The sequence below is a fragment of the Myotis yumanensis genome, unplaced genomic scaffold, assembly GCF_028538775.1.
Source record: "Myotis yumanensis isolate MYYU_CA2020_CCGP unplaced genomic scaffold, mMyoYum1.0.hap1 SCAF_5, whole genome shotgun sequence".
Lineage (NCBI taxonomy): Eukaryota > Metazoa > Chordata > Mammalia > Chiroptera > Vespertilionidae > Myotis > Myotis yumanensis.
The window spans coordinates 22,641,834-22,786,012 of NW_027223756.1; the positions used below are offsets into that span (position 1 = coordinate 22,641,834).

Sequence of the window (144,179 nt, forward strand, 5' to 3'; positions counted from 1 at the left end):
ATAACAGACAAACATTGTAATTGACCATACCTTCACTACGCCTCCCATTGGCTAATCAGCACGATATGCAAATTAACCACCAACAAAGATGGGAGCTTCCAGTGTACGCCATATAGTGCAGGCCTGGCCCCGCCTTGCCACCCAGAACCCGATTAGAGGGTCTACAGCAGCATGGCAGCCCCACCCCAGAAGCCCCAGAAGCCAAGACAAATTTTGAGGGTGAATCAAAAACAAAACCCACTTTAAATATAAAGACACATATAGATTAAAAGTAAGTGAAATAAGCTGCAGCCTGTTTTGCTCCGTGGATAGAGCATTAGCCTGTGGAATGAAGGGTGCCAGGTTCAATTCAAGTCAAGTGCAAGTACCTCAGTTTCTGGCTAGATCCCCAGTCCCTATCAAAGCATGTGCCCGAGGCAACCAATCAATGTTTCTCTCCCTTTTCCTTCATGTTCTCTAAAATTCATTGAAAAAATATCCTTGGGTGAAGATTAACAAAAACAAGGTTAATGGATTAATAACATTAAAGAGACTATAAGAAAAATATATTCCAAATTTTGTTAGTTGTATAATGGTTATGTTTAAATTATTAACACCTAAGAAATAGGGTAAAGGGCACATATAATATGCTGTAGTATTTTATAGTTTTTTTCTTACATGTATGAGGTGATTTAAAATTAAAATATTAAAAAATTAAAAATTAATAAAATATTAATTGAAATGTATCTGCATTACATGAAAAATCTCCTAATTGCTTCTAGCATAATTTATTAAATTGTGATAAAATTTACAAGGGTTCAATTAAAAAATACCTTAATTCTAAATGATATAATAGAAAATATGTAATAGTGCAGTTATAAGCACTTATCTGAAAATAAAAATTTAAAGAAGGGATTAGCCAAAGAAAATATATGCACAACCCATGGACTCAGACAACAGTACGATGATGGCCAGAGAGAAGTGGGGGGCAAGAGCTAGGTAGAGGGGGAAAAAGTAGGGAAATAGGGACATCCTATCTTACATAATAATAGACAAACATGGTCATTGACCATACCTTCGCTACGCCTCCCATTGGCTAATTAGTGAGATATGCAAATTAACTGCCAACCAAGATGGCGGCCGTCAGCCATGGAGCTGGAACCAGCAGGATGCTTGCTTGCTCCAGTGATGGAGAAAGCCAAGGTTCCCTGCCTGCCGCAGCTGGCTCTAAGCTACACTCAAAGCAACAAAGTTTCAATTATAGAAGATAAATAAACCCCAGATACCTGCTTTCAGCTGGCTGTGGCCAAAGAGCTGGAGCTCAGGAGGCTTTCCCTCCCACCTGCCCTGGCCGGCTCTAAGCTACACTCAGGCAACAAAGTTTCAATGATAGAAGGAAAATAAACCCCAGATACCTGCTTTCAGCCAGCTGTGGCCACTGAGCTGGAGCCTTGGGTTGCCCCTGGCAATGGAGGAAGCCAAGCCCTGGATGGCTCTGAGCTCCACTCCAGGCTACAAAGTTTTAATTATAGAAGGTAAATAAATCCCAGGAAAAAAAAAAAAGAAAAAAAGGAGAGGCTGGGAGCTTCTGTCACTGGGGAGGCTTGGCCAGCCTGAAAACGGCCCTCAGCCCTTAACCCAGACTGGCCAGGCACCCCAGTGGGGACCCCCAACCCTAAAAGTGGTGTGGCCAGCCTGAAAACAGCCATCATCCCCTCACCCAGGCTGGCCAGGCACCCCAGTGGGGATCCCCACCCTGAAGGACAAACCAGCCAGCCCCTACCCATGCACCAGGCCTCTATCCTATATAATAAAAGGGTAATATGCAAACTGACCCTAACAGCAGAAAGACTGGGAATGACTGGTCACTATGACACACACTGACCACCTGGGGGCAGACGCTCAATGCAGGAGCTGCCCCCTGGTGGTCAGTGCGCTCCCACAGGGGGAGCTCTGCTCAGCCACAGCCAGGCTCACGGCTGCCAGTACAGCAGTGGTGGTGGGAGACTCTCCCGCCTCCTCAGCAGAGCTAAGGATGTCCAACTGCAGTTTAGGCCTGCTCCCCACTGGCAAGTGGACATCCCCTGAGGGCTGCCGGGCTGCCAGAGGGATGTCTGATTGCCAGCTTAGGCCCAATCTCCTGGGGAACAGGCCTAAGCCAGCAGGTGGTCATCCCCCGAGGGGTGCCAGACTGCGAGAGGGCACAGGCCAGGCTGAGGGATACCCCCCCGGCCCCCGTGCACAAATTTTTGTGCACCGGGCCTCTAGTCTACACTAATAAAAGAGAAACATGGTAATTAGCGTACGACCGCTACCCTTCCCATTGGCTAATCAGCATATCCTTATGCAAATTAACTGTCAGCCAAGATGGCGGCCGGCAGCCAGGCAGCTGGAAGCGAACATGAGGCTTGCTTGCTCCAGTGACTGCGGACTCCAACGTTCCCCACCTGAGTTGCCGGCCTCTGAGCTGGCAGTTTGAAACATTCTAACAAATATAGAAGGCCGGGATCTCAGAGCTGGAGTTATACATTGTTTCAATTATAGAACGCTCAGCAGCGGAAGCCTCAGAGCTAGAGCCAGAGCTAAAGCTGGCCCAGAATAAAATAAAAAAAAGAGAAAAAAAAGGAGCGGTTGGGAGCTTCAGTCAACAACCGCCAGCCTGAAAGCAGCCCTCAGCCCCTCACCCAGACTGGCCAGGCACCCCAGTGGGGACCCCCACCCTGAAGGGTGTGTGACCAGCTGCAAACAGCCATCATCCCCTCATCCAGGCTGGCCAGGCACCCCAGTGGAGTCCCCCACCCTGATTCAGGACACCCTTCAGGGAAAACCAGCCGGCCCCCAGGCCTCTATCCTATATAGTAAAAGGGTAATATGCCTCCCAGCACCGGGATCAGCAGAGCCTCGAGGCCTCCTGGCACCGGATCAGCGTGACAGGGGGCAGCGCCCAAACCCCCTGATCGCCCTGTGGCTCTGTGTGTGACAGGGTGTGGCGCCCCAACCCCCCCCAAACACCACAGGCCCTGCTCTGTTCGTGACAAGGGAAGGTGCCCCAACACCCTGATCAGCCCTGCTCTGTGCCTGATAGGGGGGAGCTCCCCATCCCCTGATCGCCCTGCGGCTCTGTGTGTGACAGGGGAAGGTGCCCCAACCCCCTGATCGGCCCTGCTCTGTGTGTGACAGGGGAAGGCACCCCCCCGCCCCAGGCCCTGCTCTGTGACAGGGTAGAGCCATAACCTCCCCATCGGCCTTGCCCTGAGTGTGACAGAGGCTGCGCCCGAACCCCCTGATCGGCCCTGCTCTGTGGGTGATAAAGGGCGGTGCCCAAACCCCCCCACCCCCACGGGCCCTGCTCTGTGTGTGATGGGGTAGAGCCATAACCTCCCCATTGGCCCTGCTGTGAGTGTGACAGTGGCGGCGCCCCAACCCCCTGATCGGCCCTGCTCTGTGGGTGATAGGGCGCGGTGCCCTAACTCCCCTATCGGCCCTACTCTGTGCGTGACAGGGGGGAGCTCCCCAACCCCCTGATGGGCCCTGCTCTGTGCATGACAGAGGGGGCAGCGCCCAACCACCTGATTGGCCCTGCTCTGTGCGTGACAGGGTACGGAGCCCCAACCCCCCGATGGGCCCTGCTCTGTGCGTGACAGGGGGCAGCGCCCCAATCCCCTGATTGGCCCTGCTCTGTGCATGAAAGGGGGTGGTGCCACAACCTCCCCATCGACCCTGCCTTGAGTGTAACAGGGGGCAGTGCCCCAACCCCCAATCAGCCCCACCCTGAGTGTGACTGAGGGTAGCATCGCAACCTCCCAATCCACCCTGCTCTGTGCATGACAGGGGGCGGCGCCCCAACTCCCCAATCAGCCATGCTCTGAGCCCGACCAGGGGCTGCACCTAGGGATTGGGCCTGCCCTCTGCCACCCAGGAGCAGGCCTAAGCCAGCAGGTCGTTATCTCCTGAGGGGTCCCAGACTGCGAGAGGGCACAGGCCGGGCTGAAGGACCCCCCCCCCCCCCCCCCGCCGAGTGCACAAATTTTTGTGCACCAGGCCTCTAGTACAATAATAAAAGGCTAATATGCAAATTAACTGAATGGCAGAATGCCCAGTTGCTATGACGCACACTGGCCACAAGGGGGCATATGCTCAATGCAGGAGCTGCCCCCTGGTGGTCAGTGAACTTCCATAGCGGGAGTGCCACTCAGCCAGAAGCTGGCTCATGGCTGGCCAGAGCAGTGGTGGTGGCAAGAGCCTCTGCCACATCCTTGGCAGCACTAAGAATGTCCAACTAACAGTTTAGACACAATCCCTTGGGGGACTAAGCCTTTAGTCCGACATCCCTCGAGGGCACCCTGGCTGCCAGAAGGATGTCTGACTGCAAGCTTAAGCCTGATCCCACAGGGAGTGGGCCTAAATTGACAAGTGGACATCCTCCAAGGCGCCCTGGATTGTGAATGGGTGCAGGCCAGGCTGAGGGATAACTCTCCCCCACCTGAGTGCACAAATTTTTGTGCACTGAGCCTCTAGTTTTCATTTATTCACACAGCAGAATATTATATTGAGGGAAGAAACATCTAAATAGTTTAAGTTTACAAAGACATTTTAAAAGCTGGTATATCAGAGTATATGCCATCGTGTTTATTTAGGCAAATTGCCAAAACTGCCATTAGGAACCAAATTTTATATATCTACGCAAATACTAATGTATTGAATATGTACATCTCTGCTGATAATGTAAATGTATCTGATACTTTAATAGTGAAACCATTGAGAAATATAGGGAAATTATTAAAATTTTAGTTTACTACACCTTGTCGCATGAAATAATGGGAAAATCTGATGCAGGCATGAGGAGAAGTGCGACAGAGTGGCTAATTTATAAAAATACATTCAGACATTTGTTTGTATTTTATAAATGATATTGCGTTTAAAAATATATCAATTATATTTTATGACTAAGTGGGATTCATTTCCAAATCTCATTATAGATTTTCATTCCATTTTGATGCACGGCATCTTGTACTAAGATTAAAGAACATTTTATTGAAAAAGTTCATTACCTGACAAATTTTATGTTCTTCTTTATGTTTTACAGCCAAACTGTAAAGATTATAGGGGTCGATATTCTCGGTGCAACAACCAGGTGGATCCAGTCTGCGCAAAAAATGGTCGTACTTACTACAATGGATGTGTTTTCTGCGTTATAGCGTTGTAAGAACTCCAAAAATAAAGAAACCATCACAAATGACAGGAAAACCCAAGTTTCTGATAGCCTAGGCACAGTATATATGGGAAAAATTGTACTATCTCAGTAAACGTCACAAAATCACACTGGTACCTTTCCCAGAGGTTCTCATTTGCAGAAGCAGTTTGTATTTGACCTCTCAATATATCTCTGCTGGATATTTTGCAAATGTTCCAATTAATTAATTTAGTTTAATCATTATGACTTACAAATGTCAATCTATGAACAATATATTGAATTCTGAAGTCCATATGATAACTGATAATCTCTATGATGTAGCTTCAAGCTACAGGGAACATAACTGAGCAAGAAACACTACTTGACTACAGAAATTCGAAATCCATCACAATGGGCTTATTCATGCTAGAGCAGTGATAGCGAACCTTTTGAGCTTGGCGTGTTAGCATTTTGAAAAACCCTAACTTAACTCTGGGGCCGTGTCACATATAGAAATTTTTTGATATTTGCAAACATAGCAAAACAAAAACTTATATTTTTGATTTTTATTTTATATATTTAAATGCCATTTAACAAAAAATAATCAAACAAAAAATGAGTTCGCGTGTCACCTCTGGCATGTGTGTCATAGGTTCGCCATCACTGTGCTAGAGGGTATCCTCTGATTTTGGCCAACCTTGTCTTCTGAGCTCCGTGACAGACTGCAAACCTCCTTTAGAGAGTAGGGCATTCCAGGACCTTTCCACCCAAGCTCCTTTTCTATATCCTTCACTCCAAGGAGTTGCAGTCTAATGGTTCAGCCAGCCTTTGTAGCTCCCTTCGCATTTTATCTCAAATTTATTTCCTCTTATTTGATCCCAAAATTGGCTTATACTTCTAGAGAATCAATCAAACAATCTCCAATCCAATCCTCTCTCCAGTATGAGAGGGTTCCAAGACCGAATCAGGACTGTCCACATAGGAAGAGTCAAATAGCCCAGATGAGGGAACGATGTGGGCAGTGCTGGGGAACACATGGGTCCAAGCTGCTGGATGAGGTGGAGCCCAGACACTCCACAATGGGCACTTAATGCAATACCCAGGTAATTTTAAATGCTGTTCATAACAATTTCTCTTTCTCTTTTTTCTTTACAGAAGCTCTAAGATACCAGTTAAATTTCGGCATTATGGGAGATGCGGATAGTTAGGGCAATCCTATTTTGCAGTGGATTCTACAGCCAATCAGAGTCTTTTCAATCAGGGAGTTAAATTCCTATGTGACCAGACAAAGCCTCCTATGCAATACAAGTTGGAATATAGAATGTAGAAAATTGTCTCTCAACTCTAAGAACTTTTGATTGATTTTCATTCTCTGTTCAATAATTAAATAGCAGTTGAAAAACTACCTTAATTGTCTGTTTGATAATATAACAAAGAATGCAATTAACAATCATAAATATTATAATCAATAGAAAGTTAAGTTATATTATCAATTTGAAAATATCACCTTGCAATAAAAATGTCGGCAGAGTAAGTGGATGCTTAATGGACATGCTCCCAGGAACAAACTGAAATTACGACTAAAATACAGAAAAATTTCCTGAATATTCAATGGAAAACATGCAGAAGAGAACCCTCAGACCCTCAGAGGGAAAGTGGAGACTGCATAGAGACTGGTAGGAGGGGTGCAGGCGTGAAAGTGCTGGCCAGGCACCCATAGACAGCAACTGAAGTCCTGGAGACACATACCAGCTTTGGGGGATTGCCACTGAGAACCCTGAAATCTAATCCCCAAGCTGCGCCACCCTCAGCAGAGAGCACCAATACTAAGAAGGGTAACCACATAACATCTGGCTGTGAAAAGCAGCAGGGAGCTGTCTGCCAGGGAGTGACACCTAAAAATTCAGGCCCCCTCTTAAAGGGCCAATGCACAAAATGCCCTGTGCAGCCACCCACCTGTGCTCTGGTAGAGGGAGGGTAAAGTGAACTGGAGCTGTGAGAGTAGAAGCCAGGAGTGGGGACTAGAGGATATAGCTCAGTAGGCCAGAGATGGTGAACCTATGACACGCGTGTCAGAGGTGACACATAAAATCATTTTTTTGGTTGATTTTTCTTTGTGAAATGGCTTTTAAATATATAAAATAAATATCAAAAATATGACTTTGTTTTACTATGGTTGCAAATATCAAAAAAATTCTATATGTGACACGGCACCAGAGTTAAGTTAGGGTTTTTCAAAATGCTGATATGCCGAGCTCAAAAGGTTCACCCAAACTGCAGTAGGCACACACCACAAGTTTCTTGGGTTGAGTCATTCCCTCATGGAGCAGAGGATATCTTTTCCACATAGACATTTGCCTTGCTTGGGGGTGAAAGACAGTTGATACACCTTATAAGAAAACACCTTGCCCTGAGGTCCTTATAGATTAAAAATATCAATTAGCCTCCAGGCAGAAACAACTTCCCCAGCCTGTTGAGAAAACTCTCAACACACAAGAGGACGATTGCCTGAGGGGCAATTCAAGTTGGAATCCTATTAGTCTGTAGGAAGAGGATAGATGGGAGTCTTTGAGTCTTTTCCTGATCTAATTAGTCAGAAACAGCCTTTAACCCTGTCCTGCACTAGAGATTGAGAAGTGTAAAGGATCTACCTAATACATAGTCACAAACCTAAACTGACAGCCAAAATGAGACAAGAAACAACCTCCAAATGAAAGAACCAGAGAATTCTCCAGAAGAAAAGATAAATGAAGCAGAGATAAGAATTATATCTGAAACAGAGTTCAGAGTAATGATGGTAAAGATGTTCATCTGCATGAAAATATGATATAGCAACTATGAAAAAAGAACAGTCTGAGATAAAGAAAGACATAACATAAATAAAGAACATTGGAAGGAATATACCACAGATTAGGGGAAGCTGAGGATTGAATCTCTGAATTAGAAGACAGAGTTGAAAAAATCAATCAATCAGAGAATCAAAAAGAAAAAAATTAAAAAAGAGGAGGAAAGCTTAAGGGTGCTGTGGGACAACATAAAACAAAACAATATTAGAATAGCAGGTGTGCCAGAAGAGGCAGAAAGGGAAAAAGGAATAGAGAACATTTTGAAGAAATAATGGCAGAAAAGTTCCCTGACCTGGTAAAGATAAAAGTCACACAAGTTCATGAAGTACAGAGAACCCCAAGCAAGAAGAACCCAAACAAGCCCATGCCTAGACACATCATAATTAAACTGCTGAAAATCAAAGAATAAGAGAGAATTTTAAAGGTAGCAAGAGAAAAGAAAACTGCTACCTACCACAGAGGTCACATAAAGCTGACACCTGATTTTTCATCAGAAACTCTATAGGCTAGAAGAGAATGGCATGAAGTACTAAGGTAATGGAAAGCAAAGATCTGATATCAAGATTACTATATCTAGCAAGACTATCATTCAAAATAGATGGGCAGATAAAGAGCGTCTCACACAAAAAAAGGCTAAAGGAGTACATCACCACGAATCCAGCATTACAGGAAATGCTAAAGGGATTGCTGTAATGAGTAGAAGAGACAGAGAGAGAAACCTAGCCATACAGAATTAAAATGGCAATAAATAAGTACCTATCAATAATAATCCTAAATGCAAATGGATTAAATGCTCCAATCAAAAAGCATAGGGTAGGTGAATGGATACAAAAATATGACCCAACTATATGCAATGTACAAGAGATCCACATCAAAACAGAAGACACACAGAAGATATGAAGGCATAGAAAAAATTTTTTCATGCAAATGGAAAAGAAAAAAAAAAAGCTGGAGTAGCAATACTGATATCCAATAAAATAGACTTTTTAAATATTTTATTGATTTTTTAAGAGAGAGGAAGGGAGAGGGATAAAGAGTTAGAAACATCGATGAGAGAGACACATTGATCAGCTGCCTCCTGCACACTGGCTACTGGGGATGTGCCCACAACCAAGGTACATGCCCTTTACCGGAATCGAACCTGGGAACTTTCAGTCCGCAGGCCAACGCTCTTATCCACTGAGCCAAACCGGTTAGGGGAAAATAGACTTTTAAAAAAAGGCCATAACAAAAGACAATAAAGGTCACTACATAATAATAAAGGGATCAATCCAATAAGAGGATATAACCATGGTAAACATATATACACCTAATATAGGGTCACCTAAATATATAAGAAAACTTCTGGGGGACTTTAGCAGAGAGATTGATAATAATACAGTCATAAGCTTAACAAGGAAACGGAGACTCTAAAGTACACAATGGATCAGATGGATTTAATTGACATTTATAGAATATATCACCGTAAGGCAGCAGAATATACATTCTTCTCAAGTACACCTGGATCATTCACAAAGATAAACCACATATTAGGACACAAAACAAGTCTCTGCAGGTCCAAAAAGACTGAAATCATATCAAGCATCTTCTCAGATCACAGTGGAATTAAATTAAAAATAAACTACAGTATGAAACACCCAAAACATTCAGATGCATGGAGGCTAAGTAGCATGTTATTACAGAAAGAATGGGTTAACAACAAGATCAAGAAAGAAATAAAAAAACTTCCTAGAAACAAATGAAAAATGACCACACAACAAGCCAAAATCTCTGGGACACAGCAAAAGCATTCCTGAGAGGGAAATGCTTAGCACTACAGGAATACCTCAAAAAAAAAACACACACACAAAAATAAACAAGGGAAGTCAGCAATGAACTATTTAATCCTACAACTTAAAGAAATAGAAAGAGAACAACAAGAAAAGCCCAGAGTAAGTAAAAGAAAGGAAATAATAAAGTTTAGAGCAGAAACAAACAATACAGAAACAAACAAACAAACAAACAAACAAGAAATACAAAAACTCAATGAAACCAAGAACTGTTTTTTGAAAGGATAAACAAAATTGATTAACCATTAGCAAGACTCACCAAGAAAAAAAGACAGAGGACACAAATACATAAAATCAGAAACGAAAGTGGAGAAGTAACCACTGACAACACAGAAAGAAATACAAAGTATTTCAAGAAAATACTATAAACAACTATAGGCCAACAAGCTGGACAATGTGGGTGAAATTGACAAATTCCTAGAAAAATATAATCTCCCAAAACTGAATCAGGAGGAATTGGAAAACATGAATAGGCCAATAACAACTGAAGAAATAGAAGCAGTAATAAAAAAGAAACCTACCACCAAAAAAAAGCCCAGTTTGGACAGCTTCAGAGGGGAGTTTTACCAAACATTCAAAGAAGAACTAACACCTATACTCCTCCAACCATTTAAGAAAATCCAAGAGGAAGGGACACGCCCACATTTTTTATGATGCCAGCATTATCCTAATTTCAAAACCAGATAAACACACTACAAGGAAAGAGAATTACAGGCCAATATCCCTCATGAACATAGATGCTAAAATCTTCAACAAAATATTGGCAAATCACATCCAGCAATATATTAAAAAGATCATACACCATGATCAAGTGGGATTTATTCTAGGGATGCAAGGCTGGTATAATATTCCCAAATCAAAAAATATGATACATAACGTAAACAAATTGAAAGACAAAAATCACATGATCATATCAATAGATGCAGAGAAAGCATTCAACAAAATCCAATACTGGTTTTTGATAAAAACTCTCAGCGAAGTGGGAATAGAGAGAGTATATCTCAATATGATTCAGGCCATATGTGACAAACCTAGAGCCAACATCATACTCAATGGGCAAAAGCTGAAAACCATTTCCCCTAAGAACAGGAATAAGACAGGAATGCTCACTTTCACCATTCCTGTTCGACACAGTACTGGAAGTGCTAGCCATAGTGATCAGACAAGAAGAAGAAATAAAAAGCATCCATATTGGGAAAGAAGAAGTAAAACTGTCATAGTTTACTGATGGCATGATTTTCTACATAGAAAACCCTAAAGGCTCCATCAAAAAACTACTAGACTTAATGAATTTGGCAATAGAGCAGGATACAAAATTAACACCCAGAAATCTATGGCTTTTTTATACACCAATAATGAAAGCTTGAAATATTTCTCACAGAAAGGGAAACTAAAAAAACAACCCCATTTACCATTGCAGCAAAAAAAAAAAAAAAAAAAAAAAAAATTAAGATACTTAGAGATACTTAGGAATAAACCTAACTAAGGAGGTAAAATATCTGTACACGGAAAACTACAGGACATTGAATAAAGAGATAGAGGAAGACATAAACAAATAGAAACATATAATACATTTATGGATTGCTCTGTTCTTTACTGCACTGTCTCAAACCTCCTCTTACTATGGGAAAGCAATCAAAACCCAGCATAAATTATGCAGGCTGCTCTAATGCCCTTGTATCACACTGTCTACTTACATTTTAGTCATCAGAGTTTGTTTGTTTTTAATCACGAATACCTGTCTATTGAGCTGGTCATATGATTTATTCTTTTGATCTGTTAATGTAGTGAATTACATTTCTTAGTTTTCAAATGCTGAATCAGCCTTGAGTTCTGGAAAATACTACTTTATAAAAATCTTTAAAAAAATATTGCTGTATTCAAATCTCTCATATTTAGTCAATGAATGATACAGCCCTTTTATGTAACAGGCTTTCATTAATTATTTGAAAATGCTTCTGTCTTTATTCTATGCTTATTTGATAAAGGCACCTTTATGCATTTTTTATATAAGGACATTTAATAATTGCAGGCAGCTATTTTATTTTAATTCATTTTTTATAAATGAGCTAACTTTAATCAGATAATATATAAAAACTGTAAGATTTATTACATACTAAGCCAAAGATCTAAGACATGGAGCACAGTTGTCTACATTCTTTTGTTGTTGTTAATGCTCACTGGAGCATATTTTTGCCATAGGTTTTTAGAGAGAGTGGGAGTGAGTGGGAAAAGGGGAAAACAGAGAGAGAGAGAGAACTATCAATGTGAGAGAGACACAGGCATTGGTTGCCTCCCCCATGTGCCCCAGTAGGGGCTGGGGATGGATCCTCAACCCAGGTATGTGCCCTTGACTGGGAATCAAACCCCAAATCCTTCAGTGCTTGTGTTGTGGCTCTAACCACTGAAAAACACCAGCCAGGGCTGGCTCTAGATCTTAAGAATAACCTACCATTATCATTTGAGAGTTTCCTTTTATTTGAGACTGAATCACAGAATTTTGAAATAAGCTACATTTCCAAAAGAAGCCTAACATAAATGTGTGAATAAAGCTACCCCCACACAGGTTTGTATGTATTTCCACTATCGATGAAAGCTCTGGTATATGGAAGCAGGAAGATTGATGTAATAGTGTCCCAGAGATTGCTCTGTGGCTCTAGCTCAGTCACATTCAACTGTAGCTGCAAGTTACCATCATGTTAGAAACTTACTAAAACACCAGTTACTAGGATCTCATATAGCAAATACAATTGCAACCTTGGGGAGGGAACATGGGCACAGGTAATTTTACAAAGTTCTCCAGGTACCTCTCATAGCTATCTATGTTTTAAAACTACTGATGTTCAACACGTATTTGCAAATTGTACTTTCTGACATTCTTTTCCTGCCTTATCTCCTGATCCTTCACAGCCCCCTTGCTTAGAAAGACTCCATGTCTTACTTATTTCAGGATCTATAAATATACTTTTCATTTCTTCCCCTCCCCATTCATTATGCCCATCAGATAAAATTGTCCTCTAAACTTCCTGCTGTAGGAATGGCTTTGATGACCTCTGTGTGTGGCAACTTCCCAGTTACTGCCAGGACATATGATCCCTCTATGTCCTTATTCTCTTGACATTTCTTTTCCTATAGCAGTATTTAAAATACACTGCTCAACATAGTGGAGTTAGCTGAGGTTGCACAGGTAAACAAGACAGCCTCCCTTTGTACTGTGTCTTCTTGAGGTGGGTAACATGGGATACACATTATTGTGGATTTGCTTGGGGTTTTTTTGTATAGTATTGCTGTCAAGGCTTCTTCAGTCTGGTCCTTCTAGGAATAATTGTTCCTCTTTCTCTGAAGGGTATATTGAGCATTCAAAATGCATGTATTCTTAAATGCTACAGGAGATAGTTTCATTGAGCTTTATCCCATATGTACTACTTAATATGCTTACTTTTAATTGATTTGGGTGCACAAGGATAAAAGGGAACAGTCTTCCCTATGAAAAGTAAAGGGGTTTAGCCCTGCCCAGTATGACTCAGTGGCGGGAGTGTCTGCTTCCTCTACTCCCAAGAAGGTTCCCCAGTTTGATTTCTGGTTTACAGGTTCAACCCTGTCACTGGTTTGGGCTCCTGTAGTAGGCATCCAATAAATGTCTCTTTTGCATAGATGTGTCTCTCTCTCTCTCTCTCTCTCTCTCCCTTCCTCCTTCCTTCCCTCCCTTCCTCCCTCCCTAATTTCCTCCTTCCCTCAACCTCTCTTCCTCCCTTTCAATCTCTCTGAAAATCAATAAAAAAATTACCTTTGGTTAAGCATTTTTTTTTTAACAGTATGGTATTTAATAGTATTCACCCTTCACCGGGTATCTCCTATCTTATCACCTAGGAGTTTTAAAGTTTGCATTTTATGTTAGGTCTGTGCTTCATTTGGACTTAATTTCTGTGATGGATATAACGTCTGTGTTTACTCTTATTTTATTGGATGTGGATATCCTTTTTGAGAAACTATCTTTGCCTCATTGTAATACCTTTGCTCATTTGTCAAAAATCAGTTGTGAAAATTTAAGGGGGTCTGTTTCTGGGATCTCTGTTCTGTTGAATTAATGGACTTGTCTCTTCTTCTGCCAAGGCCCAGTCTTGATTATTGAGTACTTAGAGTGAGTCTTGAAGTTGAGTAGCATCAATTCTCCAACTCTGTTCTTCTCCTTCAATACTCTGTTGCTATTCTGTATTTGATTTTTGTATTTTCCCTTTCCATAAAAAACTTGAGAATGGGTTTAATAGCAGCCACACAATAACTTGCTGAGATTTTGATTGGGACTGTATTGAATCTATAGGTCAACTTAGGAGTAACTGACATCTGGACAGCAAGGAGTCTCCCTATTCATGAACATGAAATATCCTTCCATTTATGAGTCCTCAGGCTAGTTAACATAAAATCCATTCCTCATTCTTCAGCACATTTGGTTTGATCTAATTTTGTCAACCTGAGTATACAGAGTCTATTTTAAGTCAGCTGGGCTATACTGACTTGATCTCGTTTTCTTCACTTATTCCTCAGATCAAATGATTCAATATAAAATTTATTTAGTGCATTGTACCGTGTAGTCTCAATTTCATTCCTGAGCTTTCTTTCTCTAATGATCTTAGTATTTCCACGTTGTACTTGAGCCTAAGTTCAAAGCTGGCTGCCTAATATTCATTTGGTAGCTTTTTAAAATATTCCTGGTGGTAAAATTGTACTACAGCTTTATGAGATGTCCACTTTGGGGGAAATTGATTAAAAGGAACATGATAAATCTCTGTACTATTACTTATAGCTTTATGAGACTCTCCATTTCCCTCAAAATAAAAAGTTTAATAAACGAAATCTCCAATAGAGTCTAATGTGCTCCTAGTGTTGCAAAATACTAATGGCCTATATATGGGTGTAATTACAGTTTCCAAAATTTATTCTTCTCTTTCTTGCTTTGTTTCTCCTTCATTTCCAATTCAATAGCTTGAAAAGCTTTCACATATCTCTTCCATTTTAGGGTTTTAAAGCACTGCTTATTACTTTATCCTCACCCCATACATCTGAGAATATCTGAAACGTATCCCAAACCTCCTGCTGAGGGAAGACCTATTGAGAAATATGAGTGGCATATCTTACAAGCTGTTTTACAAAGAATACCTCTGGCTTATGTTATTATGAGCCATGTATTTTAACCCCATCAAGCTCCTCAACAGCAAGCCAGTAAAGGGACTACTCAGCTGGGTGAAGGGGGTTGACAAAGAAAGGGGAACAAAATTGGCACAGTCTCTCGAGCTGTAGGCCTCAGGCTCCACTGTCTTCTGTTTCAGGGAGGTTGGGTGGGGAATCTATGGGTTGGCCATGGTGTGCAGCATTGCTGTGAGGCCTGCTCCAGGTCAGTCCTTCCTGAAATGTCTCCATATTCTGTGCAAAAACAGAGATTCCAGTGCCCATATTTCCTTAAGTGGTGTCAGGCTTCTGTGGTCTGAGCCAAGGTTTGGGAATGAACAGCTCCTTCTTGAGTGTGCTGATAATGTGTCCTGCTGTTTCTCTCAAGTCTTTATGAGGTCTCCTGTTCACATGTATGACTCCTTGATCCTGTGAACTTGTGCAAAGAAAAAAGGGAAAGTCCAATGTATTTAGGAATCTAGTGAAGTAGCATGTCCTTTGCCTGTAAGGAACTTTCACTTATAAATAGGAAATTTGTCTCTGTGTCATGTGTTGTAAACATTCCTTTTAGGTTATTTCTTCAGACTTGATAAAATGTCTTTCTTCTCATCATGTATCAGAATTATTTTCATCACTGCCTTGGCATTTTCTCTTTACTCTGGTGAGTACATTTCAATTCTGGATGAAGCTATTCCTATATATTAGAAAGTGCAAGGGGCGATTTTTGTTATCTTGAAATGGAGCATCTCTTTTATTGGGTAAGTAATATTTTAACTGGAAAAATGAAAGGGGGCAAGTTACAGAGACCTTTTAAGGAATTATGTCTGTGGATTGCTTTTTCATTTTTCCCACCTTAGAGGAATGGAAGCAGAGAGGTGGATTAGAATGAGCAGAACTTAACTTTTTGTTCATTTATAACAAAAATTATTTCCCTTATTATTATTATTATGTTTTGGAGGTCAGATTCTATGTTTGCTAAACACAGAGTGTAGGGCCTAATGATGTCTCCTAGATCTGACATTCCTTGGCAATCTGATTTGTTGTGTGCCAGCTCTGAGGCCATTAAATAAAAACTTTGGGTGAGGGGAGAACTCAATCAACCCTCACCTGGAAATTTATCTTTCTTTAGTGCAAGGAGACTGAAGAATTTGAGTAAAGCAGTTGTAATATGTTGAAGAGACCATGTATATTAGAACTAACTATGATTTCCTTAAGTTGTAATTAATTTCTTCAAGTTAGGTGACTTTATGGAACGCATATTAGAGACATTAAACAAGGCATTGTCTTCTCTGACTAGAATGTCTCATTTATTAAAAAATGAATTAAAAGAAACATGATATCATCAATAGAGATTGGTGATTGCTGCACAACACTTAGACGTATTTTTCACAGATAAGAATAATTTAGAATTACATTTCCAGATTTGGAGTTATTTTGTGAGCTGACTGTTTAGATACTACCACAAAAGGCTCATCTCAGAACTTGGAGGTACTCAGTAGGCAATATGTGTAGTATTTTGCCATTAAAAGTTATGGGTTCTTCCAACAAAGACTCTGATTGTTTTCCTATTCTTCTTATTTTTACATTTTCTTTTATGTCCTGGTTGCAGGAAATTCTCTTGCACTTCCAAGATGCGTGCGCAAACCGGTAAGTTTAATTTTGATTAATTTTAAAATTGAAAACGGTGAAATTTTATTGTTCCATATTGCAGGTTTTAATAGGAAATTTCATCAAACAGCCCTGCCAGTGTATCTTAGTAGTTAAGCTTCCACCCATTAACCAAGAGGTCCCTGGCTCACTTCCTGGTCAAGGCACATCCCCAGGTTTGGGCTAAATCCCCAGTAGGGGTATGCAGAAGGCAGGCAATGGATGTCTCTCTCTCTCATGGATATTCCTATCTATCTATACCCTCTCCCTACCTCTATTAATAAAAATTCACCAAAAAAAAATGTGCAAAAGAGTGATCCTTCAAAAAATTTTAAAACTGTGCCATTATTATGCTAGATTAAATGAAATTAAGCCAGCCATAAAAAACTATTTGGTATTTTAGACAAGATAAAAATATCCCATTATTTCAAATATTCCATTATTGAGTATCCTTGTTATTTCCAAGCATCTAATAAAGGTAACAGTGCATTTAAAGTAGAATTGTGACCCTAGTGGATTGGCTCAATGGATAGAGTGTTGACCTGAGGACCAATGGGTCCTAGGTTTGATTCCAGTCAAAGGCACATGCCTGGCTTGCAGGGCTCTTTCCCCGGTGAGGAGCATGCAGGAGGCAGCCAACCAATGATTCTCCCTCATGATTGATGTTTCTATCTCTCTCTCTCCCTCTCCCTTCCTATCTGGAATCAATAAATTTTTTTTTTTTTAAAAAAGGAATTCTGCCTCAAGACTATATCATAGAAATCTTACCTGAATTTCTAGCCTGCCCTATGCAGTCTCCACAACTGCACGAGCCATTAGTTAAAATGTCTTTCTCTCTCTCCTTTAAAAAATAAAGAAAAAAGAAGTTGAATTGTGTAACCTAGCAAAAACAAGAGGATTACAAATATTATCCACTTAAAGGTGGATAAATTAATAATTTTTATATATTCACAGAGCAGACTATTATATAGAGGGAAGAAACATGTAAATTGTTAAAGTTTACAAAGACATTTTAAAAGCTGGTATATCAGAATATATGCTATCTTGTTTATTTAGTTAAATTACCAAAATTGGCATTACTAACCAAATTTATATACCTACGCAAATACTATTGTATCGAATATGTACATATCTGCTGATAATCTAAATGAATCTGATACTCTAATATTGAAACCATTGAGAAATATAGGGAAATTATTAAAATTTCATTTTACTACACCCTTTGGTATGAAATAATGGGAACATCTTATGCAGGCATGAGGAGAACTGCAACAGAGTGGGCAATTTATAAAAATACATTCAGACATTTGTTTGTATTTTATAAAGGATATAGTGTTTGTAAAAATGTATGAATAATATTTTATGACTAAGTGGAATTCATTTCCAAAACTCATTACAGATTTTCATTCCATTTTGATGCATGGCATCTTATACTAAGGTTAAAGAACATTTTATTGAAAAAGTTCATTACCTGAAAAATTTTATGTTCTTCTTTATGTTTAACAGCCAAACTGTGATGCATATAAGAGTCGATTATCTACTTGCTCCAACCATGTGGATCCAGTCTGCGCAAACAATGGTCATACTTACTACAATGAATGTGTTTTCTGCGCTATAGTGTAAGAACACCAAATAATAAAGAAACCATCACAAATAATAGAAAAACCCAAGTTTCCTATAGCCCATGCACAGTATATGGGAAAAATTGTACTATCTCCCTAAAAGTAAAAAAATCACACTGGTACCTTTCCCAGAAGTTCTCATTAAAAATGCGGTTTGGTATTTGACCTCTTGATATAACTCTTCTGGATATTATGTAAATGTACCAATCAATTAATTTAGTTTAATCATTATGACTTACATATGTCAGCCTATGACCAATATATTGAATTCTGAAGTCCATATGATAACTGATAATCTCTATGATGTAGCTTCAAGCAACAGGGGACATAATTGAGCAAGAACACTACTTGACTACAGAAATTTGCAATCCATCACAATGGGCCTATTCATGCTAGAGGGTATCCTCTGATTTTGGTCCACAGTGTCTTCTGAGCTCCATGACAGACTGCAAACCTTCTTTAGAGAGTAGGGCATTCCAGGACCTTTCCACCCAAGTTCCTTTTCTATATCCTTCACTCCAAGGAATTTGCAGTCTAATGGTTCAGCCAGCCTTCGTAGCTCTCTCCTCATTTTCTCTCAAATTTATTTCCTCTTATTTGATCCCAAAATTGGCTTCTACTTCTAGAGAATCAATCAAATAATCTCCAATCCTATCCTCTCTCCAGTATGAGAGGGTTCCAAGACCGAGCCTGGACTGACCTTGTAGGAAGAGTAAAGTAGCACAGATGAGGGAAAGGATGTGTGCAGGGCTGGGGAACACATGGGTCCCAGCTGCTAGATGAGGTGGAGCACAGCCTCTCCACAATAGGCACTTAATGCAGTACCCAGGTAATTTTAAATGCTGTTTATAACAATTTCTCTTTCTCTTTTTTTCTTTACAGAGACTCTGATCCATCCATTAAATTTCGGCATTTTGGGGGATGCAGATAGTTAGGACAATCCTATTTTGCAGTGTGTTCTACAGCCAACAGTCTTTTCAATCAGGGAGTTAAATTCCTAGGTGACCAGAGCAAGCCTCCTATGCTATACAAGATGGAATATAGAATGCTGAAAAATGTCCCTCAACTCTGAGACCTTTTGATTTTCATTCTCTATTCAATAATTAAATAGCAGTTGAAATATTACCTTAATTGTGTTTTCGATAATATAACACCTAATACAATTTGCAATCATAAATATTTCAATCAACAGAATGTTAAATTATATTATAATTTTTCAAAATACCATCTTGCAATAAAAAACATTGACAGAGTAAGTGGATGCTTCATGGACATGCTCCCAGGAACAAACTGAAATTACGACTAAAATACAGAAAAACTTTCTGAATAATCATCGCAATACTTGCAGGAGAGAACCCTGAGACCCGAGGACCAAAAGTGGAGACCGCATAGAGACTGGTCGGAAGGGGTGGAGGCAGGAAAGCGCTGGCCAGGCACCCACAAACAGCAATTGAAGTCCTGGAGACACATACCAGCAGTGGGGGATTGCCACTCAGAACTGTGTGATTTAATCCCCATGGTGGGCCTCCCCTCAGCAGAGAGCACCAATACTAAAAAGGGTACCAACATAACATCTGGCTGTGAAAAGGAGCAGGGTGCTGTCTGCCAGGGAGTGACAGCTAAAAATGCAGGCTGCCTCTTAAAGGGCCAATGCACAAAATGCCCTGTGCAGCCACCCACCTGTGATCTGGCAGAGGTAGGGTAAAGTGAACTGGAGCTGTGAGAGTAGAAGCCAGGACTGGGGACTAGAGGATACAGCTCAGAAGGCAGACACCCCAAGTTTCCTGGGTCGAGTCATTCCTTCACTCAGCAGAGGACATCTTTCCCATATAGAAGTTTGCCTTGCCTGGCGGGGGTGGGGGGAGAGAGAGTTGATACACCTTATTGGAAAACACCTTGTCCTGAGGTTGTTAAGAGATTAAAAATAACAATTAGCCTCCAGGCAGAAACAACTGCACCAGCCTGTTGAGAAAACTGTCCCCACACAAGAGGAAGATTGCCTGGGGGTCACTGCAAGTTGGAATCCTATCAGTCTGTAGGCAGAGGATAGATGAGAGGCTTTGAGTCATTGCCTGATCTGACTAGTCAGAAACAGCTTTTAACACTGTCCTGCACTAGAGATAGAGAAGTGTAGAGGATCTACCTAATACATAGTCACAAACCTAAAATGACAGCCAAAATGAGACAAGAAACAACCCGTAAATGAAAGAACCAGAGAATTCTCCAGAAGAAAAGATAAATGAAGCAGAGATAAGAAATATATCTGAAACAGAGTTCAGAGTAATGACGGTAAAGATGCTCAACTGCATGAAAATATGATATAGCAACTATGAAAAAAGAACAGTCTGAGATAAAGAAAGTCATAACATAAATAAAGAACACTGGAAGGAATGAACCACAGATCAGGGGAAGCTGAGGATTGGATCTCTGAATTAGAAGACAGAGTTGAAAAAATCAATCAATCAGAGAACCAAATAGAAAAAAATTTAAAAAAGAGGAGGAAAGCTTAAGGGTGCTGTGGGACAACATAACACATAACAATATTAGAATAGCAGGGGTGCCAGAAGAGGCAGAAGAGAGAAAGGAATACAGAACAAGTTTGAAGAAATAATGGCAGAAAACTTCCTTACCCTGGTAAAGATAAAAGTCACACAAGTTCATGAGGCACAGAGAACCCCAAGCAAGAAGAACCCAAATAGGCCCATGCGTAGACACATCATAATTAAAATGCTGAAAATCAAAGAATAAGAGAGAATTTTAAAGGTAGCAAGAGAAAAGAAAACTGTTACCTACAAAGGAGTTCACATAAAGCTGACACCTGATTTTTCATCAGAAAGTCTATAGGCTAGAAGAGAATGGCATGAAGTACTAAGGTAATGGAAAGTAAAGATCTGATATCAAGATTACTATATCTAGCAAGACTATCATTCAAAATAGATGGGCAAATAAAGAGCGTCTCACACAAAAAAAGGCTAAAGGAGTACATCACGACGAATCCAGCATTACAAGAAATGCTAAAGGGATTGCTGTAATGAGTAGAAGAGACAGAGAGAGAAACCTAGCCATACAGAATTAAAATGGCAATAAATAAGTACCTATCAATAATAACCCTAAATGCAAATGGATTAAATGCTCCAATCAAAAAGCATAGGGTAGGTGAATGGATACAAAAACATAACCTAACTATATGCAATCTACAAGAGATCCACCACAAGACAAAACACACACAGAAGATATGAAGGCATAGAAAAAATTTTTCCATGCAAATGGAAAAGAAAAAAAAAAGCTGGAGTAGCAATACTGATATCCAACAAAATAGACTTTTAAAAAAAGGCCAAAACAAAAGACAATAAAGGTCACTACATAATATTAAACAGATCAATCCAACAAGAGGATATAACCCTGGTAAACATATATGCACCTAATGTAGGGTCACCTAAATATGTAAGAAAACTTCTGGGGGACTTTAACAGAGAGAATGATAACAATACAGTCATATTAGGGGACTTTAACCCCATTCTAACTTCACTGGATAGATCTTCCAGACAAAAACTTAACAACAAAACAGAGACTCTAAAGCAGGGGTCCTCAAACTTTTTAAACAGGGGGCCAGTTCACTGTCCCTCAGATCATTGATTAACCATTAGCAAGACTCACCAAGAAAAAAAGACAGAGGACACAAATACATAAAATCAGGAACGAAAGTGGAGAAGTAACCACTGACAACACAGAAAGAAATACAAAGTATTTCAAGAAAATACTATAAACAACTATAGGCCAACAAGCTGGACAATGTGGGTGAAATAGACAAATTCCTAGAAAAATATAATCTCCCAAAACTGAATCAGGAGGAATTGGAAAACCTGAATAGGCCAATAACAACTGAAGAAATAGAAGCAGTAATAAAAAAGAAACCTACCACCAAAAAAAGCCCAGTTTGGACAGCTTCAGAGGGGAGTTTTACCAAACATTCAAAGAAGAACTAACACCTATACTCCTCCAACCATTTAAGAAAATCCAAGAGGAAGGGACACGCCCACATTTTTTATGATGCCAGCATTATCCTAATTTCAAAGCCAGATAAACACACTACAAGAAAAGAGAATTACAGGCCAATATCTCTCATGAACATAGATGCTAAAATCTTCAACAAAATATTGGCAAATCGCATCCAGCAATATATTAAAAACATCATACACCATGATCAAGTGAGATTTATTCCAGGGATGCAAGGCTGGTATAATATTCCCAAATTAAAAAATATGATACATAACATAAACAAATTGAAAGACAAAAATCACATGATCATATCAATAGATGCAGAGAAAACATTCAACAAAATCCAATACTGGTTTCTGATAAAAACTCTCAGCGAAGTGGGAATCGAGAGAGTATATCTCAATATGATTCAGGCCATATGTGACAAACCTAGAGCCAACATCATACTCAATGGGCAAAAACTGAAACCATTTCCCCTAAGAACAGGAATAAGACAGGAATGCTCACTTTCACCACTCCTGTTCGACACAGTTCTGGAAGTGCTAGCCATAGTGATCAGACAAGAAGAAGAAATAAAAGGCATCCATATTGGGAAAGAAGAAGTAAAACTGTCATAGTTTACTGATGGCATTATATTCTACATAGAAAACCCTAAAGGCTCCATCAAAAAACTACTACACTTTATGAATTTAGCAAGAGAGCAGGATACAATATTAACACCCAGAAATCTATGGCTTTTTTATACACCAATAATGAAATCCTGAAATATTTCTCACAGAAAGGGAAACTAAAAAAACAACCCCATTTACCATTGCAGCAAAAAAAAAAAAAAAAAAGATACCTAGGAATAAACCTAACTAAGGAGGTAAAATATCTGTACACGGAAAACTACAGGACATTGAATAAAGAGATAGAGGAAGACATAAACAAATAGAAACATATAATATATTTATGGATTGGTAGAATCAACATCATTAAAATGTCCATACTACCCAAAGAAATCATGGGGATATGCGATCCCCAATTAAAATACTAACAGCATATTTCAAAAACCTAGACCAAAATCTGCATAAATTCATATGGAATAAAAAAAGTTCCCGAAGAGCTGCAGCAATCCTGAGAAAGAAGAACAAAGTTGGAGGAATCACAATACCAGATATTAAGCTATATTACAAAGCCACTGTTCTCAAAACTGCCTAGTTTACTGGCCCAACAACAGACATATAGTCCAATGGAATAGAACGCAGAAATCAACCCAAGCTACTATGCTCAATTAATATTTGACAAAGGAGGCAAGAGCATACAATGGGCTCAAGACAGTCTCTTCAATAAATGGTGTTGGGAAAATTGGACAGATATATGCAAAAAAATGAAACTAGACCACCAACTTACACCATATACAAAAATAAACTCAAAATGGATAAAGGACTTAAAAGTAAGACGAGAATCCATAAAAATCTTAGAAGAAGGCATAGGCAGTCAAATAGCAGACATATGTTGTAGAGATACCTTTACCAACAAAGCTGCTAGGGCAATGGAAACTAAGGAGAAAATAAACAAATGTGACTACGTCAAAATAAAAAGCTTCTGCACTGCAAAAGAAACCATCAACGAAAAAATAAGAAGGCCACTGCATGTGAGAACGTATTTGCCAATGTTATCTCCATAGGCTATTCTTTTAACTCCTTGCAGGAATCACAGCCCTCTTGGACTGTCAATTGAGTTTTGTTTTCAGACTCCTTGAATTCACTACTAGGTTGCTGCTTTCAGAATATACACCAGAGGGAGTTATTGCAATACCTGCCTTTAAGGGCAAGAGCCATCTAGGACTGCCAATTGGGTTTTCTTTTCAAAATATGAGTGGAGTCTCACATCTCATTTTTTATTCCCATGTCAACAGCATTTAGTATGGCTTATTACTCCTTTCTTTTCTTTCCTTTTTTTTTTTTCAGAATCAGAAGAATATAATCAATTCAATGAATGAAGGAATGAAAAGAGGAATAATAGTATCACCTAATAATCATTAACGCTGCCTAAGTAACCTTTCTTTCTGGATGCGCTTTAAAAACTTGACTCCAATAATATCACACTCTTTTCTTGTTTCTCCTTTATCATTTCTTGTTCCTTATGGGTTTGCTTAATTGATTTCATTTGTTATTTTGGTGCCAGTACTAAATGTACAGTCCTCTTTTCTATTTCCCTCAGTGATCTTATCCTTTCTCATGAATTTCAATTGTAGTTTACATCAATGACTAAAAATTTGTATCTCTAATCCTTGTTTCTAAATTCCAGATTCATGATATATCCCCACTCCCACACAGTACTTTTATGTCCTGCTCAAATCCTTTTGGGCTCTACCTCTCAGTACATGGAGGTCAACTTCCAACTGCCAGTATCTGTAACTGTTTGCTAAAGGACTTTTTCTGAATACTGTGCCCATATACAGAGTGTCAGAAGCACCAGAAAGTCCACACATCTTGTGGTCAACTCTCACTCATTGACTTATGAGGGTTGGTATGTGATTATGCCAGCTCCCTGCATTTAGAGTAGGATAATCTGACCTATGTTGCAAACTACCTTCAGAGCTTCACTAAGTGGTAAACTCCACTTAACCACAGTGGTAACTAACCTGCTAGAAAACACAGGTCATTCATTTCCAGCATTTTCTTGCCTCCTGTCCCCAATATCTTACTGATGTGTCCTCTTTTGTCTCCTGAATCAACACATTTGTTTTCTAATCTTTACCACAAAATCTACTTCTGGGGGAACCCAGACAAAGATAAATATTTGAGATATTTCAGGATATTGAGATGATATTGAGTTATCTCAAAATTAACATGTAAAGAACACTTTTTTCTTCTCTCAGATCCCAACTGGCAGGGTGGAGGAAGGATAAAGAAATACACACTTCTCCATTTCAGAACTTCCTTAGAAGGTGGACACATTATTTTAGACAGCGGTTCTCAACCTGAGGGAAGTGACCCCTTGGGGGCGAACCACGCTTTCACAGGGTTCGCTTAAGACTATCGGAAAACACATACATAATTACAGGTTGTTTTTGTGATTAATCACTAGTTGTTAATTATGTTCAATTTGTAACAATGAAAATACATACTGTATAACAGATATTTACATTAGGATTCATAACAGTAGCAAAATTACAACCTAAGAAGTTATTCTTTTTTTTTTTTCTTTTTTGCTAAAAGTATTACAAAGGGTATTACATAAGTGTCCTTTTTTTCGCCCCCACCCTTGACAAACCCCTGCCCTCCCTTACCCCCCAGTGTCGTATGTCCATTAGTTATGCTTATATGGATGCATACAAGTCCTTCGGTTGATCTCTACACTTATGAAGTAGCAACGAAAATAATTTTATGGCTGGGGGTTGCCACAAAATGAGGAACTGTATTAAGGGGCGCGACATTAGGAAGTTCGAGAACCACTGTTTTAGATGAAGGAAACTCAGCCCTTGAGCATCACAAAAGGCCCTCACTCCCTCACAGGAGATGCCTCTGTAGAATGCATGTGTGTGATAGACTGAGCATAGCTTTTGGCAAATGGCTTGTGATATTTATCCAAACTATAACGTCTTTTTGCTTTAAAGTAAATGACATGGAACCGGTTGGTGATGACAAGAATAATTTCTGTGTCTGAGCCAAGTCTGCAGGCACCTATAAACATATCTCTTAGCAATTCTTATTCCTAACCACAATTAGCAGACATTGGTCCTTTCCAAAATGTCCATGGAGACATTTAGTTCTCACCAAAAAGTCGTTGAAATTTGATCCTATCAAAAACATAAACACTTGCCCTGATCAGTGTGGCTCAGTTGGATGAGTGTCATGTCATGCACCTCAAGGTCACTGGTTTGATTCCCATTCAGAGCACATACCCATTTATGGGTTGATGTTCCCCTCCCGCCCTCACTCCCTTCCTCCCTTTCTCCCTCAGTCCCTCTTCCCCTCTCACTCTCCCACCCTCCCTCCTTTCCTTTCTCTCTCCCTCTTTCCCTTTCTCTCAATAAAAACACATTACAAAAACTACATTACAACCTAAGAAGTTATTCTTTTTTTTTTCTTTTTTGCTAAAAGTATTACAAAGGGTATTACATAAGTGTCCTTTTTTCCCCCCCCGCCCTTGACAAACCCCTGCCCTCCCTTACCCCCCAGTGTCTTACGTCCATTAGTTATGCTTATATGGATGCATACAAGTCCTTCGGTTGATCTCTTACTCCCCTCCCTCCTGTCCCCCAACCCTCCCTGGCCTTCCCACTGCAGTTTGACAATCAGTTTGAGGCAGCTCTGCCTCTGTATCTATTATTGTTCAAAAGTTTGTAATGGTCTTTATTATCCATGAATGAGTGAGATCATGTGGTATTTTTCCTTCATTGACTGGCTTGTTTCACTTAGCATAATGCTCTCCAGTTCCATCCATGCTGTTGCAAATGGTAAGAGTTCCTTCTTTTTTACAGCAGCATAGTATTCCATCGTGTAGATGTACCACCGTTTTCTAATCATCTATTGATGGGCACTTAGGCTGTTTCCAGATGGGCACTGATGGGCACTTAGGCTGTTTCCAGATCTTAGCTATGGTGAATTGTGCTGCTATGAACATAGGGGTGCATATATCCTTTCTGATTGGTGTTTCTGGTTTCTTGGGATATATTCCTAGAAGTGGGATCACAGGGTCAAATGGGAGTTCCATTTCCAATTTTTTTGAGGAAACTCCATACTGTCTTCCATAGTGGCTGCACCAGTCTGCATTCCCACCAGCAGTGCACAAGTGTTCCTTTTTCTCCACATCCTCTCCAGCACTTGTCCTTTGTTGATTTGTTGATGATAGCCATTCTGACAGGTGTGAGATGGTACCTCATTGTTGTTTTGATTTGCATCTCTCAGATGATTAGTGACTTTGAGCATGTTTTCATATGTCTCTTGGCTTTCTGAATGTCCTCTCTTGAAAGGTGTCTAGATCCTTTGCCCATTTTTTGATTGGATCGTTTATCTTCTTTTTGTTAAGCTGTATGAGTTCCCTATAAATTTTGGAGATTAGGCCCTTATCAGATATGACGTTGGCAAATATGTTTTCCCACGCAGTGGGTTTTCTTGTTGTTTTGTTGATGGTTTCTTTTGCTGTGCAGAAGCTTTTTATTTTATTTTTTTTTTGTTTTTTTTATTTTTATTTTTTATTTTATTTTATTTTTTCGCTTAAAGTATTACAAAGGGTATTACATAAGTGTCCTTTTTCCCCCCCGCCCTTGACAAGCCCCTGCCCTCCCTTACCCCCCAGTGTCTTATGTCCATTAGTTATGGTTATATGGGTGCATACAAGTCCTTCGGTTGATCTCTTAATCCCCTCTCTCCTCCCCCCCAACCCTCCCTGGCCTTCCCACTGCAGTTTGACAATCAGTTTGAGGCAGCTCTGCCTCTGTATCTATTATTGTTCAAAAGTTTGTAATGGTCTTTATTATCCATGAATGAGTGAGATCATGTGGTATTTTTCCTTCATTGACTGGCTTGTTTCACTTAGCATAATGCTCTCCAGTTCCATCCATGCTGTTGCAAATGGTAGGAGTTCCTTCTTTTTAACAGCAGCATAGTATTCCATCGTGTAGATGTACCACAGTTTTCTAATCCATTCATCTACTGATGGGCACTTAGGCTGTTTCCAGATCTTAGCTATGGTGAATTGTGCTGCTATGAACATCTGGGTACATATATCCTTTCTGATTGGTGTTTCTGGTTTCTTGGGATATATTCCTAGAAGTGGGATCACAGGGTCAAATGGGAGTTCCATTTCCAATTTTTTGAGGAACCTCCATACTGCCTTCCATAGTGGCTGCACCAGTCTGCATTCCCACCAGCAGTGCACAAGTGTTCCTTTTTCTCCACATCCTCTCCAGCACTTGTCCTTTGTTGATTTGTTGATGATGGCCATTCTGACAGGTGTGAGATGGTACCTCATTGTTGTTTTGATTTGCATCTCTCGGATGATTAGTGACTTTGAGCATGTTTTCATATGTCTCTTGGCTTTCTGAATGTCCTCTTTTGAAAGGTGTCTATTTAGATCCTTTGCCCATTTTTTGATTGGATTGTTTATCTTCTTTTTGTTAAGTTGTATGAGTTCCCTATAAATTTTGGAGATTAAGCCCTTATCAGATATGACGTTGGCAAATATGTTTTCCCACGCAGTGGGTTTTCTTGTTGTTTTGTTGATGGTTTCTTTTGCTGTGCAGAAGCTTTTTATTTTGATGTAGTCCCATTTGTTCAGTTTCTCTTTAGTTTCAAGTGCCCTAGGAGCTGTATCAGTGAAGAAATTGTTTTGGCATATGTCTGAGATTTTGTTGCCTTTGGATTCTTCTAGAATTTTTATGGTTTCCTGTCATACATTTAAGTCCTTTATCCATTTTGAGTTTATTCTTGTGTATGGTGTAAGTTGGTGGTCTAGTTTCATTTTCTTGCATATATCTGTCCAATTTTCCCAACACCATTTATTGAAGAGACTATCTTGGCTCCATTTTATGTTCATGCCTCCTTTGTCAAAAATTAATTGAGCATATTGGTTCGGGCTAATTTCTGGACTCTCTATTCTATTCCACTGATCTATATGTCTGTTCTTGTGCCAGTACCAGGCAGTTTTGAGAACAGTGGCTTTGTAATACAGCTTGATATCTGGCATTGAGATCCCACCTACTTTGTTCTTTCTCAGGATCATTGCAGCTATTCGGGGTCTTTTTTTATTCCAGATGAATTTTTGGAGAGTTCGTTCTAGATCTTTGAAGAAGGCCATTGGTATTTTAATGGGAAGTGCGTTGAATTTATAGATTGCTTTGGGTAGTATGGACATTTTAATGATGTTGATTCTACCAATCCAAGAACATGGTATGTTCTTCCATCTGTTTATGTCTTCCTCTATCTCTTTTTTCAACGTCCTGTAGTTTTCTGAGTAGAGGTCTTTAACCTCTTTAGTTAAGTTTATTCCTAGGTATCTTAATTTTTTTGGTGCTATGGTAAATGGGATTGTTTTTCTAATCTCTCTTTCTGAAAGTTCACTATTGGTGTATAGAAATGCCTCAGATTTCTTGGGGTTAATTCTGTATCCTGCTACATTGCCAAATTCATGTATTAAGTCTAGTAGCTTTTGGATGGAGTCTCTTGGGTTTTGTATGTATAATATCATGTCATCTGCAAATAAGGACAGTTTTACTTCCTCTTTTCCAATTTGGATGCCTTTTATTTCTTCTTCTTGCCTAATTGCAATGGCTAATACTTCCAGTACTATGTTGAACAGGAGTGGTGAAAGTGGTAATCCCTGTCTTGTTCCTGTTCTTAGGGGAAATGGTGTTAGTTTTTGACCATTGAGTATGATGTTGGCTGTGGGCCTGTCATATATGGCTTTTATTATGTTGAGGTATGATCCTTCTATTCCCAACTTTCTGAGAGTTTTTATCAAAAATGGGTGTTGGATTTTGTCGAATGCTTTTTCTGCATCAACTGATATGACCATGTGGTTTTTTTCTTTCAATTTGTTTATGTGATGTATCACATTTATTGATTTACGGATGTTGTACCATCCTTGCATCTCTGGGATAAATCCTACTTGGTCATGGTGTATGATCCTTCTGATGTACTGCTGGATCCGATTTGCTAAGATTTTGTTGAGGATTTTGGCATCTATGTTCATGAGGGATATTGGCCTGTAATTCTCTTTCATTGTGATGTCTTTACCTGGTTTTGGTATTAGGGTGATGCTGGCTTCATAGAATGAGCATGGAAGTGTTCCTTCTTCTTGAATTTTTTGTAGTAGTCTGAGGAGGGTAGGTTTTAGTTCTTCCTTGAATGTTTGGTAGAACTCCCCTGTGAAGCCGTCTGGCCCTGGGCTTTTGTTTGCTGGAAGCTTTCTGATGACTGCTTCAATTTCTTCCATAGTTATTGGCCTATTGAGATTTTTAGATTCTTCCTGATTGAGTTTTGGAATGTTGTATTTTTCTAGGAATTTGTCCATTTCCTCCAGGTTGTCTAGTTTGTTGGAGTAGAGTTGCCCGAAGTATTGTTTAACAATCATTTGTATTTCTGTGGGGTCTGTTGTTATTTCGCCTCTATCATTTCTGATTTGGTTTATTTGGGACCTCTCTCTTTGCTTCTTGGTGAGCCTGGCTAGGGGTTTGTCAATCTTGTTTATCCTTTCAAAGAACCAGCTCTTGGTTTCATTGATTTTCTGTATTGTTTTTTTGGTCTCGATTTCATTGATTTCTGCTCTAATCTTTATTATCTCCTTCCTTCTGCTCACTCTGGGGTTTTCTTGTTGCTCTCTTTCTAATTCTTTGAGTTGTAGAGTTAGATGGTTAACTACCATTTTTTCTTGTTTTTTGAGATAGGCCTGTAGAGCTATAAACTTCCCTCTCAGGACTGCTTTCATTGTGTCCCAGAGGTTTTGGATTGTTGTGTTTTCATTGTCATTAGTGTCCAGGATGTTTTTAATTTCTTCTTTGATGTCATCGGTAACCCAATCAATATTTAATAACATGCTATTCAGCTTCCAAGTGTTTGAGTATTTTGGGTTGTTTTTATTGTGGTTTATTTCTAACATTATGCCATCGTGGTCTGAGAAGATGCTTTTTATGATTTCAATCTTCTTGAATTTGTGGAGACTTTGCTTGTGACCCAATATGTGGTCTATTTTTGAATATGTCCCATGAGCACCTGAGAGGAATGTATATTCCGCAGCTGTGGGGTGAAGTGTTCTGAATATGTCAATTAAGTCCTTCTGATCTAGTGAGTCATTTAGGATTGCTGTTTCTTCGCTGATTGTTTGTCTAGCGGACTTATCCAGTGATGTCAGTGGTGTATTAAAGTCCCCTACTATGATTGTATTATTGTCAATCTCTCCCCTGATATCTTCCAGAAGTTTTCTTATGTATTTGCGTGCTCCTGCATTGGGTGCATATATGTTTACCAGGGTTATATCTTCTTGTTGTATTGATCCCTTTAGTATTATGAAGTGGCCTTCCTTATCTCTGGTTATGGCCTTCACTTTGAGATGTATTTTGTCAGATATAAGTATTGCTACCCCAGCTTTCTTTTCCTTTCCATTTGCGTGAAAGATATTTTTCCATCCCTTCACTTTCAGTCTGTGTGAGTCCCTTCTAATGAGGTGGGTCTCTTGTAGACAGCAGATGTATGGGTCATGTTTTTTTATCCATTCAGCCACTCGATGTCTTTTGGTTGGAGCATTTAGTCCATTTACATTTAAAGTTATTATTGAAAGGTACTTGTTTGTAGCCATTTCTTTTTGTGTGTGTGTGTGGCTGTTTTCTTTCTGAGCTTGATATTTCTTCTTTTTACACCAGTCCCTTTAGCATTTCTTGCATGGCTGGCTTGGTGGTGATAAACTCCCTTAACCTTTTTTTGTCTGTGAAGCTTCTTATTTCCCCTTCAATTTTGAATGATAGCCTTGCTGGATAGAGTATTCTTGGATTCAGTCCTTTGCTTTGCATCACTTTGTAGATTTCCGTCCATTCTTTTCTGGCCTGATGAGTTTCTGTTGAGAAATCATTTGATAATCTAATGGGAGCTCCCTTGTATGTTACTTTCCGTCTCTCTCTTGCAGCCTGTAAGATTCTCTCTTTATCCTGAACATTTGCCATGGTAATTATGATGTGTCTTGGTGTGGGTCTTTTCGTGTTCACCTTGTTTGGGACTCTCTGGGCTTGTGTGACTTTTTTCTTCCCCACCTCAGGGAAGTTTTCTGATATTATTTCTTTGAATAGGTTTTCTAATCCATGTTCATCTTTCTGTTGTTCTGGCACCCCTATTATTTGTATGTTGTTTCGTTTCATGTTGTCCCAAAGTTCCCTTAGGCTCTCCTCCTGTCTTTTAATTTTTTTCTCCATTTGCAGTACAGTTTGAGTGTGTTTTGCTTCCTTGTCTTCTAATTCACTAATTCGGTCCTCCGCTTCTCCCAGTCTACTGTTGATACTTTCAATGGTGTTTTTTATTGCAGCTATGTCGCTCTTCATTTCTTCTTGGGACTTACTTAAGTTGTTGATTTTTTCATCTGTTTCTTCTAGCTTCTTGCATAAGTAGTTGAGTTTTTCATCTGTTTCTTCTTGCTTCTTGAACATCTGGTGCATGTACTCTAGGAACCTTATTCTGAATTCTTTTTCCGTCATGTTGCATATCTCTGTCTCACTTAGCTGCTTTTCTGGCAAGCCCTCCTTTTCTTTCCTTTGGGGGTTTCTTTGTCTACCCATGTTTGGTCTCACTGACATGACTAGTTGTTGAGTCGTTCAGTGGCTGGACCCTGGGTGGCAGTGGCTGCTCCCTGGGTGGCAGTGGCTCCTCGGGCTGTGGTTGCTCCTTGGGCGGTTGTGGTAGCAGCAGCTCCTCTGTTGATAGCAGAGCCTCTGGTGGGTGCTTTTCACAGTTGTGGTGGCTCTTCTGGCTGGTGGAGGGAGGCTTCACACACAGCAACTGTTCCCCAGGCAGAGCGTGTGGTGATCAGGAGGCCGCTGTTGCTTGAATCTGCTTTAGATGCATGCATTATTTCCAATGCTTATTGCTTGATGCAGGTGATGAAAAGCTTGCCAGGATCACCAAGAGTCTTCAGAGCTGCCCTCCACACTGGGAGGGTCCGGAATGTGTCCCTTTCACCAAAACTGTGGCAAATAAATTTGTTCCGGGAGCCCCAATATCCCTGAAGAACTCTCAAGCTTTTTATTTTGATGTAGTTCCATTTGTTCATTTTCTCTTTAGTTTCCAATGCCCTAGGAGCTGTATCAGTGAAGAAATTACTTTGGCATATGTCTGAGATTTTGTTGCCTTTGTATTCTTCTAGAATTTTTATGGTTTCCTGTCGTACATTTAAGTCCTTTATCCATTTTGAGTTTATTCTTGTGTATGGTGTAAGTTGGTGGTCTAGTTTCATTTTCTTGCATATATCTGTCCAATTTTCCCAACACCATTTATTGAAGAGACTATCTTGGCTCCATTGTATGTTCATGCTTCCTTTGTCAAAAATTAATTGAGCATATTTGTTCGGGCTAATTTCTGGACTCTCTATTCTATTCCACTGATATATATGTCTGTTCATGTGCCAGTACCAGGCTGTTTTGAGAACAGTGGCTTTGTAATACAGCTTGATATCTGGCATTGAGATCCCACCTACTTTGTTCTTTCTCAGGATCGCTGCAGCTATTCGGGGTCTTTTTTTATTCCAGATGAATTTTTGGAGAGTTCGTTCTAGATCTTTGAAGAAGGCCATTGGTATTTTAATGGGAAGTGCGTTGAATTTATAGATTGCTTTGGGTAGTATGGACATTTTAATGATGTTGATTCTACCAATCCAAGAACATGGTATGTTCTTCCATCTGTTTATGTCTTCTTCTATCTCTTTTTTCAACGTCCTGTAGTTTTCTGAGTAGAGGTCTTTTACCTCTTTAGTTAAGTTTATTCTTAGCTATCTTAATTTTTTTGGTGCGATGGTAAATGGGATTGTTTTTCTAATCTCTCTTTCTGACAGTTCACTATTGGTATATAGAAATGCCTCGGATTTCTTGGGGTTAATTTTGTATCCCGCTACATTGCCAAATTCATGTATTAAGTCTAGCCGTATTTTGATGGAGTCTCTAGGGTTTTGTATGTATAATATCATGTCATCTGCAAATAAGGACAGTTTTACTTCCTCTTTTCCATTTGGATGCCTTTTATTTCTTCTTCTTGTCTAATTGCAATAGCTATTACTTCCAGGACTATGTTGAACAGGAGTGGTGATAGTGGGCATCCCTGTCTTGTTCCTGTTCTTAGGGGAAATGGTGTTAGTTTTTGTCCAGAGTATGATGTTGGCTGTGGGCTTGTCATATATGGCTTTTATTATGTTGAGGTATGATCCTTCTATTCCCAACTTTCTGAGAGTTTTTATCAAAAATGGGTGTTGGATTTTGTCGAATGCTTTTTCTGCATCAACTGATATGACCATGTGGTTTTTTTCTTTCAATTTGTTTATGTGATGTATCACGTTTATTGATTTGCGGATATTGTACAATCCTTGCATACCTGGAATAAATCCTACTTGGTCATGGTGTATGATCCTTCTGACGTACTGCTGGATCCGATTTGCTAAGATTTTGTTGAGGATTTTGGCATCTATGTTCATGAGGGATATTGGCCTGTAATTCTCTTTCATTGTGTTGTCTTTACCTGGTTTTGGTATTAGGGTGATGCTGGCTTCATAGAATGTGCTTGGAAGTGTTCCTTCCTCTTGAACTTTTTGTAGTAATCTGAGGAGGATAGGTTTTAGTACCTCCTTGAAAGTTTGGTAAAACTCCCCTGAGAAGCGTCTGGTCCTGGCCTTTTGTTTGCTGGAAGCTTTTTGATGACTGCTTCAATTTCTTCCATAGTTATTGGCCTATTGAGATTTTTAGATTCTTCCTGATTGAGTTTTGGAATGTTGTATTTTTCTAGGAATTTGTCCATTTCCTCCAGGTTGTCTAGTTTGTTGGAGTAGAGTTGTCTGTCCGTAGTATTATTTAACAATCATTTGTATTTCTGTGGGGTCTGTTGTTATTTCGCCTCTATCGTTTCTGATTTGGTTTATTTGGGACCTCTCTCTTTGCTTCTTGGTGAGCCTGGCTAGGGGTTTGTCAATCTTGTTTATTCTTTCAAAGAACCAGCTCTTGGTTTCATTGATTTTCTGTATTGTTTTTTTGGTCTCTATTTCATTGATTTCTGCTCTAATCTTTATTATCTCCTTCCTTCTGCTCACTCTGGGGTTTTCTTGTTGCTCTCTTTCTAATTCTTAGAGTTGTAGAGTTAGATGATTAACTACCATTTTTTCTTGTTTTTTGAGATAGGCCTGTAGAGCTATAAACTTCCCTCTCAGGACTGCTTTCATTGTGTCCCATAGGTTTTGGATTGTTGTGTTTTCATTGTCATTAGTGTCCAGGATGTTTTTAATTTCTTCTTTGATGTCATTGGTAACCGAATCAATATTTAATAACATGCTATTCAGCTTCCAAGTTTTTGAGTATTTGGGGTTGTTTTTATTGTAGTTTATTTCTAACATTATGCCATCGTGGTCTGAGAAGATGCTTTTTATGATTTCAATCTTCTTGAATTTGTGGAGGCTTTGCTTGTGACCCAATATGTGGTCTATTTTTGAATATGTCCCATGAGCACCTGAGAGGAATGTATAATCCATGGCTTTGGGGTGAAGTGTTCTGAAGATGTCAATTAAGTACATCTGATCTAGTGAGTCATTTAGGATTGCTGTTTCTTTGCTGATTGTTTGTCTAGCAGACTTATTCAGTGATGTCAGTGGTGTATTAAAGTCCCCTACTATGATTGTATTGTTGTCAATCTCTCCCCTGATATCTTCCAGAAGTTTTCTTATGTATTTGCGTGCTCCTGCATTGGGTGCATATATGTTTATCAGGGTTATATCCTCTTGTTGTATTGATCCCTTTAGTATTATGAAGTGGCCTTCCTTATCTTTTGTTATGGTCTTCACTTTGAGATGTATTTTGTCAGATATAAGTATTGCTACCCCAGCTTTCTTTTCCTTTCCATTTGCCTGAAAGATATTCTTCCATCCCTTCACTTTCAGTCTGTGTGAGTCCCTTCTAATGAGGTGGGTCTCTTGTAGACAGCAGATGTATCGGTCATGTTTTTTTATCCATTCAGCCACTCGATGTCTTTTGGTTGGAGCATTTAGTCCGCTTACGTTTAAAGTTATTATTGAAAGGTACTTGTTTGTAGCCATTTCTTTTTTTGTGTGTGGCTGTTTTCTTCTAAGAAGTTATTCTTGCATTCAAATAGCCCATAATGTTTAGTTATACTCTGGGTTATAATATTAAAACATATAAATGATATCAGATTGTATTGGTCCAATCATTATGTTGTGCTCTCCTGGCAATAATAATACTCCTTACATTGGTAGCCTGGCTGGCAAGGACACATGGGTCAGGTAGATAGGTCAGGGCTCAGATCATGCAGAAGAGTAGGATTTATATTAACTATGGACCAAATGTCTCCATGGATGTTAAGGACAGAACAAAATATGAAGGAACTTTTGGCATGGACCAAATATCTCATTGCTCATTTTAGACAGGACAAAATGTCCTACAAGTCTAATGACCATATGTCAATGCTGGACACTGAATATTTGAGGTGACATCTCAGAGATAGGGAAAAATCTATAATCATGGCAGATATATCCCAATATTAGATATAACATTACTTTGTGCTTATTCAATTTGTTCCTAGAATTATTTATCTCTCCTAAAGCAAATAATTTAGAATGTTTTATAACAGACCTGTATTAGTGAAAAATGTCACAACTGAAGTAGACCCTAATTTCACCTATGCGTGGGAAACAGCTAACTCTGAAGGCACAAGCATTTAATCTTACCTTTCACTTAGAAGACCTTGGAAATCAGCATTTTCCTTATTTATTTAAGAATCACAAGAGTTCTCACTAACAATTCTGACTCCTAGACTTCTCCAGCATAACTTCTGGTTTAGTGGGGCTAAGAGGACCAGGGAATTGTACCAAATATCTATTATTTCCCCTGCCTCTGTTTTACTTTCTCTGGTTGCATGAGGTATCTGGAAGGCAGTTATCTGATCACTAATTTTTCTCCTGGTACCAATAATATTACATCTTAGATAAGTGGCATTTGCCTAAATCAAATAGGCTAGTCTTATCACACCTTCGTTCTCTCAATAAATTCCCAGGATTTCTAGATATTGATACAGAACTCAATTACAAGGAGGTATTCTAAAAAACTCATTACTACTCTCATAGATACTTTTTCTGACCAAGTCACAGTAAGGTTTTTTAAATTAGTTCAGAATCACTTTATTACAAAACAATATTATTTACTAAAATTTGATATTACACTCTTCAAATAGTTTAATATGGTTGATAAAACCCACAGAAAGTTTTCAGAGGCACTTACTTTTATAACCAGGCACCAATTAGCTATAAAGAGCTTGAAGATATCATCATTAGTTTAAACTTACAGAATTGTTCTGTTGGTTATGTGAGGCTGCATCATGTTAAAAGTCTTCAGCACAGCAAAAGAAACAACCAACAAATGAAAAGACAACCTACAAAATGGAAGCAATTTTTGTAAACCATATATCTCAAAACATCTGAAATATATACAGAACTCATACGCCTAGACAACAATAAAAATTCAATTAAAAATTGGCAGGTGTGGCTCAGTGGTTGAGAATCAACCCATGAGCCAGGAGGTCTAGGTTCGATTCCCAGTCAGGTTACATGCCTGGGTTGTGGGCTTGATCCCCAGCAGGGGCATGCATGAGACAATTGATCAATGACTCTCATCAGTGATGTTTCCATCTCTCACACCCTCGCTCTTCTTCTCCCTTCTTCCCTCTGAAATATATTTTAAACAATGGGCAAGGGATCTGTACAGACAATTTCTGAAGGGCACATGCAAATGGCTAATAGGTACATGGAAATGGACTGGAAAATCTTCAGGGATATGCCAATCAAAGCCACAATGAGATATCACCACACACATGTCAGAATGGCTATCATCAAGAAGAGGAACAAGTGTTGACAAGGATGTGAAGAAAAGGAAATCCTTGTACACCATGGGTGGGAATGAAAGTTGGTATAAATAAGATGGACAACAGAATGGAGGTTCTTCAAAAACTTAAAAATAGAACTGCCATCTAACACAGAAAAATCCCACTTCTTGGTAAATAAAATGGAAATGAAATAATTTATGTCCAACATATAAATGGTTAAAGGAGATGTTATATACACAATAGTATGTTATTCAAGCATGAGAAAGAAGAAAATCCTTCTATTTGTGAAAACACAAATGGTCTTTGAGAGCATTATGTCAAGTGAGCAATGTGAGACAGAGAACAAATGCTGTATAATAATATCACACACATGGAATCTTAAAAAGCTTACTACATAGAAACAGAGTAGAATGGTGGTTATGAGAGGCTGAGGACTCAGGAAAATAAGGATATGTTGATCAAAGGGTACAATGTTGGAGTTAAAATTTGAATAAGTTCTGCAGACATGCAGAGCATTGTGATTATAGTTAACAATACATCAAAGTTCCTAAGAGACTAGATCTTAAATGTTCTCACCACAAAAAGAAATGATTATGTGACGTGGTAGGGGTTTATCTAGCTATGGTGTTAATCTTATATAGTATACAAATGTATCCAAGAAACAGGTTGTAGACCTTAAAACCACACAATGTTTACGTCAATTGTATTTCCCTAAAAATAACCCCCTTCAAAGGCCAAAGTTGTTAAGGAAATGTAAATTAACCACAATGATATACTACTCTATACCTAACAGAGTGGCTGACATTATAAAGACTGATCACACCAATTGTTGGCGAGGTTGTGGAGCCTCTGAAACACTCAGGCACCAATGATGGGAATGTAAAGCAGGACAATACTTTGGCAAAGAATTTGGCAGACTCTTTAAAACTAAGAAACTTTAACTTTATGAACTACTTTGTGTTCCAGTCATTCCACTGCTAGGCATTCACCCAAGTGAACTGTATGCATATGCTTAAGAAAGACATGTATATGAATATTTGTGGCAACTTTATTTTGGATATTTTCAAATTGGAAAGAATGTAAATGTACTGATACACACAACAAAACATATGTTTCCCAAAATAATTTTGCTGAATGAAAGGCAAACTAGGATACATATGGCATTATTATATCTATGCAAAATTCTAGAAAAGGCAAACGAATCCAAAGTGATAACAGATCATCAGCTGCCTGGGGAGAGAGGAAGGGATGGACAAGAGGAAACTTTGGGTGTGATGGATATATTCACTATCCTGAATGTAAAGATCATTTCAGGGGCGTATACATATGTCAAATTTATCGGACTGCACAGTTTAGTATGTGAAGTTTATTATATGGGAATTATACCTTAGCAAAGCTGTTGGGAAAATATTGGAGTTTATTTTTGCTTTTATATATTGGCCTCATATTATTTAACTATAATGCATTTTTAAAAAATTTTTGTAATTGCTCACCCCCCCCTTTTTTTGGTCGCTTACCAGAGGGGACAAAGGGAGAGAGAGAGAGAGAGAGAGAGAGAGAGAGAGAGAGAGAGAGAGAGAGAAAGATAGAGAGAGAGATGTGAGAGAGCCACATTGATTGGTTGCCTCTTGCTTGGGCCCCTACCAGGCCAGAGATGGACTCTGCAAGTGAGGTACATGGCCTTGACCAGAATCATACCCAGGACCCTTCAGTCCTCAGTCCTACGCTCTATCCATTGAGCCAAAAGGTTAGAGCTGTAATTGCCTTTTAATATATACATTTTTTAGGCTATTATGCAGTGACTATTTGTTATAGAGTCCATTTTACTTTTCCTTGTCAATCTTAAACTCTCTTACCCTTCTGCGTTTTCTTTTTCCTTCCTTTATTGCACTGAGATATCTTCATCTTATGGGGAAGCAATAAAAATTACAGCATGAATTACACTGTTTGCTGTGTTCCATGATATCCTTCATCAAGCTGAGTGTCTACTTACATTTTAGTCATCAAAATTATTTTTATCATGAATATCTGTCTACTGAGCTGGTCATATGATTTTCTCCTTTACTCTGTTAACATAGTGAATTACATTTCTTAGTTGTCAAATGTTGAAACAACATTGAGTTCCAGAATATCCTACTTAATCTTTTAAAAATATTGCAGTATTCAATTTGCTGATCTTTGTTCAGGAAATGATAGAGCCTTTTATGTAACAGGTTTTCATTAACTATTTGAAAATGCTTCTGTCTTTATTCTATGCTTATTTGGTACAGGCACCTTTATGCATTTTTTATATAAGAACATTTAACAATTCCATGCAGCTATTTTATTTTAATTCATTTTTTATAAATGAGTTAACATTAATCAGATAATATATAAAAACTGTAAGATTTATTACATACTAAGCCACAGAGCTAAGACATGGAGCACAGTTGTCTACATTCTTTTGTTGTTGTTAATCCTCACTGGTGGATATTTTGCCATAGGTTTTTAGAGACAGTGGGAGTGAGTAGGAAAAGGGGAAACAGAGAGAGAGAGACATATCAATGTGAGAGAGACACAGGCATTGGTTGCCTCCCCCACATGCCCCAATAGGGGCTGTGCATGGATCTTCAACCCAGGTATGTGCCCTTGACTGGGAATCACACCCAAAATCCTTCAGTACATGGGTTATCGCTCTAACCAATGAGAAACACCAGCCAGGCTGGTTCTGGATTCTTAAGAATAACCTACCATTATCATTTGAGAGTTTCCTTTTATTTGAGAATGGATCACAGAAATTTGAAACAAGCTACATTTCCAAAAGAAGCCTAACATAATTGTGTGAATAAAGATACACCCAAAGAGGTTTGTATGTATTTCCACTAACGATGAAAGCTCTGGTATATGGAAGCAGGAAGATTGATGTAATAGTGTCCCAGAGATTGCTCTGTGGCTCTAGCTCAGTCACATTCAACTGTAGCTGCAAGTTACCATCATGTTAGAAACTTATTAAAACACCAGTTACTAGGATCTCATACAGCAAATGGAATTGCAACCTTGGGGAGGGAACATGGGCACAGGTAATTTTACAAAGTTCTCCAGGTAGCTCTCATAGCTATCTATGTTTTAAAACTACTGATGTTCCACACGTATTTACAAATTGTACTTTCTGACATTCTTTTCTTGCCTTATTTCCTGATCCTACACAGCTCCCTTGTTTAGAAAGACTTCATGTCTTACTTATTTTAGGATCTATAAACATACTTATCATTTTCTACCCTCCCCATTCATTATGCCCATCAGATAAAATTGTCCTCTAAACTTCCTGCTGTAGGAATGGCTTTGATGACCTCTGTGTGTGGCAACTTCCCAGTTACTGCCAGGACATATGATCCCTCTGTGTCCTTTTCTTCTGTCATTTGTTTTCCTAGAGCAGTATTTAAAATAAACTACTCAACACAGTGGAGTTAGCTGAGGTTGCACAGGTAAACAAGACAGCCTCCCTTTGTACTGTGTCTTCTTGAGGTGGGTAACATGGGACACACATTATTGTGGATTTGGGTTTTTGTTTTGTTTTTGGATAGTATTGCTGTCAGGACTACTTCAACTCTGGTCCTTCTGGGAATAATTGTCCTAGTGCTCTGAGCATAAATTGAGCATTCAAAATGCATGTATTCTTAAATGCTACAGGAGATAGTTTCATTGAGCTTTATCCCATATGTACTACTTAATATGCTTACTTTTAATTGATTTGGGTGCAGAAGGATAAAAGGGAACAGTCTTCCCTATGAAAAGTAAAGGGGTTTAGCCCTGCCCAGTATGACTCAGTGGTGGGAGTGTCAGCCTCCCCTTCTCCCAAGAAGGTTCCCCAGTATGCTTTCTGGTGAAGGACAAGTACCTAATTTACAGGTACAACTCTGTCACTGGTCTGGGAACCTGCAGGAGGCAACCAATAGATGTCTCTTTTGCAAAGAAGTCTCTCTCTCTCTCTCTCTCTCTCTCTCTCCCTCTCCCTCTCTCCCTCTCCCTCTCTCTCTCCCTCTCTCTCTCCCTCTCCCTCACCCACTCCCTCTATTTCTCCCTCCCTCCCTCCTTCCCTCTCTCCCTCTACCTCTCTTCCTCCCTTCCAATCTCTCTGAAAATCAATGAAAAATTTATCCTTGCGTAAGGATTTTTGTTTAAAAAAGTAAGGTATTAAATAATATTCACCCTTCCCCAGGTTTCTCCTATCTTATTACCTAGGAGTTTTTAAGTTTTCATTTTATATTAGGTCTGTGCTTCATTTGGACTTTATTTCTGGGATGGGTATAAAGTCTGTGTTTACACTTACTTTATTGGATGTGGATATCCTGTTGTTTAGGCACTATGTTGAGAAACTATCTTTGCCTCATTGTAATACCTTTCATCATTTGTCAAAAATCAGTTATGAATATTGAAGGTGGTCCGTTTCTATGATCTCTGTTCTGTTGAATTAATCAACTTGTGTCTTCTTCTGCCAAGGCCCAGTCTTGATTATTGAGTTACTTATAGTGAGACTTGAAGTTGAGTAGCATCAATCCTCCAACTTTGTTCTTCTTCAATACTCTATTGGTTATTCTGTTTTTGTTTTTTCCCTTTTCAGATAAACCTTAGAATTGGATTAATAACAGCCACACAATAACTTGCTGGGATTTTGATTGGGACAGTATTGAATCTATAAGTCAACTTGGGAGTAACTGACATCTTGACAGTTAGGAGTCTCCCTATTCATGAACATGAAATATCCCTCCATTTATGAGTCCTCAGGCCAGTTAACATAAAATCAACTCTTTATGCTTCAGCACATTAGGTTTGAAATAATTTTGTCAACCTGACTATACAAAGTCCTTTTTAAGTCAGCTGGGCTATACTGACTTGATCTTGTTTTCTTCATTTATTCCTCAGTTCAAATGATTCAATATGAAATTCATTTAGTGTATTTTACCGTGTAGTCTCAATTTCTCTCCTGAGCTTTCTTTCTCTCATGATCCTAGTATTTCCACGTTGTATTCGAGCCTAAGTTCAAAGCTGGCTGCCTAATATTCATCTGGGAGCTCTTTAAATATTCCTGGTGCTGAAATTGTACTATAGCTTTATGAGATGTCCCCTTGGGGGAAATTGGTTAAGAGGAAAATGACAACTCTCTGTACTATTACTTACAGCTTTATGAGATTCTACATTTATCTCAAAGTAAAAATTTTAGTAAACCAAATCTCCAATACAGACTAATGTGCTTCTAGTGTTGCAAAATACTAATGCCCTATATATGGGTGTAATTAGTTTCCAAAATTTATTCTTCTCTTTCTTGCTTTGATTCTCCTTCCTTTCCAACACAATAACTTAAAAAGCTTTCACATCTCTCCTCCATTTTAGGGTTTTAAAGCACTGCTTATTACTTTATTCCCCCCCCCCCCCCCATACATCTGAGAATATCTGAAACGTATCCTAAACCTCCTGCTGAGGGAAGACCTATTGAGAAATATGAGTGGCATATCTTACAAGCTGTTTTACAAAGAATACCTCTGGCTTATGTTATTATGAGCCATGTATTTTAACCCCATCAAGCTCCTCAACAGCAAGCCAGTAAAGGAGACACCTCTGCTGGGTGAAGGGGGTTGACAAAGAAAAGGGGAACAAAATAGGCACCATCTCCGGAGCTGTAGGCCTCAGGTTCCACTGTCTCCTGTTTCAGGGAGGTTGGGTGGGGAATCTATGGGTTGGCCAATATGTGCAGCATTGCTGTGAGGCCTGTTCCAGGTCAATTCTTCCTGAAATGTTGCTATATTCTGAGGAAAAACAGAGATTCTATTTCTAGTGGTGTCAGGCTTCTGTGGGCTGAGCCAAGGTTTGGGAATGAACAGCTCCTTCTTAAGTGTGCTGAGAATATGTCCTGGTGTGTCTCTCAAGTCTTTTTGAGGCCTCCTGTTCACATGTATGACCCCTTGATCCTGTGAGTTTGTGCTAAGAAAAAAGGGAAAGTCCAATATATTTAGGAATCTAGTGAAGTAGCATGTCCTTTGCCTGTAAGAAACTTTCACTTATAAATAGGAAATTTGTCTCTGTGTCATGTGTTGTAAACATTCCTTTTAGGTTTTTTCTTCAGACTTGATAAAATGTCTTTCTTCTCATCATGTATCAGAATTATTTTCATCACTGCCTTGGCATTTTCTCTTTACTCTGGTGAGTACATTTCAATTCTGGATGAAGCTATTTCTATATCTTAGAAAGTAGAGGAGACGACTTCTGTTATCTTGAAATGGAGCATCTTCTTTTATTGGGCATGTAATATTTTAACTGGCAAAATGAAAGGGGGCAAGTTAAAGAGCCCTTTGAGAAATTATGTCTGTGGATTGTTTTTTCTCTTTTCCCACCTTAGAGGAATGGAAGCAGAGAGGTGGGTTAGAATGAGCAGAACTTAGCTATTTGTTCATTTACGACAAAAATTATTTCCCTTATTATTTTTATTATTATATTTTGGAGGTCAGATTCAATGTTTGCTAAATGCAGAGTGTAGGCAGTAATGATGTCCCCTAGATCTGACATTCCTTGGCAATGTGATTTGTTGTGTGCCAGTTCTGAGGTCATTAAAGTAAAAACTTTGTGTGAGGGGAGAAGTCGATCATCCCTCACCTGGAAATTTATCTTTCTTTAGTGAAAAGAGACTGAAGAATTTGAATAAAGTAGTTGTAATGTGTTGAACAGACCATGGATATTAGAACTAACTATTATTTCCTTAAGTCATAATTAGTTTCTTCAAGTTAGGTGACTTTATGCAAGGCATATTAGAGACATTAAACAAGGCATTGTTTTCTCTGACTAGAATGTCTCATTTATTAAAAAATGAATTAAAAGAAACATGGTATCTTCACAAGAGATCGCTGATTGCTGCACAACACTTAAACGTATTTTTCACAGATAAGAATAATTTAGAATTACATTTCCAGATTTGGAGTTATTTTGTGAGCTGACTGTTTAGATACTACCACAAAAGGCTCATCTCAGAACTTGGAGTTACTCAGTAGGCAATATGTGTAGTATTTTGATATTAAAAGTTATAGGTTCTTCCCACAGAGACTCTGATTGTTTTCCTATTCTTTTTATTTTTACATTTTCTTTTGTGTGCTGGTTGCAGGAAATTTTCTTGCACTTGCAAGACGTGTGCGCAAACCGGTAAGTTTAATTTTGATTAATTTTAAAATTGAAAACGGTGAAATTTTATTGTTCCATATAGTAGGTTTTAATAGGAAATTTCATCAAACAGCCCTGCCAGTGTTGCTCAGTGGTTAAGCTTCCACCCATTAACCAAGAGGTCCCTGGTTCACTTCCTGGTCAGTGCACATGCCCAGGTTTGGGCTAAATCCCCAGTAGGGGTATGCAGAAGGCAGGCAATGGATGTCTCTCTCTCTCATGGATATTCCTATCTACCTATGCCCTCTCCCTACCTCAATTTAAAAAAATTCACCAAACAAAATGTGCAAAAGAGTAATTCTTCAAAAATTTTTTAAAACCGTGCCATTATTATGCTAGATTAAAGGAAATTAAGTCAGCCATAAAAAAACTATTTGGTATTTTGGACAAGATAAAAATATCCCATTATTTCAAAGATTCCATTATTGGGTATCCTTGTTATTTGCAAGCATCTAATAAAGGTTACAGTGCATTTAACGTAGAATTGTGGCCCTAGCTGTTTTGGCTCAGTGGACAGTGTATTGACCTGAGGACTAAAGGGTCCCAGGTTTGATTCAAGTCAAAGGCACATGCCCAGGTTTCAGGGCTCTTTCCCCAGTGGGGAGCCTGCAGGAGACAGACAACCAATGATTCTCTCTCATCATTGATGTTTCTCTCTCCCTCTCCCTCTCCCTTCCCATCTGGAAGCAATAAAAATATATTTTTAAAAAAGGAATTCTGCCTCAATACTGTAACTTAGATTCGTACTTGAATTTCTAACCTCCCCTGTGCAGTCTCCACAACTGTATGAGCCATTAGTTAAAATCTCTTTCTGTCTCTTCTTTAAAAAATAAATAAAAGTTAAATAAAAAAATGAAGTAGAATTGTTTAGCCTAGCAAAACAAGAGGATTACAAATATTATTCACTTAAAGGTGGATAAATTAATAATTTTCATATATTCACAGAGCATAATATTATATAGAGGGAAGAAACATCTAAATAGTTAAAGTTTACAAAGACATTGTAAAAGCTGGTATATCAGAATGTATGCCATTTTGTTTATTAAGGTAAATTACCAAAACTGACATTACTACCCAAATTTTATATACCTAGGCAAATACAGTGGGGCCTTGACTTACGAGTGTCCCCACTAACGAGTTTTTTGAGATACGAGCTGTCTCTCGGCCGATTTTTTTGGTTTGAGTTGCGAGCTAAAATTCGGGTTACTAGCCAGCTCCAGACACCCCACTACTAGTTGGCGCAGCGAACATCACAGTGCACGCCACAACATTAGCCCAGCATCATGTGTCTTGCTCATTCACAAGTGATTTGACATACGAGTAATTTGATTTACGAGCTCCATCTCGGTACGAATTAAACTCGTAAGTCAAGGCCCCACTGTACTAATGTATTGAATATGTACATCTCTGCTGATAATCTCAATGTATCTGGTACTCTAATAGTGAAACCATTGAGAAATATAGGGAAATTATTAAAATTTCATTTACTACACCTTGTGGCATGAAATAATGGGAAAATCTGATGCAGGTATGAAGAGAAGTGCAACAAGAGTGGGCAATTAATAAAAATACATTCAGACATTTGTCTGTATTTTATAAATGATTTAGGGTTTGTAAAAATATATCAATAATGTTTTATGACTAAGTGGGAATTATTTCCAAACCTCATTATAGATTTTCATTCCATTTGGATGCATGGCATCTTGTACTAAGGTTAAAGAACATTTTATTGAAAAGTTCATTACCTGACAAATTTTATGTTCTTCTTTATGTTTAACAGCCAAACTGTGATGCATATAAGGGTCGATTATTTACTTGCTCCAACCATGTGGATCCAGTCTGTGCAAACAATGGTCGTACTTACTACAATGGATGTGTTTTCTGCGCTGTAATGTTGTAAGAACACCAAATAATGAAGAAACCATCACAAATGATAGGAAAACCCAAGTTTCTGATAGCCTAGGCAAAGTATATATGGAAAAAATGTACTATCTCAGTAAAAGTCACAAAATCACACTGGTACCTTTCCCAGAAGTTCTCATTTGCAAAAGCGGTTTGGTATTTGACCTCTCAACATAACTCTGCTGGATATTTTGCAAATGTACACATCAATTAATTAAGTTAAATCATTATGACTTACAAATGTCAGCCTATGACCAATATATTGAATTCTGAAGTCCATATGATAACTGATAATCTCTATGATGTAGCTTCAAGCAACAGGGGACATAATTGAGCAAGAAACATTACTTGACTACAGAAATTTGAAATCCATCACAATGGGCCTATTCATGCTAGAGGGTATCCTCTGATTTTGGTCCACCTTGTCTTCTGAGCTCCATGACAGACTGCAAACCTCCTTTAGAGAGTAGGGCATTCCAGGACCTTTCCACCCAAGCTCCTTTTCTATATCCTTCACTCCAAGGAGTTGCAGTCTAATGGTTCAGCCAGCCTTCGTAGCTCTCTCCTCATTTTCTCTCAAAGTTATTTCCTCTTATTTGATACCAAAATTGGCTTCTACTTCTAGAGAATCAGTCAAACAATCTCCAATCCTATCCTCTCTCCAATATGAGAGATTTCCAAGACCAAGCCAGGACTGACCTCATAGGAAGAGTCAAGTAGCCCAGATGAGGGAAGGATGTGTGCAGGGCTGGGGAACACATGGGTCCCAGCTGCTGGCTGAGGAGGAGCACAGCCTCTTCACAATGGACACTTAATGCAATCCCCAGGTAATTTTAAATGCTGTTTATAACAATTTCTCTTTCTCTTTTTATCTTTACAGAGACACTTATAAACCATTTAAATTTCAGCATTATGGGAGATGCCTGGATATTTAGGGTAATCCTATTTTGCAGTGGATTCTACAGCCAATCAGAGTCTTTTCAATCAGGAAGTTAAATTCCTAGGTGACCAGACAAAGCCTTCTATTCTATACAAGATGGAATATAGAGTGTTGAAAATTATCTCTCAATACTAAGAACTTCTAATGTTCATTCTCTATTCAATAATTAAATAGCAGTTGAAAAACTATCTTAATCATGTGTTTGATAATATAACACCTAATACAATTTACAATCATAAATATTTCAATCAATAGAATGTTAAATTATATTATCATTTTTCAAAATACCACCTTGCAACAAAAAATGTTGGTAGAGTAAGTGGATGCTTCTTGGACATGCTCCCAGGAAGAAACTGGAATTAGGGCTAAAATCCAGAAAAACTTCCTGAATAATCAATGGAAAACATGCAGGAGAGAACCATCAGACCCGAAGACTGAAAGTGGAGACCACATAGCGATGGGTAGGAGGGTTGGAGGTGTAAAAGCGCTGGCCAGGCACCCACAGACTGCAACTGAAGTCCTGGAGACATATACCTTTTGTGGATGATTGCCAGTGAGAACTCTGAGATCTAATCCCCAAGCTGGGCCCCCACCACCAGCAGAGAGCACCAATACTAACAAGGGTACCCACATAACATCTGTCTATGAAAAGCAGCAGGGTGCTGTCTGCCAGGGAGTGACAAAGAAAAATTCTGGCACCCTCTTAAAGGGCCATTGCACAAAATGCCCTGTGAAGACACCCACCTGTGCTCTGGCAGAGGGAGGGTAAAGTGAACTGGAGCTGTGAAAGTAGAAGCCAGGACTGGGGACAAGAGAATACAGCTCAGAAGGCAGACACCCCAAGGTTCCTGGTCTGAGTCATTCCCTCACACAGCAAAGGACATCTTTCCCACATAGACATGTGCCTTGCCTGGGGGGAAGATAGTTGATACACCTTATTGGAAAACACCTTGCCCTGAGGTCATTAAGAGATAAAAAAATATCAATTAGCCTGCAGGGAGAAACAACTACCCCAGCCTGTTGAAAAACCTCTCAACACACAAGAGGATGATTGCCTGGGGGGCAATTCAAGTTGGAATCTTATCAGTCTGTAGGCAGAGGAGGTCTCTGGAGGCTTTGAGTCTTTGCCTGATCTAATTAGTCAGAAACAGCCTTTAACCCTTTGGGGTCCAATGTTACTTTTGAATTCAAACAGTCTGGTCCAAATCAATTGACAGGATTGAATGTTGAACTTTTTAATGTTCTTATTGCTTGACATTGGACCTGCTCCTAGTGTCTGGTCTGTCGAGTTAGCCTCAAGGTTGGACTGAAAAGGGCTAACACTGTCCTGCACTAGAGATGGAGAGGTGCAGAGGGTATACCTAGTACATAGTCACAAACCCAAACTGACAGTCAAAGTGAGACAAGAAACAACCCCCAGATAAAATAACCAGAGAATTCTCCAGAAGAAAAGATAAATGAAGCAGAGGTAAGAAATATATCTGAAACAGAGTTCAGAGTAATGATGGAAAAGATGCTCAACAGCATGAAAAAATGATATAGTAACTATGAAAAAAAACACCGTCTGAGATAAAGAAAGACATAATGAAAATAAAGAACATTGGAAGGAATACACAACAGATTAGGGGAAGCTGAGTATTGAACCTCTGAATTAGAAGACAGAGTTGAAAAAATCAATCAATCAGAGAACCAAAAAGAAAAAAAAACAAATTAAAAAACAGGAGGAAAGCTTAAGGGAGCTGCAGGACAACATGAAACATAATAATATTAGAATAGCAGCTGTGCCAGAAGAGGCAGAAAGGGAGAAAGGAATAGAGAATGTGTTTGAAGAAATAATGGCAGAAAACTTCCTTAACCTGGTAAAGATAAAAGTCACACAAGTTCATAAGGCACAGAGAACCTCAAGAAATAAGAACCCAAAGAGGTCCATGCCTAGACACATCATATTAGAATGCCAAAAATCAAAGACAAAGAGAGAATCTTAAAGGCAGCAAGAGAAAAGAAAACTGCTACCTACAATGAGTTCACATGAAGCTGACACCTGATTTTTCATCAGAAACTCTATAGGCTAGAAGGGAATGGCATGGAGTACTCAAGGTAATGGAAAGCAAGGATCTGAGACCAAGATTACTATATCTAGCAAGACTATCATTCAAAATAGATGGGCAAATAAAGAGCTTCCCAGACCAAAAAAAAAAAAAAAAGGTAAAGCAATACATCACCACCCATCCAGCATTACAAGAAATGCTAAAGGGATTGCTGTAATGAGTAGAAGAAACCAAGAGAGAAACCTAGCCATACTGAATTAAAATGGCAATAAATAAGTACCTATCAAGAATAACCCTAAATGCAAATGGATTAAATGCTCCAATCAAAAAGCATCGCGTAGGTGAATGGATACAAAAACATGACTCAAGTTTATACAATCTACAAGAGATCCACATCAAAACAAAAGACACACAGAAGATGTGAATGCACAGAAAAAAACTTTCCATGCAAATGGAAAAGAAAAAAAAAAAGATGGAGTAGCAATGCAAGATACTAAAGGGATCAATCCAACAAGAGGATATAACCCTGGTAAACATATATGCACCTAATATAAGGCCACCTAAATATATAAGAAAACTTCTGGAGGACTTTAACAGAGAGATTGATAACAATACAGTCATAGTAGGGGAATTTTAACCCCCCTCTGACTTTACTGGATAGATCTTCCAGAGAAAAACTTAACAAGGAAACAGAGACTCTAAAGGACACAATGGATAAGATGGATTTAACTGACATTTATAGAATACTAGAGACCCGGTGCACAAAAATTAGTGCACTGGCAGGTAGGGGGGTGTCCCTTAGCCCCACTTGTGCCCTCTCACAGTATGGGACCCCTTGGGGGATAATGACCTGCTGGCTTAGGCCTGCTTCCGCGTGGCAGAGGGCAGGCCCAATCCCTAGGTGCCTTCCTCGCAGCCCCTGGTCTGGCTCAGAGCAGGGCTGACTGGGGAGTTGGGGCCCTGCCCTCTGTCATGCACAGAGCAGGGCGGATCAGGGGGTTGGAGCGCCTTCCTCTGTCACACACAGAGCAGGGTAGATCGGGAGTTTGCGGCACCACCCCCTATCACACTCAGGGCAGGGCTGATGGGGGGGGCAGTTGTGGCACCACCCCCTGTCACACACAGAGCCGACTGATCAGGGGTTGGGGCACTGCCCTTGTTATGCATAGAGCAGGGCCGATGGGCAGGGGGGAGGGTTGGGGAGCAGCCTCCTGTCACTCACAGAGCCAGACCAATTGGAGGGTTGGGGCGCTGCCCCCTGTCACACACAGAGCAGGCTGATGAGGGGGTTGGGGCACTGCCCCCTGACACGCTCAGGGCAGGGCTGATCAGGAGGTTGGGGCACTGCCCCCTGACACACTCAGGGCAGGCCCGATCAGGAAGTTGGGGCACTGCCCCCTGACACGTATAGAGCAGGGCCGATCAGGGGGTTGGGGTGCCGCCCCGTGTTACCCACAGAGCAGGGTGGATCAGGGGGTTGGGGCGCTGCCCCCTATCACCCACAGAGCAGGGCCGATCTGGGGATTACAGCGCCGCACCCTGTCATGCTGCTCCAGGGGCTGGGAGGCCTCGTGGCTCTGCTGATCCTGGTGCCGGGAGGCCTCGCTGCTCTGTTGATCCCGGTGCTGGGAGGCCTTGCGGCTCTGCTGATCCTAGGGCCAGGAGGCCTCGCTGCTCGGCGGCTTTGAGGCTGTGTGGCTTCGCTCGACCACTTGGAGCCTGCATATGCAAATTAACCGCCATCTTTGTTGGCAGTTAATTTGCATATCACCCTGATTAGCCAATGGGAATAGTAGCGGAGGTACAGTTAATTACCATTTTTGTCTTTTATTAGATAGGATAGCACCACAATGCAGCAGAATATGCATTCTTCTCGAGGAAACATGGATCATTCACACAGATAGACCACATATTAGGATACAAAACAAGTCTCTACAAGTTCAAAAAGATTGAAATCATATAAAGCATCTTCTCAGATCACAGTGGAATGAAATTAAAAATAAACAACAGTAAGAAACACCCCAAACATTCAAACACATAGAAGATAAATAGCATGTTATTAAAGAATGAATGGATTAACGATATCAAGAAAAAAATAAAAAACTTCCTAGAAACAAATGAAAAATTACCACACAACAAGCCAAAATCTCTGGGACATAACAAAAGCATTCCTGAGAGGGAAATGCATAGCACTACAGGCATATCTCAAAAAAAAGGAAAGTCAGCAATAAACAATTTAATCCTACAACTTAAAGAAATAGAAAGAGAACAACAACAAAAGCCCAGAGTAAGTAAAAGAAAGGAAATAATAAAGATTAGAGCAAAAACAAATAATATAGAAACAAACAAACAAACAAAAAATACAAAAACTCAATGAAACCAAGAACTATTTTTTTTGAGAGGATAAACAAAATTGATAAAATATTAGCCAGACTCACCAAGAAAAAAAGAGAGAGGACACAAACAAATAAATTGAGAAATGAAAGTGGAGAAGTAACCACTGACACCATAGAAATACAAAGGATTATAAGAAAATACTATAAACAACTATATGCCAACAAGCTGGACAATGTGGATGAAAGACAAATTCCTAGAAAAAAATAATCTCCCAAAACTGAATTAGGAGGAATTGGAAAACCTGAATAGGCCAATAACAACTGAAGAAATAGAAGCAGTAATAATAAAAAAAAAAACTACCACCAAACAAAAGTTCAGTTTGGACAGCTTCAGAAGGGAGTATTACCAAACATTCATAGAAGAACTAATACCTATACTCCTCCAACTATTTAAGAAAATCCAAGAGGAAGGGACACGCCCAAATTTTTATGATGCCAGCATTATCCTAATTTCAAAACCAGATAAATACACTACAAAGAAAGAGAATTACAGGCCAATATCCCTCATGAACATAGATGCTAAAATCTTCAACAAAATATTGGCAAATCACATCCAGCAATATATTAAAAAGATCATACACCATGATCAAGTGGGATTTATTCCAGGGATGCAAGGCTGGTATAACAGTCCCAAATCAATAAATATGATATATAACGTAAAAAAATTGAAAGACAAAAATCACATGATCATAGATGAAGAGAAAGCATTCAAAAAAATCCAATACCCATTTTTGATAAAAACTCTCAGCGAAGTGATAATAGAGAGAGTATATCTCAATATGATTCAGGCCATATGTGACAAACCTAGAGCCAACATCATACTCAAAGGGCAAAAACTGAAAGCATTTCCCCTAAGAACAGGAATAAGACAGGAATGCTCACTTTTGCCACTCCTGTTTGTCACAGTTCTGGAAGTGCTAGCCATAGTGATCAGACAAGAAGAAGAAATAAAAGGCATCCATATTGGAAAAGAAGAAGTAAAACTCTCATTATTTGCTGATGGCATGATATTCTACATAGAAAACTCCAAAGACTCCATCAAAAAACTACTAGACTTAATGAATTTGGCAATGGAGCAGGATACAAAATTAACACCCAGAAATCTATGGCTTTTTTATACATCAATAATGAAATCTTGAAATATTTCTCACAGAAAGGGAAACTAAAAAAACAACCCCATTTACAATTGCAGCAAAAAAAATATTAAGATACCTAGGAATAAACTTAACTAAGGAGGTAAAAGACCTGTACGTGGAAAACTACAGGACATTGAATAAAGAAATAGAGGGAAACATAAACAAATAGAAGAATACAATGCGTTTTTATGGATTGTTAGAATCAACATCATTAAAATGTCCATACCACCCAAAGCAATCTACAGACTCAATGCTATCCCCATTAAAATACCAACAGCATATTTTACAAACCTAGAACAAAATCTGCATAAATTCATAGGGAATAAAAAAAGACCCTGAAGAGCTGCAGCAATCCTGAGAAAGAAGAACAAAGTTGGAAGGATCACAATACCAGATATTAAGCTATATTACAAAGCCACTGTTCTCAAAACTGCCTAGTACTGGCCCAACAACAGACATATAGCCCAATAGAATAGAAAGAGAAATTAACCCAAGCCACTATGCTCAATTAATATTTGACAAAGGAGGCAAGAGCATACAATGGAGTCAAGAAAGTCTCTTCAATAAATGGTGTTGAGAAAATTGAACAGATATATGCAAAAAAAAAATGAAACTAGACCACCAACATACACCATATACAAAAATAAACTCAAAATGGATAAGGACTTAAAAGTAAGACGAGAAACCATAAAAATCTTAGAAGCCATAAGCAGCAAAGTAGCAGACATATGACATATAGATATCTTTACCCACAAAGCTCCTAGGGCAATGGAAACTAAGGAGAAAATAAACAAATGGGATTATGTCAAAATAAAAAGCTTCTGCACTGCAAAAGAAACCATCAACAAAACAGTAAGAAGGCCACTGCATGTGAGAATGTATTTTCCAATGTTATCTCCATAAGCTTTTCTTTTAACTCCTTGCAAGAGTCACAGCCCTCTTGGACTGTCAATTGAGTTTTGTTTTCAGACTCCTAGAATTCATTACTAGGTTGCTGCTTTCAGAATATACACCAGAGGGAGGTATTGCAATACCTGCCTGTAAGGGCAAGAGCCATTTAGGACTCCCAATTGGGATTTCTTTCCAAAATATGAGTGGAATCTCACATCTCATTTTTTATTCCCATGTCAGCAGCATTTAGTATGGTTTATTACTCCTTTCCTTCCTTTACTTTTTTCCAGAATCAGGAGAATATAATCAACTCAATGAATGGAGGAATGAAGGTATGAGTAATAGTAGCAGCTAATACTGAATGCTTCCTAAGTACCCTTTCTTTCTTAGTTTGCTTTTAAAAACTTGGCTCCAATGATATCACATCTTTTGTTGTTTCTCCTTTATCATTTCTTGTTCCTTATGGGTTTGCTTTATTGATTTCATTTGTTACTTTGGTGCTGGTGGTGCTGGTACTAAATGTACAGTCCTCTATTCTTTTCTATTTCTCTAAGTGATCTTATCCTTTTTCATGAATTTCAATTGCAGTTTACATCAATGACTACAAATTTGTATCTCAAATCCTTGTTTCTGAATTCCAGATTCTTGATATATCTTCACTCCCACACAGTACTTTCATGTCCTGCTCAAATCCTTTTGGGCTCTACCTCTCAATACATGGGGCTCAGCTTCCAACTGCCAGTATCTGCAACTCTTTGTGAAAGGACTTTCTCTGAATACTGTGCCCATATACACAGAGTGTCAGAAGCACCAGAAAGTCCACACATCTTGTGGTCACCTCTCACTCATTGACTTATGAGGGTTGGTATGTGATTATGCCAGCTCCCTGCATTCAGAGTAGGACAAATCTGACCTTTATGTTGCACACTACCTTCAGAGTCTCACTAAGTGGTGAACTCCACTTAACCACAGTGGTAACTAACCTGCTAGAAAACACACTGTTCATTTACTCCCTTCATTTTCCTGTCTCCTGTCCCCAATATCCTAGTGATGTGTCCTGTTTTGTCTCCTGAATCAACACATTTGTTTTCTAATATTTACCACAAAATCTACTTCTGGGGGAACTCAGACAAAGATAAATATTTGAGATATTTCAGGATATTGAGATAATACTGATATATCTCAAAATTAACATGTAAAGAACAAATTTTTTATTCTCTCAGATCCCACCTGGCAGGGTGGAGGAAGGATAAAGAAATACACACTTCTCCATTTCAGAATTTCCTTAGAAGGTGGACACATTATTTTAGATGAAGAAAACTCAGCCCTGAGCATCACAAAAGGCCCTCACTCCCTCACAGGAGATGCCTCTGTAGGATGCATGGGAGTGATAGCCTGAGCCCAGCTTTTGGCAAATGGCTTGTGATATTGATCCAAACTATAAAGTCTTTTTTCTTTAAAGTTAATGACATGGAACCTGTAAGTGATGACAAGAATAATTTCTGTGTCTGAACAAAGTCTGCAGGCACCTATAAACATATCTCTTAACAATTCTTATTCCTAACCACAATTAGCAGACATTTGTCCATGGAGACATTTGGTTCCCACCAAAAAGTCTTTGTTATTTAATCCTTTCAAAAACATAAACACTTGCCCTGACCAGTGTGGCTCAGTTGGATGAGTGTCATTTCATGCACCTCTGGGTCACTGGTTTGATTCCCATTCAGAGCACATACCCATTTTATGGGTTGATGTTCCCCTCGCTCCCTCCATCCCTCCCTCCCTCCCCCTTCCTCGCTCCTTTCTTTTCTCTGTCTTACCCACTCTCTCAATAAAAACACATTACAAAACTAAATTACAACCTAAGAAGTTATTCTTGCATTCAAATAGCCCATAATGTTTAGTTATACTCTGGGTTATAGTAATAAAACATAAAAGTGATATCATATTGTATTGGTCCAATCATTATGTTGTGCTCTCCTGCCAATAATAACCCTTCTTACCTTGGTAGCCTGGCTGGCAAGAACACATGGATCAGGTAGATAGGTCAGGACTCAGATCTTCAGAAGAGTAGGATTTATATTAACGATGGACCAAATGTCCCCGTGGATGTTAAGGACAGAACAAAATATGAAGAATCTTTTGGCATGGAGCAAATATCCCATTGCTCATTTTAGACAGGACAAAATAGCCTATAAGACTAATGACCATGCATATCAATGCTGGACACTGAATATTTGAGGTGACATCTCAGAGATAAGAAAAAATCTATAATCATGGCAGATATAACCCAAGATCCAGATATAACATTACTTTGTGCTTATTCAATTTGTTCCTAGAATTATTCATCTCTTCTAAAGCAAATAATTTAGAATGCTTTATAAAAGACCTGTGTTAGTGAAAAATGTCATCACTGAAGTATGGCCACAATTTCACCTATGGGTAGGAAACATCTAACTCTGAAGGCACAAGCATTTAATCTTACCTTTCATTTAGAAGACCTTGGAAATCAGCATGTTCCTTATTTATTTAAGCATCAAAAGAGGTCTCACTAACAATTCTGACTCCTAGACTTCTCCAGTTTAATTTCTGATACAGTGGGGCTAAGAAGAGGACCAGGAATTGTACCAACTATCTATTCTTTCCCCTGCCTCTGTTTTATTTTCTCTGGATGCATGAGGTATTTAGAAGGCAGTTATCTGAACATTAATGTTTTCTCCTGGTACCAATAATATTACATCTTAGATAGGTGGCATTTGTCTAAATCAAATAGGCTAGTCTTATCACACCTTCGTTCTCTCAATGAATTTCCAGGATTTCTAGATATTGATACAGAACTTAACTACAAGGAGGTATTCTAATAAACTCATTACTAGATTTTTTTTCTGTCCAAGTCACAGTAAGGTTTTTTAAATTAGTTCAGAATCACCTTATTACAAAACAATATTATTTAATAAAATTTGATATTACACTCTTGAAATAGTTTAATATGGTTGATAAAACCCACAGAAAGTTTTCAGAGGCACTCACTTTTATAACCCGGCACCAATTAGCTATAAAGAGCTTGACGATATCATCATTAGTTATATACACAATAATATGTTATTCAACCATGATACAGAAGAAAATCCTTCCGTTTGTGAAAACACAAATGGTATTTTAGAGCATTATGTCAAGTGAGCAATGTCAGACAGAGAACAAATGCTGTATAATAATAGCACACACATGGAACCTTAAAAAGCTTACTGCATAGAAACAGAGTAGAATGGTGGTTATGTGTGCCTGAGGACTCGGGAAAATAAGAATATGTTGATCAAAGTGTACAAAGTTGGAGTTAAAATTTGAATAAGTTCTGCAGACATGCAGAGCATTGTGATTACAGTCAACAATACATCAAAGTTGCTAAGAGACTAGATCTTAAATGTTCTCACCACAAAAAAGAAATGATTATGTGACGTGGTAGGGGTTTATCTACCTATGGTGTTAATCGTATATAGTATACAAATGTATCCAACTAACATGTTGTAGACCTTAAAACCACACAATGATTACGTCAATTGTATTTCCCTAAAAATAACTCCCTTAAAAGGCCAAATTTGTTAAGGAAATGTAAATTAACCACAATGATATACTACTCTATACCTAACAGAGTGGCTAACATTATAAAGACTGATCACAGCAAGTGTTGGCGAGGTTGTGGAGCCACTGGAACTCTCAGGCACCAATGATGGGAATGTAAAGCAGGACAATACTTTGGCAAAGAATTTGGCAGACTCTTTAAAAATAAGAAACTTTAACTTTATGAACTACTCTGTGTTCCAGTCATTCCACTGCTAGGCATTAACACAAGTGAACTGTATGCATATGCTTAAGAAAGACATGTATATGAATATTTGTGGCAACTTTATTTTGTACATTTTCAAATTGGAAAGAATGTAAATGTACTGATACACACAACAAAACATATGTTTCCCAAAATAATTTTGCTGAATGAAAGGCAAACTAGGATACATATGGCATTATTATATCTATGTAAAATTCTAGAAAAGGCAAACTAATCCAAAGTGACAACATAACATCAGCTGCCTGGGGAGAGGGGAAGGGATGGACAGGAGGAAACTTTAGGTGTGATGCATACATTCACTATCCTGAATGTCAAGATCATTTCAGGGGGGTATACATATGTCAAATTTATCAGACTGCACAGTTTAGTATGTGAATTTTATTATATGTGAATTATACCTTAGCAAAGCTGTTGGGAAAATATTGTAAAGTTAATTTTTTGTTATTTTTGCTAGTATATATTGGCCTCATATCCTTTAACTATAATGCATTTTTTAAAATTTTTGTAATTGCCCCCCCCTTTTTTTGGGGTCCCTTACCAGAGGGGGGGAGGAGAGAGATAGAGAAAGAGAGAGAGAGAGAGACAGAGAGAGACAGAGAGAGACAGAGAGAGAGATAGAGAAACATCAATGTGAGAGAGCCACATCGATTGGTTGCCTCTTGCTTGGACCACTACCAGACCAGAGATGGACTCTGCAAGTGAGGTAAATGCCCTTGACCAGAATCATACCCGGGACCCTTCAGTCCTCAATCCTAAGCTCTATCCACTGAGCCAAAAAGCTAGAGCTGTAATTGCCCTTTAAAATATACATTTCTTAGGCTATTATGCAGTGACTATTTGCTAATAGAGATGATTTTACTTTTGTCAGTCTTAAACTCTCTTACCCTTCTGTGTTTTCTTTTTCCTTTCTTTATTGCACTGAGATCTCTTCATCTTATGGGGAAGCAATAAAAATTACAGCATGAATTACACTGCTGTGTTTCATGATGTCCTTCATCAAGCTGAGTGTCTACTCACATTTTAGTCATCAAAATTATTTTTATCATGAATATCTGTCTATTGAGCTGGTCATATGATTTTCTCCTTTACTCTGTTAATATAGTGAATTACATTTCTTAGTCGTCAAATGTTGAATCAACATTGAGTTCCAGAATATCCTACTTAATCTTTTAAAAATATTGCAGTATTCCATTTGCTGATATTTGTTCAATAAATGATACAGCCCTTTTATGTAACAGGGTTTCATTAACTATTTGAAAATGCTTCTGTCTTTATTCTATTTTTATTTGATAAAGGCACCTTTATGCATTTTTCATATAAAAACATTTAACTATTGCACACAGCTATTTTATTTTAATTCATTTTTTATAAATGAGTTAACGTTAATCAGACAATATATAAAAACTGTAAGATTTATTACATACTAAGCCACAGAGCTAAGACTTGGAGCACAGTTGTCTACATTCTTTTGTTGTTGTTAATCCTCACTGAGGATATTTCTGCGATTGGTTTTTAGAGACAGTGGGAGGGAGTGGGAAAAGGGGAGAAAAGAGAGAGAGAGACATATCAATGTGAGAGAGACACAGGCATTGGTTGCCTCCCCCACGTGCCCCAGTAGGTGCTGGGGATGAATCCCCAGGTATGTGCCCTTGACTGGGAATCACATCCAAAATCCTTCAGTGCATGGGTTCTTGCTCTAACCAATGAGAAACACCAGCCAGGCTGGCTCTAGATTCTTAAGAATAACCTATCATTATCATTTGAGAGTTTCCTTTTATTTGAGAATGGATCACAGAAATTTGAAACAAGCTACATTTCCAAAAGAAGCCTAACATAAATGTGTGAATAAAGATACCCCCAAAGATGTTTGTATGTATTTCCACTAACGATGAAAGCTCTGCTATATGGAAGCAGGAAGACTGATGTAATAGTGTCCCAGAGACTGCTCTGTGGCTCTAGCTCAGTCACATTCAACTGTAGCTGCAAGTTACCATCATGTTAGAAACTTATTAAAACACCAGTTACTAGGATCTCATATAGCAAATACAATTGCAATCTTGGGGAGGGAACATGGGCACAGGTAATTTTACAAAGTTCTCCAGGTAACTCTCATAACTATCTATGTTTTAAAACTACTGATGTTCCACACGTATTTGCAAATTGTACTTTCTGACATTCTTTTCCTGCCTTATCTCCTGATCCTACACAACTCCCTTACTTAGAAAGACTTCCTGTCTTACTTATTTCAGGATCTATAAACATACTTATCATTTTCTCCCCTCCCCATTCATTATGCCCATCAGATCAAATTGTCCTCTAAACTTCCTGCTGAAGGAATGGCTTTGATGACCTCTGTGTGTGGCAACTTCCAAGTCACTGCCAGGGCATATGATCCCTCTGTGTCCTTTTCTCCTGACATTTCTTTTCCTATAGCAGTATTTAAAATACACTGCTCAACATAGTGGAGTTAGCTGAGGTTGCACAGGTAAACAAGACAGCCTCCCTTTGTACTGTGTCTTCTTGAGGTGGGTAACTTGGGATACACATTTTTGTGGATTCGGTTTTTTTTGTTTGTTTTTTTGGATAGTATTGCTGTCAGGACTGCTTCAGCTCTGGTCTTTCTAGGAATAATTGTTCCTGGTTCTCTGAGGATAAATTGACCATTCAAAATGCATGTATTCTTAAATGCTACAGGAGATAGTTTCATTGAGCTTTTTCCCATATGTACCACTTAATATGCTTACTTTTAATTGTTTTGTGTGAAGAAGGAAAAAAGGGAACAGTCTTCCCTATGAAAAGTAAAGGGATTTAGCCCTGCCCAGTATGACTCAGTGGTGGGAGTGTCAGCCTCCCCTTCTCCCAAGAAGGTTCCCCAGTTTGATTTCTGGTCAAGGGCAACTACCTAGTTTACAGGTTCAACCTTGTCACTGGTCTGGGAACCTGCAGGAGGCATCTAAGAAATGTCTCTTTTGCATAGATATCTCTCTCTCTCTCTCTCTCTCTCTCTCTCTCCCCTCCTCCCTTCTTCCATCCCTTACTCCATCCTTCCCTCATTCCCTCCCTCTCACCTTCTCTCATTCCCTCCCTCCATCTCTCTTCCTCCCTCCCAATTTCTCTGAAAATCAATGAAAAATTTATCCTTGGGTAAGGATTTTTGTTTAAAAAAGTATGGTATTAAATAATATTCACCCTTCCCCAGGTTTCTCCTATCATATCACCTAGGAGTTTTAAAGTTTGCATTTTATATTAAGTCTCTGCTTCATCTGGACTTAATTTCTGAAATGGGTATAATATCTATGTTTACGCTTATTTTATTGGATGTGGATATCCTGTTGCTTAGGCACTATTTTGAGAAACTATCTTTTTCTCATTGTAATACGTTTGCTCATTTGTCAAAAATCAGTTGTGAATATTTAAGGGGGTCTGTTTCTGGGATCTCTGTTCTGTTGAATTAATCGACTTGTCTATTCTTCTGCCAAGGCCCAGTCTTGATTATTGAGTTACTTATAGTGAGTCTTGAAGTTGAGTAGCATCAATCCTCCAACTTTGTTCTTCTTCAATACTCTATTGGCTATTCTGGATCTTTTGCCTTTCATATAAACTTTAAAATTGGTTTAATAGCAGCCACACAATTACTTGCTGGGGTTCTGATTGGGACTGTATGGAATCTATAGGTCAACTTGGGAGTAAATGACATCTTGACAGTAAGGAATCTCCCTATTCATGAAAACGAAATATCCCATTTATGAGTCCTCAGGCTAGTTAACATAAAATCCATACGTCATGCTTCAGCACATTTGGTTTGAACTAATTTTGTCAGCCTGACTATACAGAGTCTATTTTAAGCCAGCTGGGCTATACTGACTTGATCTCGTTTTCTTCACTTATTCCTCAGTTCAAATGATTCAATATAAAAATTTTTTAGTGCATTGTATCGTTTAGTCTCAATTTCATTCCTGAGCTTTCTTTCTCTTATGATCTTATTATTTCCACATTGTACTTAACCCTAAGTTTAAAGCTGGCTGCCTAATATATATCTGGGAGCTTTTTAAATATTCCTGGTGGTGAAATGGTACTATAGCTTTATGAGATGTCCTCTTGGGGGAAATTGGTTAAAAGGAACAAGATAACTCTCTGTACTATTACTAACAGCTTTATGAGACTCTCCATTTTTCTCAAAATAAAAAGTTTAATAAACCAATTCTCCAATAGATTCTAATGATCTCCTAGTCTTCCAAAATACTAATGGCCTATATATGGGTGTAATTACAGTTTCCAAAATTTATTCTTCTCTTTCTTGCTTTGAATCTCCTTCCTTTCCAACTCAATAACTTGAAAAGCTTTCACATCTCGCCTCCATATAGGGTTTTAAAGCACTGCTTATTACTTTATCCCCACCCCATACTTCTGAGAATATCAGAAAATTATCCCAAACCTCCTGCTGAGGGAGGTTTTTATTGAGAAATGTTTCTATTGAGAAATATTTGAGTGGCATCTCTCACAAGCTGTTTTACACAAAATACCTCTGCCTTATGTTATCATAAACCATGTATTTTAACCCCATCAAGATTCCTCAACAGCAAGCCCGTAAAGGATACACCTCAGCTGGGTGAAGGGGGTTGACAAAGAAAGGGGAACAAAATAGGCACATTCTCTAGAGCTCTAGGCCTCAGGCTCCACTGCCTCCTGTTTCAGGGAGGTTGGGTGGGGAATCTATGGGCTGGCCATGGTGTGCAGCATTGCTTTGAGGCCTGCTCCAGGTCAGTCCTTCCTGAAATGTTTCTATATTCTATGGAAAAGGGAGACTCTAGTGCCCATATTTCCTTATGTGGTGTCAGGCTTCTGTGGGCTGAGCCAAGTTTTGGGAATGAACTGCTCCCTCTTTAGTGTGCTGAGAATGTGTCCTGGTGTTTCTCTCAAGTCTCTATGATGCCTTCTATTCCCTTGTATGTCTCCTTGATCCTGTGAGTTTGGGCAAAGAAGAAAGGGAAAGTCCAACATAATAAGGTAACTAGGGGAGTAGCACACCCTTCGCCTGTAAGGAACTTTCAATTGCAAATACGAAATTTGTCTCTGTGTCATCTGTTGTAAACATCCCTTTTCGGTTTCTTCTACAGATTTGATAAAATGTCCTTTTTCTCATCATTGCTCAAAATTATTTTCATCACTGCCTCGGTATTTCCTCTTTATTCTGGTGAGTACATTTTCAATTCTGGATGAAGCAATTCACACATCTTAGAAAATGCTGGAGACAATATCTATTCTGTAACAATGGAGCAGATTCTTTCATTTAGTTTGTAATACTTAAACTGGCAAAATGAAAGCAGGCATGTTACAACCCCCCTTTTAAAATTATATCTGTGGGTGATTTCTTCTCATTTCCACCTTAGAGACATGGAGGCAGAGAGGTGGGTTAGAATGAGCAGTAGAACTTAGTTTTTTGTTCATTTATGACTAAAGATATTTACCTAATTATTATTTTGGAGGTCAGATTCCATGTTTGCTAAATGCTGATTGTAGGGCATAATGATGTCTCCTTGATCAAAGTATCTTTGGTAATCTGATTTGTTGTTTGCCAGTTCTGAAGCCACTAAATTCACAACTTTGTATAAGGTGAGAATTCATTCAAAATTTATTATCTTCCTTTAGTGCAAAAAGAATGGTGAATTTGAATAAAGGAGCTGTGAGGTGTTGAACTGGCCCTTGATATTAGAACTGAGTACTATTTCATGAAGTAATAATTTCTTTATGTTAGGTGACCTTATACAAGGCATATTAAGTGGCATTAAGGTGTTGTCTTCTCTGAATAGGACGTCTCATTTATTAAAAAATTAATAAAAAGAACTATGGTATCTTCAAAGGAGTGTTTGATGATTACTGCAAAACACTTCAAATTATTTTTCACAGATGAGAATAATTTGGAATTATATTTCCAGATTTGGATGTATTTTGTGAAATACTATTTTGATGTTACCACAAAAGGCTTACCTCAGAACTTTGGGGTCCTGAGTAGGCAATTTACATAGAATTTTGCTACTAAAAAGTATACATTCTTCCCACCAGAGACTCTGATTTCTTTGCCTTCGTATTTTTACATTTTCTTTTGTGTGCTTGTTGCAGAAACCTTTATTGTATCAATAAGACTCTTTCGCCAAAAGGTAAGTTAATAATGATTAATTTGGAAATTAAAAAAGCTTTTAATATTTTAAAGATATTTTTTATTTATCTCAGAGAGGAAGGGAGATGGAAGAGTTATAGAAACATCAATGACGAGAATGAATCATTGATAGGCTGCCTCTTGCATGTCCCTCACAAGAATGCACCCTACAACCTGGGCATGCGACCTTACTAGGATTGGAACCTTGATCTCTTGGTGCATAGATCAATGCTCAATCACTGAGCCACACTGGCGGGGCAACTTTTGATTACAGTGGGGCCTTGAATTATGAGTGTCCCGACTAACGAGTTTTTTGAGATACCAGCTGTCTCTTGGCCGATTTTTTGCATTGAGTTGATAGAGAGAGTAATTTGAGTTAATAAGCTCCTTAAGGAGCTCAGTCTCGGAATGAATTAAACTTGTAAGTCAAGGCCCCACTGTATTTAATATTGTAAGTTTTAACAGCAAATTTCACCAGACAGCCCTGCCAGTATTGTTCAGTGGTTAAACGACCCATAAACCAAGAGGCCCCTGGTTCAATTCCTGGTCAGGACACAATCCTAGGTTGTAGGCTTAATCCCCGGTACCGGGTCTGCAGGAGACAACTTTTTGATGTCTCTCTTATCATTGGTGTGTCTATTTCTCTAGTCCTTCTCACTTGTTCTTCTTAAAAAAAAAAAAATTTCACCAAAGAAAACTGTGTAACAGAATGATCCTTCAAAATTTTTTTTTTTTTTTTTTTTTCTTTTTTTTTTTTATTTTCCTCTTAAAGTATTACAAAGGGTATTACATAAGTATCCTTTTCCCCCCCCCCCCGCCCTTGACAAACCACTACCAAAATTTTTTATTTAAAGTGTTTATGCAAAGTTCAATAAATAAAATCTAGCCAGCCATATAAAAATATTTGGTATTTTGGACAAGATAAAATGTCCCATTATTTCAAAGATTACATTTTTGGGTATCCTTGTTATGTGAAAGTACCTAATAAAGGTTACAGTCTATTTAAAGTAGAATTATTATTCTAACAAAAGAGGAGGATAGCAAAAATTATCCACTGAGAGGTGGATAAAAAATAATTTTCATATATTCATAGAGGAGAATTTTATAGAGGGGAGAAACACTTAAATAGATAAAGATTACAAAGACATTTGAAAGGGCAGTCATGTAAGAATACACACCATATTGTTTATTTAAGTAAAATTACGAATAGTGACATTACTAACCAAATTTTACATAGATATGAATGCAAATACTAACATACATGAATATATACATATGTGGTGATAAACTGCATGTATCTGATTCTCCAGTAGTTAAATCATTAAAAAAGATAGGGAAATTGTTAAAATTCCTTTTTACTATTTTTTTTTTTTTTTTTTTTTTTTTTTTTGGTATGAAACGATGGGGAAAATCCAATGGAGGTATGAGTAGAAGTGAGAGGAGAGTGGTTACATTATAAAAATATATTCAACCATTTGTCTGCTTTTTAAAAATGATATTGCCTTTGTAAAAATATATCAATAAAATCTTCTGACTAAGTAGACTGTGTATTTCCAAACCACAATATAGAATATTTTCATTCCATTTGGATGCATGGTATCTTGTACTAAGGTTAAAGACATTTTTTTTTCAAAAAGTTCATTATCTGACAAAATTTATGTTGTTCTTTATGTTTGACAGCCAGACTGTAATATGTATAAAGATCAATTACAGATGTGCACCAAAGAAATGGATCCAGTCTGCGCAACGAATAAGAAAACTTACTCCAATAAATGCGTTTTCTGCAGTACAATACTGTAAGAATATAAGGCTAAATATTGGCCCTTCCAAAATAATGAGGAAACTATCACAAAATGATAGGAAAACCCATGTTTTTGAAAGCCTATGCACAGTACTAGTATATATGGGAAAAAATTGTACTATCTCAGTAAATGCCACAGGATCACACTGGTACCTTTCCCAGGTGTTCTCATTTGCAAAAGCAGATTTGTATTTGACCTCTCAATATATCTGCTGGATATTTTGGAAATGTACAAATCAATTAATTTAACCAGAGTCTATGCCCAATATATTGAATTCTGGAGTCCATATGCTGACTGATAATCTTTGTGATATAGCAACCAAGATACAGGGAGCATAAGTGAGCAACAATCACTGCTTTTTTTTTTTTTTAAATATACTCTATCGATTTTCCACAGAGAGGAACGGAGAGGGACAGAGAGCTAGAAACACCGATGAGAGAGAAACATCGACCAGCTGCCTCTTGCACATCTCCTACGGGGGATGCACCCACAAACAACACACATGCCCCTGGCTGGAACCGAACCCGGGACCCCCCAGTCCGCAGGTCGACGCTCCACCCCCTGAGCCAAACCGGCCTCTGCAACAATCACTACTTGATTACAGAAATTTGAAATCCATCACAATGGGCCATTCCTGCTAGGACGGGACTCCTCTGAGGGTCAACCTTGTCTCTGAACTCCATGACAGACTGTGAACCTTCCTTAGACAGCAGGGCGTTCCAGCACATTTCCTCCCAGCCTCCTTTCCTATGTGCTTCACTCCAAAGGAGTCTGCAGTCTAAAGGTTCAGCCAGCCTCCCTACTTTCCCCTTCATTGTCTCTCAAAATTATTTCCTCTTATTTAATCCCCAAAGTGGCTTCTACTTCCAGAGAACCATCAAAACAGTCTCCATTCCTCTCATCTCTCCAGTCTGGGTGGTTTCCACGACTGAACCAGGACTGCCCATGTAGGAAGAGCCAAGTAGCCCCAGTTGAGGGAAGGATGTGTGAAGGTTCTGGGGAGCGTGTGGGTCCCAGTTGGTTGTGGAGGTGGAGCGCAGCTTCTCCACATCATGCTGCTCATTTACAAGCACTTAGTGAAAATTATCCAGGGAATTTTAAATGCTGTTTATAATGTCTCTTTCTCTTTTTCTTTACAGAGAAAGTAAGAAATCTTTTGGATTTAAGCATTATGGGGAATGCAACTGACTGAGCTACACACCCTTACGGTTTTTATGGCAATCCTATTTTCCAGTGAATTCTGCAGCCAATCAGAGTCTTTTCAATCAGGGTGTAAAATTCCTAGGTTACCGGACAAAGCCTTCTGTGCTATACAAGATGGAATATAGAGTGTTGAAAATTGTCTTTCAATTCTAAGAGCTTTTGATTGATTTTCATTCTCTGTTCAATTGTTAAATAGTATTTTAAAAACTACCTTAATCGTGTGTTTGATAATATAAAACCGAATGCAATTTACAATCATAAATATTTCAATCAATACAATGTTAAATAATATTATCTTTATTAAAATTACAACCTTTTTTGATTAATGTACTGAAGCACATTATTACTTTGGTAACTCAAAGTAACTACTTTCAAAGGTAGAAAGATGAATCATTATCTGGGTGTTCATTAAAATTACGGACACTTAGGATCCTCTTTATCAGAAAGAGTCAAAGCCTCTAGAAGAGGGATCTAGGACTTGAATATTAACAAGTGCACAGGGTCAATCTTACAATCACAAATATTAGGCAATATAGATTTGTGTTATAAAACATAGACCTTATCTATAATTGAATGAACCACAAAATCTATTCAAAGATATTGTATGATTTCTGAGGCTTGGGGGAAAATTATGTTATTTTCTTCGTTGCTCACAAATCCATCAAGACAAAGGTTGTTAGGGTACTTAATATAATCTAGATCCAGGTCCTTATTAGATACTAGAGGCCCAGGGCACGGATTCGTGCACCGGTGGGGGCCCCTCAGCCTTGCCTGTGCCCTCTTGCAATCCAGGACTTCTTGGGGGAAGTTGGCAATCCGACATCACCTGAGGAATGTAGTAGTGCACAATGCCGCAGTCGGCCAGTGAGGAACCTCAGCCCAGGCCAGGCACCATGCTGCTCCTGCTCATTTTAGCTCTGCTGCACCTGCCTCCCTCACTCTCAGTAGTGCTGCTGTGGAGGCAGGACAGACTCTCACCACCACTGCTGCACTTGCCAGCCATGAGTCAGGTGTCTGGTGTCTGTCAGTCAGCTGAGTGGTACTCCCACTGTGGGAGCACACTGACCACCAGGGGGCAGCTCTTGCATTGAGCGTCTGCATGTTGGTAATCAGTGCGTGTCATTGCGACCAGTCAACTGGTTGTTCAGCTGTTTGGTAATTCTGTTGCTTAGGCTTTCATATATATAAATATGGCTTGCAAAAGTTTTCCCTGATTTTCAGATTGTCTTTTTTACTTTATTGATGTGCCCTTTGCTGAAATTTCTACAAATTTAACAAATTCCAACTTATCTATATTTTTCCTTTATTGCATGTACCTTTGTTGTTCAGTAAAAAAAAATTCCTGTGTAATCCAAACTGAAAAAGATCTGCACCAAGGCTTTCTTCTAAGAGTTTCATAACATTAGTACTGGCATTTAGAGCTTTGATAGATTTTGAGTTAATTTTTGCATGTGGTGAGAATTATGGCTACAAAGTTATATATTTTGCAGGTGGCTATCCAGTTGTCATACCATCATTTGTTGAGAAGACTATTCTTTAGCAATTTCATTTTCTTAGAACTCTTGTCAAAAATCAATTGATACAATAAGACTGTGTATATTGGTGAGAGAATAGACAAATGATGTGTGGAACAGAAGGAAGAATCTAGAATTAGATTCATATAAATACAGCAATTTCTCCACTTCCTTACACTTATTATTTTCTGGTTTTTTTTAAAAATAGTAATACTAGTAATAATCTTAATGGGCATGAAATACACACACACAGAGGCCCAGTGCACAAAAATTTGTGCACTCAGGGATGGAGTCCCTCAGACCATTCTGTGCCCTCTCGCAGTCTGGGACCCCTTGGGGGATGACCACTTGCTGGGTTAGGCCCGCTCCCTGGAGGATTGGGCCCAAGCTGGCAGTCAGACATCCCTCTGGCAGCCCAGGAGCCTTCAGGGGATGTCCACTTGCCAGAGGGGAGCAGGCCTAGGCTGCAGTCAGACATCCTTAGCACTGCTGAGGGGGCTGGATAGGCTCCCACCACAACTGCTGTACTGGCAGCTGTCAACCTGGCTTGTGGCTGATCATAGCTCCCCCTGTGGGGGTGCTTGACCACCAGGGGGCATCTCCTACATTGAGTGTCTGCCCCCTGGTGGTCAGTGGTGTCATAGTGACCAGTCATTCCTGATTGTTCTGATGTTAGGGTCAGTTTGCATATTACCCTTTTATTATATAGGATAGAGGCCTGGTGCATGGGTGGGGGCCGGCTGGTTTGCCCTGAAGGGTGTCCTGGATCAGGATGGGTGTCCCACTGGGGTGCCTGCCCAGCCTGGGTAAGGGGCTGAGGGCCGTTTTCAGACTGGCCACACCTCCTTCAGGGAGTGGGGTCCTGCTGGGGTGCCTGGCCAGCCTGGGTGAGTGGCTGATGACTGTTTTCAGGCTGGCCAAGCCCCCCAGCTGGGACCCTCATCCCATGAGGGTGTGGGCAGCCTGGGTGAGGGGCTGATGGCTGTTTTAAGGCTGTTCACAGACTCCAGCCACTCAAGCTCCCAGTGGAGGCTGGCTGAAAGCAGGTATCTGGGATTTATTTATTTTCTATAATTGAAAGTTGTTGCCTTGAGTGGAGGCCACAGACAGCCAGCGCAGGCTGTAAGCTTGGCTTCCTCCATCACCAGGGAAACCAAGCCTCCTGCTTGCTCCAGCTCCGTGGCTGCCAGCCGCCATCTTGGTTGGGTTGATTTGTATAGAGTTGCTCTGATTGGCTTGTGGGCGTGGTTTGGTGCATAGCACAGGTGCAGTCCATTTTCATGTTTCTCTTTTATTAGATTATACAATAGCCTGGTGCATGAAATTCGTGCACATTAAAAGGTAATTAATTGCTTTAACCAGTTTGGCTCAGTGGATAGAGTATCGGCTTGCGGACTCAAGGGTCCCAGGTTCAATTCTGGTCAAGGGCATGTACCTTATTTGCGGGCACATCCCCAGTGGGAGTGTGCAGAAGGCAGCTGATCAATGTTTCTCTCTCATCGATCTTTCTAACTCTCTATCCCTCTCCCTTCCTCTCTGTAAAAAATCAATAAAATATATCTTTTAAAAGGGAATTAATTAGCAGAGATATTTTAATATTGCTATTTCCTCTTTCTCTATAATAGAAGTGTGAGAGATTAAAGGAAATTAGTAAAATGTATATGAAAATAATATATAAATTTATTAATAAATAAACGGTAACAAAAGGATATAACAATAACAGAGGCACGATGTAAAAATGACAAAAACATGATATGAAAACCACAAAAACATGATATAAAAACAACAGTGATGTAAACAATGACTGAAAAAGTGATTAAACTTATTCTAATATCTCCCTGTACAACTCATTAAGAGTGAAAACACTTTCAGAGTGCTTGACTAATTTCCTGTGTGATGAAGTACTCAGAACTTTAACTGTAACATCACATGCTCTTCAAACTCGAGAGAAAACAACATTTAACACTTGGAGTGTGGGAAACGAGTTAAGTCGGCTCGCGTGAATTGCGCGTACTCCACTCCACGGGAGCCGTCTTTAACTCGGTTCATATAGATTTGCGGTGGAGTGCGGGAAACGTGTAAACTCGGGCCGATTGTAACTGCGTATTACCAAATATTTGTTTGTAATCCACCCTTTTGGTGGATGGAACAAAACCAAAAGACAGAGCCATCTTATATTTTGGCGGGAAATTCACCCGCACTCCAAGTGATAACTAACCATGTACAAAAATGGGTTCAGGTAGGAATATGCCTACTTTGTCTAGAGTTTGTCCTTGTGATTTATTAATAATCATCACAAATGTTGGCATCACGGGAAACTGTTGTTGAATTAATTTAAATGGGAGGCCAGTGTCAGATGGGGACAAATTAAGTCTTGGAATCAGAACAGCCTCTCCCTCTGCAGATCCTGTTAATACTTCAGCTTCGACATTGTTAGGTTGTAATCTTTTGATAATAAATCTGGTACCATTACAAAGACCGCATTTACTATTGAAATTTCTCAATAGCATGATCATTGCACCCACTTTCAATTTTAATTTATGACACGACATTTGCAAAGGAGTAATACTACTAAGAAATTCGATGGGAAAGTTTTCCTTTTCAGCATCATCTGTGGAATGAATGGAATCATCACTCAAATATATGTGAAAATCTCCATCAAGTATATCCAAATTTTCTTCATTTAATTTTTGAACATGCTCATTTTTTGGACAAAGAATTGCACGTTTAGATATATGTTTAATATTATCTATAGCAGTGGTTCTAAGCGTTGGCTACACATTAGAATCACCTGGGAATCTTTTTAAAATCCTGATTCCTGGGCCTCATCCTCTGGAAATTGTTTCTTTGTTATGGGGTGGGACCACAACATTAGCAACAAAGAAACAGAATTAAAAATTTATTGTGGGGAGCCGCTACAGTGTTTTGGACAGGTTCAAGCCTTGGACTGATGAGACGGCACAGTCATCTCATTGCCATGTGCAAGTCCTAGCTTGGAGGGCAGGGCCCTCCCAGCACAATTATAGCCAACAGCTGTAGCTGTAAGCTTGAACCTATGGTCTGAACACATGGCCCCACGTGCCTGAGTGATGTAGGCTTGATAGAGTTCAGGTGAATGTAGTTAAGTAGGATTGAAAACCAGGAGAATGTTGTAAACATCTTGGTCATGCCCTTACTTTGCCTTGTAGCATCTGCTATAAAGGCATGGCTGTGGATGGTCGCTGTGTCTCAGAGAAGCAGCGTCCCACTGAGACCCAGCTTTCATTCTCTTGTCTGTCTTTCTAAGCCTTTCAGCTGCCCCCACTTAGGTTCACTCTTGGCTGTACTGGGGCGGAACACATTAGAAAGATAATGCCTCCACACTCCCAGGGCGGATTCCTGCCTAAAACCCCGCCCTTACAGGAAGAAGCTTCCAGAAACAGGTTGGGGGAGGGTGCAGTCCTTGCCAAGACAACCCCTGAAGGACTGACCTGACTTCCACTTGGTCGTGGGGGTTCTAGACATGATGAACACCAAGCAGGGTTTCTATAAAAGTATATATATAAATATTAGAGGCCCAGTGCACAAAATTTGTGTATGGGTAGGGTCCCTAGGCCTGACTGGTGATCAGGTTCAATCATATTCCCACCGCCCCACCTTCCTACCTCCTCCTACCCTCACAGCCTGCCCATACACCACCAACATGCCCCCCCCCCCCCACCTCCCTGTCTCTCTGGTTTCTACTTCACTCGCTCCCTCATTCCCCCTGCTGCTGCTCCTGCTGCTGGTCGTCCATCATGTTCCACGCTGCCCCCTGGTGGTTAACACATGTCACATTGAATGATCAAACTCCTGGTCTCCTGGGTGAACTCCTGAGGAGACACTTTGCATATTAGCCTTATATATATATTTACTAGGGGCCAGGTGCACGAAGATTCATGCACTGGGGGTGGGTCCCTCAGCCCGACCTGCACCCTCTCCAATCTGGGAGCCTTCAGGGGAACCCTCTCCAATCCGGGCATTCAAACGACCCTTTCACAGGGGTCGCCTAAGACCATCCTGCATATCGGATATTTACATTATGATTCATAACAGTAGCAACATTACAGTTATGAAGTAGCAACGAAAATAATTTTATGGTTGGGTCACAACATGAGGAATTGTATTTAAAGGGCCAGAAGGTTGAGAACCACTGGTCTAGGAGATCTGTCTGCCTCCAGAACTATGATTCCCAGCATTCCTGGTGCTCCCCACACTCTGGGCTTCCACTTCAGATCCTGGGGCTGCCACCAGAACTACTATTCCCAGAATTCCTGGTGCTCCTCAAGCTCTTGGTTTTCCCTTCCTGCTCTGTCTCTGTCCCAAAACCTCCCACTCTGCCAAGTCCTCCAAGCTGCCAGCTCTGCCCCTTTGCTCTCCATCTGGTGGATTGGGGAGCCAAGTTCCCAAAGCTGCTCCACTCTCTGCCGGCTCTCCCGCTCTGCTCTCTGCCCGGTGGCCTGGGAGGACATGGCTCCCTCGGTCGCTCCACATCCCCCCATGCCTCCGGCTCTCCTGCTCTGCTCTCCACTCGGCACCTGTCCATGCAAATTAACCCACCATCTTTGGCAGGTTAATTTGATACTCACTCCTGATTGGCTGGTGAGCATACAGGAGGGACAGTCAATTTACATTTTTCTCTTTTATTATATAGGATTTAGATAGATAGATAGAGAGATACTCTTGTTATAATCTCTTTTAAGCTGCTAATTTCAACTGCACACAAAAACAAATTCATTGCAGTCTGCTTCCTTATGTTACTGATGTCACAAATTCTATTTTTTTATACTGCCTACCAATTATCATATACTGGGAGGGGCAAAATTAGGTGATAACTTCTGTGTTTTCATACTCACCACTGCAAACCTATTTTGACCCACCCTGTCTGAACATTAGGTTTTATGCTCTGGTCTTTTAACTCCTATAAAGGAATAAAATGTGTATTTTTGAAAATTACAATAAAATAAGATTTTATAATTGTCCATGTATTTACCTTTAGCGGAGACTTTTATATTTTTCATATCACTTTGATTTATTTTCTATTATCCTTTTTACTTCAAATTGAAGGATTCCTTTATCATTGCTTGTAGGGTAGGTCTAATGATAATGAATAGCCTCAGCTTTAGTTTATCCTGAAATGTCTTAACTTCTCCCTCCTTTTTGAAGGACATTTTGTACCATATGATTTAAGGCACTGATTGTCCCATCTGGTTTCAACTTGATTCCCCAACTTTGGCCTTCTCCTGCTCCAAAAAATAATTCTGGAAATCTTATGGACAGGGTAGTGATTATAGCCAACAATATTATATAATAAACATTGAAGCTGCGAAGAGACTAGATCTTAGTTGTTCACACAACAACAACAAATTTAAGTGATATGATTGAGGTATGAGCTAACACTACAGTGATAATCATATTGCAATGTAGAAACACAGCAAATTAAGATGTTGTACATCCTAATCTTACACAATGTTCCATGTCAATTATATCCCATTAAAAAATCCACATCCTTTTCTCTAGGCAAGTTTCCCCCAAACTGGCTGCATATGAGGCTCATCTGGGAGCTTTGACAATGTTCCAATGCCCAGTCTCATCATCTACTAATAATCAATTCACAATTGTGATTGTAAGACAGTACCTTCATAGGCATTGAAAGTTTAAAGTCTAATATGTTTGTAGGTTGTTTTTTAAAATTATAATAACTAAGATTTGGGAACAGTCCAAGTGCCCCGTAGTAGACTAATGGATAAATAAGCTGTAGATCATTTACACAATGGAATACTATGCAGCTATAAAAAAGATGGATCACTTACCCTTTGGGATAGCATGGATGGATCTGGAAAATATTATGCTAAGGGAAATAAGCCAATCTGAGAAATACAATTATCACATGCTCTCACTTATTTATGGTATATAATTAACAAAATAAACTGATGAATGGAGTGGATCTGAAGACATGAATGCATAAAACAGAATCCAGAATCTCAGAGGGAAGGAGTTTGAGGAGAGGTGGGTGAGAGAAGATCAACCAAAGAACTTTTATACATATATGCATAACCCAAGGACATAGACAATAGGGTGGCTAAGGCCTAGAGATGGGGGGCTGTGAGACTGGAGGGTATCCATGGGGGAAGAAGTGGGACATATGTAATACTTTCAATGATAAAGATTAAAAAAAAAGGGCACTATGGCAACACCTCCCTTACTAGGGTGCTGTTCTCAGAATGTCCACAAGAGGCACTATTGCCACACCTCCCTCATGGTGAGAGCCCTCTAGGTCTCTCCATAGGCTGTTCTTTCAACTCCCTGCAAGGATCACAGCCCTATAGTACTGTCAATTGGGTTTTAACTCCTAGAATTCATTACTAGGGTGCTGTTTTCAGAACATACACCAGAGAGAGATATTGCAATACCTGCAAGCAAGGGTGAGAGCCATTTAGGACTGTCAATTGGGTTTCTTTTCAAACTATAAGAGTGGATTCTCACATCTCATTTTTTATTTCCATGTCAGTAGCATTTAGCATGGTCTATGACTCCTTTCTTTCTTGATGCACTTTTTAAAACTTGGCTCCAATGTTTTTTGTTTTTCTCCTTTATCATTTCTTGTTCCTTATGTGTTTCTGTTACTGATCTCATTTGTTATTTCAGTGCTGGTACTAAATGTACAGTCCTTTTCTATTTCCCTAAGTGATCTTATCCAGTCTCATGAATTTTTATTCCATTTTACATCAATGACTACAAATTAGTATTACTTACCCAAGTTTCTGAATTCCAGGTTCTTGATATATCTCCACTCCCATGTAGTACTTTCATGTCCTGCTCAAATCCTTTTGGGCTCTACCTATCAGTTCATGGGGCTCAACTTCCAACTGCCAGTATCTGCATCCCTTTGCTACAGGACTTTCTCTGAATACTGTGCCCATATACACAGAGTGTCAGAAACACCAGAAAGTCAACACATCTTGTGGTCATCTCTCGATCACAGACTAATGAGGGCTGATATATACATACGCCAGCTACTTTGCGTTTAGAGAAGGATAAATCTGACCTTTATGTTGCACACTACCTTCAGAGTTCCACTAAGGAATGTACTCTATTTACCCATAATGCTAACTAACCAGCTAGAAAACATACTGTTCATTTATTCCCTGCATTTTCCTGCCTCATGTCCCCAATATCATCGTACTGATGTGTCCTGAATTTGTCTCCCAAATAAATGAATTTATTCACAAATCTTTACCACAGAATCTACTTCTGGGGAAACCCTGTAAAAGATAAATATTTGAGATATTTCAAGCTATTGAGATAATATTGAGATATCTCAAAATTAACATGTAAAGAACAAATTTTTTATTCTCCCTGATGCCAGCTAGCAGGGTGGCAAAAAGGGAAAGGAGTACACACGTCTCCATTTCTGAACTTCCTTAGAAGATGGACACATTGTTTTAGATGAAGGAAACTCAGCCCTTGAGCATCACAAAAGGCCCTCACTCCCTCACAGGAGATGCCTCTGTAGCATGCATGGGAGTGATAGACTGAGCCCAGCTTTTGGCAAATGGCTTGTGATATTTATCCAAACCCTAAAGTCTTTTTTTCTTTAAAGTAAATGACATGGAACCTGTTGGTGATGACAAGAATAATTTCTGTGAGCCAATTCTGCAGGCAGCTATAAACATCTCTCTTAAAAATTCTTATTCCTAACCACAATTAGCAGACAATTGGTCCTATCCAAAATGTCCATGGAGACATTTGGTTCACACCAAAAAGTCTTTGAAATTTGATCCTGTCAAAAACATAAACACTTGCCCTGACCAGTGTGGCTCGGTTGGATGAGTATTATTCCATGTACCTAAAGGGCTCTCGTTTGATTCCGAGAGAGGGCACATACCCAGGTTACAGGTTACAGGTTGATGTCTCTCTCTCTCTCTCTCTCTCTCCCTCTCCCTCTCTCTCCCTCTCTGTCCCTCTCTTTCTCTCCCTCTCAGAATCCTTTCCTCTCTCTCTAAAAATCAATACAAACACATTAAAAAACAACAACATACAATCCAAGAAGTTATCCTTTCATTCAAATAGCCCATAATGTTTATTTATACTCTGGGTTACGGGATTAAGACATAAAAATGCTATCAGGTTGTATTGTTCAATGATTGTCTTGTGGCTGTACTGCCAAAAGCAACCCTTCTTACCTTGGTCGCAGGGCTGGCAATGACACATCGGGTACGTAGATAGGTCAGGGCTCAGATCCTGCAGAAGAGTAGGATTTATATTAACATAAAATAAATGGAACAAATGTCCCCATGGATGTTAGGACAGAACAAAATATGAAGGACTCTTTGGCATGGACCTAATGTCTCATTGGAAATATTGGACAGGACCAAATGTCCTGCAAAACCAGTAACCACGTCTGTCAATGCTGAACACTGAATATTTAAGGAGACATCTCAAGATAAGGAAAAATGGAAAATTTGGCAAATATACCTCAAGGTCCCCATATAACATTAATTTGTGCTTATTAAATTTGTTCCGAGATTTATCAGTCTTCCTAAAACAAGTAATCTAGAATGTTTCATAAAAGGTCTATGGTACTGAAAAATGCAACCACTTTACCCTGGCCATAATTCACGTATGGATGGGAATCATCTAACTCTGAAGGCACAAGCATTTAATCGTACCTTTCATTTAGAAGACCTTGGAAATCAGCATTTCCTTATTTACATAGGAATCACAAGAGGTCTTACTAACAATTCTGACTTCTCCAGTTTAACTACTGATTCAGTAGGGCTAAGAAGAGGACCAGAGAATTTTGTCAAATATCTATTCTTTCCCTTGCCTCTGTTTTATTTTCTCTGGATGCATGGGGCATTTAGCAGACAGATCTGATCACTAATTTTTTCTCTGGTACCAATAAGCTGACATCTTAGATAGGTGGCATTTGTCTAAATCAATTAGGCTATTCTGGTCACATCTTTGTTCTCTCAAAGCCCAAATTCATCCACCAATTCCCAGGATTTCTAGATACTGAAACTGAAATAAACTAAAATGAGGTATTCTAATAAACTCATTACTATCCTCATAGATGGCCTTGCTGTCCAAATTAACAGTAAGATTTTTTAAATTACTTGAAGAATCACTTTATTAGAAAACAATATTATTTACTAAAATTTGGTATTACACTCTTGAAAGAGTTTTATGTGGTTGATAAAACCCCCAGAAAGTTTTCAGAGGCACTCACTTTTATAACCCGGCACCAATTAGCTATAAACAGCTTGAAGATTTCATCACTAGTTTAAACTTATAGAATTGTTCTGTTGGTTATGTGAGGCTGCATCAAGTTAAAAGTGTTCTGCACAGCAAAAGAAACAACCAAAAAATGAAAAGACAACCTACAAAATGAGAGCAATTTTGGTAAACCATGTATCTCATAACATCTGAAATATATACAGAACTCTTATGCCTAAATAACAATAAAAAATTCAATTAAAAATTGGCAGGTGAGCATGTCTGGTGTACCTCAGTGCTTGAGCATTGACCCATGAACCAGGAGGTCTAGGTTCGATTCCCAGTCAGGTTACATAACTGGGTTGTGGCCTTGATATCTAGTAGGGGCATGCAGGAGACAGCTGATCAATGACTCTCATCAGTGATGTTTCCATCTCTCACTCTCTCGCTCTCCCTTTCCCTTTCTCTCTCCAAAATAAATTTTAAACGATGGGCAAGTGATCTGTAAAGACAATTTCTGAAGAGCACATGCAAATGGACAACAGGTGCATGGAAATGGACTGGAAAATCTTCAGGGAAATGCCAATCAAAGCCACAATGAGATATCACCACACACCTGTCAGAATGGCTATTATCAAGATGACAAACAAGTGTTGATGAGGATGTGAAGGAAAGGAAACCTTGTACACCATGGGTGGGAATGTAAGTTGGTATAAATAAGATGGACAACAGAATGGAGGTTCTTCCAAAAATTAAAATAGAAGTGCCATCTAACTCAGAAAAGTCCCACTTCTTGATATATATTATAGAGTTGAAAATGGAATATTGAAATAATATCTACACTTCCCTTTTCCATGCAGCATTATTTATAATAGCCAAGACTCAAAAATAATTTATGTCCAATATATTAATGGATAAAGATGTTATATACACAATAGTATGTTATTCAACCATGAGAAAGAAGAAAATCCTTCCATTTGTGAAAACATACGTGGTCCTTGAGAGCATTATGTCACATGAGAGACGTCAGACAGACAACAACAAATATTGTATAACTATATCACATACATGGAACTTTCAAAAGCTTAATACATGTGAGAGTGAACCAGAGAGCTTTTCTGTCAAAGAAAGGAGCTCGCCTTGATCTTAGGTACCACCATTTTTTATATGATCTTCAGGTATCTGCCATCTTAGACTCTGCCTTACCCCTTCCCCTCCTCTGAATTATCCAATCGCACAATAATGGGAACCCGAGCTCTGAGCCCTGACCAACCAGGTTAGAGTTCAGAGTGAGGGGCAGGGCAGACCTGAGTCAGGAAATAAAACCCCAATTTCCCATTTGGTGTGCTTTGCCCATGATTTCCAGCTGGCAACATCACCATTCTGTGCAGGAGTAAATTTGTCTTGCTGGTTCAGTTTCTAGTGTTTGTATCATTTCTGCAACATCATTGAGAGCATTTCTAACAATTTGGGGGCTCATGTCCAGGATTTACCCTCTTGAAAGGGTCATTTGAACCCTCTCCCTAGAGGAGGCACACCCCACCATTTCGTTTCGGTGGCCTCTGTTAGAGGGAAGCCTATGACACTCTGAGCTGGCAACAGACTCCAGATCGAAAGTTATCAGCAACGCAGGGGAGGGGCCCAGGAAACCAGGCAACTCTATGCATAGACCAAAGTTCAAAAAACTTCAGAGAGAAATTAGTAGGGGCCTTGGTGGTCGGGACATCCTGGAGGTTGTGTGTGTGTGTGTGTGTGTGTGTGTGTGTGTGTGAATGAGATGCGTCCCAGACAGGAAGTGAGTGGAGAGTTCTGATCTGCAGTTTTGTTCTTCCCCAAGGGAAGTGGCCAGAGAGGGATGAAGCAGATCTAGGGGAGTGTGAGAAATCTTCAACAGGGGAGGTTGAGCACAGACAGACAGAAGGAACTTTTCAAGAATGGGAAACAAAAATTCTAGGCCTAGGGAATACATTTCCCCAAAATAGTCCACTGGGTGAATGTTGAGGTTCTGGGGAGGGGCAGTCCCCAAACCAGGGACAGCAGACATTGCTTTGCATTGGTGGTTTTTTGTTGTTGTTATTTTGATTTTTGGGTTTTTTTTTTTTATTTTTTTTATGCAGGGCATTCTGTGGTATCTGTGGGTTGTGCACACCTGCAAATATTGTATATAAGTGTTTCTGTTGATGTTTTGTGTCTCTTTGTTCTTTGGCTCAATATGTTTAAAGATGGGGCAGGTTCCGCTTTACTGGGGCCCAGGTGCTTGTGGGCAGGCTGAACATGTGGCAGGGATTGCAGGAACTTTAAGGCATCAGCAGCCAGAAATTCAGGGTTTGAATTTTGAGAGACATTTTTTTCTGTGCGTCTGTAATGTAACCTTAGTCACTGATGTTCTTTGCTAGCTTAGTTTGCTCTGCACCGTTTTATAAACATAGAGAATCCTCTGTCTTTGTGCTGTGTGGGCTTTGTGCCACTCAGAACCAAAGGTCATTTTGCTGTGCTGGGTTAAAATTCTAAGATAGATTCTAAGGCTAATGTCCCAGCCCATCCTTTTTAAAGTATTCATTTATTTACTGTAGGGTTTTTGTTTGTTTGTTTCTGTTTTTAAGATCTCATGTTGTTACAGTCTATTCAGAAAGAAAAAATGGGAAATAAAACCTTCTGAACCCCGAAGTCTTTTTTTCCTAGGAGGACCAGCTCTGCAGGCTGCAGAAACAGTAGGGGGGAACAGGGAGGGGGGAGGGCACTCCCATTTTGTAAAGAAAAATAAGCCTGTGACTTATCCCTGTTTTTTTGTTTGTTTGTTTGCTTTTTTTAAAGTGTTGTGTTTCTTTTTGTCAAGAAAATATTTTGGCAGTTTGCAGCTCCATGGAACCATAAAGGACACACTCAGGGGGCAGACTCAGTGAGCACCAAAGCCCCATTGAAGCAAGTCTTGCCCCAGAGGGGTGTCTCCAGCACAGAAGTTCTCCCACTGCAGACACAGCTGATTCTCACAGCCAATTGGCCTGGAGGTCAATTCCTCCCAGTGATACCTACAACAATCAAGGCTTAACTACAACAAGACTGTGCACAAAGACCACAAGGGGGTGCACCAAGAGTGTCCTCCTCAGGTAATTGGGGAGGCTGAACCACTGGGCCCTAGAGGACACTTAGCATAGAAAACCACTTTATCAACACAGGGAAGCATAAAAAATGTGGAGACAAAAAAAAGGACACAAAGGACAGAAATGGAGGAAAGCAAACTACTGGATATAGAGTTCAAAACCACACTTTTTAGGTTTTTCAAGAATTTTCTAGAAACTGCCGATAAACTTAATGAGACCTACAAGAAATCTAATGAGACCCTTGAGGTTGTGATAAAGGACCAACTAGAAATTAAACATACACTGACTGAAATAAATAATATTATACAGACTCCCAATAGCAGACTAGAGGATCGCAAGAATCAACTAAATGATTTGAAATACGAAGAAGCAAAAAACACCAAACCAGAAAAGCAAAATGAAAAAAGAATCCAAAAATACGAAGATAATGTAAGGAGCCTCTGGGACAGCTTCAAGCGTACCAACATCCGAATTATAGAGGTGCCAGAAGAAGAGAGAGAGCAAGATATTGAAAACCTATTTGAAGAAATCATGACAAAAAACTTCCCCTACTTGGTGAAAGAAATAGACTTACAGGTCCAAGAAGCGCAGAGAACCCCAAACAAAAGAATCCAAAGAGGACTACACCAAGACACATCATAATTAAAATGCCAAGAGCAAAAGACAAAGAGAGAATCTTAAAAGCAGCAATAGAAAGAAAGTCAGTTACCTACAAGGGAGTACCCATACAACTGTCAACTGATTTCTCAACAGAAACTTTGCAGGCCAGAAGGGAATGGCAAGAAATATTCAAAGTGATGAATGCCAAGAACCTACAACCAAGCTATCATTCATAATTGAAGGTCAGGTAAAGAGCTTCACAGATAAGAAAAAGCTAAAGGAGTTCATCACCATCAAACCATTATATGAAATGCTGAAAGGTATCCTTTAAGAAGAGGAAGAAGAAGAAAAAGGTAAAGATACAAATTATGAACAACAAATACACATCTATCAACAAGTGAATCTGAAAATCAAGTGAATAATCTGATGAACAGAATGAACTGGTGATTATAATAGAATCAGGAGCATAGAAAGGGAGTGGACTGACTATGCTTGCCGGGGGGAAAGGGGTGAGGGGGATGCGGGAAGAGGCTGGACAAAAATCGTGCACCTATGGATGAGGACAGTGGGTGGGGAGTGAGGGAGGAGTGTGGGGTGGGAACTTGGTGGAGGGGAGTTATGGGGGGAAAAAGAGGAACAAATGTAATAATCTGAACAATAAAGATTTAACTAATCAAAAAAAATTTAAAAAAAGAAAATACTTTGGGTAATAATAATTGACGTTAAGAACTCAAAGTTGTTAAGATGTAATAAATAGATGTAACTAAAATGAAGGTTTATGATAAAGCTTTACAGTGATAATTATAAATATGTTAATGATAAAAGTCCAGTTACTCAAGAGGAGATTGACTATGCGCTCTGTTGGAGGATGGGGCCAGTCGTCCTGCTCCCTGTAAAGGCAGGGCAGCCTAAAGGAGAACTAAGGCAGACAAGAGAAGTGGGATCCCATGAGTTGTCTTCCCAACCTCTGTGACAGGGAGACAATCTGAGGGAACATCCAAGATAGCTAGTTTACAATCCCAGCCTCCCCTCAGAAGGAGGGCTGTCCTAATAAGGTTCCAACCGCTCCTGAGGCCTCTATGCCACCAGAAACCACTCTTTCTAGGTTGCGAAAGGAGTTGGAGCAGTGTAAAAAAAAAAAAAAAAAAAAAGACAGTCACAGCCTCCCCTTCCCATCATCTCAACCTCCTCCCAATGGACTACATCCCTTAACAGAGGAGCCTTTGGGAAGAGGGGGAACAGGCTTTGTAAATGCTCCACTCACCAGTTCTGAAGTGAGGGAGGTTAAAAAAAAAAGAGTTAAGCCTTTGTTGGAAGACCCACGTAGCTTAGCTGGGCATCTAGACCCATTTTGGGCCCAAGGTGTATAGTGGACTGAGTTAATGTCTATATTGAGAGAAGAAAGGGGAATGTCTGAAGGTCGGCTATGGCTATCGGGGGAAGGGAGCACTGGCTCACCCTGGAGTGCTTTCAGCAGATGTAAAATTTCTAAACCAGGAGCCCCAGTGGGACTATAACAATGAGGCCCATAGGGGACACATGAGAGATCTCAGGGAACTAATAATTAAAGGGATTAGGGAAGCAGTTCCTTGGTCTCAGAACCTAAAGAAAGCCTTTAATATTCAGCAAGGCAATGAAAAAGGGCCTTCTGAATTTTACCAAGACTAAAAGATCAAATGAGAAAGTACTCTGGGCCAGACCCTGAGGACGTGTTGGGCCAAGGAATATTAAAATTACATTTTGTTACCAATAGTTGGCCTGCTATCTGAAGAAAATTACAAAAGTTAGAGAACTGGAAGGATAGAAGTATATAAGAGTTGTTAAGAGAAACTCAGAAGGTCTCTGTGTGCAGAGGTGAGGAGAAGCAGAAATAGAAAGCTGACATAATGCTCACAACTGCGGAACAAGTGGCCTAGGGAAAGGATGGCCTTGAGGGCCAGAAACAGAGGCCACAACAGTGTGGACATCCCAAAAGAGGGGAAGCATATAGGTCACAGAGAGAAAAAGGAAGGGGCCCCTCATTGAGCCTTTAGATTCCAAGGCTAGCATTCTCACCCCCTTCCCAAGGAACAGTTTCTTTACTTAACAATCCCAATACTATCAGAATCTGAAATTATCACCCCCAAATGTGTCAGTTTTAAATACAAGGGGCTGGTGTCCTGGAAACGGCAAGTCCTAGAGGAGGCTGCAGGGCCTGCTCCTTCCCCCTTCTGCCCTTTTCTCCAGGCTCATTTGCCTAATTGGTAACATGAGAGCTTTGAAGCATTGCTGGGTTAAATGATAAACATCTAAGTATTTCAACAAGTTTTAAGTTCACCTGATTCTAGCTTTTGTTACAGAAAATCTATAAAGTAGATTTGGAAATGTCTTTTAATTGAAGGTACGTTTCTTGAAATTAAGAGTATTCATAAATGTCAATCTAAGAAATACTGGCTGTTTACTTTTTGGTTATCATTGGGAAATTAAGGTTTCTCTAATTAAATTGGAAGGAAATTGTATGGTTTGATAATAGAGGACATGAGGCATGGACATACATTTTGAAGAAGAAATAGTGAGTTAAATTGTAAGTATGTTTGTGAAAGTTATAGGTTTGTAGAGAGAGAAATGTTAAAAGGAAGTTATATAAATGACACATGTCAGTAAGCCTGAGTAAGTTTAGCTGAGATGGTTAAACAGAGTATATCCCATCTTCACTAAACCAGATACTTGAGAGTAAATGATTTTCATTTTGCCTCCCTAACCAGAGGGCAAATAGCTTATATCAAAGTACTTAGGGAGACAAATAGCAGAAATCCAATTGGTGTTATTTGCTGACCACACCTAAGGGTAAATGGAGTTAAACTTTTTTCTTGACCTAGAATTGGCTTTAGGTGATTACAATAGGCCCTGGAATGCCAAAAGACCTTCCTATAATGGAGACTAGGGACCAATTTTTAAAGAACGATGTACTGGGTATCTTTTCTATTTTAATGTCTCTCAGGTTAGAAGGCCTCCTGGCTCAAAAATGTCCTCTTGAGTCTGTTCATCGCCATCCATCAGGACACTATGTTCATTCTAATCAAGACTTGGAAGGGAAACAAGTTGGAACTCTCCTGGGAAGGACTCTATCTTGTCTTGCGTACCATGGACAGTGCTGTTCCGATTGCAGAGTGAGGTTGGATCCATCACACACGGGTTAAGGGCAGACACACCTCAACTTGGACGGCCATATCAGGGCATATCCCCTTGAAATTAATGCTAAAAACTGTGAGCTGTCTTAAAAACCATCATGTACTGGGTTCTATCTACCTTAGGGCTCTGGAAAATTGCAAGGGCTTACAATGTGGGCTGGGAAAATGTGTACAATGTACAATCTGGATCATGCTTACCCAGTTATTGGTTATAGATGACTTGAATGACTTGGATATATCACCCTTTAGGCCAGTGGTTCTCAACCTTCCTAATGCTGCGACCCTTTAATACAGTTCCTCATGTTGTGCTGACACCCAACCATAAAATTATTTTCATTGCTACTTCATAACTGTAATTTTGCTAGTTATGAATCGTAATGTAAATATCTGATATGCAGGATGTATTTTCATTGTTACAAATTGAACATAATTAAAGCATAGTGATTAATCACAAAAACAATATGTAATTATATATGTGTTTTATGATGGTCTTAGGCAACCCCTGTGACAGTGTCGTTCGACCCCCAAAGGGGTCGCGACCCACAGGTTGAAAACTCTTGCTTTAGGCCAAAAGATTGGCTAGGACTAGATTTAGAAGTATATGTCAGTGGAGAAGATCCCCTAGGCCAGTGGTCGGCATACTCATTAGTCAACAGAGCCAAATATCAACAGTACAACGATAGAAATTTCTTTTGAGAGCCAAATTTTTTAAACTTAAACTATATAGGTAGGTACATTGTTATTAACTTAATTAGGGTACTCCTAAGACTTAGGAAGAACCACACTCAAGGGGCCAAAGAGCCGCATGTGGCTCGCGAGCCACAGTTTGCTGACCACGGCCCTAGGCCATGCCACTAACATGCAAATAGAAGCAAGGTATAGGGGACAAATGCCTGGGTGGAATGGATTAACTATTCTGTACGTGCTCTAAATAAAAGCAACTGTTAGGCTTGTGTGGCAGGAAGGCTAGAGGCCCAAGTGGTCCCGTTTCCATTCAGATGGACCTTAGAAAGTAACAGGATGGAATGTGTGCTTGTCCTGTACCAGGAGGAAACCGCGTGGGGAAATGCGTCCTGTAAGACTATCTCCCTGTTGTTCCCGTCCAACAGAAGTAAAGAGCGAGGATCCCCCAAAACAATCCATCCCCATTTTCCTATGTAAAATATACCTCCTGCCTCTCAAGGTAGAGGGGGAACAGTACTCAGTTTATAGGAAATTTATCCAGATGCGTAAATGGCTGAGAATCCTTAGAAGCTGCACTATCAATACTACGTGCTGATGTTGGGTGGTGTTACAGGGGACCATTACTTGTGGCCTTGCCCAGCAAATGGAGAACTTGTGGTGATACAATTGGCTATCCCTTTCACTTTGGCATATTATAAGCCTTTTTCAATGAACAGACAGACTAGGAAGAAGAGAGAGAGTCCAGGGGGCTCCTTTGATACCCATATATACACAGAGCCCATTGGTTCCAGGAGGAGTCCCTAATGAATTTAAAAATAGGAATCAGATAGTAGCAGGAGTTGCATCTGGAGTCTTCTGGTGGTCAACTCTTAATAAGAATGTAGATTGGATAAAATATATATTTTATACTAGTAATCAGCAGAGGTTTCTGAATTACACTAGAGATGCTATCAAGGGAATAGCTGAGCAATTAGATGCAACCAACAGAATGACCTGGGACAGTGGTCCGCAAACTGCGGCTCACGAGCCACATGCGACTCTTTGGCCCCTTGAGTGTGGCCACAAAGTTTCAATCGCACTGTACGTGCGCGCCCGCACATGGTATTTTGTGGAAGAGCCACACTCAAGGGGCCGCAGTTTGCCGACCACTGACCTGGGAGAACTGGCTAGCTTTAGGTATGGTTCGAGCAGAAAAAGGGGGGAGTATGTGTAATGATAGGAGGCCAATCGTATACATTTATCCCTAACAACACAGCTCCAGATGGGAACATCACTAAGGCCTTACAAGGATTGGAAACTTTGGCTAAAGATTTAGCTGAGAATTCTGGAACTGAGAACCCTTTCTCAGGTCTACTAGAGCAATGGTTCAGGAAATGGAAGGGCGTGACGACATCTATATTCACATCTTTAATTATTGTGTTAGTGTTATGACAGTAATAGGATGTTGCATTATTCCATGTATGAGAGGCCTTATCCAAAGGTTAATTGACACTGCATTAACCAAACAAATCCCAGTAACATATCAGCAGAATAATCACCTTTTCCTAGATACTGCAGAACATGAAAGTCAAAGACTGCTAGTTGAATTTAAAGAGAAGAGTCAAATAAAAAAAAGGGGTGGGAGGGGGAGTGAGGGTGAACCAGCTATCTTTTCTGTCAAAGAAAGGAGCTTACTGCCATCTCAGGTCGAGCCATTTTTGACATGACATCCAGACTCTCAGGGGGCTACTATCTTAGCCTCTATCTTACTCCTACCCTTCCTCTGCAATAGCCAATCATGCAATAATGGGAATCCTAGCTCTGAGCCCTGACCAATCAAGTCAGAGTTCAGAGTGAGGGGCAGGACCCGCCCGCATCAGAAAATAAAACCCAAATGGACTTCCTGTTCGGTGTGCTTTGCCCATGATTTCCAGCTAGGAACAGCACCCTTCTGTGCAGGAGTAAATATACCTTGCAGATCCAGTTTTGAGTATTTGTCTCATTCCTGTAACTTTGTTAAGAGCATTCCTAACAATACATATAAACAGAAAGTAGAATGGTGGTTATGAGAGCCTGGTGACTCAGGAAAATAAGGATATTTTGATCAAAGGGTACAAAGTTGGAGTTAAAAGATGAGTAAGTTCTGCAGATCTGTAGAGCATTGTGATTATAGTCAACAATACATCAAAGTTGCTAAGAGACTAGATCTTAAATGTTCTCACCACAAAAAAGAAATGATTATGTGACGCGGTAGGAGTTTATCTAGCGCTATGGTGTTAATCTTATAAAGTATACAAATGTATCCAATTAACATGTAAACCTTAATATCACACAATGTTTATGTCAATTGTATTTCACTAAAAATAACCCCCTCCAAAGGCCAAAAATTGTTAAGCAACTGTAAATTGACCACAATGAGATACTACTCTATACCTAACAGAGTGGCTTACATTATAAAGACTGACCACACCAAGTGTTGGTGAGGGTGTGGAGCAACTGGAACTCTCAGGCACCAATGATGGGAATGTAAAGCAGGACAATACTTTGGCAAAGAATTTGGCAGACTCTTTAAAAATTAAGAAACTTTTATCCTTATGAACTACCCTGTGTTCCAGTCCTTCCACTGATAGCTATTTACCTAAGTGAAATGTATGCATATGCTTAAGAAAACATGTATATGGATATTTGTGGCAGCTTTATTTTGTATATCTGCAAACTAGAAACACTATAAGTGATCATGGACAAGCAAATGAATAAACAAATTATGGCCTATCCATACAATGGATATTACTCAGCTATAAAAAGCAAGGAAGTACTGATACACAGATGGTTCTCAAAATAATTATGCTGAATGAAAGGCAAATTAGGGTACAAATGTTACAGTCGATCTATGTAAAAGTCTAGAAAAATAAAACTAATGTAAAGTGATAATAGATCATCAGCTGCCTGGGGAGAGAGTAGGGAGGGACAGGAGGAAACTTTGAGGGGTGATGGATATGTTCACTATCTTGATTGTGAAGATCCTTTCATTGGTGCATACAAATGTCAAATTTATCAGGCTGGACAGTTAAGTATGTGAAGCTCATTGTATGTGAATTAAACCTCAGCACAGCTGTTTGGAAAAATTGTAAATTTCAGTTTTTGTTATTTTTGCTAGTATATATTGACCTTGTATCCTATGATTATAATGCATACTTTGTTAATTTTTGTAATTGCCTTTTAAAATATATACTTCTTGGGCAAAAAAGTTTGCTAATATTATTAGAGACAATTTTACCTCTCTGTTTCAATCTTAAACTCCCCTGCCCTTCTGATTTTTCTTTTTCTGTTCTTTATTGCACTGAGACCTCTTATTATTGTGGGAAGGCAATCAAAATCACAGCATAAACTCTGCAGTCTTCTCTAATGCCCTTCATCAAACTGCTTACTTACATTTAATCATCAAAGGTTTTTTTGTTTTTGTTTTTTTATCATGAGTAGTTGTCTATTGAACTGGTCATATGATTTTTTTCTTTTATCTGTTAATGTAGTGAATTATATTTCTTAGTTTTCAAATGCTGAATCAACCTTGAGTACTGGAAAATCCTACTTAATACTAATCTTGAAAAATATTGGTGTATTCAATTCACTGATATTTGGTCAATAAATGATACAGCCCTTATATATAATAGGTTTTCATTAACTATTTGAAAATGCTTCTGTCTTTATTCTATGCTAATCTGGTACAGGCACTTGTAGGCATTTTGTATGTAATAAATTACGTAACAATTGCAAGCAGCTATTTTATTTATTTATTTATTTTTTACAAATGCGTTAACTTATAATCAGACTAGAGGCCTGGTGCACAAATTCGTGCACCGGTGGGGACCCTCGACCTGGCCAGCTATAAGGAACGACTGTCTCAGCCAGTCCCAATTGGGGCTGGCTGGCTGGGGGAGGGACCACGGGAGGTTGGTTGTGGGAGAGCACTGACTACCAGGGGGCAGCGGGAGCTGTGTGCATCGCCGTCGATGTGAGCGATGCCCCCTGGATGTGGGCAGTACACACCCTGCACAACGGAACCTGGCAGACCTTCCTGAGGATTTCTGTGCACTCACTCATTCAAGTACTTCTCCTCTGTTCAGTCCACAGAGTGGGAGGGCCGTGGGGAGATCAGCAAAGTGTATTTCTCTTTAGGTCCCTTCTCCCTGCCAGCATAGTGCCTGGCACACAGAGACCCAGAGCACACAGAGAATGAGTGGACAAGAAAGCGAATGAACAAACTATCAAAGGGACAAACCCACCAAATGACTGCCTACACATTTAAGTCAGCTAACAGATATTTATTGAGCACCTACTATGCGCCTGACACTGTATTAGACCCTGGGGATACCGTAGGGACCAAGACAGACAGATCGGCCCTCCAGCAGCTTCCAGTGGACCTGCCACTGTAGCACAGGTGTGTCGTGTAATGCAAGGGCGGATCCTGTCTCTTTATAATTTTGATATTTTGTTCATCATGGATCTTTCTGTACTAACATTTATTTTTTTTACATATTGCATTAAAATAGTATTCGTCTTAATTACCTACATTTTTGGCGCCCACGTAAATGTTTGTGCCAGAGGCAAGTGCCTTCGCTTCCCTCTCCCTAGTAGGGATGGAGGAAAATTCACCATTTATCTGTGAGCACTGACTACCAGGGGGCAGCGCCTGCGTTGAGCATCTGCCCCCTGGTAGTCAGTGTGCATCATAGCGACCGGTTGACTAGTCACTTAGGCTTTTATATATATAGATTATGCTTTGATTCTTTGAACCGCTGACCAGAACCTAGCATATTAGGCTTTTTTATATAGGACAATATGTGCAATTTTTAAAGGTACCCCACATACTAAGCCATAGTGCTGAGACCAGAAGCACAGTTGTCTGGCTCTAGATTCTTTTGTTGTTGTTATTAATACTCACTGAATGATATTTCTTCCAAAGATTTTTTGAGACAGGGGAAGGGGTTTGGAAGAGAGAGAGAAACATAGATGAGAGAGACACACATGGATTGGTTGCCTCCCTCAGATGCCCTGCTAGGGGCTGGGAATGGAATCTGCAACCCAAGTGTGTGGGCTGGATGGGAGTTCAAACCTAAACACTGGAGTGCATGGGCTAACGGTCTACCACTGAGAAAAAAAAAGACAAGGCTAGCTCTAGATTCTTAAGACTAAGTTATTATTATTATCATTTTAGAATTTATGTTACTTCTTTTGAGACTGGATCACAGAAATTTGAAACATGCTGAATTTCCGAAATAAGTGCAATTTAAGTGTGTGAATAAAGCTAGCCACAGACAGGTTTGTATATACTTCAGCTAACTATGAAAGCTCTGGTGTAGGGAAGTAGGAAGAATGATATAATAGTACCCCAGAGATTGCTCTGTGGCTCTAGCTCAGGGACTCTGCATGTTATTGCCATCTTAGAAACTTAAAAAAAATACCTGTTACTAGGATCTCATATAGAAATCTGAATCACAACCTTGGGGAAGGAACATGGGCACAGGTAATTGTACAAAGTTCTCCATGTGCCTCTCATAGCTATCTGTTTTCAAACTAAGCAGTTCCAGACATATATTCAAGTTTTATTTTCTGAAATTCTTTTCCTGCCTTATCTCCTGATCCTACACAGCTCCCTTGCTTATCAAGTCTTCATGTCTTATCATTTTAGGATCTATAAACATACTTATTTTCTCCCCTCCCCATTCATTATGCCCATCAGATAAAATTGTCCTCTAAACTTCCTGCTGTAGGAATAGCTTTGATCACCTCTTCCTGTGGTAACCTCCCAGTCACTGCCTGGACATAGGACCCTGTGTGCCTTATCTCTCCTGACACTTGGTTTCCTACATAGCAGTATTTAAAATACACTGCTCAACATAGAGGAGCTGGCTGAGGCTGCACAAGTAAACAAGACATCCACAGTCTGCCTTTGTATTGCGTCTTCTTGAGGTGGGTAACTTGAGAAGAGTCTTTTGGCTTCCTTTCCTGGTCAAGGGCAAGTACCTTGGTTGCTGGTTCTATGCTGGCCCTGGTCCAGGCACCTACAAGAGACAACCAAGAAATGTGTCTCTCTTGCAAAGATTTTTCTTTTTTCTTTTCTTTTCTTTTTTCTTTTCTTTTCCTTTCTTTTCTTTTCTCTTTCCTTTTTCCTTCCGTCCTTCCTTCCTCTCTCTTTTCTTCCTTTTCTTTCTTTCTTTCTTTCTTTCTTTCTTTCTTTCTTTCTTTCTTTCTTTCTTTTTCTTTCTTTCTTTCTTTCTTCCTTTCTTTCTTTCTCTCTCTCTCTCTCTCTCTCTCTCTCTCTCTCTCTCTCTCTCTCTCTTTCTTTTTCTTTTTCTTTCCTCCTCTCTTCTCCTCCCCTCTCCTCCCCTCCCCTTCCTTCCCTTCCCCTCCCCTCCTCTCCTTTCCTTTCTTCTCCTTTCCTTCCTTTCTCTCTCCCTCCCTCCCTCTCTCCCTCCACCCCTTTCCTCCCTCCCCCGCCCCTTTCACTCTCACCGAAAATAAATGGGAAAAATATTCTTTGGTGAAAATTTTTTAAAAAAAGGAAAATAGTAAAGGATTTTAACAACTCAGGAGTTGAGGCTCTTCTTTCTCAAGTTGGAGGATTCAGGAAGTGGCCTCTGTGGTTCTGTTCACTGAACTATTTATGGGACTTTGTCATAAACCTTCTGCTTTCTTAATCACTAACTTCTCATTGAATATTAATGCCAGCTTTTTTATCATCATGTTGGCATTTCCATTTTCTCCTGGTGAGTACATTGCAATCCTGGATAGAGTATTTTTTTCTTTATTTTATTGAATGAACTCTTTTGAACTGAGGATGAATTTTAAGTAAATTTCCAAATTTAAAAAGGCATGTTTAAATACATGCTATGTATATCTTTTTTAAATTTTATTTTATTTTTTAAAATTTCTTTATTGATTGAGGTATTACATATGTGTCCTTATGCCCCCATTACCCTCTGAAACCCCCCACTCATGCCCTCACCCCCCTGTTGTCTGTGTCCATTGGTTAGGCTTATATGCATGCATACAAGTCCTTCAGTTGATCTCTCCCCCTTACCTCCACCCTTCCCTACCTTCCCTCTGAGGTTTGATGGTCTGATTAATGTTTCTCTGTCTCTAGATCTGTTTTTGTTCATCAGTTTATGTTGTTCATTATATTCCACAAATGAATGAGATCATGTGATATTTATCTTTCTCCAACTTGCTTATTTCACTTAGCATAATGGTCTCCAGGCCCATTCATGCTGTTACAAATGGTAAGAGTTCTTTCTTTGTTACAGCAGTGTAGTATTCCATTGTGTAGATGTACCACAGGTTTTTAATCCACTCATCTGCTGATGAACACTTAGGCTGTTTCCAAATCTTAGCTATGGTGAATTGTGCTGCTATGAACATAGGAGTGCATATATTCTTTCTGATTGGTGTTCCTGTTTTCTTGGGAAATATTCCTTGAAGTGGGGTCACTGGGTCAAATGGGAGTTCCATTTTTAGTTTTTTGAGGAAACTCTATACTGTTCTCCACAGTGGCTGCACCAGTCTGCATTCCCACCGGCAGTGCATGAAGGTTTCTTTTTCTCCACATTCTCGCCAGCACTTGTCATTTGTTGATGATAGCCATTCTGACAGGTGTGAGATGGTACCGCATTGACGTTTTGATTTGCATCTCTCGTATAATTAGTGACTTTGAGCATGTTTTCATATGTCTCTTGGCCTTCCTTCTGCTTGTTTTGAAAAGTATCTATTTATGTCCATTGCCCATTTTTTGATTGGGTTGTTTATCTTCCTTTTGTCAAGTTGTGTGAGTTCCCTGTAAATGTTGGAGATTAAACACTTATTGGTGATAACATTGGCAAATATGTCCTCCCATGCAGTGGGCTTTCTTGTTGTTTTGTTGATGGTTACTTTTATTGTGCAAAAGCTTTTTATTTTGATGTAGTCCCATTAGTTTATTTTCTCTTTAGTTTCCATTGCCCTAGGAGCAGTATCAATGAAGAAATTGCTTTGGCATATGTTGAGATTTTGCTGCCTGTGGATTCCTCTAGTATTTTTATGGTTTCCCATTTTAAGTTTAAGTCCTTTATCCATTTTGAATTTATTTTGTGAATGGTGTAAGTTAGTGGTCTAGTTTCTTTTCTTTCTTCCTTTCCCTTCTTTCCTTCTCCCTCCCCTCCCCTCCCCTCCCCTCCCCTCCCCTCCCTTCCCTTCTCTTCCCTTCCCTTCTTTCTGCATGTATCTGTCCAGTTTTCCCAACAGCATTTATGGAAGAGACTGTCTTGACTCCATTGTATGTTCATGCTTCCTTTGTTGAATATTAATTGAGCATAGTGGTTTGGGTCAATTTCTGGGTTCTCTATTCTATTCCATTGATCTATATGTCTGTTCTTGTGCCAGGATAGAGTATTTCTCAAATCCTAGAAAATGCAGGCAAGATTTGGTGTTATCTAGGAAGAAAATTGGTTGTTCCATTTGGTTTAGAATCCTTGAATAGGTAAACCAGATAGAGAACAGTTCACATGCCTCTTTAAGATTACATTGAGTGATTTTTAAAAATCCCATATTGTAAAAAATAAGAGATTGTATAGTGGATTTGAATGGCCACTGGATACTGCGGCAGGGAAATTCATCCTGTTTCTGACCTACAGAGCTGAAGTACTTGAAGAATCCTTATCTGTTTTCTAGGTCATATTTTCCAATGGTATTTGTTGGAATACTCTCCTTCAGGTCTGGTATTTTTTAGTTATCAGTTCTAACATCAAACGCTTACATTAGGCAAACCCTCTTTGATCTCTCTAGGGGCCATTCATCTGCCATGTAATTGAGAGTTGTTTACTATGAGGCAATTGCATGGACATTAGAAACAGCATTGAAATAATCAGTCTCAATTAATTCCCTTTATATTATAATGATGTTAGCAAGTTATCTTTCTTGCTCTTCAGTTTCTTCATCTAAAAATGATACCTTCAAATGAAGGTGTTGTTGGGTTTAAATAATACAATATTTATTGAAGCAAAGTTAGATCTCCTGTAAAAATCAGCATTGTACACAGTTTTGACAAATGGACTTTCCTATCCACAGTCAATGCCAAAGAAGTCTCACTCACTGTTGTGTCCTCATTAAAAGAACTGCATCCATGTCTTCTCACAACAGACATGGAAATATCATTGGAGATAACAAGTTACTTAAAGTCTTTTATTTGTGCAGGAACTAAATTGGGTAAAATATTTGATTTTTATGATGTGGGTAGATTACCTCTCACTTATTAGGAAATGGAAAATATTTCAGTTTTATAAATTATTATAAAATAAATTGTTATATGGAAAAACTTATGTATTAATAATGGTATGTTACAAAGTAAAATCCTAAGTTATTACATTCTCCAGAGAAAATATAGAAATTCCAGCAATTCGGGAGCATATATATTCATGCCTATATTGTTCCTTCTGAATGAGCTGTATAGTGTTCTACTTTGTGAAGTACAAGAGATAATTCAATCTTTTATATTCCAGTTTATAAATATTTCCAACTTTTGCAATTATAGATTATGCATCAGAAAATAAATAACCTTGTGCATATTAAGTACTTTATTAAGAATTTACTTTGAAGAGCAATTTTTGGTTCACAGCAAAATTTAGAGTAAAGTGCAGATATTTCCTATATACCCTATTTCCCACTGTCCCTACACATACATAGCCTTGTCCATTATCAACACCGACAACAGAGTGGTATATTTGTTAAGAATGATGCAAACACATTGACACTTCATATTCACACAAAGTGTATAGTTTACATTACAGTTTACTAGTGGTGTTGTATATGCTATGGGTTTGAACAAATATATAATGGTGTATATTCATCATTATGGTATTATATATTTATACTGCCTTAGGTTCCTCTGTGCTCCACTTACTCATCACTCACTCCATCTCCCTATGCCTGACAATCACTGATTTTTCCGGTCTCCAGTTTTCCCTTCTCCAGAATATCATATAGTTGGAATTTTACAGTATGTAGCCTTTTCAAATTAGCTTCCTTGATTTAGTAACATACATTAAAGTTCCTCCATGTCATTTCATGATTGATAGCTCATTTCTTTTTAGGACTAAATAACAGTCCATCAGCTGGATGTACCACAGTTTATTTATCCCATTGTCCTACTGATGGACATCTTGATTGCTTCCATGTTCTGGCAATTATGAATAAACTGTTCTAAACATCAGTGTGCAGGTTTTGTTTGTTAGTTGGTTTGTTTTTGTGTTCATAAGATTTCACCTCCTTTAGGTAAATATCAAAGAGCATTATTGCTGGATTGCATGGTAAATAAGTTTAGTTTTGTAATAACCTACCATATTTCTATCTAAAGTGGTTATACTATTATGCATGTCTACCAATAGTGAAAGAGAATTTCTGTTGCTCCATATCTTTGCAAGCATTTGGAATGTCAATGTCCTGGCATTCTAATAGGTGTTCGGCGCATTTCACTTTAAATTTTCATTTATTTGTGGATGTATCAGTGGAGAATATCTCACATGCTTATTTGACATCTTTATAACTTTTTTGGGGGAGGTGTAGGTTAAAGTCTTTGGCCCATTTTTAAACAAAGTTCTTTATTTTTGTATTTCTGAATTTTAAGATTTCTTTGGATAATAGTCCTTTAACACAAGTGTCTTTTGAAAATATTTTCTCCCAGTCTGTGGCCTGTCTTCTCATCCTCTGATTATTGTCCCTCACACAACAGTAGTTTTTAATTTTAACAAAGTCTGGCTCATCAGTTATTTCTTCCATGGATCATGTCTTTGGCATTGTATTTTAACAGTATTCACTATTCCCAAAGTCATCTTGGTTTGTCTTATCTCCTAGAAGTTTTATAGTTTGCATTTTACATTTAGGTCTGTGATTCATTTTGAGTTACTTTCTGAGATGGGTATAAGGTCTAAGTTTACATTTATTTTATTGAATGTGGATATCCAGTGGTTCCGGCACTAATTTTGAGAAACTATCTTTGCCTCATTATATTACCCTTGCTCATTTGTCAGAAAACTTTTGGCTACATTTATGGGGGTTTGTTTCTGAGATCTCTATTCTGTTCCATTAATCAAGTTGTCTCTTCTTTTGCTAATAATAAACCGTCGTGATTATTGGGTTAGTTATAAACTGTCTTGTTTATTGAAGTTGAGTAGTATCAATCCTCCAACTTTGCTCTTCTCCTTCAATATTCTATTGCCTATTCTGGTCTTTTGCCTTTAACTTTAGAATTGGTTTAATAACATCCAAACAATAACTTGCTGGGATTTTGATTGGGACTGTATAGAATCTATAGGTCAACTTGGGAGTAACTGACATCTTGACAGTAAGGAGTCTCCCTATTCATGAACATGAAATATCCCTCCATTTATGAGTCCTCAGGCTATTTAACATAAAATCCATTCCTCATGCTTTAGCACATTTGGTTTGAACTAATTTTGTCAGCCTGACTATACAGAGTCTATTTTAAGTCAGCTGGGCTATACTGACTTGATCTTGTTTTCTTCATTTATTCCTCAGATCAAATGATTCAATATAAAATTTAGGGCACTGTCCCTCGTAGTCTCAATTTCACTCCTGATCCTTCTTTCCCTCCTGATATTTTTATTGTCATGTTGTATTCCAGCCCAGGTTCAAAGCTGGATGCCTAATATTTGTCTGGAGCTTTTTAAATATTCCTGGTGGTGAAATTATACTATAGCTTTATGAGATGTCCCCATTGGGGTAAACTGGTTAAAAGGAACATGATATCTCTCAATACTATTACTTACAGCATTATGAGACAATTCATTTATCTCAATATGAAAAGTTTAATATACCAAAGCTTCAATTGAATCTAATGTTCCCCTAGTATTTCAAAATACTAAAAGTCTACGTATGGATCTAATTACAGTTTCCCTGATTTATTATTGTATTTCGTGCTTTGATTCTCCTTTCTTTCCAACTCAGCAGTTGGAAAAGCTTTCACATCTCTTGTCTATTTTAGGATTTTGAAGCCCTGTTTATTACTTTACCCCCATCCTACAGTTCTGAGATTATCATAAAATGATCCCAAACTTCCTTCTGAGGGAAGACCTATTGAGAATTATTTGAGTGGCATCTCTCACAATCTGTTTTACAGCCTCTAGGCAGAACACAGAATACCTCTGCCTTATGTTATTATGAGTCATCTATTTTAACTTCATCAAGCTCCTAAACAGCAGAAAGCCAATAAAGGAAGACTCCACACCTGGGTGAGGTGGTTGACAAAGAAAGGGAACAAAATTGTCACAGTCTCTAGAGCTGTAGGCCTCAGGCTCCACTGCCTCCTGTTTCAGGGAGGTTGGGTGGGGAATCTATGGGCTGGCCATGGTGTGCAGCATTGCTGTGAGGCCTGCTCCAGGTCAGTCCTTCCTGAAATGTTGCTATATTCTGAGGAAAAAGGAGATTCCAGTGCCCATATTTCCTTAAGTGGTGTCAGGCTTCTGTGGGCTGAGCCAAGGTTTGGGAATGAACAGCTCCTTCTTAAGTGTGCTGAGAATGTGTCCTGCTGTTTCTCTCAAGTCTTTATGAGGCCTACTGTTCCCATGTATGTCCCTTGATCCTGTAAGTTTGTGCAAAGAAAAAAGGGAAAAGTCCAACATATTAAGGTAACTAGGGGAGTAGCAGGTCCTTCGCCTGTAAGAAACTTTCAATTGCAAATAGGAAATTTGTCTCTGTGTCATCTGTTGTAAACATCCCTTTTGGGTTTCTTCTACAGATTTGATAAAATGACCTTTTTCTCATCATTGCTCAAAATTATTTTCATCACTGCCTCGGTATTTCCTCTTTATTCTGGTGAGTACATTTTCTATTCTGGATGAAGCAATTCACACATCTTAGAAAATGCTGGAGACAATATCTATTCTCTAAAAATGGAGCAGATTCTTTCATTGAGTTTGTAATACTTAAACTGGCAAAATGAAAGCAGGCATGTTACAACCCCCCTTTTAAAATTATATCTGTGGGTTATATTTTCTCATTTCCACCTTAGAGAGATGGAGGCAGAGAGCTGGTTTAGAATGAGCAGCAGAACTTAGGTTTTTGTTCATTTATCATTAAAGATATTTACCTAATTATTATTTTGGAGGTCAGATTCCATGTTTGATAAATGCAGATTGTAGGGAGTGAATGATGTCTCCTAGATCAGATAATCCTTAGCAATCTGATTTGTTGTTTGTCAATTCTGAGGCCACTAAAGTCAAAATCTTGTATAAGGTGAGAAATCATTCAAAATTTATGTTTCCTTTACTGCAAGAATGATGATGAATTTGAGTAAAGGAGCTGTAAGGTGTCGAATTGGCCCCTGATATTAGAACTGAATACTATCTCATAAAGTAATAATTTATTCATGTTAGGTGACATTATGCAAGGCATATTAAGTGGAATTAAACAAGGCATTGTCTTCTCTGAATAGGATGTCTCATTTATTAAAAAATGAATAAAAAGAACTATGGTATCTTCATAGGAGAGTTTGATGATTATGGCACCACAACACTTCAAATTATTTTTCACAGATGATAATAATTTGGAATTATATTTCCAGATTTGGATGTATTTTGTGAATTACTATTTTGATATTATCACAAAAGGCTCACTTCAGAACTTGGGGGTCCTGAGTATGCAATTTGTATAGAATTTTCCTACTAAGAGATATAGGTTCTTCCCACCAGAGACTCTGATTTCTTTCCCTTCTTCTTATATTTACATTTTCTTTTGTGTGCTTGTCGCAGAAACTATTTTTGTACCACTAAAACGCAGTCGCAGGGAGGTAAGTTAATACTGATTAATTTGGAAATTAAAAAAGCTTTTAATATTTTTAAGATTTTTAAAAATTTATCTCAGAGAGGAAGGGATAGGGAGAATGATACAGAAACATCAATGATGAGAGAGAATCATTAATAGGCTGCCGTGCATGCCCCATAATAGGGATGCACCCTAGAACCTGGGCATGTGCCCTGATTAGGATTGGAACCGTGATCTCTTGGTTCATAGATTGATGCTCAATCACTGAGCTACACTGGTTGGGAAACTTATAAGTATTTTATATTGTAACAGCAAATTTCACCAGACAGTCCTGCCAGTGTTGTTCTGTGGTTAAACGTTGACCCATAAAACAATAGGCCTCTGGTTCAATTCCTGGTCAGGGCACATTCCCAGGTTGTGGGCTTAATTCCCAGTAGAGGGTCTGCAGGAGACAACTTTTTGATGTCTCTCTTATCATTGGTGTTTCTATCTCTCTAGTCCCACTCACTTGTTCTTTTATAAAAAAAATTCACCAAACAAAATGTGCAACAGGATGATCCTTCAAAAAATTTTGTTTAAACTGTGCCATTATTATGCTAAGTTCAATAAATAAAATCTAGCCAGCCATATAAAATATTTGGCATTTTGAACAAGATAAAATATCCCATTATTTCAAAGATTACATTATTGGGTATCTTTGTTATCTGGGAGAACCTGATAATGGTTACAGTCTATTTAAAGTAGAATTATTTCTCTACAAAAAAAAGAGGATTGCAAAAATTATCCACTGAAAGGTAAATAAAATAATAATGTTCATATATTCATAGAGAATATTATACATAGAGAAGGACCTACATAAAATTACATAGACATTTCAAAGGGCAGTCATGTAACAATACACACCATATTGTTCATTTATGTAAATTACCAATAGTGCCATTACTAAACAAATTTTACATATATTTGAAAATACTAACATATATGAATATACACATATGTGGTGATAATCTGACTGAATCTGATTCTATAGTAGTTAAATCAATGAAAAAGATAGGGAAATTATTAAGATTCCTTTTTACTATATTTGTGATATGAAACAATGGGGAAAATCCGATGCAGGTATGAGTAGAAGTGAGATGAGAGTGGTTACATTATAAAAATACATTCAACCATTTTTTTGCTTTTTAAAAATGATATTGGGTTTGTAAAAATATATCAATAAAATTTTATGACTAAGTAGATTGTGTATTTCCAAACCACAATATAGAATATTTTCATTCCATTTGGCTGCATGGTATCTTGCACTAAGGTTAAAGACATTTTTTTCAAAAAGTTCATTATCTAACAAATTTTATGTTGTTCTTTATGTTTGACAGCCAGGCTGTAATACGTATAATGAGCGATACTATATATGCACCAAAGAAATTGATCCAGTCTGCGCAACGAATAAGAAAACTTACCTCAATGAATGCATTTTCTGCAATGAAATGTTGTAAGAATATAAGGCTAAATATTGGCTCTTCCAAAATAATGAGGAAGCCATCACAAGATGATAGGAAAACCCATGTTTTAGAAAGTCTATGCACAGTACTAGTATATATGGGAAAAAATTGTACTATCTCAGTAAATGCCACAGAATCACACTGGTACCTTTCCCAGGAGTTCTCATTTGCAAAAGCAGATTTGTATTTGACCTCTCAATATATCTGCTGGATATTCTGGAAATGTACAAATCAATTAATTTAACCACTAGGACTTAAGAATGAGTCTATGCACAATATATTGACCTCGGAAGTCCATATGCTAACTGATCATCTTTGTGATGTAGCAACCAAGCTTCAGGGAGTATAACTGAGCAACAAACACTACTTGACTACTGATATTGAAATCCATAACAAGGGGCCATTCCTGCTAGGAAGGGACTCCTCTGAGGGTCAACCTAGTCTCTGAACTCCATGACAGACTGTGAACCTTCCTTAGAGAGCAGGGCATCCCAGCACACTTCCACTCAATCTCCTTTCTTATGTGCTTCACTCCAAAGGAGTCTGCAGTCTAAAGGTTCAGCCAACCTTCATACTTTCCTCTTCATTGTCTCTCATAATTATTTCCTCTTATTCAAGACCCAAAATGACTTCTACTTCCAGAGAACCATCAAAACAATCTCCATTCCTCTCATCTCTCCAGTCTGGGTGGTTTCCAAGACTGAACCAGGACTGACCATGTAGGAAGAGCCAAGTAGCCCCAGTTGAGGGAAGGATGTGTGAAGGTTCTGGGGAGCGTGTGGGTCCCACTTGGTTGTGGAGGTGGAGCACAGCTTCTCCACATCATGCTGCTCATTTACAAGCACTTACTGCAATATCCAGGTAATTTTAAATGCTGTTTATAATAATGTCTACTTCTTTCTCTTTTTCTTTACAGATCAAATGATAGATCATTTCGATTTAAGCATTATGGGGAATGCAACTGACTGAGCTACACACGCCTACGGTTTTATGGCAATCCTATTTTCCAGTGAATTCTACAGCCAATCAGTCTTTTCAATCAGGGTGTAAAATTCCTAGGTGACCGGAAAAAGCCTTCTATGCTATACAAGATGGAATATAGAGTGCTGACAATTGTCTCTCAACACTAAGAACTTTTGATTGATTTTCATTCTCTGTTCAATTATTAAATAGCAGTTGAAAAACTACCTTAATCGTGTGTTTGATAATATAAAACCGAATGAAATTTACAATCATAAATATTTCAATCAATACAATGTTAAATAATGTTATCTTTATTAAAAATATGACCTTTTGTTGATTAATGGATTAAAGCACATGATTACTTTTGGTAACTACTTTCAAAGGTAAAAATAAATCATTATCTGGTGTTCATTAAAATTATACTTAGGATCCTCTTTATCAGAAAGAGTCAAAGCCTCTAGAAGAGGGATCTAGGACTTGAATTCTAACAAGTACCCAGGGTCAATCTTACAATCACGAATATTAGGCTACATGGATTTGTATTCTATTTTTTTTTTAAATATATTCCATTGATTTCCTACAGAGAGGAAGGGAGAGAGATAGAGAGTTAGAAACATCGATGAGAGAGGACCATCGATCAGCTGCCTCCTGCACATCCCCCAGTGGGGATGTGCCCGCAACCCAGGTACATGCCCTTGACCGGAATCGAACCTGGGACCTTTCAGTCCGCAAGCTGACGCTCTATCCACTGAGCCAAACCGGTTTCGGCTGGATTTGTATTCTAAAACATATGCCTTATCTAAAATTTAATGAACTGCAAAATCTATTCAAATATATTGTATGATTTCTGAGCCTTGGGGGAAAATTACATAACTTTCTTTGTCATTCACAAATCAATCAAGACAAAGGTTTTTAGTGTACTTGATATAATCTAGATCTAAGGGCCTTACTAGATAGTAAAGGCATTGAACGGATTCGTTCAATGTTGGGGTCCCTCGACCTGGCGTGTGCCCTCCTTTATTCGAGGACCCCTCCGGGGATGTCGACAGTCCGACATCTCTTGAGGAATGTCATAGTGTGCAAGGCGGCAGGCGGCCAGTGAGGAGCCTGAGCCCAGGCCAGGCACCATGCTGCTCCTGCTCATTCTAGCTCTGCTGCACCTGCCTCCCTCACTCTCAGTAGTGCTGCTGTGGAGGCAGGAGAGGCTCACGCTACCACAGTTGCACTTGCCAGCCATGAGTCAGGTGTCTGGCACCTGTCAGTCAGCTGAGTGGCACTCCCACTGTGGGAGCACACTGGCCACCAGGGGGGCAGCTCCTGCATTGAGCATCTGCACCCTGGTGGTCAGTGCGCATCATAGCGAATAGTCAACTAGTTGTTCAGCTGTTTGGTCATTTGGTCGCGTAGGCTTTTATAAATATAGATATGACTTGCAAAAGTTTTCCCTGATTTTCAGATTGTCTTTTTTACTTTATTGATGTGCCCTTTGCTGAAATTTTTAATGAATTCCAACTTATCTATATTTTTCCTTTGTTTCATGTACCTTTGTTGTTCAGTAAAAGAAACTGCTGTGTAATCCAATCTGAAAAAGATCTGCACCAAGGTTTTCCTCTAAGAGTTTCATGACATTAGTACTGGCATTTAGAGCTTTGATAGATTTTGAGTTAATTTTTGCATGTGGTGAGAATTATGGCTACAAAGTTATATATTTTGCAGGTGGCTATCCAGTTGTCATACCATCATTTGTTGAGAAGAATATTTTTTACCCATTAATTTATTATTTAATTTTCTTAGAACTCTTGTCAAAAATCAATTGATACATTACAACTGTATATTGGTGAGAGAATAGACAAATGATGTGTGGAACAGAAGGAAGAATCTAGAAATAGATTAACATAAATACAGCAAACTGATCTTTGAGGAAAGAGGAAAGGCAATACAATGGAGCAAGGATAGTTTTCTCAACAAATGGTGTTGGAATAACTGGACATCTGCATGCAGAACACCTGGACACAGACCTTACACCCTTCACAAAAGAGCTCAAAAAAGATTGTAGACCAAAATGTAAAGTGCAAAACTATAAAACTCCTAGAAGAGAATATAGGAGAAAACCTAGCTGACCTTGGGTGGTAATGGCTTTTTAGATACAAAACTAAAGGCTTGGTCCACAAAAGAAACAATTGATAAACTGGAATTCATTAACATTTAAACTTCTTCTCTGTGAAAGACAAAATCAAGAGAATGAAAAGAGAAGGCGTGGACTGGGAGAAATGTTTCAAAAAAACCCACATCTGATTAAGGACTGTTATCCATTATGTACAAAGAACTCTTAAAACTCAAAAATAAGAAAAAAAAGTAACCCGATTAAAAAAAAATGGGCCCAAGACTTTAACAGACAACTCATCAAATATGCATAGATGGCAAATGAGAATATGCAAACATGCTCCACATATATGTCATCAGAGAAATTAAATTTAAAAAATGAGATGCTACTACAACACTAATGCAAGGGGTAAATCCTGGAACACTGACACCACCAAATGCTGATGAGGATGTAGAGCAACAAGAACTCATACATTGCTGTTGGGAATCTGAAATGGTTCAGCCACTTTGGAAGGCAATTTGGCAGTTTCTCTTTTTTGGTAGTTTTATTTTTCAAATATATATATAGTGGATAGTATTACTGAGACCCCCCTTTACCCTCCTTTACCCCTCTCTGCCCAGCCCCTACCCCACAACTAAGTATACTCTTAACATACAATTGAGTGATCATGTTCCTTGATATTTTACCCAAAGAGTTGAGAATTTATGTACCCACAAAAAATCTTTATTAATGTAGTAGCTTTATTCCCTATTGCCAAAAATTGGAAACAAAGATCACCTTTAGTACATGAATACATAAACAAATCTGAATACATTTGGATAATGGGATATTATTCAGTGATAAAAAGTAATGAGCTATGAACCCATGAAAAGATATGGAGAAACCCTAAATGCATATTACTAAGTGAAAAAAAAGCCAATTTGAAAATGTTATACACTGTATGGTTCCAACTGTATGACAGTCTATAACAGATAAAACTATGGAGATAAAAATATCAGTGCTTTTAGGAGGAATGGGGAGAGACATGAATAGGAACAGCACAGTACTTTTAGGGGAATAAATGAATATACCCTATCTGATATTTATAATGATTGAAGGAGTTCATTAAACTTTTGTTCATACCCATGGAATGTACAACACCAAGAGTGAGCCCTAAGGTAAACCATAAACTATGGCTGATTTTGCTGTTTCCTTGGTAAGAAAATAAAGTACCATTCTGGTGAGTGATGTTTGTAATGCAGAAAACAGTAAATGCACTGAGCAGGAAAATCTCTGCATTTCTTTCTCACTTTTGTATTTTAAGTCTTAAAAGTCAATTGAGCATATATGTATGAATTTATTTTGTCTATATTTTATTCCGTTGTTATATATATATATATATATATCTTTATGCCAATAACATACTATTTTTTATCACTATAGCTTTGTCGTCTGTGTTAAAATCTGAATATGGTCTATTTCAAATTTGCTCTTTTTTTTTTTAGATTATTTTGCCTCCACTGGGTTCCTTGCGTTTACAGATGTGTAGTATCTCCATTTCAACTTTTGGAAATATACCTAGAAATTAAATTGCTGATAATTCTATTTTAAATTTTTTATTACTAGCATTCTGTACTAGTTTGCACTCCTATAAACAGTCCTCAAGGGTTCCAATTGCTCCACTTCCTTACACTTATTATTTTGTGTTTTTTTTTAAATAGCAGTAATATTAATCCACCTTACACACACACACACAAACACACCCTAGAGGCCGGGTGCATGAAAATTGTGCACTGGGGGTGTGGTCTCTCAGCCCAGCCTGGGCCCTCTCACAGTATAGGACCCTTCAGGGGATGTCTGCTTGCCTGCTTAGGCTCCCCGTGCTTGCCAGCCTTGAGCCAAGCTATATGCCCCCTGGTGGTCAGTGCACATCATAGTGACTGCTTGTTCCATGCTTTGGTCAATTTGCATATTAGAGTTTTATTATATATGATACACATACTCACACACACACTCTTGTTATAATCTCTTACAAGCTGATAATTTCAACTGCATATAAAAACAAATTGATTGCAGCTCTCCTCCCTTAGTTTATGTTAATAATGTCAGAAACTCTATCTTTTTATATTGCCTACCAATTTACACTAATAAAAGACAAACATACAAATTGACCATACTTTTGCTATGCCTTAAGCCATGCCCACCAGCCAATCAGAGTGACTATATGCAAATTAACCCAACCAAGATAGCAGCTGGCAGCCAAGGAGCTGTAGCAAGCAGGAGGACTGGTTGCCCCAATAATGAAGGAAGCCAACTTCCTGACTGCAGCGGCTGGCTCTAACCTCCACTCAAAGCAATAAAGTTTCAATTATAGATGATAAATAAACCCCAGATACCTGCTTTCAGCCAGCCATGGCCACGGGGCTGGAGCCTTGAGTTGCCCCTGGTGATGGAGGAAGCCAAGCCCTGGCTGGCTCTGAGCTCCACTCCAGGCTACAAAGTCTCAATTATAGAAGGTAAATAAATCCCAGGAAAAAAAGAAAAAAAGGAGAGGCTGGGCTTCTGTTGCTGGGGAGGCTTGGCCAGCCTGAAAAAGTCCCTCAGCCCCTCACCCAGGCTGGCCAGGCACCCCAGTGGGGACCCCCACCCTGAAGGGGTGTGATCAGCTGCAAACAGCTATCAGCCCCTCACCCAGGCTGGCCAGCCACCCCAGTGGCACCCCAGTGGGGACCCCCACCCTTGAGGGCAAACCAGCCGGCTCCCAACCTTGCATCGGGCCTCTATCCTATATAATAAAAGGGTAATATGAAAACTGACTCTAACAGCAGAAAGACTGGGAACAACTGGTCACTATGACACACACTGACCACCAGGGGGCAGACGCTGCTCCCCGGTGGTCAGTGCGCTCCCACAGGGGGAGCTCTGCTCAGCCACAAGCCAGGCTGACGGCTGCCAGTACAGTGGTGGTGGTGGGAGCCTCTCCCGCCTCCTCAGCAGCGCTAAGGATGTCCAACTGCAGCTTAGGCCTACTCCCCGCTGGCAAGTGGACACCCCCCGAGGGTTCTCAGGCTGCCAGAGGGATGTCTGATTGCCAGCAGGTGGTCAGCCCCGAGGGGTCCTGGACTGCAAGAGGGCACAGGCCAGGCTGTGGGACGTCCCTGCCCCAAGTGCACAAATTTTTGTGCACCGGGCCCCTAGTTAATATATATAGTATGGACTCAAAAGTAGGTGATAACCACTGTGTTTTGCATAGTCACAAGTGCATACTTACTTTTGTCCCACCCTGTATTGAACATTAGGTTTTATGCTCTGGTCTTTTAAATCCTATAAAGGAATAAAAAGTGGATTTTTAAAAATTACAATAAAGTAAGATCTTATACCAGTAATTGTCCATGTGTTGACCTTTATTGGAGACTTTTATATTTCAATATCACTTTGATTTATTTTCTATTGTCCTTTTTACTTCAAATTGAAGGATTCCTTTGTCATTGCTTGTTGGGTTGATCTAATGATAATGAATATCAGCTTTGGCTTATCTGGAAATGTCTTAATGTTCCCCTCTTTTCTGAAGGACATTTTGTACCATAGGATTTAAGGCATTGATTGTCCAACCTGGTTTCAGTGTCATTCCCCAGATTTTGCTCTTGCCTGCTCCAAAAAATAATTCTGGAGATCTTATGAACAGGGTAGTGATTCTAGCCAACAATACTATATTATAAACTTAAAATTGCTGACAGACCAGATCTTAGTTGTTCTCACTACAATAACAAATTTAAGTGATGAGTTTGAGGTACGAGCTAAACTACAGTGATAATCATATTGCAATGTAGAAACACAGCAAATTAAGATGTTGTAAATCCTAATCTTACACAATGTTCAATGACAATTATATCCCAATAAAAAATCCACATCCTGTTCTCTAGACAAACTTCCCCAACCTAGCTGCACATATGGCTCAACTGGTAGCTTTTAGTGTTCCAATGCCCAGGACTCATCTACAATTTTGATTGCAGGATAATACATTCATAGCCATTAAAAGTTTCAAGTCTAATATGCCTGTAGTTTTTAAAAATTATAATAACTTAGTTTTGGAAGCAGTCCAATTGTCCACCGACACTAATAAAAGAGAAAGATGCAAATTGACTGTACCTTTGTGATGCCCACCGGCCAATCAGGGAGTGAGTATGCAAATTAACCCAACAAATATGGCAGGTTAATTTGCATACATAGGCACTTAGAGGCCGGGGGTGGGGCAGGATGCAGGCATTCTGCACCGCCCCAGACACTCTGGGCCTCTGGGCAGTGTGGCAAGTTGGAAAAGGGGCTCTGGGCCGAAATAAAGGCAGAAAGGTGGCTCTGGACTGCAGCAAAGGCAGAAAGGCAGCTCAGGCCTGAGAAAAGGTGGTGCCAGCAGCCAGGGGAAGGAAGGCCCATTCTTGCACGAATCTTTGTGCATCCGGCCTCTAGTTAGTAGATGAATAGATAAAAAAGCTGTGGGGCATTTACAGAACGGTATACTATGCAGCTATAAAAACAAGAGATCTCTTATCCTTTGGGACAGCATGGATGGACCTGGAAAATATTATTGTAAGTGAAATAAGCCAATCTGAGAAAGACAAATATCACATGATCTCACTTATTTATGGAATGTAATTAACAAAATGAACTGATGAATGGAGTAAATACAGAGACATAAAAGAAGAATGGAACAGAATTCAGAATCTCAGAAGGAAGGAGGGGAGGGTGGGAGGATATCAACCAAAGAATTTGTGTGTGTGTGTGTGTGTGTGTGTGTGTGTGTGTGTATCCCAAGGATACAGACAATAGTGTGGTGAAGGCCTGGGGGTGGATGTGTTGCACTGGAGGAAATCAATGTGGGAAAAAGGGGTACATTATAATACTTTCAATGATAAAGATTTTTTATAAAAAGGGCACTAGGGCAGCATCTGCCTTACTAGGGTGTTATTCTAAAAATATCCACAAGAGGCACTTTTGCCGCACCTCCTTCATGGTGAGAGCCGTCTATATCTCTCAATAGCCTTAAAAAATTCTTATTTTTATTCTTTAAAGTATTACAAATAGTAGAGCATAAGAATCCTTTTTCCCCTATGGACCTCCACAGGGTCTCCCCATTGCATCACGTGCCTTCAACCCCCTAGTGTCTGTGTCCATTGGTTATGCTTTTATGCATGCGTACAAGTCCTTTGGTCGATCTTTTACACCCCATTCCCCCAATGCTAGAAATAACACCAACTTACACCATACACAAAAATAAACTCAAATTGATAAAGGACTTAAAAGATGAGAAACCATAAAAATCTTAGAAGAAGCCATAGGCAGCAAAATAGCAGACATATGTTGTAGAGATATCTTTACTCATAAAGCTTCTAGGGCAATGGAAACTAAGGAGAAAATAAACAAATGGGACTACATCAAAATAAAAAGCTTCTGCACTGCAAAAGAAACCATCAATGGAACAATAAGAAGGCCACTCCAAGGGAGAACGTATTTGCCAATGTTATCTCCATAGGCTATTCTTTTAACTCCTTGCAGGAATCATAGCCCTCTTGGACTGTCAATTGAGTTTTGTTTTCAGACTCCTAGAATTCACTACTAGGTTGCTGCTTTCAGAATATACACAAGAGGGAGTTATTGCAATACCTGCCTGTAAGGGCAAGAGCCATCTAGGACTGCCAATTGGGTTTTCTTTTCAAAATATGAGTGGAATCTCACATCTCATTTGTTATTCCCATGTCAGCAGCATTTAGTATGGCTTATTACTCCTTTATTTCCTTTTCTTTTTTTTCAGAATCAGCAGAATATAATCAAATTCAATGAATTAAGGAATGAAGGAAGGAGTAATAGTAGCAGCTAATACTCACTGAATACTTCCTAAGTACTCCTTTCTTTCTTGATACACTTTTAAAAAGTTGGCTCCAATGATATCAAGCTCTTTTGTCCTTTCTCCTTTATCATTTCTTCTTCCTTATGGGTTTGCTTTATTGATTTCATTTGTTATTTTGGTGCTGGTACTAAATGTACAGTCCTCTTCCCTTTTCTATTTCCCTAAGTGATCTTATCCTTTCTCATGAATTTTAATTGCATTCTACATCAATGATAACAAATTTGTATCTCTAATCCTTGTTTCTGAATTCCAGATTCTTGATGATCTCCACTCCCACATAGTACTTTCATGTCCTGCTCAAATCCTTTTGGGCTCTAACTCTCAATTCAGGGGCTCAACTTTCTACTGCCAGTATCTGCAACTCTTTGCTGCTAAAGGACTTTTTTTGAATACTGTGCCCATATACACAGTGTCAGAGTACCAGAAAGTCAACACATCTTGTGCTCACCTCTTACTCATTGACTTATGAGGGTTGGTATATAATTATGCCAGCTCCCTGCATTTAGAGTAGGATAAATCTGACCTTTATGATACACTACCTTCAGAGTCTCACTAAGGAGTGAACTCCACTTAACCACAGTGGTAACTAACCTGCTAGAAAACACACTCTTCATTTACTCCCTTTATTTTCCTGTCTCCTGTCCCCAATATCCTACTGATGTGTCCTGTTTTGTCTCCTGAATCAACACATTTGTTTTCTAATATTTACCACAAAGTCTACTTATGGGGGAACTCAGACAAAGATAGATATTTGCGATATTTCAGGATATTGAGATAATATTGATATATCTCAAAATTAACATGTAAAGAACAAATTTTTTATTCTCTCAGATCCCAACTGGCAGGGTAGAGAAAGGGTAAATTAGTACACACGTCTCCATTTCCGAACTTCCTTAGAAGGTGGACACATTATTTTAGATGAAGGAAACTCAGCCCTTGAGCATCACAAAAGGCCCTCACTCCCTCACAGGAGATGCCTCAGTAGCATGCATGTGAGTGACAGACTGAGCACAGCTATTGGCAAATGGCTTGTGATATTGATCCAAACTATAAAGTCTTTTTTCTCTAAAGTAAATGACATGGAAACTTTTAGTGATGACAAGAAAAATTTCTGTGTCTGAGCCAAGCCTGCAGGCACCTATAAACATATCTCTTAACAATTCTTATTCCTAACCACAATTAGCAGACATTTGGTCCATGGAGACATTTGTTTCACACCAAAAAGTCTTTGAAATTTGATCCTGTCAAAAACATAAACACTTGCCCTGACCAGTGCACCTCAAGGTCACTGCTTTGATTCCCAGTCAGAGCACATACCCATTTTATGGGTTGATGTTCCCCTCCTTCCCTCCCTCCCTCCCTCCCTCACTCCCTTCCTCCCTCCTCCCTCCCTTCCTTCCTCTCTCTGTCCTTTCTTTCTCTCTCTCTGTCTTTCCCTCTCGCTCAATAAAAACACATTACAAAAACTACATTACAACCAAAGAAGTTATTCTCGCATTCAAATAGCCCATAGTGTTTAGTTTAGTTATACTCTGGGTTATAGTATTAAAATATAAAAATGATATCAGATTGTATTGGTCCAATGATTATGTTTTGCTCTCCTGGCAATAATAACCCTTCTTACCTTCGTAGCCTGGCTGGCAATGACACATGAGGCAGGTAGATAGGTCAGGGCTCAGATCGTGCAGAAGAGTAGGATTTATATTAACTATGGATCAAATGTCTCCATAGATGTTAAGGACAGAACACAATATGAACGATCTTTTGGCATGGACCAAATATCTCATTGCTCATTTTAGACAGGACAAAATGTGCTACAAGACTAATGACCATGTATGTCAACACTGGACACTGAATATTTGAGGTGATAGCTCAGAGATAAGGAAAAATCTAAAATCATGGCAGATATACCCCAAGATCCAGATATAACATTACTTTGTGCTTATTCAATTTGTTCCTAGAATTATTAATCTCTTCTAAAGCAAATAATTTAGAATGTTTTATAAAAGACCTGTGTTAGTGAAAAATGTCACCCCTGAAGTATGGCCACAATTTCACCTATGGGTAGGAAACATCTAACTCTGAAGGCACAAGCATTTAATCTTACCTTTCATTTAGAAGACCTTGGAAATCAGCATGTTCCTTATTTATTTAAGAATCACAAGAGGTCACACTAACAATTCTGACTCCTAGACTTCTCCAGTTTAACTGCTGATTCAGTGGGGCTAAGAAGAGGACCAGGGAATTGTACCAACTGTCTATTCTTTCCCCTGCCTCTGTCTTATTTTCTCAGGACGCATGAGGTATTTAGAAGGCAGTTATTTGATCACTCATTTTTTCTCCTGGTACCAATAAGCTAACATTTTAGATAGGTGACATTTGTCTAAATCAAATAGGTTAGTCTTATCACACCTTCGTTCTCTCAATGAATTCCCAGGATTTCTAGATATTGATACAGAACTCAACTACAAGGAGATATTCTAATAAATTCATTATTACTCTCATAGATTGTTCTGCTGTCCAAATCACAGTAAGGTTTTTTAAATTACTTGAAGAATCACTTTATTACAAAAGAATATTATTTAGTAAAATTTGATATTACACTCCTCAAATAGTTTAATATGGTTGACAAAACCCCCAGAAAGTTTTCAGAGGCACTCACTTTTATAACCAGTCACCAATTAGCTATAAAGAGCTTGAAGATTTCATCACTAGTTTAAACTTACAGAATTGTTCTGTTGGTTATGTGAGGCTGCATCAAGTTAAAAGTGTTCAGCACAGCAAAAGAAACAACCAACAAATGAAAAGACAACATACAAAATGGAAGCAATTTTTGTAAACCATGTATCTCATAACAACTGAAATATACACAAAACTAATATGCCGAAATAACAATAAAAATTGCAATTAAAAATTGGCAGGTGTGGTTCAGTGGTTGAGCATCAACCCATGAGCAAGGAGGTCTCGGTTCGATTCCCAGTTGGGTTACATGCCTGGGTTGTGGGCTTGATCCCCAGTAGGGCCTTGCAGGAGACAGCAGATCAATGACTCTCATCAGTGATGTTCCCATCTCTCACTCTCTCACTCTCCCTCTCCCTTCTTCTCTCTGAAATACATTTTAAACAATGGGCAAGGGATCTGTACAGACAATTTCTGAAGAGCACATGCAAATGGCTAATAGGTACATGGAAATGGACTGGAAAATCTTCAGGGAAATGCCAATCAAAGCCACAATGAGATATCACCACACACCTGTTAGAATGGCTATCATCAAGATGACAAGTGTTGACAAGGAAGTGAAGAAAAGGAAACCTTGTACACCGTGGGTGGGAATGTAAGTTGGTATAAATAAGATGGACAACAGAATGGAGGTTCTTCAAAAATTTAAAAATAGAACTGCCATCTATCACAGAAAAATCCCATTTCTTGTTGAATATAATGGAAATGATATAAGTTATGTCCTACATATAAATGGATAAAGATGTTACATACACAATAGTATGTTATTCAACCATGAGAAAGAAGAAAATCCTTCCATTTGTTGAAAACACAACTGGTCTTTGAGAGCATTATGTCAAGTGAGCAATGTCAGACAGAAAACAAATACTGTATAATAATATCACACACATGGAACCTTAAAAAGCTTACTACATAGAAACAGAGTAGAATGGTGGTTATGAGAGCCTGAGGACTCGGGAAAATAAGGATATGTTGATCAAAGGGTACAAAGTTGGAGTTAAAATTTGAATAAGTTCTGCAGACATGCAAAGCATTGTGATTATTGTTAACAATACATCAAAGTTCCTAAGAGACTAGATCTTAAATGTTCTCACCAGAAAAAAGAAATGATTATGTGACGTGGTAGGGGTTCATCTAGCGCTATGGTGTTAATCTTAGTGCATTGTACCATGTGGTCTCAATTTCACTCCTGAGCTTTCTTTTTCTCCTGATCTTATTATTTCCACGTTGTACTCAAGCCTAAGTTCAAAGCTGGCTGCCTAATATTCATCTGGGAGCTTTGTAAATAGTCCTAGTGGTGAAATGGTACTATAGCTTTATGAGATGTCCCCTTGAGGGAAATTGGTTAAGAGGAACATGATAACTCTCTGTACTATTACTTACAGCTTTATGAGACTCTCCATTTTTCTCAAAATAAAAAGTTTAATAAACAAAATCTCCAATAGAGTCTAATGTGCTCCTAGTGTTGCAAAATACTAATGGCCTATATATGAGTGTAATTACAGTTTCCAAAATTTATTCTTCTCTTTCTTGCTTTGATTCTCCTTCCTTTCCAACACAATAACTTGAAAAGCTTTCACTTCTCTCCTCCATTTTAGGGTTTTAAAGCACTGTTTATTACTTTATACTCACCCGGTACTTCTGAGAATATCAGAAAATTATCCCAAACCTCCTGCTGAGGGAAGACTTTTTGAGAAATATTTGAGTGGCATCTCTCACAAGCTGTTTTAAAGAATACCTCTGCCTTATGTTATTATGAGCCATCTATTTTAATTCCATCAAGCTCATCAACAGCCAGTAAAGAAGACTCCTCAGCTGAGTGAAGACGGTTGAAAAGAAAAGGGAACAAAGTAAGCAGGGTCTCTAGAGCTGAAGGCCTCAGGCTCCACTGCCTCCTGTTTCAGGGAGGTTGGGTGGGGAATCTATGGGCTGGCCATGGTGTGCAGCATTGCTGTGAGGCCTGCTCTAGGTTAGTCCTTTCTGAAATGTTTCTATATTCTGAGGAAAAGGGAGGCTCTAGTGCACATATTTCCTAAAGTGGTGTCAGGCTTCTGTGGGCTGAGCCAAGGTTTGGGAATGAACACCTCCCTCTTAAGTGTGCTGAGAATGTGTCCTGCTGTTTCTCTCAAGTATTTATGAGGCCTCCTGTTCACAGGTATAACTCCTTGATCCTGTGAACTTGTGCAAAAAAAAAAAAAAGGGGAAAGTCCAATATATTTAGGAATCTAGGGGAGTAGCATGTCCTTTGCCTTTAAGAAACTTTCACTTATAAATAGGAAATTTGTCTCTGTGTCAGGTAATGTAAACATTCCTTTTGGGTTTTTTCTTCAGACTTGATAAATTGTCTTTCTTCTCATCAAGTATCAAAATTATTTCATCGCTGCCATGGCATTTTCTCTTTACTCTGGTGAGTACATTTCAATTCTGGATGAAGCTATTTCTATATCTTAGAAAGTGCAGGAGACGACTTCTGTTATCTTGAAATGGAGCATCTTCTTTTATGTAATATTTTAACTAGCAAAATGAAAGGGGGCAAGTTAAAGAGCCCTTTTAAGGAATTACGTCTGTGGATTGCTTTTTCTCTTTTCCCACCTTAGAGGAATGGAAGCAGAGAGGTGGGTTAGAATGACTAGAACTTAGCTATTTGTTCATTCATGACTAAAATTATTTACCTAATTATTATTATTATTTTTTGGAGGTCAGATTCTATGTTTGCTAAATGCCGAATGTAGGGAGTAATGACGTTTCCTAGATCTGACATTCCTTGGCAATCTGATTTGTTGTGTGCCAGTTCTGAGGCAGTTAAAGTAAAAACTGTGAGGGGAGAACTCAATCACCCCTCACTTGGAAATTTATCTTTCTTTAGTGCAAGGAGACTGAAAAATTTGAGTAAAGCAGTTGTAATATGTTGAAGAGACCATGGATATTAGAACTAACTACTATTACCTTAAGTCGTAATTAATTTCTTCAAGTTAGGTGACTTTATGCAAGGCATATTAGAGACATTAAACAAGGCATTGTCTTCTCTGACTAGAATGTCTAATTTATTAAAAAATGAATTGAAAGAAACATGGTATCTTCACAAGAGATTGGTGATTGCTGCATAACACTTAAATGTATTTTTCACATATAAGAATAATTAAGAATTACATTTTCAGATTAGGAGTTACTTTGTGAGCTGACTGTTTAGATACTACCACAAAAGGCTCATCTAAAAACTTGGAGGTACTCAGTAGGCAATATGTGTAGTATTTTGCCATTAAAAGTTATAGGTTCTTCCCACAGAGACTCTGATTGTTTTCCTATTCTTTTTATTTTTACATTTTCTTTTGTGTGCTGGTTGCAGGAAATTCTCTTGCACGTGCAAGACGTGTGTGCAAACCGGTAAGTTTAATTTTGATTAATTTTAATATTGAAAAAGGTGAACTTTTAATTGTTCCATATTGTAGGTTTTAATAGGAAATTTCATCAAACAGCCCTGCCAGTTTTGCTCAGTGGTTAAGCTTCCACCCATTAACCAAGAGGTCCCTGGTTCACTTCCTGGTCAGGGCACATGCCCAGGTTTGGGCTAAATACCCAGTAGGGGTATGTAGAAGGCAGCCAATGGATGTCTCTCTCTCATTGATATTCCTATCGATCTATGCACACTCCCTACCACTATTTAAAAAAAATACCAAACAAAATGTGCAAAAGAGTGATCCTTCAAAAATTTTTAAAACTGTGCCATCATTATGCTAGATTAAATGAAATTAAGGCAGCCATAAAGAACTATTTTGTATTTTGGACAAGATGAAAATATACCATTATTTCAAAGATTCCATTATTGGGTATCCTTATTGTTTGCAAGCATCTAATAAAGTTTACAGTGCATTTAAAGTAGAATTGTGGTCCTAGCTGGTTTGGCTCAGTAGACAGTGTGTTGACCTGAGGACTAAAGGGTCCCAGGTTTGATTCCAGTCAAAGGCACATGCCTGGGCTGTGGGGCTCCTTCGCCAGTGGGGAGCATGCAGGAGGCAGCCAACCAATGATTCTCTCTCATCACTGATGTTTCTATCTCTCTCTCCCTCTCCCTTCCTATCTGGAATCAATAAAAATATTTTTTTTTAAAAAGGAATTCTGCCTCAAGACTGAACCATAGAAATCTTACTTGAATTTCCAGCCTGCCCTGTGCAGTGTCCACAACTGCATTAGCTATTAGTTAAAATCTCTTTCTCTCCTTTAACAAATAAAGAACTGAAATATAAAAAAAAATAAAGTAGAATTGTGTAGCCTAGCAAAACAAGAGGATTACAAATATTATCTACTTAAAGGTGGATAGATTAATAATTTTCATATATTCACAGAGCAGAATATTATATAGAGGGAAGAAAAATTTAAATAACTAAAGTTTACAAAGACATTTAAAAGCTGCTATATTAGAATATATGCCATCTTGTTTATTTAGGTAAATTACCAAAACTGCCATTACTAACCAAATTTTATATACCGATGCAAATACAAATTTAATGAATATGTACATATCTGCTAATAATCTAAATGTATCTGACACTCTAATAGTGAAACCATTGAGAAACATAGGATAATTATTAAAATTTCATTTTACTACACCTTGTGGTATGGAATAATGGTAAAGTCTGATGCAGGCATGAGGAGAAGTGCAACAAGAGTCTCCAATTTATAAAAAATACATTCAGATATTTGTCTATTTTATAAATGATATCGGGTTTGTAAAAATATATCAATAATATTTCATGACTAAGTGGGATTCATTTCCAAACCTCATTATAGATTTTCATTCCATTTAATGCATGGCATCTCGTACTAAGGTTAAAGAACATTTTTTTGAAAAAGTTCATTACCTGACAAATTTTATGTTCTTCTTTATGTTTAACAGCCAATATGTGATGGATATAAGGGTCGATTATTTACTTGTACCAACCATGTGGATCCAGTCTGTGTAAAATATGATCGTACTTACTACAATGGATGTGTTTTCTGCTCTGTATTGTTGTAAGAACACCAAAATATAAAGAAACCATCACAAATGATAGGAAATCCCAAGTTTCTGATAGCCTAGGCACAGTATATATGGAAACATGTAGAGTGGGGCCTTGAATTACGAGTTTAATTCGTTCTGAGATCTAGCTCCTTAACTCAAGTTACTCTGTCAACTCAATGCAAAAAAATAGGCTGAGAGGCAGCTGGTATCTCAAAAAACTCCTTAGTCGGGACAGTCATAAGTCAAGGCCCCACTGTACTATCTCAGCAAAAGTCACAAAATCACACTGGTACCTTTCCCAGAAAATCTCATTCGCAAAAGCAGTTTGGTATTTGACCTCTCAGTATAACTCTGCTGGATATTTTGTAAATGTACAAATGAATTAATTTAGTTTAATCATTATGACTTACACATGTCAGTCTATGACCAATGTATTGAATTCTGAAGTCCATATGATAACTGATAATCGCTATTATGTAGTTTCAAGCTACAGGGAACATAATTGAGCAAGAAACACTACTTGACTACAGAAATTTGCAATCCATCACAATGGGCCTATTCATGCTAGAGGGTATCCTCTGATTTTGGTCCACAGTGTCTTCTGAGCTCCATGACAGACTGCAAACCTCCTTTAGAGAGTAGGGCATTCCAGGACCTTTCCACCCAAGCTCCTTTTCTATATCCTTCACTCCAAGGAGTATGCAGTCTAATGGTTCAGCCAGCCTTCGTAGCTCCCTTCACATTTTCTCTCAAATTTATTTCCTCTTATTTGATCCCAAAATTGGCTTCTACTTCTAGAGAATCATTCAAACAATCTTCAATCCTATCCTCTCTCCAGTATGAGAGGGTTCCAAGACCGAGTCAGGACTGACCTTGTAGGAAGAGTAAAGTAGCCCAGATGAGGGAAGGATGTGTGCAGGGCTGGGGAACACATGGGTCCCAGCTGCTGGATGAGGTGGAGCACAGCCTCTCCACAATAGGCACTTAATGCAGTACCCAGGTAATTTTAAATGCTGTTTATAACAATTTCTCTTTCTCTTTTTTTCTTTACAGAGGCTATCATCTAACAGTTAAATTTCGGCATTATCGGAGATGCCTGGATAGTTAAGGCAATCCTATTTTGCAGTGGATTCTATAGCCAATCAGAGTCTTTTCAATTCGGGACTTAAATTCCTAGGTGACCAGACAAAGCCTGCTATGCTATACAAGATGGAATTTAGAATGCTGAAAATTGTCTCTCAACTCTAAGAACTTTTGATTGATTTTAATTCTTTGTTCAATAACTAAGTAGCAGTTAAAAAACTACCTTAACCATGTGTTTGATAATATAACACCTAATGCAATTTACAATCATAAATATTTCAATCAATAGAAAGTTAAGTTATATTATCGTTTTTCAAAACACCACCCTGCAATTAAAAATGTCGGCAGAGTAAGTGGATGCTTCATGGACATGCTCCCAGGAGCAAACTGAAATTACGACTAAAGTACAGAAAAATGTCCTGAATAATCATTGCAAAACTTGCAGGACAGAACTCTGAGACCTGAGGACTGAAAGTGGAGACCACAGAGAACCTTGTAGGATGGGTGGAGGCGTGAAAGCGCTGGCCAGCCACCCAGAGACAGCAATTGAAGTCCTGGAGACACATACCAGCTGTGGGGGATTGCCACTGAGAACTCTGAGATCTAATCCCCAAGATGGGCCCCCCTCAGCAGAGAGCACCAATACTAAGAAGGATACCCACATAACATCTGGCTGTGAAAAGCAGGGTGCTGTCTGCCAGGGAGTGACAAATAAAAATTCAGGCACCCTCTTAAAGGGCCAATGCACAAAATGCCCTGTGCAGCTACCCACTTGTGCTCTGGCAGAGGGAGGGTAAAGTGAACTGGAGCTGTGAGTGTGGAAGCCAGGACTGGGGATGAGAGGGTACAGCTCAGAAGGCAGACATCCCAAGTTTCCTGGGCTGAGTCATTCCCTCAAGCTGCAAAGGACATCTTTTCCACATAGACATTTGCCTTGCCTAGGGGGGAAGATAGTTGTTACACCTTATTGGAAAACACCTTGCCCTGAGGTTCTTAACACATTGCATACCGCATAGAAATCTCTATCTAAGACATATGCCAGGGACCGCACATTTATGGGCAAACTGCACGTTATTTAAATCATCATAATGCACTTTAGGTGTTGTTTTTCAATAATTATAACATTTTTATTTACAAAAAAAACTAAACAATTAAAGTTCCTAGTACTTTTTTAACATATGGTACTGTGTAAAACATTTTCCTCTCTGAAGAGGGAAAAAACAAAATTTACATAAGTATCTAGATTCGCTCCTTTTACCTTGGCGTGAAAAATGAGAACACCCCTGAGCAGTCCTTAACAGATGGCGCTCTAAACACGAGAAAACTCCTGAGCAGTACGAAATGTGTTAAGACATTAAAAATAACAATTAGCCTCCAGGCAGAAACAACTGCCCCAGCCTATTGAAAAAACTCTCAAAGCACAAGAGGACGACTGCCTGGGGGGCAATTCAAGTTGTAATCCTATCAGTCTGTAGGCAAAGTAGGTCTCTGGAGGCTTTGAGTCTTTGCCTGATCTAATTAGTCAGAAACAGCCTTTAACACTATCCTGCACTAGAGATTGAGAAGTGTAGAGGATATACCTAATATAGTCACAAACCCAAACTGACAGCCAAAATGAGACAAGAAACAACCCCCAAAGGAAAGAACTAGAGAATTCTCCAGAAGAAAAGATATATGAAGCAGAAATAAGAAATATATCTGAAACAGAGTTTAGAGTAATGATGGTAAAGATGCTCAACAGCATGAAAAAATCATATAGTAACTATGAAAAAAGAAAAGTCTGAGATGAAGAAAGATATAACGTAAATAAATAACATTGGAAGGAATACAGCGGATATTAGGGGAAGCTGAGGATCAAATCTCAGAATTAGAAGACAGAATTGAAAAAATCAATCAGGCTCTGCTTCTCAGAACCCCGGCAGCCGCTGCAAACCTCGGAGAGAAAGTTGCCCTCAGGTTCCAACTGATGCCGGATAATCCCGCTTCTCCCGTTTGAGTCTGGGTCCCTAGAGACTCGCCCGGATCTGGAGCCCAGAGTCTGAGACTCACTCCCGACCGAAAACGACAACCGAGCCCTCAGCCACCAGCCCGCTTTGCGCGCGCACCTCGGTACCTTTGTATTTTCCACACTGCGCCGCCTCTGAGCCTCGATTTGCTGTTCTCTTTCCTTCTAGTTGTAGAGTCTCTCTTCAGCCAGCCTTCCTGTGGTTCTGGGTGATGTCCGTTCAGTCTTTTAGTTGTATTTTTGAAATGGTTGTTTGCGGCAGCGGGTCTCCGGTGTTTACCTACGCCGCCATCTTGGTCTCCTCTGGAATTTGTTGAGATTAGTGGCAGTTCTATTTGAGTTTGCTCCTCATACGGGGAGTCTCTTCCACGCTTCTACTTCATTCTCTTTTTTCGCTCTCTTTTTTTCCCCCCTCTTTTTTCCCAATTCTATTTTTTCACTCCTTTTTTGTTTGTTTTTTTTCTTATTTTTCTTTTCTGTTCTCTCTTTTATCTTCTTCTCTTCTTTCTCCCTTATCCCCTAATTCTCTCAATTCGGGTGGTCACCTTTATTTGGGGTTATTAATATTGTGAATATACTTGTGTTCAGTGCCTGGTACGTTGTGCCTTGCTCTGTTGTATTTTGTGCCTTTAAATCAACGCAGCAGATCCAAGCAACAGCAGCCCCCTGAGCACCGCAGCCTCCTGATCACCACAGCCTCCTGATCACCACACCCTCTGTCTGTGGAACAGCAACTGTACTTGAAGCCTCCCCCTACCAGCCAGAAGAGCCAACACAGCTGTGAACAACACCCACCAGAGGAGCTGCTGCCAACTGGAAAGCAGCTGCTACCGCAACCATCTGAGCAGCAACCACAACCCAAGGAGCCCCTGCCACCCAGGGAGCAGCCACTGAACATCTCAACATCTACATATGTCAGCGAGATCAAACATGGGTAGGCAAAGAAACCCCCAAAGGAAAGAAAAGGAGGACTCCCCAGAAAAGCAGCTAAGTGAGACAGAGATATGCAACATGACGGAAAAAGAATTCAGAATAAGGTTCCTAGAGTACATGCACCACATGTTCAAGAAGCAAGAAGAAACAGATGAAAAACTCAACTACTTATGCAAGAAGCTAGAAGAAACAGATGAAAAAATCAACAACTTAAGTAAGTCCCAAGAAGAAATGAAGAGTGACATAGCTTCAATAAAAAACTCCATTGAAAGTATCAACAGTAGACTGGGAGAAGCGGAGGACCGAATTAGTGAATTAGAAGACAAGGAAGCAAAACACACTCAAACTGTACGGCAAATGGAGAAAAAAATTAAAAGACAGGAGGAGAGCCTAAGGGAGCTTTGGGACAACATGAAACGAAACAACATACGAATAATAGGGGTGCCAGAACAACAGAAAGACGAACATGGATTAGAAAACCTATTCGAAGAAATAATATCAGAAAACTTCCCTGAGGTGGGGAAGAAAAAAGTCACACAAGCCCAGAGAGTTCCAAACAAGGTGAACCCAAAAAGACCCACACCAAGACACATCATAATTACCATGGCAAATGTTCAGGATAAAGAGAGAATCTTACAGGCTGCAAGAGAGAGACGGAAAGTAACATACAAGGGATCTCCCATTAGATTATCAAATGATTTCTCAAAAGAAACACATCAGGCCAGAAAAGAATGGACGGAAATCTACAAAGTGATGCAAAGCAAAGGACTGAATCCAAGAATACTCTATCCAGCAAGGCTATCATTCAAAATTGAAGGGGAAATAAGAAGCTTCACAGACAAAAAAGGGCTAAGGGAGTTTATCACCACCAAGCCAGCCATGCAAGAAATGCTAAAGGGACTGGTGTAAAAAGAAGAAATATCAAGCTCAGAAAGAAAACAGCCACATACACACACAAAAAAAAGAAATGGCTACAAACAAATACCTTTCAATAATAACTTTAAATGTAAATGGACTAAATGCTCCAACCAAAAGACATCGAGTGGCTGAATGGATAAAAAAACATGACCCATACATCTGCTGTCTACAAGAGACCCACCTCATTAGAAGGGACTCACACAGACTGAAAGTGAAGGGATGGAAAAATATCTTTCACGCAAATGGAAAGGAAAAGAAAGCTGGGGTAGCAATACTTATATCTGACAAAATACATCTCAAAGTGAAGGCCATAACCAGAGATAAGGAAGGCCACTTCATAATACTAAAGGGATCAATACAACAAGAAGATATAACCCTGGTAAACATATATGCACCCAATGCAGGAGCACCCACATACATAAGAAAACTTCTGGAAGATATCAGGGGAGAGATCGACAACAATACAATCATAGTAGGGGACTTTAATACACCACTGACATCACTGGATAAATCCACTAGACAAAAACTCAGCAAAGAAACAGCAATCCTAAATGACTCACTAGATCAGATGGACTTAATTGACATCTTCAGAACACTTCACCCCACAGCTGCGGAATATACATTCCTCTCAGGTGCTCATGGGACATATTCAAAAATAGACCACATATTGGGTCACAAGCAAAGTCTCCACAAATTCAAGAAGATTGAAATCATAAAAAGCTTCTTCTCAGACCACGATGGCATAATGTTAGAAATAAACTACAATAAAACCAACCCAAAATACTCAAACACTTGGAAGCTGAATAGCATGTTATTAAATATTGATTGGGTTACCGATGACATCAAAGAAGAAATTAAAAACATCCTGGACACTAATGACAATGAAAACACAACAATCCAAAACCTCTGGGACACAATGAAAGCAGTCCTGAGAGGAAAGTTTATAGCTCTACAGGCCTATCTCAAAAAACAAGAAAAAATGGTAGTCAATCATCTAACTCTACAACTCAAAGAATTAGAAAGAGAGCAACAAGAAAACCCCAGAGTGAGCAGAAGGAAGGAGATAATAAAGATTAGAGCAGAAATCAATGAAATAGAGACCAAAAAAACAATACAGAAAATCAATGAAACCAAGAGCTGGTTCTTTGAAAGGATAAACAAGATTGACAAACCCCTAGCCAGGCTCACCAAGAAGCAAAGAGAGAGGTCCCAAATAAACCAAATCAGAAATGATAGAGGCGAAATAACAACAGACCCCACAGAAATACAAATGATTGTTAAACAATACTACGAGCAACTCTACTCCAACAAACTGGACAACCTGGAGGAAATGGACAAATTCCTAGAAAAATACAACATTCCAAAACTCAATCAGGAAGAATCTAAAAACCTCAATAGGCCAATAACTATGGAAGAAATTGAAGCAGTCATCAGAAAGCTTCCAGCAAACAAAAGCCCAGGGCCAGACGGCTTCACAGGGGAGTTCTACCAAACATTCAAGGAAGAACTAAAACCTACCCTCCTCAGACTACTACAAAAAATTCAAGAGGAAGGAACGCTTCCAAGCTCATTCTATGAAGCCAGCATCACCCTAATACCAAAACCAGGTAAAGACATCACAATGAAAGAGAATTACAGGCCAATATCCCTCATGAACATAGATGCCAAAATCCTCAACAAAATCTTAGCAAATCGGATCCAGCAGTACATCAGAAGGATCATACACCATGACCAAGTAGGATTCATCCCAGAGATGCAAGGATGGTACAACATCCGTAAATCAATAAATGTGATACATCACATAAACAAATTGAAAGAAAAAAAACCACATGGTCATATCAATTGATGCAGAAAAAGCATTCGACAAAATCCAACACCCATTTTTGATAAAAACTCTCAGAAAGGTGGGAATAGAAGGATCATACCTCAACATAATAAAAGCCATATATGACAGGCCCACAGCCAACATCATACTCAATGGACAAAAACTAACACCATTTCCCCTAAGAACAGGAACAAGACAGGGATGCCCACTCTCACCACTCCTGTTCAACATAGTACTGGAAGTATTAGCCATTGCAATTCGGCAAGAAGAAGGAATAAAAGGCATCCAAATTGGAAAAGAGGAAGTAAAACTGTCCTTATTTGCAGATGACATGATATTATACATACAAAACCCTAGAGACTCCATCAAAAAGCTACTAGACTTAATACATGAATTTGGCAATGTAGCAGGATACAAAATTAACCCCAAGAAATCTGAGGCATTTCTATACACCAATAGTGAACTTTCAGAAAGGGAGATCAGAAAAACAATCCCATTTACCATCGCACCAAAAAAATTAAGATACCTAGGAATAAACTTAACTAAAGAGGTTAAAAACCTCTACTCAGAAAACTACAGGACGTTGAAAAAAGAGATAGAGGAAGACATAAACAGATGGAAGAACATACCATGTTCTTGGATTGGTAGAATCAACATCATTAAAATGTCCATACTACCCAAAGCAATCTATACATTCAACGCACTTCCCATTAAAATACCAATGGCCTTCTTCACAGATCTAGAACGAACTCTCCAAAAATTCATCTGGAATAAAAAAAGACCCAGAATAGCTGCAACGATCCTGAGAAAGAACAAAGTAGGTGGGATCTCAATGCCAGATATCAAGCTGTATTACAAAGCCACTGTTCTCAAAACTGCCTGGTACTGGCACAAGAACAGGCATATAGATCAGTGGAATAGAATAGAGAGTCCAGAAATTAGCCCGAACCAATATGCTCAATTAATTTTTGACAAAGGAGGCATGAACATACAATGGAGCCAAGATAGTCTCTTCAATAAATGGTGTTGGGAAAATTGGACAGACATATGCAAGAAAATGAAACTAGACCACCAACTTACACCATACACAAGAATAAACTCAAAATGGATAAAGGACTTAAATGTACGACAGGAAACCATAAAAATTCTAGAAGAATACAAAGGCAGCAAAATCTCAGACATATGCCAAAACAATTTCTTCACTGATACAGCTCCTAGGGCAGTTGAAACTAAAGAGAAACTGAACAAATGGGACTACATCAAAATAAAAAGCTTCTGCACAGCAAAAGAAACCATCAACAAAACAACAAGAAAACCCACCTCGTGGGAAAACATATTTGCCAACGTCATATCTGATAAGGGCTTAATCTCCAAAATTTATAGGGAACTCATACAACTTAACAAAAAGAAGATAAACAATCCAATCAAAAAATGGGCAAAGGATCTAAATAGACACCTTTCAAAAGAGGACATTCAGAAAGCCAAGAGACATATGAAAACATGCTCAAAGTCACTAATCATCCGAGAGATGCAAATCAAAACAACAATGAGGTACCATCTCACACCTGTCAGAATGGCCATCATCAACAAATCAACAAACGACAAGTGCTGGAGAGGATGTGGAGAAAAAGGAACACTTGTGCACTGCTGGTGGGAATGCAGACTGGTGCAGCCACTATGGAAGGCAGTATGGAGGTTCCTCAAAAAATTGGAAATGGAACTCCCATTTGACCCTGTGATCCCACTCCTAGGAATATATCCCAAGAAACCAGAAACACCAATCAGAAAGGATATATGCACCCAGATGTTCATAGCAGCACAATTCACCATAGCTAAGATCTGGAAACAGCCTAAGTGCCCATCAGTAGATGAATGGATTAGAAAGCTGTGGTACATCTACACGATGGAATACTATGCTGCTGTTAAAAAGAAGGAACTCCTACCATTTGCAACATCATGGATGGAACTGGAGAGCATTATGCTAAGTGAAACAAGCCAGTCAATGAAGGAAAAATACCACATGATCTCACTCATTCATGGATAATAAAGACCATTACAAACTTTTGAACAATAATAGATACAGAGGCAGAGCTGCCTCAAACTGATTGTCAAACTGCAGTGGGAAGGCCAGAGAGAGTTGGGGGACAGGAGGGAGGGGAGTAAGAGATCAACCGAAGGACTTGTATGCATGCATATAAGCATAACTAATGGACATAAGACACTGGGGGGTAAGGGAGGGTAGGGGTTTGTCAAGGGGGGGGGGGGAAGGATACTTATGTAATACCCTTTGTAATACTTTAAGAGAAAAATTAAAAAAAAAAAAAAAAAAAAAAAGATTAAAAAAAAAAAAAAAAAAAAAAAAGAAAAAATCAATCAATCAGAGAACAACAAAAAAAAATTAAAAAACAGGAGGAAAGCTTAAGGGAGCTATGGGACAACCTGAAATATAATAATATTAGTATAGCAGGTGTGCCAGAAGAGGCAGAAATGGAGAAAGGAATAGAGAACGTGTTTGAAGAAATGATAGCAGAAAACTTCCATAACCTGGTAAAGATAAAAGTCACACAAGTTCATAAGGCACAGAGAACCTCAAGAAATAAGAACCCAAAGAGGTCCATGCCTAGACACATCATATTAGAATGCCAAAAATCAAAGACAAAGAGAGAATCTTAAAGGCAGCAAGAGAAAAGAAAACTGCTACCTACAATGAGTTCACATGAAGCTGACACCTGATTTTTCATCAGAAACTCTATAGGCTAGAAGGGAATGGCATGGAGTACTCAAGGTAATGGAAAGCAAGGATCTGAGACCAAGATTACTATATCTAGCAAGACTATCATTCAAAATAGATGGGCAAATAAAGAGCTTCCCAGACCAAAAAAAGGGTAAAGCAGTACATCACCACCAACCCAGCATTACAAGAAATGCTAACGGGACTGCTGTAATGAGTGGAAGAAACACAGAGAGAATCCTAGCCATACAGAATTAAAATGGCAATAAATACATATCTATCAATAATACCCCTAAATGCAAATGGATTAAATGCTCCAATCAAAAAGCATAGGGTAGATGAATGGATACAAAAACATGACCCAACTATATGCAATCTACAAGAGATCCACATCAAAACAAAAGACACACAGAAGATGTGAAGGCATAGAAAAAATTTTTCCATGAAAATGGAAAAGAAAAAAAAACTGTAGTAGAAATAATGATATCCAACAAAACAGACTTTTAAAAAAAGACCATAACAAAAGACAACAAAGGTCACTACATGATACTAAAGGGATCAATCCAACAAGAGGATATAACCCTGGTAAACATATATGAACCTAATATAGGGCCACCTAAATATATAAGAAAACTTCTAGAGGTCTTTAACAGAGAGATTGATAACAATACAGTGATAGTAGGGGACTTTAACCCCCCTCTGACTTCACTGGATAGATCTTCCAGACAAAATCTTAACAAGGAAACAGAGACTCTAAAGGACACAAAAGATAATATGGATTTAATTGACATTCATAAAATACTAGAGGCCTGGTGAACAAAAATTTGTGCACTCGGGGGCGGGGGGTCCCTCATCTCGGCCTGTGCCCTCTCGCAATCTGGGACACCTCAGGGGATGACCACCTGCTGGCTTAGGCCTGCTCCCCAGGGGATTGGGCCTAAGCTGGCAATCAGATATCCCTCTGGCAGCCTAGCATCCCTTTGGGGCTGTCCATTTGCCAGCAGGGAGCAGACCTAAGCTGCAGTCGGACATCCTCAGTGTGGCTGACGAGGCAGGAGAGGCCAATAACTACTGAACAGTAACTGGAGAAGAAATAGAAGCAGTAATAATAATTAAAAAAAAACTACCACCGAAGAAAAGTCCAGTTTGGACAGCTTCAGAGGGGAGTTATATCAAACATTCAAAGAAGAACTAACACCTATACTCCTCCAAATATTTAAGAAAATCCAAGAGGAAGGGACATGCCCAAATTTTTATGATGCCAGCATTATCCTAATTTCAAAACCAGATAAAGACACTACAAAGAAAAAGAATTACAGGCCAATATCCCTGATGAACATAGATCAGCCGTGGGCAAACTAAGGCCCGCAGGCTGAATCCAGCCCGCTTGAAATGAATAAAACTAAAAAAAAAAAGACCGTACCCTTTTATGTAATGATGTTTATTTTGAATTTATATTAGTTCACACAAACACTCCATCCATGCTTTTGTTCCGGCCCTCTGGTCCAGTTTAAGAACCCATTGTGGCCCTCGGGTCAAAAAGTTTGCCCACCCCTGACATAGATGCCAGAATCTTCAAAAAATATTGGCAAATGGCATTCAGCAATATATTAAAAAGATCATACACCATTATCAAGTAGGATTTATTCCAGGGATGTAAGGCTGGTATAATATTCCCAAATCAATAAATATGATACATAACGTAAACAAATTGAAAGACAAAAATCACATGATCATATCAATAGATGCAGAGAAAGCTTTCAACAAAATCCAATACTGGTTTCTGATAAAAACTCTCAGCAAAGTGGGAAAGGAGAGAGCATATCTGAATAAGATACAGGCCATATATGAAAAAACTACAGCAAAGATCATACTTAATGGGCAAAAACTGAAACCATTTCCCCTAAGAACAGGAATAAGACAGGAATGCTCACTTTCACCACTCATGTTCGACACAGTACTGGAAGTGCTAGCCATAGTGATCAGACAAGAAGAAGAAATAAAAGGCATCCATATTGGAAAAGAAGAAGTAAAACTGTAATTATTTGCTGATGACAAGATATTCTACATAGAAAATCCTAAAGGCTCCATCAAAAAACTACTAGACTTAATGAATTTGGCAATAGAGCAGGATAGAAAATTAACATCCAGAAATCTATGGCTTATTTATACACCAATAATGAAATCTTGAAATATTTCTCACAGAAAGGGAAACTAAAAAAACAACCCCATTTACTATTGCAACAACAAAGAAATTAAGATACCTAGGAATAAACTTAACTAAGGAGGTAAAAGATCTGTATGAGGAAAACTACAGGGCATTGAATAAAGAGATAGAGGAAGACATAAACAAATAAAAGAATATAATGTGTTTATGGATTGTTAGAATTAACACTAGAGGCCCGGTGCACAAAAATTTGTGCACTCGGGGGAGAAGGGGCTCCCTCAGCCCGGCCTGTGCTCTCTCACAGTTGGGACCCCTCAGGAGATAACGACCTGCTGGCTTAGGCCTGCTCCCAGGTGGCAGAGGGCAGGCCCAATCCCTAGGTGCAGCGCCTGGTCAGGCTCAGAGCAGGGCTGATTGGGGAGTTGGGGCACTGCCCTCTGTCATGCACAGAGCAGGGTGGACCGGGAGGTTGCGATGCCACCCCTAGTCACGCTCAGGGTAGGGCCGATTGGGGGGTTGGGGCACCGCCCACTGTCACACTCAAGGCAGGGTCGATAGGGAGGTTGCAGCACCACCCCCTGTCACGCACAGAGCATGGCCAATCAGAGAGTTGGGGCGCTGCCCCCTGTCACGCACAGAGAAGGGCCCATCAGGGGGTTGAGGAGCTCCCCCTGTCACTCACAGAGTAGGGCCGATAAGGGAGTTAGGGCACCGCCCCCTGTCACACACACAGCAGGGCGGATCAGGGGGTCGGGGCGCCACCACTGTCACACTCAGGGCAGGGCCGATGGGGAGGTTATGGCTCTACCCTGTCACACACAGAGCAGGGCCCGTGGGGGGGAGGGTTGGAGCGCCGCACACTGTCACACACAGAGCAGGGCCAATCAGGGGGTTGGGGCACCACATCCTGTCACACACAGAACCGCAGGGCGATCAGGGGGTTGGGGAGCTCCCCCATATCAGGCACAGAGCAAGGCTTATCAGGGGGTTGGGGCGCCTTCCCCTGTCATGAACAGAGCAGGGCGGATAGGGAGGTTGTGACCCCGCCCCCTGTCTCACACAGAGCCGCAGAGCGATCAGGGGCTGTGGTTGCTGCCCCCTGTCACGCTGATCCTGGTGCCAGGAGGCCTCGCGGCTCTGCTGATCCCGGTGCTTGGAGGCCTCGTTGTTCCGCTGATTCTGGTGCTGGGAGGCATATTACCCTTTACTATATAGGATAGATGCCTGGTGCACGGGTGGGGGCCGGCTGGTTTGCCCTGAAGGGTGTCCTGGATCAGGGTGGGGGTCCCCACTCAGGTTCCTGGCCAGCCTGGATGAGAGGATGATGGCTGTTTGCAGCTGGTCACCCCCATTCAGGGTGGGGGTCCCCCATCGAGTGCCTGGCCAATCTGGGTGAGGGGCTGAGGGCCATTTTTAGGCTGGGGGGTAACTGAAGCTCCCAACCTATCCTTTTTTTCTTTTTTTTTTTATTCTGGGCCAGCTTTAGCTCTGAGGCTTGGCTCCAGCTCTGAGGCCTCGGCTGTTGAAAGCAGGTATCTGGTTTGTTTGGGTTCTATAATTGAAACAATGTTGTGGTCCTGCTGGCTGAAGCCTGGCTGGCTGAAAGCAGGTTTCTGGAGTTTGTTTAGCTTCTATATTTGTAACAATGTTTCTTAAACTGCAAGCTCAGGGGCCGGCAAGGCAGGCGGGGAATGTTGGCTAACTCCGTCACTGAAGCAAGCAAGCCTCCTATTTGCTTCAAGCTGCCTGGCTGCCGGCCGCCATCTTGGTTGGCAATTAATTTGCATATCGCCCTGATTAGCCAATGGGAAGAACAGCTAAGGTACGGCTAATTACCATTTTTCTCTAATATTAGATAGGATTATTAAAATGTCCATACTACCCAAAGCAATCTATAGATTCAGTGTGATCCCCAATTAAAATATCAACAGCATATTTCACAAACCTAGAACAAAATCTGCATAAATTCATTTGGAATAAAAAAAGACCCCAAAGAGCAGCAGCATTCCTGAGAAAGAAGAACAAAGTTGGAGGGATAACAATACCAGATATTAAGCTATATGACAAAGCCACTGTTCTTAAAACTGCCTAGTAGCGGCCCAACAACAGACATATAGACCAATGGAATAGAACACAGAAATCAACCCAAGCCACTATGCTCAATTAATATTTGACAAAGGAGGCAAGAGCATAGAATGGAGTCAAGACAGTCTTTTCAATAAATGGTGTTGTGAAAATTGGACAGATATATGCAAAAAAATGAAACTAGACCACCAACTTACACCATACACAAAAATAAACTCAAAATGGATAAAGAACTTAAAAGTAAGATGGAAAACCATAAAAATCTTAGAAGAAGCCATAGGCAGCAAAATAGCAAACATATGTTGTAGAGATATCTTTTACCCACAAAGCTCCTAGGGCAGGGGTGGGCAACCCCTGGCACACATGCCAAACATGTCACGCCAGTAACTTTTGCTGGCATGCGAAACCCTCTCTTATAATCTTCCATTTACAATTTTTTTCTTAATATCGACTTTTTTATTTTTCAGATAAATTAAGTGTACGTGCTTCTTAGATAAATAATTTTACATAACAAGTTATCTTAAAGACCATAGACATGGATTGACGAGAGAGGGGAAGAGCAATTTCTATGCCTCTTCCTTAACTCTCCCTGCCTTCCTAGATCTGACCAGTGTTTTGGTTTCATCCACATACGCTAGTGAATCTTTGTTCTCAGTGATGAATTTTGTTAAGTCTCCTAATAGGAGTACCCTGACGGATGAAAGTAGTAGCTCGTGCATATCTCTGAAGTTCCCGAAATATAAACCTGATGTAAAATCTCTGTCATCAGTGATGCAGCGGCAAAAGTCCCACTGATAATATCAAACGGAGTCCTAAAGTTTTCTGTCGGACTATCAGTGTACATGTATACATTAAAAAATAAATGTATTTTTCATCATCATATACTGTGTTTTTGTCGCTCGAATGAATTTTATTATTTCTTCAAGGTTCTTCACATATGTACACCTTAAGAGATATCAAGTAGGTGTAACATGTTCTCAAAAAATTAGGGTTGCCATGGAGAAGAATTTTGAGTCAGAGATTTTGCTGGTTTTGGCACGCACTCACAAAAAGGTTGCCCACCCCTGTCCTAGGGCAATGAAAACCAAGAAGAAAATAAACAAATGGGACTACAGCAAAATAAAAAGTTTCTGCACTGCAGAACAAACCATCAACAAAACAATAAGGAGGCCACTGCATGTGAGAACGTATTTGCCAATGTTATCTCCATAGGCTTTTCTTTTAACTCCTTTCAAGAATCACAGCCCTCTTGGACTGTCAATTGAGTTTTGTTTTCAGACTCCTAGAATTCATTACTAGGTTGCTACTTTCAGAATATACACCAGAGGGAGTTATTGCAATACCTCCCTGTAAGGGCAAGAGCCATCTAGGACTGCCAATTGGGTTTTCTTTTCAAAATATGAGTGGAATCTCACATCTCATTTGTTATTCCCATGTCAGCAGCATTTAGGATGGTTTATTACTCCTTTCTTTTCTTTCCTTTTTTTTTCAGAATCAGCAGAATATAATTAATTGAATGAATGAAGGAATGAAAAGAGGAATAATAGTAGCAGCTAATACTCACTGAATGCTTCCTTTTGGGGGTGAAGGATATGTTCAATATCTTGATTGTGAAGATCATTTCAGGGGTGCATACAAATGTTAAATCTATCAGACTGCACAGGTTAGTATGTGAAATTTATTGTATGTGAATTATACCTCAGCAAAGCTGTTGGGAAAAAATTGTAAATTTTAGTCTTTGTTATTTTTGCTACTATATATTAACCTTATATTCTGTGATTATGGTGGATTCCTTACTTATTTTAGAAATTGCTTTTTAAAATATACACTTCTTAGGCTATTCTGCAGAAAACCTTTGCTAATAGAAACAATGTTATTTCTCTTTTTCATCTCTTTTTACATCTTACACTCCACTGCCCTTCTGCCTTTTCTTTTTCTGTTCTTTACCACACTGTCTCAGACCTCCTCTTATTATGGGAAAGCAATCAAAATCACAGTATAAATTATGCAGGCTGCCGTGATGCCCTTCGTCACACTGTCTACTTACATTTTAGTCATCAAAGTTTGTTGTTGTTGTTGTTGTTGTTTTATCATGAATACCTGTCTATTGAGCTGGTCACATATTTTTTCTTTTGACCTGTTAATGTAGTGAATTACATTTCTTAGTTTTCAAATGCTGAATCAGCCTTGAGTTCTGGAAAATCCTACTTAATACAAATCTTAAAAAAATATTGCTGTATTCATTTCTCTGATATTTGGTCAGTGAATGATACAGCCCTTATATATAAAAGATTTTCATTAACTATTTGAAAATGCTTCTGTCTCTATTCTATGCTAATCTGGTACAGGCACTTGTAGGCATTTGTATATAACAAATTTTTTAACAATTGCAAGCAGCAATTTTATTTTAACTCACTTTTATGGTCTTTCTTTTTTTTACAAATTAGCTACCTTATAATCAGATAATATATGCAATTTTTTAAGGTCCCTCACATACTAAGCCACAGAGCTAAGACCTGAAGCACAGTTGTCTGGCTCTATTAGTAGATGCTTTTGTTGTTATTATTAATCTTCACTGGATAATATTTCTTCCATAAATTTTTTGAGAGATTAGGAGGGGTTTGCAGATAAAGAGAGAAACATAGATGTGAGAAGGACACATGTATTGGTTGCCTTTCCCAGATGCCCTGCTAGGGGCTAGGGTCAAATTTGCAAGTCAGGTGTGTGAGCTGGATGCAGGTTCAAACCTAAACATTTGAGTGCATGGGCTGATGCATTAACCACTGAGAAAAACCGGACAAGCTTGGCTCTGGAATCCTACTAGTAAGACTAAGCTGTCATTATCATTTTAGAGTTTACTTTCCTTCTTTTGAGACTGGATGATAGATATCTGAAACAAGCTGAATTTCCAACATAAGTGCAATTTAAGTGTGTGAATAAAACTAGCCAGAGACTGGTTTGTGTATACTTCAACTAATTATGAAAGCTCTGGTGTAGGGAAACAGGAAGAATGATATAATAGTGACCCTGAGATTGTTCTGTGGTTCTAGCTGTCACTCTCCAATATAGCTGCATGTTATTACCATCTTAGAAACTTTTAAAAAATACTGGTTACTAGGATCTCATCTAAAAAATTGAATCGCAACCTTGGGGAAGGAACATGTACACAGGTATTTTACAAAATTCTCCATGTGCTTCTCATAGCTATCTATGTTTTAAAACTAGTGAGGTTCCAGACATATTTGCAAATTGTACTTTCTGACATTCTTATCCTGCCTTATCTCCTGATCCTACACAGCTCCCTTGCTTAGAAAGACTTCATGTTTTGTCTGTTAGGATCTATAGACATACTTATCATTTTCTCCCCTTCCCATTCATTATGCCCATCAGATAAAATTGTCCTCTAAACTTTCTGCTGTAGGAATAGCTTTGAGGACCTCTGTGTGTGGCCATTTCCCAGTCACTGCCAGGGCATATGATCCCTCTGTGTCTTATCTCTCCTGACATTTGTTTTCCTACATAGCAGTATTTAAAATACACTCCTCAACATAGAGGAGCTGGCTGAGGCTGCACAAGTAAACAAGACATCCACAGTCTGCCTTTGTATTGTGTCTTCTTGAGGTGGGTAACATGGGCATACATTGTTGTGTTTTCTTTTGTACAGTATGGCTGTCATAACTGTTCCAACTCTGCTCCTTCTAAGATTAATTGTTCCTGGTTCTCTGAAGGCTAAAATGAGCATTCAAAAGGGCATGTATTCTTAAATGCTACAGATCTCTTGAGCTTTATTCCATATGTATTGTTTAACATGTTTACTTTTAATTGATTTGGGTGTAGGAGGAAAAAAGGAGGCAGTCTTCCCTAATGAAAAGAAAGGGGGTTTAGCATGACTCAGTGGTTGGAGTGTTAGCCCCCCAGCCCTTACCCTGAATCTCTAGGCTTCCATTCCTGGACAAGGGCAAGTACCCTGGTTGCAGGTTCTATGGTGGCCCTGGTCTGGGCAACTACAGGAGGCAACCAATAAATGTCTCTCTTGCATAAATGTTCACTATATCACTCTATCTCTCTATCTCTCTCTCCCTTACTTCCCTCCCTTTTTTCCTTTCACTCTCACTGAAAATAAATTGAAAAAATATCCTTTGGTGAAAATTAAAAGAAAATAGTAAAGAAGTTTAACACCTCAGGAGTTGAGTCTCTTCTTTCTCAAGTTGGAGGATCCAGGAAGTGGCCTCTCTGGTTGTGTTCATTGAACTCTCTATGGTACTTCATCATAAACATTCTGGTTTCTTTACAACTTTCTAAGGAGTTCAAATAGCTAACTTCTCATTGAATACCAATGCCAGCTTTTTTATCATCATGGTGGCATTCCCATTTTCTCCTGGTGAGTATATTTCCAATCCTGTACTCAAATAGAGTATTTCTCAAATCCTAGAAAATGGAGACAAGATTTGGTATCATCTAGGAAAAAAATTGGTTTTTCCATTTGGTTTAGAATCCCTGAATTGTTAAACCCAATGGACAACAGTGCACATGTACCTTTGGGTACATTGATGGATTTTTTAAAATCCCTATATTGTAAAAGGTAAGAAACTATATAGTGGATTTGAATGGCCACTGGATACTGGGCCAGGGAAATCCATCATGTTTCCAACCTCTAAAGCTGAAGTACTTGAAGAATCCTTATCTTAGGATTTAGAGGTCATATTTTCCAATGGAAATGGCTAGAATAATCTCTTTAGGGTCTGGGATTTTTAGTTATCAGTCCCAACATCAAATCCTTACCTTAGGCAAACCCTCTTTGATATCTCTTGGGGTAATTCATCTGCCTTGAAATTGAGAGTTGTTTATTGTGAGGCAACTGCATAAACATTGGAAACAACATTAGAATAATCAGTCTCTATTAATTCCCTTTATATTAGAATGATGTTAGCAAGTTATTATCTTTCTTGCTCTTCAGTTTCTTCATCTAAAACTGTCAGTAACAAAATGATACCTTCAAATGAAGGTGTTGTTGGGTTTAAATAATACAATGTTTTTTGAGACAAAGTTAGATCTTCTGTACAAATTAGCACTGTTTATAGATTTGGCAATTTGACTTTCCTATCAACAGTCAATGCCCAGAAGGCTCACTCATGCCCTGTTGTGTCCCCATGAAAAGAACTGCATCCATGTCTTCTCACAACAGATGTGGAAATATCATTGGAGATACCAAGTAATTGAATGTATTTTATTTGTGCAGGAGCTAAATTGGCCAAAATCTCTGATTTTATGATGCAGGCAAATCATCTCTCACTTATTAGGAAATGGAAAACCTTTCAGTTTTGTAAATTATTATAAAATGAATTGTTATATGGTAAAATTCTTATAGTAAAATTGGTATGTTACAAAGTAAAAACCTAAGTTATTACCCTCTCCAGAGAAAATACAGAAATTCCAGCAAACCAGGAGCATACATATTTATGCATATATTACTCTTTTTAATGATCTGTATAGTACTCTACTGTGTGTAAGTACAGAAAAATAATTCAATCTTTTATATTACATATAAAATAGCATATATATGTTTCCAACTCTTATAATTATAGATTATGCATCAGAAAATAAATAACCTTGTGCATATGTATTTTATTAAGAATTTTTTTGAAGAGCAATTTTTGGTTCACAGTAAAATTGAAAGTACAGAGATATCCTATATCCCTATCTCTCCTGCCCCTACACATACATAGCTTCGACCCTATCAACGTGGACAACAGAGTGGTACATTTGTTAAGAATGATGCAAACACATTAACACTTAATGTTCACACAAAGTGTATAGTTTATAATACAGTTTACTCTTGGTGTTGTAAACTCTATGAGTTTGAACAAATATGTAATGAGATACATTAATAATTATGGTTTTGCGTATTTTTACTGCCTTAATATTCCTTTGTGCTCCACCTATTCATCACTCCACCTCCCTACACCTGACAACCACTGACCTTTTTACTGTCTCCATAGTTTTCCCTTTTCCAGAATATCATATAGTTGGAATTATACAGTATGAAGCCTTTTCAGATTGCTTTTATTCATTTAGTAACAAACATTAAAGTTTCTCCAGCTATTTTCATGGCTTGATAGCTTGTTTCCTTTTAGGTCTGAATAACAGTCCACTGGCTGGATGTACCTCGGTTTATTTATCCATTCACCTACTGATGGACATTTTTATGGCTTCTATTTTGGCCAATTATGAATAAAGCTGCTATAACCATCAGTGTGCGGGGCTTTTGTTTGTTTGTTTGTTTGTACTTTTTGTTTTTTGGTGGGCATAAGATTTCAAGTCCTTTAGGTAAATATCAAAGAGCATTATTGCTGGATTGCATGGTATATAACCTTAGTTTTGTAATAACCTACCAAACTCTTTCATAATGTCGTTGTTCTATTATGCATTTCCACCAACAGTGAAAGAGAGTTTCTGTTGCTCCACATCCTTGCAAGTATGTGGTATTGTCAATGGTCTGGAATTTGAGCATTCTAATAGGTGTGTGGTGCATTTCATTTATAATAAGGTTTCTAGGGGTATAGCAGGTCCTTTGCCTGTTAGAAACTTTTATAAAATAAGAGGAGATCTATCTCTGTGCCATGTGTTGTAAACATTCCTTTTGGGTTTCTTCTTCAGACTTGATAAAAATGTCTTTCTTCTCATCATGGATCAAAGTTATTTTCATCACTGCCTTGGCATTTCCTCTTTATTTTGGTGAGTACATTTTCAATTCTGGATGAAGCAATTCATACATCTTAGAAAATGCAGGAGACAACTTCTATTATATAGAAATGGAGCAGCTTCTTTCATTAGATTTCTAATACTTAAACTGGCAAAATGAAAAGAGGCATGTTACAAACCCCTTTTTAAAAATGACATCAGTGGATTGCTTTTTCTCATTTCCCACCTTAGAGAGATAGAGGCAGAGTTATGGGTTAGAATGAGCAGTAGAACTTACCTTTTTGTTTACTTGGAGGTCAGATTAAATGTTTGCAAATGCATAGTGTAGGGAGTAATGATGTCTCATAGATCTGACATTCTTTGACAATTTGATTTGTTGTTTTCCATTCTGAGTCCACTAAAGTAAAAGCTTTGTGTGAGGTGAAACCTTCTCCTGGAAATTTATCTTCCATTAGTGCAAGAAGACTGATGAATTTGAGTAAAGTAGCTTTGAGATATTGAATAGACCCCTGATATTAGAATGAGTAGTATTTCATTAAGTAGTAATTAATTTCTTCATGTTAGGTGACTTTATACAGGCATATTAAGTGGCATTAAACTAGGCATATTCTTCTCTGACTAGCATGTCCTATTTATTTAAAAATAAATAAAAAGAACTATGGTATCTTCATAGGAGAGTTTGGTGATACCTGCACAACAGAAAATTATTTTTTACAGTGAGAATAATTTGATATTAAATTTCAAATTTGGAACTGTTTTGTGAACTCTGTGTTTTGATACTACCACAAAAGGCTCATCTCTGAACTTTCAGGTCCTGAGTAGGCAGTTTGTGTAGTATTTTGATCAACCAGGGACTCTGATTGATTTCCCCTCTTCTTCTTATTTTTATATTTTCTTTTTGTGTGCTCATTGCAGAAAATTCTCTTGCATCTCCAGCTCGCAGTGGCAAAGAGGTAAGTTATTACTTATTAATTTTGAAATTGAAAAGGTAAATTTTCAATTCTTTTATATTATAAGTTTTAACAGCAGATATCATCAAACAGTACCACAGGTGATGCTCAGTGGTTAAGCACCGACCTATAAACCCAGAGGTTCCTTTTTCAAATACCAGTCAAGGCAAATGCCTGGGTATGTGCTAAATCCCCAGCAGGGGTGTATAGAAGGCAGCCCATTGATGTCTCTCTCTCATTGATGTTTCTATCTCTCTAGTCCTTCTCTCTACTTCTATTTACAAAACGAAATTCACCCAACAAAATGTGTGACAGAATGATCCTTCAAAATATTTTTTATACTGTGCCATTATTATGTTAAATTCAATAAATAAAATATAGCATCCCTATAAAACCATCTAGTATTTTGGACAAGATAAAAATATCCCATTATTTCAAAGATTCCTTTATTGGTTATCCTTGTTATCTGTAAGCATCAGATAAAAGTTACAGTGTATTTATTTTTATTTATTTATTTACTAGAGGCCTGGTGCATGAAAATCATGCATGGGTAGGGTTCTCAGGCCTGGCCAGTGATCAGGGCCGATCTGTGGGTGACCAGCGGGGCAACCGGGGGGCCCCCACTGGCACCCACTTTGGCTGGCCTGGTGCCACCTTCTCACCACCCCGACGCCTGCCACCACCGGTCAGGGCCTGCGGGCTGGGGGCAGCTCCTACGTTGAGCGTCTGCCCCCTGGTGGTCAGTGTGCATCATAGTGACCTGTCATTCTGCTGGTTCTGCCGTTTGGTCAATTTGCATTTTAGGCTTTTATTATATAGAATTTATTTATTTTATTTTTAAATATATTTTTATTCATTTTAGAGAGGAAGGGAGAGACAAAGAGAGATAGAAACATCAATGATGAGAGAGAACCATTGATAAGCTGCCTCCTTCATGTCCTACACTAGGGATCGAGCCTGCAACCTGGGCATGTGCCCTGAACAGGAATTGAACTGTTACCTCCTGGTTCATAGGTCGATGCTCACATGGTGAGCCATGCTTGTTGAGCAAGGGTACAGTGTATTTAAAGTAGAATTGTTTATCCTATGAAGACAAGATTACATAATTGTCCATTTAAAGGATAAAATAATAATTATATCTTCATAGAGCAGAATATTACATAGAGGTGAAGAAATATCTAAATGATTAAAGGTTACAAAGACATTTTAAAAGTTAGTCATGGTGTTGCTGGCATGGCTCAATGGTTGAGCTTTGACCTATGAACCAGGAGGTAACGGTTCAATTCTTGCTCAAGGCACAAGCCCCATTGCGGGCTGGATCCTCAGTATGGTGCATGCAGGAGGCAGACATCCAATCAATGATCCTTTCTCTTCATTGATTTTTTTTTTCTATCTCCCCCTCTCTCTCTGAAATAAATTAAAATATATATTTTTTAAAATCTGGTCATGTGAGAATACACACCATATTGTTTATTTGTGTAAATTAACAACATGCCATTCTTAACAATTTATATATATATACTAGAGGTCCAGTGCATGAAATTGTACATGGGTAGGGTCCCTAGGCCTAGGCTGTAATTAGGGCCATCTTCTGCCCGCTCGCCAGTCCCCAGTCCCACCCTGCTGCCACCCACCCCGGTTCCCCGTGGTTCCCCTTTCACCATCCTGCAATCAAAGCCTGTGGGCCGGAGAAGGGGGGGGAACGAGAGGTGCTCAATGCACCTCATAGTGATTGGTCGAGCGGCTGTTCTGGTTATTATGCTGCTATGATCGCTGGGCTTTATTATATAGGATATGCAAATACTAATATATATGAATTTACACATATATAGTGATAATCTGAATGTATCTGCTTCTCTAGTAGTGGAACCATTGAAAAAGATAGGGAAATTATTAAAATTCCATTTTATGGTTCCTTGTGTTATTAAATACTGGGGGAACCTAATGTGGGTAGGAGAATTGAGTTCAGAATGGCTATATTATAAAAATACTTTCAGCAATTTGTCTGTTTTTTTAAAAATGGTATTGAATTTGTAAAAAGATATCAATAATATTTTATGACTATGTGGATTATTTATGTCCAAACCTCAATATAGAATATTTTCATTCCATTCTGATGCATGGAATCTTGTACTAAAGTTAAAGCATATTTTATTAAAATGATCATCATCTGACAAATTTTATGTTCTTCTTTATGTTTAACAGCCAGACTGTACGATATATAAGCAGCGATTACATGATTGCAACAACCAAATGGAACCAATCTGCGCATCCAATGGTTTTACTTACTACAATAGATGCACTTACTGCAGTGTAATGCTGTAAGAACACAAGACTAAATATTGGCTCTCACAAAATAATAAAGAAACCATCACACAATGATAGGAAAACCCAAGTTTCTTATAGGCCAAGCACAGTATATCTGGAAAAAAATTTTAATATATCAGTAAAAGTCACAAAATCACACTGGTAGCTTTCCCAGGAGTTCTCATTTGCAAAAGCAGTTTTGTATTTTACCTCTCAATATAACTGTGCTAGATATTTTGCAAATGTACAGATCATTTAATTTAACCATTATGACTTACTAATGGCAGTATATGACCAATATATTGAATTCTATTTCAATATAACTGATAACTGATATATCTATGATATAGCTTTAAGTTGCAGGGAGCATAATTGGGCAAGAAACCCGACTTGACTACAGAAAATTGAAATCCATCACAATGGGCCTAGGAAAGGACTCCTCTGAGGGTCAACGTGGTCTCCATGATTGGCCCATGATAAACTGCAAACCTTTCTTAGAGAGCAAGGAATTCCAGGACACTTCCACCCAACCTTCTTTACTATATGCTTCATTCCAAAAGAGTTTGCAGTCTAAAGGTTCAGCGAGCCTTCCTAGCTCCCTCCTCATTTCCTCTCAAATTTGTTCCTTCTATTTATTTCCCAATTTGGTTTCTACTTATAGAGAACCATCAAAACAATCTCTAATTCTCCTCTCTCCAGTCTGAGTAGGTTCCATGAATGAGCCAGGACTGACCATTTAGGAAGAGCCAAGAAGCCCCAGTTGAGGGAAGGATGTGTGAAGGGCTGGGGAGCACGTGGGTCCCAGCTGGTTGTGGAGGAAGCACAACTTCTCCACACTGTGCTGCTCATTTCGAAGCACTTAGTGCAATACCCAGGCCATTTTAAATACTGTCTATAATAATTTTTCTTTCTCTTTTTCTTTACAGAGACACTAATAGAGCATTTAGATTTAAGCACTATGGTAAATGCTGATTCTGCCTGAGCTACACACCCTTAAGGCTTTTACGGCAATCCTATTTTGCAGTGGATTCTACAGCCAATTCTACAGAGTCTTTTCAATCAGGGTTTTAATCTCCTAGGTGACCAGACGGAGCCTTCTATGGTATACAAGATGGATTATAGGGTGTTGAAAATTGTTTCCCAACTCTAAGACCTTTGATTGATTTTCACTCTCTGTTCAATCATTAAATAGCAGTTGAAAAAAAAACTATCTTAATTGTGTGTTTTATAATATGAAACCCAATGCAATTTACAATCATAAATATTTCAATCAACACAATGTTAAATAATATTACTTTTATTAAAAACTAAAGGACCGATGCACGAAGATTTATGCAAGAATGGGCCTTCCTTTTCTCCGGCCAGAGCTGCCTTTCCACCTTCCATGCTGCCCAGAGACCCACTCAGTGCCTGAGTATGCAAATTAACCTGCCATCTTTGTTAGGTTAACTTGCATACTCACTCCTGATGGGCTGGTGGGTGTCGTGAAGGTATGGTCAATATGCATCTTTCTCTTTTATTAGTGTAGATAACCCATTTTTTATTGACCACTTTTGGTAACTACAAGTAAATACTTTCAAAGGTGAAAAAATAATACATTACTTGGGTGTTCTTTAAAAGTACAGACACTTGGCCTCCTTTTTACCTGAAATAGTCAAACCTCTAGAAGAGGGATCCAGGAGTTGAGTTCTAACAAGTACCCAGGGTCAATCTTACAATCATGAACAGTAAGCAATATTGATTTGTATTATAAAACATAGGTTATGTCTGTAATTGAATGAACTCTAAGGTCTATTCAAAGCTATTATGTGATTTTTGGGGGGAGGAAAAATTAAATTATTTTTTTAGTCGCTCACAAATCAATCAAGGTAAATGTTGTTAGTGTACTTGATATCATCTAAATACTAAGCAGTTACTACTAGCTATATGACTTGCAAATATTCCCCCTGATTCTCAGGTTGTCTTTTTTAATTTATTGATGTGCCCTTTACTGCAATTTTGACAAATTTAATGAATTCCAACTTATCTATTTTTTCCTTTGTTGCTTGCACCTTTGTTGTGTAGTAAAAGAAATTGCACCTTGGTTTCCTTCTAGGAGTTTCATGGCATTAGTAAACTTGCATTTAGATATTTGAGACATTTTGAGTTAATTTTTGTATGTGGTAATTTATACTTTTTGCATGTGGCTATCCAGTTGTCATGCATCATTTGTTGAAAAGTCTGATCTTTGGCCATTTAATTTTTTTAGAACTCTAGTCAAAAATATCAATTGATTAGTCAAGACAGTGTAATATTGGTGAGAGAATAGACAAATGGGTGAGTGGAACAAAATGAAGAGTCTAAAAATAGGACCATATAAATACAGCAAAATATAAAATGCAAAACTATAAAACTCCTACAACAGAATATAGGACAAAACCTGGCTGATGTTGGGTATGGTGATGGGTTTTTAAACACAACACTAAAGGGTTGGTCCACAAAAGAAATAATTGATAACTTTAATTCATTTTCTAAAACTTCTTTTCTGTGAAAGATAATATCAAGAGAATGAGAAAACAAGGTGTGGACTGGGAGCAAAATTTCAAAAAACACATCTGATTAAGTACTATTACACAATATGCATAAGGAACTTTTAAAACTCAAAAATAAGAAAAAAGTAACCTGATTTTTTAAAAATATGGGCCAAAGACTTTAACAGACAACTCATAGAATATACACAGATAGCCAATAAGCATATCAAATATGCTCTACATTATTTGTCATCAGAAAATTTAAATAAAAACATGAGATTCCACTACATAACTAATGCACTGGGTAAGATCTGGAACACTAACAATACCAAATACTGGCAAAGATGCTCGAGAAC

General features: G+C 39.0%; 1 long non-coding RNA gene across 1 annotated transcript; it reads left to right on the plus strand.

The window, feature by feature from the left end:
• The first annotated feature begins 98,381 nt into the window (after positions 1-98,381).
• LOC139011621 (uncharacterized) lies at positions 98,382-100,880 on the plus strand. Its single transcript, XR_011471610.1, has 3 exons — positions 98,382-98,468; positions 99,404-99,441; positions 100,793-100,880. It is a non-coding gene; the product is annotated as an uncharacterized lncRNA (long non-coding RNA).
• Positions 100,881-144,179: the final 43,299 nt, after the last annotated feature.